Raw genomic sequence first — 135,494 nt, forward strand, 5'->3', positions numbered from 1 at the left:
GATTCCTAGAAAAATTGTTTGTTATCATCATGCCTCAAAACTTTGTGTTTGAGATTCCCTGGTCTGTGTTACCCTAGCCATATGCATTGATCGATGCAGAAGCTGGGATATATTAATATATTCCCTTTTCTAAAAAAAAAGCAGCAACTAAAATTTATATTTGAATAGTTGAAAGTTAGTGTATGAAGTTGAAAACGACCATTTGACAACAGGCACCCTAGGTCCATGCGACCCGGTTTTGGATGAACTGTGAGTGAGTAAAGACATGCAAGGGAAAGTAACTTGCCTGGTAACAGCCAATGATAAGCAAGGATGGATATGTAGGATGGAAAGTACATGAAGTGAACTTTCTCCCGCCGCAGCTAAGCTCATTCACAAAGCTCTCATCGTTCAGAGACCACACCTTCACTGTGTCTTCACTGGCAGACACCACATATTCGCCAGTGGGATCCCAGCACACGGAATCAACACCCTTAGTGTGGCTCTGCAATTTCCAAGAAATCAGATTATCAGGGTTGCTTCAAGTGATCACTTCTCAATAACAGGGGACTTATAGTGATTATATAAATGAATGCTGACTACAGTTAGCAAGATTTTTTTTAGATAAAGGATTATTCCAATAAGGTTCCAGCCTCTGCATCAAGTAGCAGCGCACAGCTAGCAAGGTGTGACTTGCAAACATACTCAAGTTAGCAAACTGTCCTAGGGTGCACCTCAGTCACTTACGAACCTCAAATCTCCTCACACAAGTTTGTGTCTCCACATCCAGGATAGAGACTACATTATCTGAAACTGTTGCAAGATATCCTCCATAACGAGGCTGGAATCTCAGCTGGGTCGAACCTCCCTACAAAAGGTATAGCATACAGAAAAATCCTCTTACTACAATTGTTGTGCAGCTCTCTACATGTTCAAGGAAAAAAATAGAAAAACACAGGAGATAGTATTGTCACATTTGAGACAAGTTGCCGATTATGCCTGGCCATAGCTTACTCTTTTACTGTTTTACAGCATGCTACTCACAATGGTATACATATATTATCAATGCTTGCTGCTCAGGTGGACAACTCTTTTGTGTGTTAGCAACAAGAAGAAAATTACAGGTCAGCAAAAAAACTAAGTCAAGCTGAGAAACCTTGAAAATTCGGACAACATTTCCATGCTTGATGCTCCAGAATCGTATCTCATTGTCCCCATCACAAGAACAAATGAGGTCATCCTTGTTTGGGTGGAAATCAAGTGACATAACAGATGCTGAGTGCCCAGTGAATGTACGAATTGAATAATCATGCTGCAAAAATCAATTCCATGGAATTAACTAGATATAGAAAACTGAAAAGCAGTAAAACGCGAACATACTTTGCTGCAATTACAGCTTTGAAGAAAACAAGGGCAGGCATCCACATCACCTATTAACTCCATTTCATATTAAGCAACAGATGCTATGGGCCTTCACAAAATACAATCATGAACAGGGGTTGCTAACTGCTTTCTTTGTGGCTTCACATCATAATCAAATACACATTTCTTTGTGGCTTCACACCATAATCAAATGCACATAGTTTCAGTGGAAAAGGGCAATGTGAAGCACCCTTAGATTTCAAAATAAAAATGAGCAATGCAACATATCATTGAATGTTACTGGCAGGTGTATTAATATAACGTAACTGCATTTCTCGCCAAAAAAAACATAACTGCATATTACATGACAGAGAATGTGATCATCAAGAGAAAATTATCACATCTGTGAATCATGAACTGCAGAGTAAAAGAACCTAGAGCAAGAAAGAAAATAAATACAATGACATGTATTAGTATGTGTTAATTGACAGTTGTGCAATGCAGCGTGGTGAAACACACATCGCCTGACATAAGCACATGATCGCGTGGGGGGAAAAGGGCAGGAAAACCTGGACTGATAATAACACTTACATTAGCGGCATCCCAAACCCTCACAGTTTTGTCAAATGAAGAGGTGGCAAGGTGTGGAGTGCTTGGGCTGAAGCGCACATCAGTTATGAGCAGAGAATGCTCCTCTAGCATTGATTTTTGTTTCAGATTGTCAGCATTCCACAGGAAAACCTGCATTGGGAGATACAGAAGGTAATTAGCAATTACATATTACTACAATACTAATGATGATTTTGAACAAGTTCCACGGCTATCAAGTCCACTAAATAGCTTAGCAAGCACAACAACACGTCATTTTACCTTCTTATCATGACCTCCAGTAGCAATTAATTTTCCATCTGATGAGAAATGACAACAAAGAACACTGCTTGTGCTTGCTTGGGCTGAAGAAACCTCTCGAAGGATATATCCTGAATGCATGTAAGAGAAAATAAAAGCATATACTACTAGCCATTTGTGACAAAAAAAAAATATCCCGAATCACTAGGATGTCCTCAAAGGGTTTGCGTCAATTTTTAAGAATGGGGTATTTCTGTGTAGGTCTAGTGCCGACAGTTTTTGTTACAAAAACTTACACAACTGATTGTTAGGTTGATGTATAACTAAACAGATAGTCAGATAGGATATGCTACAAACCTTTTCCAGAACTGATGCAATGGCTGCCAGCAGCTCTTGGATTTGTGCCGTTATGTGACAAGAATGGTTCTAAATTATCTTCCATGGAGCCATCCTCCACATAGCGATCCATATCAACCTAGAGTTAAGAAATATCATAAATAAACAAATAAGTAAAATTCAACAAAACAACAGACTTCCCAGGCTTCCATATAAATGTATGTGCAGCTACCTCACCAAAGAGTGTACTAGCATAGAGCAACTTACAAGTTGGTTGGCTGGTGATCCTATTGGCAGCACCAGGCCCTCAGAACCGTGAGCAACTAAAGCCGTACATGAGCTTGCATTTTGGTGCTGCAGTGGTGTTGATATGGTCTCTCCTGGAGAATGTGCGGAAGGAGTTGAGGGTGTTGAACTGGGGGAAGCGCCAGCAGTATTTGTAGTACCAGAGCTATTAGCTGGGCCAGACGAGGAGATAGGATGTTTGCGCTTTCGCCCATTTTGATTCTTAGAAATCTGTGAGACAGACCATAGGAAAATATGGATTCTTATGGTTCTGACAGAAACTATAAAATTAAGAAAGGAACAGATGAATAAGACTGTGATCTGAGGAAGGGAGGGAGGGAGGGAGGCGTGGAGAGACCTGTTCATTTCCAGCAAAAGCCACCGTTACAATTCCAGCACCCATTTTTTCCTGCTCGCCTGCAAGATAATTTGAGCTTTGTTGTTGCTGACTCAGTAATGGATGTTGGAGTAGCTGTTGCGGATTGTTACTCTGTTGTTGTTGCTGCAGAGCTGCTATCTTCTATACAAGACAGAAGATGTAGTAAGGCTTAACTGAAAATATGAAGGATTTATTTCCCCAATTGCGGCTTTGGGATACATCTGTAAACATATACACTAGCAACTAGATCACCAAGTGATCATAAAAATATCAGTACATCTCATTTTGACACTGCATATACAATTAGTTAATAAAAAATTATCATTATCAATAACCCGCTATATTCATGATTAAACATTTAATTTGCAACAAGAAATTGGATACTGCAGAAAGCTCTCAAATGGTCATTATACTTTGGTTTTGACAACAGCCAATGCAATGCATTATACAACTGTTAGGGAAAAAAAATGAGAAATCTGGTTATGTTCTTGGGAATGGGATATTATAGTTTGTATTCGTGGAAGTCCATAACAATGTCACGATCAAGAAAATTTCAATTGAACTCAATTACTGTTTAGTAATGATCACCCAATTAGAATATGTTAGTATTCTATCTGGACATTGATATACATAAAAAAGGAGTCATCAGATGAAACGTGCATCTTTTTGGAGACTTGAAAATCTTAATAGTGAGAACAGAATCAAGAGAAAAAAGATAAAACATTTAATAATGTAAGCCCTAACTTAAAGAGATATTTTAAATGCTTAGATTTGATTTGTGCCATAACATATGACAAAGAAAAATCCTTGGCATTCATAGGTGTTACTCCCTCCGTTTCAAATTGTAACACGCTTTCGCATTTCTAGATACATTACTATTAATGTATTTAGACATAGTGTATAGCAAAAGTTATCTACCTAGGAAAAAAACATCTTACAATTTGGAATGGAGGGAGTAACACGGAAAGGTCCTAAGTTATCATCATCTCAAGGAAAAGGTCAAAACTTACCATCAAAGTGTATCGCTTTTTGTTTTTCCTAGCTGATACTGAATTTATCCTTGAAAAATTTAGAGCTGGTGTAATGTGTCCTAGAGACCTAGACTACTAACTCGATTCTTTTCAAGAAACTTAATGTTGATTCAGCAATCAATCTAAAAAAACTTTCTTGTTCCAAAAGATTTTAACAAATGTAACATACTGACACATGATGCATCCGCATAAATATGAGTGACTATGCATGCATAGTTAGGTACAACTAATAGAAACCTACCTTCATCAGCATATCTGTCTCAGCACGCTGTGTAGGTAAGCACATGTTTTGCAATGACTGGCCAACACTGGGAACAATTTCAGTGAATGCATTTGATTGACCATCTCTCCCAGGAACCAAGTTTCGGCTGCTAAAAAGCATCCGAAGTCGTCTGTTATCCATGTCTCCAGGTGAAGTGACATTTTGTTGTGCTTGAACTTGAAGCAGAATTTGCTGCTGCTGCTGAGGAGTGAGAAACTGGAGCTGGTGTTGTAATGGTTGGGCTTGGTGCATATAAGATTTGTGCTGGAAAAGCCCAGACCGAATATGTTCTAAACCCTGAATAGTTATGATCAAAAGGGCACGTGTCATAAGAGCACAAGAATGTGTAACAGGCAAACTTGCTTCCAATTATAACTTAGAATGCTAGTGACTGGAAGCCTAGAAAATGTGAAGAACTAACTGTGAGAGGCCACCCTTTCAAGGTCAAATTGTTCCCCGCCTGATTAGAGCCTGCCAAGCATGAAAACAAAGATGGAAAAGTATGTTACAAACATAACAGTGCAGCCCTTGTGTTGTTCGAGAAAAGAAAAACAATGCAGCCCTTAGAATCTCCATTAGACATGCAGACTAAAGAATATCCCAAGGTTATATTTTATTTTGAATTCTACATTCAGAAGGGCTGTAGTTGTGAAAAAACAAGTGACTACTAAACAGAAGCATCAAATAACAAGAGAGTTCGATGTCAAACACCTGGTGCTCCAAATAGTGATCCATCTGCACCTGCAGCTCTCAGGTTCAAAGCTACATTTGTTTCTGCCTTCAAATCCTGATACAAACTTCCCCCATCAATTATGGATATTAACAGTAGAAGGATATAATATCTGAATATGAACTATAATTATGGATATTAACAATAGAAGGATATAAATAAACTATCAACCTGTGTTGATCCCAGAAGTGACTGGCTCCTGACCTGAGCTTGCTGTAATGAACCGGACACGCCACCAGCCGATCTATGGAAGATTTGCCTAATAACAGTTGGAAGAAAGTCAAATCAAATTTCACAAAGGTTTGCACTAGATATGTCCTCACATGTAAATGCTACAGAATAAAATTGAGTAGACAGTACCCTGAAGCTAGAGATGATCTTGCAGGTGACTTTAGCATTGAAGTTGGGTTTGATTCCAGTAATGGGCCAATGCTTTCAGTGAGCCTTTGCTGCATTGTAAATAAAACAGACCATTTTATATCAGTGTACAAATTAGCAAGTATTGAAGCAGCCGTGGATAATATAATTGAGAAAAATACCTTCATTAGAGCCTCTTCTGAAACGTCCCTCTGAACAGTAATTTTCATCCTATCCTCATATATCTTTGAAGATAAAGCACTTGCAGTTGTATCATTTTGTCGCACTGGTGGATCAGCAGCAGGAGTACCATTCTGGGCAGTAGTTGTAAAATCAGTGTTTTCCCTGCACTGCTGTTGCTTCTGCTGCCGCCGTTGCTGCTGCTGCTCTTGCGGATGCTGTTGTGCATGCCTCTGTAGCAAGAGTTGTTGCATCTGGATCTGGTGCTGTGATTGTTGCTGCTGCTCCCGTGCTTTAATCGACTGTGTGGGCATAAATTTATATGCCATCATACAAAGGAGCACAAGAGTATAACACAATGCAACCGGGAAAAAAAAGTCATAGTTACTTCTTCCGATCACAGATATCTATAACTTTGACCTAAGTCATAAATTCTCCCAAGTCAAACTTCTGTAATGTTGACCAGCAATATCTTTGAAAACATATTGTTTCAAATGAAAAGAGTTATGAATTACAAAAGTAGTTTCTATAATGAGTCTAGTAAAGTAGTAATATCAAGCTTGTCTTGTTAATCTATATAATTTAGATATTTATAGTCAAAGTTAAAAGCTTGACTTAGGACAAACCTAGATGGATTTATATCTATGATTGGAGGAAGTACTGTGTGATGATCACAGCAGATCTCTAGCAATGACAAGTAGCCACAGATAATCATCCCACTAGATCATAGTCACTAGAAAATAAACTAGTATGAGCTAGTAGCCACATGCAGGGAACTAGACCATCGGGCTCTTGGGACCTTGATTATTGTTTTCCAATCAGCTGCAAAGTAAATAACAGCTGTATAAGACCAATAGCTGGAAGTTGGCACAAGTACCATCTATCCATGCCAACAGTGGGAATTGGAAAAGGTGCATAATATTTGAGTATTATCCACAATTTTCTACTCAAAATTTAGCAAAACCAGTTTTTTTTTCTCAAATGACACAGGAGAGAGAAAAAATGCTACAAGAGCAAGGCAAAAGAGCCCCATCGGATCACACACCCAATTACCTAGAAACACACACCACTGACTATAGGAGAACACAACCAAGGGGACTAGATTGCCAAGCAGAAACTAAGGATCTGTGGCAATCGACCTTAAGAGCAGGTGCTTTAGGTTAGAAGCAACTGCCAAGCACCATAAACTAAACTCATAGGCTACATTTTAGCAAAACCAGCTGAAAAGCCAGGCAGTACAAACTAACTACCAAGTAGAGAAATGATATACATAGGCTCCAAAACTTTTTTAAAAAGCAAATTCGTAGCTTTACTTGACAGTTACACAGTTGTCTTCTATTTTGCAATATGGAAAAATCTTATGAATAATGTGGAAGCAACCAAGCACTATTGCCTAGGTACATTAATTAATTTGTTATCCTTTTTCTCAGCATCAGTGTGGAACTTTCTTGGGTTTTGCTTGTCCAATTGATATGGATGTAATCGGCCCTAGAAATGTGTATTCACCATATAAATGTGCATACAAGAGGGACACGTGTGATGAACACAATTTCAACATTTCGATACTAGCCTGTGAAGTACAAGCAAGCCCAGATGAGGCAAGTAATAATGCATGTTCTATAATAACCACTAGTTACTGTCTCAAGGAAAGAACCTCAAGGTAAGAAGCAGCAGAATCAGAATGCTTCTCATTCGTCCTTGCAATGAAGATGTCCCAGAAAACCGACCACCATTCGAAGAGAAAACCCCCTGGTGCATCGATCGCTGTTGCAATGTAAAAAAAGAGGTAATACTATCAAATACAAGGAATTATACTACATCGCCCCAACACACACAAACCTAACCAAAAAAAGTGTCAGTCAAAATACAAATGCCTGCCCCAATTTTATTTGGGAAAGGGGGGCCTGTTTGGATCCATTAGTACTAAAAATTAGGTAGCTAATAGCTAATAGTTGATAATCTTTAGCTAGCTAATTTTTAGGAGAGGGCTTTTGGATCCCCTGCTAATAGGTGATTGGATAGTGAATTGAAGGTGCATATGAACTATTACACCTATTAGCAACTCAAACCTGCTATGGAACTAGTAGTTAGCAGCCCTCCAGCAGGTCTGTTTGAATCCACTAGTACTAATTTTAGCTGCTACTTTTTAGTGCTAATGGATCCAAACTTCAGTGATTGGACCAATACTTCAGTGCTTGGCTTCAAACTAATGCTTCAAGAAATCAAGTTTGGCCCTTTATGCCGAAAGATAGAAACTACGAAACTAAAATGGAAGCACATCTAGAAATTTTTATAATCTGACCACAGCACTCACAAACAGGAGCGGAAGGCACATTGCTTTCGGCTAGGAACGCCTTCGCCGTGTTCTGCAGGTTCCTCTTCAGCAGGTAATCATAAATGTAGGAATCCAACCTGCTTCTCAAACAACGAGCATAGCAAGCGTTAGTCAAGATAGCAGGAAAACTGCGCTATTAGTATGCACACAAGAGTCAGACAGAACCAGCCAAAAAAAACGTCTTAAGAAATAGGCAGATAGGTAGTCAAGATAGCAGGAAAACTGCGCGACTACTGCCTCTAATGGAGAAGCAGAGAAAACCCGGACGAGAAGACAGACAAATAAACAAGTAGCGTAATAAGTCAGCACCGTCAAGCACAAAACGAAGCTTACCGGATGAAGAAAAGAGCGAAAAAGAATCGAAAAAAAAAAGCATAGCTTCTGCGAAACAGGCAAAAAATGCAGTGTGGAAAAGCGGAAATTCCAAGAAAATAAAGTAATTATTAAGCATCTGAAGCTTATCACAAGTGCTACCAGGCAATAACCATTAAAGAATCAGAAAAAAAGGAATAACGATCAAGAAACCTAACTGTAAAAGAAAACCATCAAGAAAAATGCTGAAAGCGGGGTGAGGGATTTCAAGGGCCGTGAAAAACGACCCAAAGCATACCAAAGAGTGAAGGTGGGAAGAAAAAAACAGCTTGTTCACTGATCAAAGCAGTCCGATCAAGGAGATCAACTAGGGTACAGATTGAGAAGAAAAGGCAAACTCACATCTTGTCTGCCTCCCACACATTCTGCGCCATGGCTGCTGCAAACTCCTCGAAGCCACACTAAAGGCAAGAAATCAAGAAGGGAACACCTCCTCAGGGACTAGGGGAAAGGAAGGGAAAAAGTACAGCTCAAATAAGATAAAAGATGACTTTGACAGCTCACATTCTGCCCCAAATCCAATGTCGATGCCGCTTTGCAAACAAAAACGCCGGAAATGAAATCTTTGGTTGCAGAAGAGCAGGCTGGTGAGTAGTAGAACGAAATAAGGCGGTGATTGGGGTACGGAGAAGAACGGGGAAAAGAAATGGATGAACAGGTGAGGAGGAAGAGGAGGTTTTAAAGCTCAAGACGCCAGAAAACACCAAAAGGCCAATTCTGCTGTTCATTTCTACTGTTTAGTCCTTCAGTTCTCGGTGATTTTCTCGTTCCGCTCCCTGTACTATAATTTCGATTTTGCCACTGCCTATTTTGCTTTCCCATGGCTTTCCCATCGTTGATCGGGATCGGTTCTGGAGTCAATAGCTGTTAGCAGGAAACAGCTACTAAATTAATGCCGCCCTATTTAAAATAAACTAGGACCAGTGATGAGTTAGGACTAGTAATTAGTTAACTAGTAGTTAGCTCACTAGTGATTATTAATCCAAAGGCTAATAAGTAGTATTATCTTAGGCGTTGTTTAGTTCCAAAATTTTTTGGGAAATGGACACTGTAGCACTTTCGTTTGTATTTGACAAATATTGTCCAATCATAGACTAACTAGGCTTAAAAGATTCATCTCGTCAATTCCGACCAAACTGTGTAATTAATTTTTATTTTCATCTATATTTAATACTCCATACATGCGTCTAAAGATTTGATGTGACGGGGAATCTGAAAAATTTTACAAAATTTTTCAGGAACTAAACAAGGCCTTAAGAAAAAAATTATTTCAGTTTAATCTATCATCATGAACGGTCTCATGTTGTCATGCGTTAGAGAGCGCCTCATTGCTGGAGATGACAATTGTGACAGATGATAACAGAAGCGCCACCGTCACTAAGATATAGACGATGGCTCGCGGCGCCAAGGTAGCTATAGAGTGTCACCGCTTTAGAACATGAATTTTCCATGTTTTGTTTTTTTATAAAAATAAATATGAAATTATACAGTCCTATAAAATTATATATTTTTTAAGAAACTTTTGTGTTCCAAAGGGTGGAGAATAAAGAGTGACGGAGTCAATATACCATGAGATTCGAGAATGTTTATGCCTAGATAAGAAGTGGTCCAGTTTGTCAAACTTAGGCTCGTGAAAAAATTCAGATTTCGCTATAGTAGCACTTTCGTTTTTATTTATCAATTATTGTCCAATCATAAACTAACTAGGCTTAAAAAATTCGTCTCGTAAATTATAGATAAACTATTCAATTAGTTATTTTTTATTCATATTTAATGATTCATGCATATGCCATAAAATTTGATGTGACATTGAATCTTGAAAAATTTTGAAAACTAAACAAGGCCTTAACAAAATTTATACCAAGGCCTAGTTTACTTCAACCCTAAACCCAAAATTTTTCAAGATTCTCCGTCACATCGAATTTTTAGACGCATGCATAGAGTATTAAATATAGACGAAAATAAAAACTAATTACACAGTTTGGTCGGAATTTACGAGACGGATCTTTTGAGCCTAGTTAGTCCATGATTTAATAATAATTAACACAAACAAACGAAAGTGTTACAGTGTCGCGAAATTTTTGCCTTTAGGAACTAAACACGTCCCAAAAAGCTTGCCGTTTTACAGCCTATTTGGCTTGCCTGATAAGCAATGGCTAAAAATATTGTTCGCTAATTTATTATGGAAGGAAAAACATTGTTGAATAGCTAGTAGATTCGGTAGATAAACTCAAACGAACAAGCTATTAGCTTAGGGGCGGATGTTACATGGGGTATAATAATAATAATAATAATAATAATAATAATAATAATAATAATAATAATAATAATAATAATAATAATAATAATAATAATAATAATAATAATAATAATAATAATAATAATAATAATAATAATAAACAAAGTATAGTTTTCGTCAGTACTCCGCGAGACAAATTAATTAAGCTTAATTAATCCACTATTAGCACATGTTTACTATAATATTATACTATTAAAATATAGACTAATTAGGCTTAAAAATCATCTCGTAAATTAGTCGCAGTCTATGTAATTAGTTATTTTTTAGTCTATATTTAATACTCTATATATGTATCTAAACATCCTATGTGATCAGGATTACATTTTAGGTCTTATTTAGCTGGCGAAAAAAGGTTTTGGGTCCTGTAGCACATTTTGTAATTATAGTAATTAGTGCATAATTATGAACTAATTAAGTTTAAAAGAATCATCTCGTAAAATATATATAAATTATATAATTAGTTATTTTTAATATATATTTAGTGCTCAAGCATGTGTCTGAATATTCGTAATGGGACAAAAAGTTTTTAGGTGAAAATTAAACAGCGCCTATTCATCAATGGTACAAAGGAGTACTCTGCACAAGCGACACGAAAAGGGAACAACAAATGTAGGAAAGTAAGGACTTGTTTAGTTCTTAAAAAAATTACAAAAACTCTTAGATTCTCGTCACATCGAATCTTGCAGCACATATATGGAGCATTAAATATAAATAAAAATAATAACTAATTACACAGTTTATCTGTAATTTACGAGATAAATCTTTTAAGCTTAGTTAGTCCATAATTGAATAATATTTTTTCAATACAAACAAAATGCTACAGTGCTTATTTTGCAAAAAAGTTTGCAACTAAACAAGGTTTTGGAAAATCGACACTGTAGCACTTTCGTTTGTATTTGACAAATATTGTCTAATCATAAATTAAGTAGACTCAAAAGATTCGTCTCGTCAATTCCGACCAAACTGTGCAATTAGTTTTTATTTTCGTCTATATTTAATACTCCATACATGTGTCCAAAAATTCGATGTGACGGAGAATCTGAAAAAATTTGTAAAATTTTCTGGGAACTAAACATGGCCTAAATCAAAGGAGACAAGTTTTTTTATAAGGAAACACAACTGTATTAGGTATGACATCCAGGCAAATCGCCATTAATAAGTTCTGTTACAAACTGTGGGGCTTGGCAACAATACACATCAGAGCCCAGAGGCCAACAAACATGCTCCATAGGTTGCTAAGCAATCAACAACCTTATTACAAAGTCTATTGCAGTTATCAACATTACAAGACGAAAACTCAATTTGCATGAGATCTTGAATCTTACGTACTAAACACCCCACACCGCTTCTGTCAAATTTTGTTGAGGTAAGAGTTGAAGCCAGTACTGAGGCATCCATCTCTAGAATAATGTGTCTCATCCCAAGATGAACAGCCTGTTGAATTGCCTTAAATGCCGCAATTGCTTCGGCTTGCAAAGCAGATGCTGCCCGGGTGATATTACCAGCCCCTGCCCAGCATACGTCTCCATTTGTATCTCTTATCACAAAGCCTTCCTCCAAACCTGCTATGAAGATTATATGATCCATCAATGTTGATCTTATATAAACCATCAGGAGGAGGTTTCCATGAGTGAGTGATCATGGGGTGGATTTTCTTTCCATCGACATTCAATTTTTCAAATTCCATCAAGAAAAAGGTGACCGAACTTTGAATTTCTGCCTCACTCTGCATTCTTCCTCCATCATTAACTTTGTTCCTAGCTGACCACCATCTCCATAATAAGACAATGACATGTAGATGTATGGTCTTATCCAGTTCCCATAATTTCTGTATAGTTTCCTTCCCTGACTGACATTTCATTAACTCTACTCTAGCACCCTCCAGATTCATCAGGCGCCAACACTTCTTTACATACTTACATTTGAAGAACAGGTGTCCACAATCCTCATCTAGTCTTTTGCACATTGGGCAGATAGTATCAAGTAGTACCCCACGTCTTGCCAAATTAATCTTTACTGCTAGACTGTTATGGGCTAGTCTCTATATGAACATCTTAATTTTATTGGGGACTTTAAGCTGCCATATTTTAATCCAATTAAAATGACCCTCTTCACCTACTTCATTCTTTGATGATGATGCATCGTCACCTCTGTCAGCATCTCTAGTTGATACAACAAGTTTATAGGCTGATTTTATTGAAAATAGTCATGTAGCATCAAAATGCCATGCTAGCCAATCCTCCATATGCTCATCAATTGGAATTCGGAGTATTTCCTCTGTATCTTGTGGCCAAAATAAATCATTGACAAGTTGTTAGTCTCATTCACCTGTCACTGGGTTAATAAGCTCATTCACTCTAGTCAATAAAGAAGCTCCTCGTGGTAGAGGCGAGTCCATGAAAGCATGTGGCTCTCGCTTATGAGCCGGTTAATCAACAAAGCATTCCAACAAAGCCTCGATTTCACTAGATATGTTCTTTCATGACCTTCCACGAGGACGAGCACAAAACACGTTACAATCTTGTCTATTGGAGCTCTCCCATAATTATCAAGTCGTTCTCACTGATGTCGTTGCCTCCAAGCCATCTAAGAGTATCTCCGGGAGTCTTTCTAAATCTCACTCTCTAAATCATTATTTAGAGAGTCATTTGTATAAAAATCACTTTCTAATTTTTTTATTTTCCAACAGTTTTGCTAGATCTCATGCGTACTCTAGAGAGTCATTCTCGTCTTTTATATTTGGATAGCGAAAAACTCAGAATAGACAATGGCTGTATTTTGATGACTATTTAGGCCCCGTTTGGCACGGCTCCACTTCACCAGTGAAGCTGTTTTTTAGGGCTTCAGCTCCACGAACAGCTCTATCAGTGGAGCTGGAGCCATTTTGGTAAACCGTTTGGCAGAACAACTCTTTCCTTAAAATGTGCTCTCACACAACGCCACATAGGATGAGATGAAGCCGAAAGAAGCCACTATTTTTGGCTCCTTCATACCCCAAAGCTCTGTGAGAGCACGTTTTTAGGGGCTTTATTGGTGGAGCCATTCTATTTTACCCTGTTTGACACAAAATGCCTCCAAACGACTCCTGAAGCCGCTGGAGAAGCCGTGTCAAACGAGCCCTTAGAGAAGTTGTTGGAGGGTAGTTTTTCACCAAAATTGCTATTCCTAACATTTAGGAAGAATATACAAAGTCTCTTGAAGATGCATGCTCGGTGGCGGCAACCAAAAAATAGCAAGAAATCAATAACAAACAATAACGATTTTCTAGCACTAAGTATAGATACACACTTTCAAAGCAATACACTATTTTACACACAAGCTCACCAAATGTAATCTCAACTAAGCAAATGTGACTAGAAGCTTAAGCTGAGCTCTAATGTGTGCAGGTATCATGCAAGGGGTCTAAGAGGTGAAATACCCCAGCACGCCACATACTAATAACCCTCCCCACACACAAAACTAGTCGTTACCAACTTGATTAGCTTTTTGAGAGTGAAGTTCTCCAACGATGGAATTTGACCGTGTGAAAAACTAGTTGTTGCCTAGTGACAAACTCTGGTAATTTCCTCGATGATCCACCGGAGAATTTTGGTGAATGTTATAGCACCCAAACTTGCACAAAAATATTGTCTGCCTAATCTCGGTTCATTTGTTGTCCACGGTTCGATTCAAAGACGGTTTCCTAGTCAAGCCAGCCTTGAATTAAAGTCTAAATCAAGTAAACTTTTAAATTAAAATAAAATGTGAATAAAAAACTGTTTTTTAAAACGAGAGCGAGGTGGAGCTCGGTTGATGGCTCCAGAAGGTTTTGTTTAGTTCACCCCAAAATCAATTTTTTTTAAAATTGTCTGTCACGTCAAATTTGTAGCACATGTATAAAGTACTAAATATAGACGTAAACAAAAACTAATTACACAGTTTGCCTGTAAATCACGAGATGAATCTTTTGAGCCTAGTTAATCTATGATTGCACAATAATTACTAAATAAAAACAAAAGTGCTACCGTACCGAAAATCAAAAAAATCACAACTAAACAAGGCCAGAGGGAGACAGATACTAAGAGCACTCACAATGCAAGACTCTATCACAGAGTTCAAGATAAATAATTACATATTATTTATAGTATTTTGCTGATGTGACAGCATATTTATTGAAGAAAGAGATAGAAAAAATAAGACTCCAAGTCTTATTTAGACTCTAAGTCCACATTGTTCGAGATAATAAATAACTTTAGACTCTATGATAGAGTCTGTATTGTGAGTGCCCTAAGGTCTTGTTTACTTTCCAAAAAATTTTACAGATTCTCCATCACATCGAATCTTGTGGCACATGCATGAAGTATTAAATATAGATAAAAATAATAACTAATTATACAGTTTGCCTATAATTTGTGAGACAAACTTTTTGAGCCTGATTAATTTATGATTAGATAATTTTTATCAAATACAAACGAAAATGTTACTGTACTCATTTTGCAAAAATTTTGAAACTAAACAAGGCCTAAGGCTACCAACATGATCCTATTTGTCAAATACAAATGAAAATATTACCGTGCTCTTTTTTATATATATTTTGTGAAGTGGAGCCACCAAAACGGGCCACAGCCAACGCCACCCATCACATCGAGAGGGGGGAGAGAGATAGGGCACTTACAATGCAGACTCTATAACAGAGTTTAAAGTTATTTATTACCTCAAATAATGTGGAAGTTTAAATAAGACTTGTAGTCTTTTTTCTATCTCTTTCTTCAATAAATATGCTGCCACATCAACAAAATATCATAAATAATATGTAATTAATTGTCTTAGACTCTATGATAAAGTATTGCATTGTGAGTGCCCTAAAGCTAACAAATTATTTAGACCATATTTAGTCCTCTTTTGGTTTAGCTCATTAAAGTTTACTGTCTGTCATATTGAATATTTAGACACATGTATAGAGTACTAAATATAGAGTATTTACAAAATTAAAAACACAGTTGAAGAGTAATTTGAGAGACGAATTTTTAAGCCTAATTAGTCTATGATTGGATAATAATTGTCAAATAAGACAAAACTGCTACAATGCCTGTTAAACTTTAACAACCCCAACCAAACACCCTCTTATTTAGCTGAAATTTAATTTATACTGATATATATACATATGCTGATTTATTAGGAGAGAAATAATTATTTATTTACTAAAAATGGTAAAGTAGTGCTGAAGAATAGGATGCTAGTCTCGTCCTATTTTTTTATACTCTTAAGGCACTCCCAATGCTAGAAACTACATATAGTTTCTATATCTATTAATTTCTATAGACACTATGTATAGAAGTTATGCTCTAATGGATAGTTTCTATACAATAATTTGTTATCTAATCATATTCATTCTCTCTCCATTCTCAACCAATCATATCACTTCATATCTTAAATTTCGCGTAGACATGGTTTCTAAGTTAGACCGAGTTTCTATAATTTTTGCTCTCTCTTAATTAATGTCTATAGAAACTATGGTTATTTTTACATTGAGAGTGCCCTTATATAGTAATAGAATACTTTTACGCTGTTCAATCAAATATATAAATGGGACCATCCCATACAAAAATGAAAAATCAGCGACCCTCTCTTATCGAATCTTTAGACGCATGCATAGAGTATTAAATATAGATAAAAATAAAAATTAATTACATAGTTTGGTCGAAATTGACAAGATGAATCTTTTAAGACTAGTAAGTCTATGGTTAGACAATATTTAACACAAACAAACGAAAATACTACTGTGTCGCAAAATTTTTCCCAACTAAACAAGGCCTGAGTACGTGAGCAGTGGCGGATCTAGGATTTGAGATCAGGGTATGCCGTTCAAAAGAATTTGTATCCAGTTCGATAAATCTATCTAGCAATTCGGTAATAATTATCAAATTAAATTGGAACCATCTACAAATACAATATAAATAGTTCAAAAATTATACTGACGGTTCTAATAAGGCATAAAAAGGTACCGGAGACTTAAGTTGCTATTTTACTGTTTTATTTGACGCGTTCGAAGGGACATGAATGTTTCGATTATATCGTCTTCATCAATTTGAAGAAAAAAATTGTGTTGTATTTCCGTTCATGGCAATCATGAAATGGGGAGACCCCTTATTCAAAAAAATCAATTCGAAAAAATATCTCACTCGATAGTCATCCAAAATATCCCACTCAGGCCTTGTTTAGATACAAAAAGTTTTGGGATTTTGACACTGTAGCATTTTCGTTTTTATTTAACAAACATTGTCCAATCATATAGTAACTAGGCTTAAAAGATTCGTTTCGTGATTTACAGGTAAACTGTGCAATTAGTTATAACTAGTAAAAATGCCCGTGCGTTGCAACGGAGGATATACAAATTATTGATCTATGCTCATGCTAATTATTACAACCAAAGACATAAAATTAATCAGGCTTAAATATCTTTTTACTCCACTTTAAGATGCTTCGCAAAATATCCGATGATTCTTGCTTATACAATTATCTTTGGTACGTCAGCCATTAGAGTACATAATAGGTTTTATTCTTGAATCAACAAAAAGTGCTAAAAAACCTAAGTAATTATTATTTCTCAGTGTTGTTGAATGCCTAATCAAAGGCAACCCCAAATCACCTCCCTTATCTAACTTGACCAAAATATATAGCCAAGCACGTGCACACTTTGCAAAACAATATGCATATCAATGCTGAAATTTGCATATACATGACCATCTAGTAAGGAATGTTTCATTCCAGATTAATTTAAGAATGGACCATTATGAATTACTGATTACAACATAAATGGCTAACGGGTGTTCCATAATATCTAGTTTCTGAATCAGTTTGGTCATATCAGGAACTCTATTTTCAGTAATCATAAAAGATACATTTAAGATCTTGTATCGTTCATTAAACTGAATCAACCCATTAGGAACATCACGACCAGACTCATTGGACTCATCATTGCCCACAAGCTCTAGACCGAGGCTTGATATCACCTCCTGCATGAATCCCTCAACAAGGCTATCAGGTTGCCCTGATCCAAGGAAGCATGCAGATATCCCATGATTTGTAAGTTTTAGGCACTGATCATGCATTAACTTATCAAGAGTGATATGACCATGACGATCTTTGTTAGTATAGCTAGGATCTAAAAACAAAGGGACTTCACGGAAGTCGAGGGAGGCCTTGTCCTGGTGCTTGCCTCTGCAGCGTCGGAAGCGGAGAATAGGATCCTGGGCACGACGGAGCAGGCGGAGAGCACGGTGCAGGCAAGTCAGAGCCTCCGGGCCTCGAGTCCGGGCGGCACCCAGACCCAAAGGATGCGGAAGCGGGTGTAGAGGAAGAACAGCCCCGTCCAGCGCGGGCGCCAGGACCAGCCGACGACGAGGCCGATCATGACGACATCCCAAATCAGCACCGTGTAGAGCAACACGTTGACGGCCATCTCTGCCACCGCTGGGAGTTGCAGCAGCGCCACCGCCTCCTCGCACCAGCCCGCCATTGCTGCGCGCTCTGATCCGTCTCGCTCCAATCGCCTTCTCTCTCTCGGAGACGTAAAGTGACGGACAGGATATATAAGGTAGATTGAAATTTTCACGATTATTATTATTATTATTATTATTATTATTATTATTATTATTATTATTATTATTATTATTATTATTATTATTATACAAATTGAAGCACGTGTACCCTTCTCTCCCTGACGATGGCACAGAGGCCACGGGCTTGCAGTGGCTTGGGCACGGCTATAGCGTCCACTTGTGCGGGGTGATGATAGCGCACGGCCTTGGGACAAGGCGAGGCACATGGGCGAGCGCAGCAGCTGTCAGTGGTGATGGAGGACTGGACGGGCGGCCATTGGTGCGGCAGCAGCTTTGTGCCGGTCCGCGGCGAGCACGTGGCGCCTGCGGGCAATGGCGCGCGCTACGGACGCATTTGCATATGGCGAACAGTTTTGTAGCTATGTACAGAAAGAACTATAGAAAAATTTTTATTTATTTTTTCAGCTTGCCACGGGCCGGACAAGAGATAGACGGGACGCAGCCGGACAGATTGGTTGGCAGAAAAAAAAAGGCGGATTGAAATTTTCACAATTTATTAGTAGGTATAGATATAGATTTTTATATATATTTAATACTCCATGCGTGTGCCGCAAAATTCGATGTGATGGAGAATTTTATAAAGTTTTGGGCTTCTGGGTGCATCTAAACGAGGCCTCAATATCTACCAAAGATGAGAAGCAAAGATTCAATTTTACCGGGGGGCTATTTGGATCCCTTCGTTTTGGAGTAATTGAAATCTACATGATAAAGAGCAAAGATTCAATCCAGGCATGTTTTTTTTTTACAAATATACAACATCTATACTATTATATATGCTACTACTTGCCGGTTGCATATCTGGCATACCGCGTGCCTCCGCCACTGTACGTGAGCACTATTACAAGCACAGCAAAGGGTTTATTCGCGAAAGAGTTATCCGTGCCATGCCATGTCCATCGCGATCGGCAGGAGAACAAGAAACTGATTGCGCTGCGCTGCGCTGCGCTGCGTGGCGTGGGTACCTGTGCCAGCAAAAGGAGCACTTGCGGCCCCCTACTCCCTACGAGGCTACGGTACGAGCAGTAGACCTGTGCAACTACAGTACTGCCCCCCCTCTTGCCATGGATCGGGCGGGCTTGTCCTTTGCGGTCACTCTGGTCTGGCGCCAAGCGCAGTAGACCCGCAGCAGGCAGCACCGCACCGCAGCAGTCCCTCCTAGCAACGACGACGGGGTTGCGTTCCCACCTGCGACCGCGAAACAGCCGCGAGGGTACTACTGTTTCAGCTTTACTGATCCCATGGTTCAATCATAAACTAATTCAACTTAAATAATTCATCTCACAAATTAATTGTAATCTATATAATTAATTATTTTTTAGTTTATATTTAACACAAGGCCATGTCATCGTCCAATAACATATGAATATCACCGTTCATTCGTTACTATATTTTTGGAATATATACTCGCATACTGTTATAAAACATATTCTCAGTATAATAAATATACATTTAACTTTATTGTCTATTTATATATCAATCCAATGATGAGAAGTAAATCATATCTATAATGGCATATCACGTGTAATAAGTATATAGTACTAAACCCTATACATATTTACATGTAGATAAATAGTCATAAAATACATTATTACTCATACCAATTGCCTAGTAATTATATAAACTACTAATTATCTAGCTATACAAATTATAAATCAATAATCATATTAATTGCGCATGTTATAAGACACTACGAATTATCCATAGACATAACGTTTAAATACTTTTAACTTTTTCAATATTGAATACCAACTATAAAAATTATAGTATATATCATTGGTTATATTAATCGAATCAGTCATACTAAAACAATTCATCACTTATATAAAGAATTAGTCATTTCACTCAAATTAACATAACTAATAATCATATTGAATGACATTTTCACCTTTTTAAATGATATTTTTTCGAAACGGAGGGAGTAAGTTTTTATCAAATTCGAATAAGGCCTTGTTTAGTTGACAATTTTTTTGGAAAACGCTACTGTAGCACTTTCGTTTGTATTTGACAAACATTGTCCAATTATAGAGTAACTAGACTCATAAAATTCATCTCGCAAATTAAACTATATAATTAGTTTTTGTTTTTATTTATATTTAATGTTCCATGTATGTGCTGTAATATTCGATATGACGTAGAATTTTAACTTTTTTTTATTTTTGAGTCTCCACACATTTTTCACTGTTTGCACCCATAAGGTGGGCCCACGCCCGCCATGCACGGCACAGGGACGGGGGCGAATGGTCAACCAAGGCTTTGAGTTCAAAAAAATTTTACAAAATTTTTCAGATTTCCCGTCACATCAAATATTTAGACGCATGCATGGAGTATTAAATATAGATAAAAATAAAAACTAATTGCACAGTTTGATCAAAATTGACGAGACGAATCTTTTGAGCCTAGTTAGTCCATAATTGGATATTTTTTATCAAATACAACGAAAATGCTATAGTGTCGATTTTGCAAAAAATTTTCGAACTAAACAGGCCCAAAGCAGTAGTACTGGCGTCAGGCGGGCGCTGGCGCTGGCGCTGGCGCAGGGGCCAGGACCAGGACGTCACGGTCAGACTGCAACAGGGCCCAGTCTGTCAGGTTTGAGGCCAGGGCCTTGTTTAGTTCAACCCGAAAACCAAAAAGTTTTCAAGATTTTCCGTCACATCGAATTTTGTAACACTTGCATGAAGCATTAAATATAAACGAAAACAAAAACTAATTATACAGTTTAGATGTAAATCAAGAGACGAAACTTTTGATCCTAGTTAGTCTATAATTAAATAATATTTGTCGCAAACAAACGAAAGTGCTACAGTGCCGAAATCCAAAAAATTTTTAGAACTAAACAAGGCCCAGGTTAACTCGTTTAGTTTGAAAAAATTTTACAAAATAAAAATAGTATTATTTTTATTTGTATTTAACAAATATTATCTAATCATAAACTATCTAGACTCAAAAGATTCGTCTCGTCAATTCCGACCAAACTGTGCAATTAGTTTTTATTTTCGTCTATATTTAATACTTTATGCATGCGTCTAAAGATTTGATGTGATGGGAAATTTGAAAAATTTTGCAAAATTTTTTGAGAACTAAACAAGGCAATAGTGTTAGTAGAGGTTTTATTAGAGTTTCATGTATATTAAATATATTGATGTGACGCTATATTAATAAAGACAGAGATTATAAGAGTTTTTTTAGAAGTAGAGAGAGTTTCATCTCCATAAAACTCTTATGCACTGTTTGCAAAATATGAATGTATTGGAAACTGTGTCATGAAACTCCCACCGAGGATAACTTTAGGTCATTCTTAATGTATAGTTTCATGACACGGTTACCAAGACTCTAAACTAGGTAACCGAGGCCTTGTTTAGTTCCTCAAGTATTTTGCAAAAAAATCCAAAAACCCAAAACTTTGAGCAGCTCATCAAAATTCTAACACCAAAATTTTTTGGTTTTGGTGTTTACTTCTAAAAAAAATTGCAAAATTTTTCAGATTTCTGTCACATCAAATCTTACGGCACATGTATAAAGCATTAAATATAGATAAAAAAATAACTAATTGCATAGTTTATATATGTAATTTGTGAGACGAATCTTTTGAGCCTAATTATTCTATTATTGGACAATATTTGTCAAATACAAACGAAAATGCTACAGTATCCATTTTGTAAAAAAAATCGAAACTAAACAAGGCCAATGTCCCTATTTAATTTTACAAAAAGTCTAGAACCAAAATATTTTGGGCATGTTTACTTCCAAAATGCAAAATAGCAATTTTTGCATTTTACCCAAAATATTTTGAAACTAAACAAGACCCGAGCCACATGAGTTTCATAGGGATGAAACTCGTCTCTTATATGATAAAACTTCTTTATTTAATAACCCTGCCAAGTCAGCAATTTTACTTATATGACACTCTATTTAATGTGCATGACACTTTTATGAAACATACATTGAGACTAGCCTTAGGCCAGTCTTAGTGAGGGTTTCACTAGGATGTCATGCACATTTGTTATAGCGTTATATCAGCAAAACTGTATTTTTTTGCATGAAACGAAGATGAGAGATAAAGAAGTAGTTTGACCATGGTGAAACCCCACGGGCGTTGTTTCCCACGCGGGAAAATGTGATGAAATCCCCTGAGGGCCAAATCATTTCAATATCTTGCATGTGATCCAATCATTTTGCAGCAATTAAATGCTTTGCTTAGCTTTAGAAACAACAAAGTGTAATACTTCATTACTGGGGTTATTTCATAGATGGTTTCATTTCAATCTTGATAATACATTGGTATTTGAAACCGTATAATGACAGTGTTCATTGAGATTGGCCTTATCAACGTAATCACTCCGTCCCTTTTTAATTGTCGCTTGCGTTTTCCGAAAAACAACTACCGGTAATTATATATTAAAAAGTATTAATATTTATAATACATAATTAGTATCATTAGAAAGATCTTTGAATCTAGTTTTTAACAAATTTATTTAGAGATATAAGTGTTGCACGTATTTTCTACAAATCGAGTCAAACTTGTGGCACACACACCAACAGCGACAATTAAAAAGAGACAGAGGAAGTAGGTGTTGTGGCTCCGCTCTCGATGTATCTATATTTTAAAAACAGTGTATAAGAGTTTTTATCTCTATAAAACTTTTCCTGTTCCTATAGAATTTTTATCATCTTTTTTTATGTCATATGAAAAACACACCGGAATGACTGCATCGTGGCAGGCTGCCCAGCCGCTCGGGACAAAGGAAGAAAGGAGCACTAGTACAACAACATTAATCGCAAAGCTGCTTGGTAAGTACGGAGTACTCCGTTCACTGGCCAGGGTCCGCGTTGCCTGCGCTAGAGCACAGCACGGGCCACAGCCCAGTGATGAAGAGGAAGAAGCATGTGCACGTGGCGTGGCCCTGGGATATCATCTGGGGCCTGCTGCCAATCCGATAGATCATTAGAGCACTCCTAATGCAAGACTCTATCATAGAGTTCAAGACAATTAATTACATATTATTTATAGTATTTTACTGATGTGGCAGTATATTTATTGAAAAAAGAGGTAGAAAAAATAAGACTTCAAGTCTTATTTAGACTACAAATCTACATTGTTCGAGATAATAAATAACTTTAGACTCTATGTTAGAGTCTGCATTGCGAGTGTCATTAGTGTACGGATCCGACGTGTCAGCGTTTAGGATGTGGCGTTTGCTTTGGTTCGGTTCGGTGGAACACGACTGCACAAGCATGAGCACGATGGGTCGCTCCACGGACCTTACCTTTTTTGTCATGCAGGATGGATGGGGATGCAGCCATGAACCATGTGCTTGCTCACCAGAGACGACGAGCCCGAAACAATACGACGCCACGAGTTTCTTTCTAGGCCTTGTTTAGTGTCCGAAGTGAAAAATTTTGTGACACTGTAGCACTTTTGTTTGTTTGTGGTAATTATTGTTCAACCATAGACTAACTAGGCTCAAAAGATTCGTCTCGTCAATTTCGACCAAACTGTGCAATTAGTTTTTATTTTCGTTTATATTTAATACTCCATGCATGCGTCTAAAGATTCGATGTGACGGAGAATCTTGAAAATTTTTGGGTTTTTGGGTGGAAGTAAACAAGGCCCTAATCAAACGGACTGTGCAGCCAAAACAAAACAAAACAAACAAACGGACTGTGCAGATGAGAGCGAATGCAACGACAACTCTGTAAGACTATCTCCAACAATAGTCATCCAAAATACAAAACCTATTTGTCCTTTGGATACAGGTAAAAGGTTCTATACCTATTTTTAGTCTTCTTCAACAACATGACCTAAAAGACAAGACTCTCTGCAAATGGGTCTCGAGAAGAAAGGATACCCAAATTTGGGTTATAACTCTCCTGATACCCAAAATGGGTCTTCTGTATAGATACTCTGTTAGAGGCTATAGGTACTGGGCTGGAGACCCATTTTAGGTTTGAGTTCCAAATGAGTGTTGGAGACACCCTAACGTGTCGCGGGTCACGGGCAGCGCGGACCAGCAACAGCCCGTGAAGATAGGCCTGCCGCGAAAGCCAGCACGTAGCCCATTTGTTTCCGCATTCGGCCCAGTGGACCGCACGACCCAGTCTATATCAGGAAAAAGCTGGGCTGGGCCATTGCCATTCTACGTAGCCAAGGTGCCTGCCGCTCGTTCATCCATAACAAAGCAAACCATCAGTTTCATCTTATTTGGAAAAAAAATCCCACTCCTTTCTCTTTTTGGCAATCGGTCAGCAAAGCTCACCGTGCATGCACAACGCTTCCTCCGCACAACATCTCCACATTCATGCGCGCTTTTTAAAGATGGCTGACGTCATTGAAAAAGAGAAATATTTATTTCAAAATACTATAACTTTTGAACGGTGTATCTTTTTTAATTTCGTCTGCACTAATGTGTTCTACGCGACGAGACGAACAAAACTAGACCCCACTTGCACATGTTTCAAAGATTTATTTTTCCTACTACCAATTTATGTATATTAACTTACATCGTATAACTTATGCCATGAAAGTTATAAAATATAACTTATGCAAAAAAAACTTAAAATCTTAAGAGGTATAAAACACCTTTTATGTATAAAAGTTATTAAACACAAAGGAACGAATTAACTAACTTGTGCCAAAATTGCAAACACAAAAGTCATTAACATACAAATGAATAAACTTTAGAAACACAAAAATTATGAAACACAACTCATATAAGTTATATTTAAAACTTATAAGTTATACAACTTGATGAATGACTTAGATGTAAAGTTAGATGTATAAGTTATATTCAAAACTTAAATATACAAATTAGTATCACAATATATTAGTAGAAATATGTTAAGTTATATGTTATAAGTTATTCGTATAAGTTATAGCCTATAAATTATATATTATTCTATGATACTAATAAAATAAAATTCTTCGAAACATATGTAAGTGGGGTCTAGTTTTGTTCGTCTCGTCGCATAGAACACAATGATGCAAACGAAAATAAAAATAGATACACTATTCAGAAGTTATAATATTTTGAAATAAATGTTTTGCTTTTTTCAACCTGACATCATCGCGATGACGTCAACGCAGGGGAGAGAGTTAAGCTCTATCGTTCGTCGTTATCGTTCGCTTGGAATGAATACGCTGAACGACCGTAGAAGTGGATTTGGGCCGCTCCCTCCAGCTGAAGGAGAAAGAATCATGGGGAAGAAACAAAGAAGGCTAGCTGGGTTTCTTGTTCGAAACAGTGCTGGGTGAATTTCTTGAAGGTGAAACAGTGCAGGCCCGGAGATCGATGTGTTCATGCGCCAAGCACCGGATTTTGTATCGGGATGGGGGAACAGAAACATTCAGTTGTCGTTGCATTCAAGGGATGGTGATCCATCGGCATCCACGGGCTCGCTGGATCATCACGGCGGCCTCGGACACATACCACCTCCTCCACGCTCAGTTGCTCGATCAGGCACACACCACAGTCCACAGGCCAGGCCAAAGCCACGGGTGTCGGAACGTGGTCTCGCCGCCGGCAAGCACGAGGCGACTGTTTCGTTCGAGCTGACCGAGAGGAACAGAGAGCTTGACGACACTCTTTAATTTGTTACCTCAACTAACCGGGCTGATCAATGGACGCCCTCTTGCTTGTACAGTTTGATGACAACTGAGCTGCGTCATCGGCAACGAAGCTCCATGTCTTCCGCCACGTGCACGGCAGCGCCGCTGGGGCAATGCAGTGTCTGTCTCCAAGAGCAGAAGCGGCGGAGTCATTTCAAATCCTGCAGCTAGCGCAGCGCAGCCGACGCACGACGCGCCCGCCGCCGGCCTCTTTTCCCGGTGGAAGACGACACCAAGGTTGGTGCCTTTCGCGCCATTCCAAGTGAGAGCAGCAGAGCGCCGGAAAGGCCCTGTGCTTTGGGCGTCAGTTCTTTGCCACTGCCGCACAGCACATATCCTGCGCGCATGCAATCATCACAGCCCGGAAAGATTGGCCGGCGAGTCGGCGACACTGGCACAGTGGCACCACACAACTCCACAGCAGCCAGTAGCCCGCCTTTGCGTCGGACTGCTTGCAGATTATTCTTGTTCACCGATATGACGGATGGAACATCCATGAGGAGGACTCCTGCAGAGAACGGGAGGAGCCGATCCTTGTCTATCGTGTGTGCGCAGAGTCTCTTCGCTTAGCAGTTCGCTGATTTGCTGTGAGCCGATTCCGCAGCGAACATGCTGTTCACAATTCCACTCACGGCAGAGGGTCAGTATTCCCGTGTCTCATCCCAGGAATCAGGGTTGCTTTTCTTTTTTGACAATGATCAGGGTTGCTTGTGTGTGTCTCTGAACTGAATGTTAGAGATGAACATGATAGCGCACCATTATTAGCTCTTCTAGTCTCTTCTGTTCCTTTTTTGCTTCACTTTTCACCATCTTTTCTTCCTTGGGTGCTGGACCTTTTTGTCACCACCTCCTCGTTTAGTTGCTACTCACAGTCGGATAGTTCTGAATTCTGATATGAAATTATGTGATTTTTTGGGTGAACAAACGGTGGTTTCGTTCTAGTACTATTTATATGCAATCTCTTGCATTGCATTAGAGACACTGGTTTGAACATGTAAAGTGCAAACATTAATATTTTCATTAGAAGGCTCTGAGCAAGCTTAATTAGTTGGTAGAGAGAGGCCTAAGATCACATGCATTATTTATGCATTTAAGAGGTTCTCAGCAGTTAAGGGTAAAACAACTTTGGCGTGTTCAGGGGATGTTTTATTGTTTTCTTCAAATGCCAGCTGGATAAAGATGCCCATGGTATTTCAGCATATATATGCTATGATCTAACATGACATGAAGAAAAGTATATTTCCAGTGAACTTTGCATGCATGCACAGCGGTATCACAAAACTTACTGCCTGTCCAAACAGTAAATCGTGTCCTAATACAGGAAGCTCATCAGAAAGTTTTGGTTCCCAGTAAAAATGCAGCCGCATCTCTGAATTCTCAAGCATGCCATGGTAACTTACTTTCAATTCGCTTTTAGATTTGCTCATTTGTTTGTACTTACCTGTACATACGCAGCTGCCAAAAATTCTTTACGGGCTTCTCTTCCTTCAGTAAAAATGCAGCTGCACGCATCTCTGAGCTCTGAAGCTAGCACGGCGTGGTTAACATGTGGTATATTAACAATTGCACATACACAACCGATGAGCATGAACACCATAGTCATTAGTCAAAAAGGACCAGTGGTTGGAGGAGCAGCGTGGCACACCTGAACCTTGACCCCAAACGCATGTACACGAGAATTTTGAGATTCTAAGGAAGATAACTCATGACTCATCACAATGTAATGCTCCTTGACCCTTGCCCCCCTTTTGAGTTTTGACCATCAAATTTTACAAAGTCGAAGGGAGTAAAAACTAACAGGAAAACAGAGTCATTCGGAACATATATATGCACGGACACTGAACAACAAGGAAAATACAGAAATTGCAAAACCATCAGCAACTGCTTCAGGTTTTTTTAATCTCCTCACCAGAGAAACGAAAAAAACAATTTATGGTCTGATCTGCTTGGCTACACCATCGCCGAAAGGTAGAGCCGCTTGCATAGGGGCCACGAATGCATGCATGAACAATTTGATGCGTTGCCATGCATATAACATTGTCCTGTAGGAACTTTCTCCAACTGTTGGGTAGGCTTTTGATCTGTAGGCACTACTCTGAAAAGGCAGGTAGGTTGCAGAAATGGACTTGAAACCATTGGGCATTGGCCGTATGTACTGCGGCGAAAATATTCCTTCTTCTTCCGGCAATAGCCTGCAGCATCTCCGGCATCCTCTTGTAGAGTACAGGAACGAACAGCCCGAGTGCTCAGCACAGATGTTACATGCTCCCCAACTACATTATTCCTTCTCCTGTTCTCTCACTCAGACACTCACCCACACCCACACACACATTGTGAGTGAGAGAGAGATGCCAAGAAACTTACATGCACATAGCAACAAAGAGCATTCCTTCATGAACTAGGAGCACTTGGTTTTTCGCAATGTGAAAGAAGCAGCAGCTTTTCAGTCCACAAGCACACATGCATGATCCTCCTCTGCCTATAAATACTCGTGTGAGTGAGATGGAGACACCGATCAACAGTCGTCAGTTGAGTGAGCGGGCCGGGCGAGAGCAAGCGTGCTGCGACTGGTGCGATAGTGTCAGTGTGTGTGATCGATCGGCCGAGATGGCGGAGACCATGGAGCGGCAGGCCGGAGCTGGGAGAGAGGAGGGCGAGGCGGCGGCGGCAAAGGCAGTGGCGCCAGTAGTGGCCCAGCGGAAGGGCTGCATCCGCTCGACGCAGGGGCCGTGGACGGTGCGGCGCCGCGGCCGGGGCGGCGGGCTGACGACGTCGCTGCGGCACCCGACGCCCCGGGAGCGGGAGAACAACCGGCAGCGCGAGCGGCGGCGGCGTCAGGTGGCCGCCAGGATCTACGCCGGCCTGCGCGCCCACGCCGGGTACGCGCTGCCCAAGCACGCCGACCAGAACGACGTCCTGCGAGCTCTCTGCGCCGAGGCCGGCTACCACGTCGACGACGACGGCAATGTCACGCGTCATCAGGTCAGTGCCTCCCGTCCTCATTTCCTTCGTTCCCCTTCCCCATGCATTGCATTCCCTTGGTTCCCCTTCCCCCATGCATTGCGTCGCGTCGTTCTCGGCACCACTGCGTCCGTCCGCGCAGGATTCGGACATGGCGGCGGCGGCGTTTAGCTTAGAGGTCAGGACCTAGGCGAGCTCCTCCCTGTGCGCAAAGCAGAATGCGGCGGTGGACTCCTCCTGTGCGCAAAGCTCCTCCCTGTGCGCAAAGCAGTATGTGGCCGCCGTGGTGTCCCAGAAGATGTCCATGGCGTCCTTGCACGGGAGTCGGGGACAGCTTGTCATGGATGGCAGAGCTCCCGAACGGGTGTTTCCAGGACAGAGAAGGGAATCAGCTGCTGCTTCTCGTTTTCGTTGTTGGATTCCTACTCCTAGCACTCCACGGCTTCCTGCCCCTTGACGTCGTCGGTCTTGACGGCGTCCAGTTCAGGTTCCAGTTTCATGGAGGCATTCGCGACCACTACTGAATCACTGATCTGATGTTTGCATTTGCATTTGAATTTGCAGGGTGTCGACGATGGCGCGGCGGGCCCAAGCTGCAGCTCTGATCATCAGAAGTCTCCCTCCGTCAGTGGAACGACGGAGGCGGCGACCCAGCAGCAGCAGCAGCAGTTGCTGCAGCAGCAAGAGCAGTTGCTGCAGCAGCAACAGCAGCAGCAGCAGGAGGAGGAAGTGAAAATGTCACTTGAGCTCACCCTTTCATTCGCCTACATGTAGCTAGCTACCACGGTGCCAAATTTGTCATCCCCTGCTCAGGTCTCTAACTAACTAGTGAGCCAGCAGCCAGCGTGCTGTACTGTCAAAGAATATTGGAAGGACGTTGTAAATCACCTCAGCGTCCTTCACAATCTATAAGACATGCCATGCCGATTTGGCATGCTGTTCTTATGAGCATGACTATAGGTTTACTGCATAGCCAGTGGGCCAAAGCTTTCTACATAAACAAATAAAATTTCAAGTATTAAAAGAGAGATTTTATTGAGCTACTAGTATTAGTACACACATTTTCTGTTGTTAAGACAAGGGGAAAACATAAGAAAAACAAAACAAAGAGCATCACACACACACACAAAAAAAAAAGGTAAAGCAAACGAGCTAGCTAGCTGATCAACGGACGATGGTTCAGCTCAAGCTGGTGTCCCGCCGTACTCCGACGCCCTCGTTGACGCCGGAGACGAGCTCGGCCTCGAAGTTCCCCGACGACATGGACGGCAGGCGCTCGTACACCCTGGACCCGAGGTGCTGCAGCTTCTTCTGCTGCGTCTTCACGGTCTTGCTGATGATCTTGTAGTTCCACCGCTGCTGCACGTACACGGCGGCCGCCAGCGCCACGGCCACCAGCGGGATCGCCACGTCGCCGAACCGGGAGTAGAAGTCCAGGCTCGTGTTCACGAACTCGTACTCCTCGGCGAAGTAGGGGTTGATGGCCGGCGCCTTGATGTAGTCGTACAGGTGCGGCAGCAGCCGCACCGCCGTCACGCCGGCGTAGTAGCTCTTCTTCAGCGGCCTGCAGTTGATCCGCCACACCACGTTTCCGATCACCTGCGGGAGGAGGAAGAAGTCCTGCGCCATGCCGATGTACTCCTCCAGCGTCACCGCCCACTCCCGCAGCGCGTGCGTCTTCCCGCGCGCGTCCATGTACGACCCGTCGTCCCGCACCGGCCGGCTGTACACGTTCACGTAGTGCGCCGCCAGGACCACCGCGAAGCCCATCAGGTGCGCGCCGAGGCTGTAGACGAGCACCTTCCGGTCGCTCGGCACGCGGCCGGGCTCCAGCGGCGACCGCGTCAGGAGCCGGATACGCGACCGCCACACCTTCTGCGCCAGCCGGAGCGTCAGCAGGAACGCGGCGAGGATGAGGATCTTGACGATGCAGTCAATGGTCCAGTACAGGCTGCTCTTGTCCACCTCGTACGACGGCGGCACGGCGCCGTCGTCGGAGCCCGCGGCGATGCGGGCGAACAGGGCCTCGGCGCCGGTGATCAGCGGCACGCTGTACCCGATCGCCTGCACGCCCAGCATCACCAGCGACACGTACGGCATCACGTCGGTGTTCGCCTTGATGTACATCAGCTGGCTCAGCTCCACGGCGATGGCCGCCGCCAGCGTCGCGATGCGGAGGATCCCCTCGACGCTGCGCCGGGACAGGATGTCCTGCCGCTGCTCCCGGTACATGATCGGCAGCGTCTGGAGCTTCGTCGTGTTGAAGTGCAGCGGGTCGCCGGAGTCGCGCGTGCTGGCGATTTGCACCTTCACCGTGGGGTTGATCAGCCACCGCGCCGTCGTCGGCGGGTAATCCACCCTCATCTCGATCGAGCAGTCCATTCCATCCTCGACATCTTTCAGCGTCGAAAAGACTTGCCGAGTCGCTTGAATGCTTCGGCAACCGATCAGGTACATCCGGCCGTTCACCGGATTGTACACGCCTTCCAAGAACATGCTCGACACGTTCGCGTAAGCATTCCCGGTTAGCGAGAGCTCCGCGGACACGTTAAGAAGAGATGACACTGCTGGCTGCGACGACGACGTCGTCGACGAGGACTCCGGCTGCGACAACGTCCAAGAAGATGCTTTGCCCCCTCCGAGCTCACCGGGCATTCCGGGGAACTCCGCAGCCGACGCCGACAGAGAGGTACGGCCGACGAGTGATCCGAGCGAGAGCACCTCCAGCTGAAAGAACGGCCGCTCGAACCGTTCACGAGGGAACGGATCGGGCACGGCCGGGACGTGGAGGGTGAGGTCGCCAGCGAGGTTGGACAGGCTCATCGCCTCGTCGGTGAGGCTGGCGTCTTTCTTCGGGTAGCTCAGGAGCGACTTGGCGAGGGCGGCGCCGAATTCGAACGGCTCACTGCGCCTGAGGAACTCGCTGGCCTGCCCCACCTTCGTGTACTTGTACGCCATGCTCATCGGCGCGCCGCCGGAGACGCCGAACCGGCTCCAGAGCTCCGTCGGGTGCACCGTGCGTTTGATCGTGAGCGGGAAGTGGGCGACGCCGCCGCTGCCGTCGACGCGGGTGATCTGCCCCACCGTCAGGCTGCGGCGGGTGGCCGTGAAGGTGGTCTGCACGTACAGGCACACGCGGGAGTGGCACGCCTTGGCGCCGACGCCGAGGCAGCCCACCATGCAGAGCTGCCCCGTGGACGCGCGCCACACTCCCTCGGCCGAGAGCGTCATGCCGCTGAGCCCGCTCCGCTTGCCCGCCGAGTACTTGTGCTCCCACGGGGGCACGGCGCGGAACACGGCCGACACCCTCGCCGAGCTCTCGCCGCTCGGGGCGTTCCTCGGCTCGCACCGGACGTCCTGCATCACGATGCTCACGTCCGTGAAGGCACCGTCCGTCGCGTCGATCGCCTTGTCCGTCTCGAACGGGCCGAGCCTTCGGCAGACCGCGTCCGTGGAGTTGCACCGCCAGTTCGGGACGACGGCGAGCACGTCCTCCGACGTGAACCGGTCGAGGATGCCGCAGAAGGAGTTGCCCCTGTACAGGCCCCGGTCGCCGCCGAGGATGTCGTCGCGGTAAGGGTGTGTGCTGCACGCGTTGTCCACGAGCTTCTCGGACCCGAACTTGTAGTTGGAGTAGGCGCCCAGCTGCGACAGCAGGTGGACGGCGTCGAAGTACGCGACGTCCGACTTGGCGTTCGTGCTGGTCAGCTCGCCGCGCACGGCGCGCGTCGCCAGCGTCAGCGTCGTCGGGTACCGGAGCACGAGCAGTAAGTTTTCGTCCTTGGTGACCGGCGGCTGGAAGCTGTCGCGGCCGGTGTTCTTGGCCCAGTCCCACGGGTTGCCGGCGTCGCTCCCGCGCCTCGGGAGCAGGGCGTTGCCGACCATGCAGAGCACGCTCTCGCCGTCGCCGTTCTCGGTGTACACGCCCTCGAAGAGGATCTTAAGCTCGGTGCTCCCGGGCCACACCTTGAGCTCGGGCGACACGTAGGGCCCCATCACCGGGCCGGTGCCGTTGCGGGAGACGGCGACGCCGAGCACGCCGCTGACGTTGAGGGCCGTCTTCCCTCGGCGCCCCACGTCGACGTGCGTGAGCATGAACGAGGCCAGCCGCAGCGGGTCCGGCGCCGCGATGTCGCCCGACACGTCGGTGCCGTCGAACGGCATCAGCGGCACGCCGCCGTCGTCCTGCTTCCAGTCACCCTTGACGAACGTCAGCTCCGGCATGAGCGCGTTGGCGCGGTTGGCGTCGAACGTGAGCTCGGTGGCGGAGGAGAGCACCGACCGGCATTGCCGCTTGACGTCGGCCGAGCGGACGTACTCGTGGGGGATGAAGGGAGGCTGGCCACCTCCCATCGCCATCTTTGGATCCATTTGCGGCAAGTGTTGGTTGAAGGGATCAAACGCGGCGGCGATGGTGGCAATGAACGGCAGCAAGAACGCGCCTACGAAGTGCGGTTTTGCCGACATCATTGTTGCGGGAGATCAAACTGATACGTATCTCAGATTTTGATGAAGCTGTCTGCTACTCCGCACTTCAGAGATTTGACAACCTGCATTTGGAAAACACAGGAACAACAGACTGCGTTTATTTGCAAAGTGTTTACACGAAATTCTTGCTACGGCAGAGAGACAGAGAGTACCAAAGCGACAGTAAAACGTGCACACTTCTTGGCTACTTCGACATCAACATATGCGAAAAATTGCAAAGCTACAGCAAAAAAAGATCGTGGAGTAAGCTTTGTCGCTGACCTCAACGTGGAAATATCTTCGTTCAATCCCGGAATCCCCTTCCGCGTCCAAGAAGTGGCACCGAAGAGAGCAGGACGGCACAAGATCCTCTGCCCTGCTACAGTGCATTAGGTTTCTGAGCAGAATGTGTCAGATCTAGAACAATTCTGAACCAGATTGGATCACTCGGAGTCCAATCTTATACCCATCCCTTGGATGCCTGCGCCGCATTGTTTATCGACCTGCTAATCCCTTGGGCCTCTCAGAATCGGCGGTTCTTGGAGGCTGCGCATATAGAATTCAGTTTTGACTTCCGAGGGAAGTGACCCAGAAACAGAGTGCAAGCGTGCACACTGCCAAGAACGCCCCGGCCTATAGAACAGATTAACAGAAGAAGCCGTGTGTGAGATTGGAGAAGAGTGGGGAGGGGCAGTTTGGGTATTGGCGCGCAACATCCGGGGCCAGAGACAGCGAGAGAATGAGAGATCGAGAGAGTTGACGAGGCTGCGCAGGTGGCGCCCGCGGCCGCCGCGCCGGGCATCGCGGCCGTTGCGCGGCAGTCCATGGCATGTCACGCCGGCGAGGACGGCGGCATGTGTCCTCCACGTGAACGAGGAGCATACAGGTTTTGCCTCTGTCCTGTCAGGATAACCCAGATTTCGTAAACCCACTTTGCTATTAGTACTGCTGCTCGGCCCATATTGGGCCAGTTTTGGTGGATTTGGTAGCCCATTATAACGACTGAGATAGGCTGGATCTTCATATGGGCCCAAGTTTACAAGGTCCATGCGGACCTGGGCAGGCTCGCTTTCTGCAATTGCAAGGTTTCGTATACCCCGCAACTTTTAAATTTTCTAATAAAAGTATTGTCTTCTTCTTCACTCATCCAAACTTAAATTAAGAATCAGGAAACATTACTCCTCAAATTTAATCAAGAACACTACCCCATCCTAGAAACGATACAATTTTAGTTCTGATCTTAATCAAACTATATAAAATTTTAACCAAATTTATATTTTAAAAAGTATCAATATTTATAATACAGAAAGGTATAAACGAAAATATATTCCATGATGAGTATAATAACACGTATTGGATACCACAAATATCAAAAAAATTTAATATAAAATCGACGAAATTAATTTAAATGGTTTGACTTGAAACTGTTATAGAATTATGTTTTCTTTCCAGGATTAAAGGAGTAATAACCATCAGTGATCATTAAAAGAGGAAAGACAACTAAAACTGAACACTCCTACGGCAATATCTGCATTATTCAGATTTCAGAGGACCTCAAAGTGCTTATACTAGTATATATCATGATAGGATACAAAAGCATAATGACCACAAAATAATCACACATTAAACTTGAGTCCACATTCCCCAATGCAATTATCTCTAGATCCAAGAAGATCCAACCAAGTTTACAATACTGATCCACCGCAAATACAGTATATGTACCACTACTAGTACTAGTTCAAAACAAAAACAAAAGGCATAAAAACACAGAGACCAAATACGCCAAGCCCTAAAAGCAAAGGATAGGCCCTCGCTCCCATGTATCACATCACATCACGAATGAGACAATCTCGGACACTCTCCCCACCGCCCACCATCTCCACTCCACCACATGTCTGAGTGGAGCGAGCTCAGGCCGATCGGCTTCCGTTCTCCGCGCGGGCGCGAACAAAAATTCACTTTCCCGACGATGCTACAGCACATGCGCTGCATTACAACCCCGGAGCCAAATGGCGATTAACAAGCTAGCTAATGGTGATAGAGTAGCAGCGCACGCTAATTAATTTGTTGATTATTAATTAGTACTTGACGCCGGCTCCGGCACCGGCGGCGGCCTCCTCGCCGTCGGCCTTGGCGGCCGCCATGTCGTCGTCGTCGTCGTCGTCATCCTCTTCCCGCTCCTCGCCCTCGCCTTCCTCCTCGATGCTCTCCGACCTCTCCCTGCCGCCTCCGCCGCCGCCGACACTGCCTCCTCCGGCGCTGCCCCGCCCCTCCGATCCCGGCGGCGAGCCCGCCATTGCCGCCGCCGCCGCCTTGTACGCGGCCTGCTGCGGTGCCGCGGCCGCACGGTGCACCATGGCGGCTGCGGCGGCCGCCGGGTGGTGCTGCAGGTGGTGCACCGCGGCGGGGGACGGGTAGTACTCCTGCGCCGCCACCGCCGCCGTGTAGTGCGGCTGCGTCGCCGGGTGCGCGCCGTAGATGGCCTGGCCCGCCGCCTGCGTCGCGTACTCCGGCGGGACCCAGATGCCGCCGAGGACCACTAGCTGTGGCGCCGCGGTCGCCGGCGCGGGCGGCGCCGGCATCGGCCGCCGTGTGTGCAGCCTGTACTTCTGCACGGCCACAGACGACGGGAAAAGAAATTATGAATCAATCATCCGTTTCTCTACTCCAACGCCATCGAATCATAAATTCATAAGGACCAATGATGAATTGCTGGATATTCTACTATTACTGCATCGTTGCATATGGAGATTATAATTACCTGGAGATGGCTTTTCACCTCATCATTGGTCAATCCATCCACCTTCATCAGCTCGCGGATCTGCTTCGGGGTCGCCACTTTTGCAAACAAGAAACAAGTTTTATTTGTCTTGAGCTCACGCACGCATGCGTTTGGCATTTTGTGAAGCAGTTAGTATTACATGTGTTTGTACCTTGAGCGCCGCCGAGGATCTGGAGGGCATTGACGAAGCGGCGGTGCAGCTCCGGCGACCAGCACCGCCGCGCCTTGCGGTGCGTCTGCGGCGGCGGCGTCGCGGCTGCCTGCTGCCCTTCCGGGGCGTTCGTCCCCGGCTTGACGCCGTTCTGTACTACGTCTCTCCGCGCGCCCAGGACGCCGTTGTTGCTGCTGGCGTCGAGGTACGGCTTCCTCTCGGCGTCACCCGCGTCTTTGTCCGCGGGCGCGAGGGCGAGCTCCGGCAGCGCCGCGCCTTCCGCGGCGGACGCGGTCTTGTCCTTGGCGAACGGGAGGAACGCACCGCCGCCGTTGCGCTGCCCGGCCGCAGCGGCGTCGTGCGCGCAGAGCGTGTCGATCGGGAGCGGGTGCTCCGAGCTCTCCTTGGGCGTCTGCGGCCCTTTCGCCGCCATGTCGGCCGCCGTGGCCGCGGCGGGCCCGTTCCAGAGCTGCGCCGACTCCATCCAGCTCGCCTTCTCCGACGGCGGGTTCCCCATCTTGTCGGCGGCGGCGGCGTCGATCCCGATGTTCTTGAGCGGCATGAACTCCTCGAGCACCAGGGGCCTCGCCGGCGCGCCCTGCAGGCTCCCCATCTGGTACGCCTCCAGCTGCTGCCTGTACGACTCCATGGCTGCATGCAAGCATGCGCCCACCAATTAACACACACATTGCCATGCACGACGACACGGCCATGCATCGATCGATCGATCGATGCATGCGCACACGACGACGACGACGACGACGACGTTACGCTTACGCTACGCACCGTGGTTGAGGAGCTGCATGCAGAGGGGGAGCTCGCGCTTAAAGGCGTCGATCTTGAGCCACTCCTCCTCCAGGCGGGCGAGGAACTCCCGGAGCTTCTGCGTCGCCTGCTCCGCCGTCGTCAGATGGTGGTGGTGATGGTGGCCGTCGACGAGCGGCTCCTGCTGCGGCTTCGGGATCGTCACTGCGTAGGCGGCGGCGTTGCCGTTGGGCTTGTAGTCTAGGGTTAGGTCGGACGGCGAAGAAGCCATACTGCGCAGCCAAGCTTCGGAGGTTGTACTAGAATCACTAGCTAGATAGTGCAACTATATTTGTCTGTGTTGGAGCTTACAGTATTGGCTGTAGCTGCTACAAGCAAATCTTCTATAGTATATTACTCTCAGATAGTATGATCAAGTGTACTACTGTGTGTTAGAGAGAGGGGTGTAGGGAAGAATGTGGATGTGAGAGTGTGTGTTTGATGAGGGATCAGAGGGGGAATCGGCTTCTTTTTAAGGGTGAGTTCTGGGATGGGAGGGAGAATAAAGGTGGATTTAGAGGTGGACGAAAGGAAAAGCCATGTGTGTGAGCTAGGAGTAGCCGCAGCAGGAGCAGCATACAGGGGGAGGGAGAGGACTGGAGGAGGGAAAAAGCAAAGGCATGGTAACTTCTTGCAAAGATCAAAGGCATCTGCATGCAAAAGCTTCTGCATATGCAGGAGGTTTCATGCATCCTGTACATACAAGGGAATCAAAAAACTTATCCCCGTCCGTTGTCCTCGCAGCACAACACAACGACCATACAGATGGGGATGCATGGGGCCATGTGGTCTCTCTCTCTCTCTCTCTCTCTCTCTCTCTCTCTCTCTCTCTCTCTCTCTCTCTCTCTCTCTCTCTCTCATCTCTCATCTCTAGCTAGTGTCCCCTGATGGTCACCTGTGTGGCAGTGTGTGTACTTCTTGTAGGCAACTCCATTCAAATCAAACTCAGCACGTCTCTGCCATTCAAAGTTCTACGTGCATTCATCTGAGCATGCATGCATGAAAAATTGGAACTTTTACATGGCCACATCTTCTTGTTGCACATGTATGCATTCTTATCCTAGACCGCCAATGCAAATCTTTACATGGATGCTCATTTTGTGGTAAGTTAACTTTGCAAAGGTTTTTACAACCAGCAGAATCTACCCGTGCTTGCATTGTGTCCACAAATGGGAGAAAGCTTAGCAAGCTGTGTGCGTTTGATTCAAAGGAATTAAAGATGAGCCCAAAGTAGTCCAAAGAGAACCTTGCAGTCTAAGGGAGAACCAACTAGGTGTCTTGGAGAATATTTACCTTTTACCTAATTTTGATCTCAAAACACTGGGATAATCACCAGATATACCTACCAGAGAATCACATCACCTCCTCCTCCATCCCCCAACTTGCATTACAAAAACCAAAAGAAATGTAGAAATGTAACTATGCTATAAAACCGGCAATAGTTAAGTATATATATCATAGATGCTCAAACGTTGTCAACTTTTGTTTTTTGGGGGTTCTAATGGATGATTCCTGCAGGATTAATCAAAGGAGATGGTAAAGCAGTAAAGCAGCATATACCACACATAATTCAAGCCTCCAAAGATATGAAAGGATTCCTCCATCTTTGCTTTGAAAAGGGCGGTGCATCCCTTCACACACAAGCTCTTCTTGGCTAGCTGTGGGAATAACACACATGTATGCATGCCTATGTCTCCTTACTCCATCCTATCCCTGTGTGCAAGAACAAGAAGTACCGGCTCACTTTGCATTCACAAGGAATATATTAGCATGGCTCAAGCAAGGAATATCTTAGGCTTTGGGGGATATCAAGCACGCACAAAGGAGGACACAAAGGAAAACATGGTGTGCGAGAGAGAGAGAGAGAGAGAGAGAGAGAGAGAGAGACTGAGAATCTCCCCTACTGCTGTTAGTATTGGCTTTTTAGTAAGTGGTAAGGAAGCTAAGAAGATTCTCTCTCTAAGTCTCTATACACTACTACACACAGGGTGGATCCAGGCCCCGGGCGGCTAGAAATCCGTTTTATAGTTCCTTTATCTAGCCCAAGATAATCGATGAAAATATAGATTTAACTCTTCCTGATGCGCTCTAAAATACCTTACACTATTTTTAGCCTCTCTTCAGGTGTTTCTAGATCCGCCACTGACTACACACAGACGGAGAGGAAACTACAGAGAAGAGAGAGAATGCATGTACATATGGGTGTTTCTATACCGGGGGTAGAGAGAGAAGACTAGGGAGAAAGGTGTGTATGTGTGTATTGGTGCATCGAATTCTCTGTGCAATAATTTGGGTTCGTCGCTTTCTTTGGGGCAGTCTTCAGGTACAAGACTCCAATCCCTACCTTTCCTCTGGATTCTCTCCTTTCTCTCCCCTCCCTACGCGAACAATCAGTTTGATACTACGTACGTACTTTGATGCTCTACATGTGCATGTACGTACATATATCACTAAAGTATGCATGTATACTTAGCTTGGTCCACATACAATATATGTCTATATTGAATTTTAAAACATATATGATGCATGGTTATTTATTTATTTTCTGTAATATATAGTTTACATTGATAATTTAGATGCAGATTTCAAAAACGTTTTAGTTAATTTTTATAACCATAGAGTTGGTTAATTTAGATGCAAATTAAAGTGGTTATTTTTCATAGTGATAAAGGCGGGTAATTTAAAAGTCCGTTTAGGGGTCACTTTATATTTTATTTTGCAATGACACGATAAATAAATTACATGGAAATTTAAGGGTTTACTTTAAATTATCTTTCATAATTGTAGCATTGGATAATTTAGACGCATCATTAGACTATTACACATTTTATGCGTCTTTTTAAAATGCAAAGCTGAGTAAGTTTTATAGTCCAAAATAGATCCAATATAATGATTATATCGGCAATGATGACTATAGAGTCTACTACATCTGCAATGTCTTATAAGCCGTACTTTTTCTGTCGGTCAACAATATTTTACTCTCATAATAAATTAGCGAACAATATTTTTAGTCATGACTTTTCAGACCAGCGAACAGACTAGTTTCTCGTAAGTCAAAAGGAGAATCCCACTTTTGGCCATCTAACTATTGTTTGAGTTCATTTTTGGCCATATAACTCTAGAACCATTGCTTTCACTACTAAACCAGTAATACTAGACAAATTTTGGCCATCTTGGGAGCTTCAAAGGTTGTTCAATATTTTCTAGTTCATTTTTTAAAATCCATAAGTAATTAATTTGAAATCATAAAAAATTAACATGAAGCCAACACCAAAATATTCATGGAATATAATCTATCTATGGTGCTCTACTTGAAGTTATTGATACTTGCTTATTACTATTTCTAGTGGTTGCTCATGGTCATGTTTGTTCTTTATTTAAATCATCATTCTACACTAGATTATACCCTAGTTAACCAATAGAATCCATAGCCGACTAGAGTAAGGCCTTGTTTAGTTTCGAATTTTTTTGTGAAATCGACACTATAGCACTTTCGTTTTTATTTGACAAATATTGTCCAATCATGGACTAAGTAGGCTCAAAAGATTCGTCTCGTCAATTCCGACCAAACTGTGCAATTAGTTTTTATTTTCGTCTATATTTAATACTCCATGCATGCGTCTAAACATTCGATGTGACAGGAAATGTGAAAAATTTTGCAAAAATTTTCTGGGAACTAAACAAGGCCTAAGCAGATGATGACACCAACCCCACAAAGTGCCATGCTCCACCACATACAGATAATATTCAACCATTGCAACTAGTATGATATATGATGTTGCTAGCCCCACAAAGAAATAATTTGGTTAATTTAACCAACATATTTGGTCCTCTATTTTAAGTATGAGTTGTCTTAGTCAATATTTGGTTTATTATAGCACATAATGATGATTGAAATAAATAACATTCATGACTACGAGGGATAAAATTATAGGAATAATTATAAATGATACAAATAACTTCAAATCTAGAAGCATCTGACAAATTATATAGAATAATTAAATACTAGATTCATATTTCCTTGCTAATTTACAATGATGTAGTTGTGATTTTTTTAGAAAAAAGGAACCAATTTTTTTATAATTTTTAGAAAAATAAAAGTCATCTTTGACCAAATTTGTCCGGTACTGATAGTTTGGCATGCTAAAAGTTTCTATCCTAGAGTTGTTTGGCTAAAAAAACTTAGACAATGGTTAGATGACCAAAAAATAGTTAAATAAGAAATCTGAAAGTTAAAATGATATTTTTAATAGAACGGAGGGGGTAGATTGAAGAGTTGTCCCTTTATGTTATGATTTATCCGTGGTCAAGGAGAAGATGTACATGGCCTCTGACCGTTGGTGGACTGGCAGAGGTGCAGGGGGCTTTACGTACTTTTCTCCTCGTGACACGAGTCAGTGGTGGCCTGCCCAAATCGTCCTGTGAATATCCTTTTTGTCTGATGCCACGTGGCGCACGAATATTCCTTGCCCCCTCCCCCTATCTCTACTTTGGCCTTGTTTAGTTTCAAAATATTTTACAAAATGGACACTGTAGCTCTTTCGTTTGTATTTGACAAATATTGTCCAATCATGGACTAAGTAGGCTCAAAAGATTTGTCTCGTCAATTCCGACCAAACTGTGCAATTAGTTTTTATTTTTGTTTATATTTAATACTTTATACATGTGTCTAAAGATTTAATGTGACGGAGAATCTGAAAAATTTTGCAAAATTTTTTGGAACTAAACAAGGGCTTTGTTGCCTTCACTCCGTTTCGATCATCGAGCCAAAGCCAACACATGCCTTGCTACTACAAACAAGCTAGGACTGCTCTGATCCTGAATGGTGTTTTTTCAGCCCTTTTCAGACAATATATATACAATTTCCTCCTCCTTTTTCATCTTCAGACTTCAGGGGAATGCACACCGTGGCATTGTTGAGTTCCCAAATTTTTTCAAAATTCCCCGTCACATCGAATCTTGTGACATATGCATAAAACATTAAATATAAACGAAAATAAAACTAATTGCATAGTTTGTCTGTAAATCGCGAGACAAATCTTTTGACCCTACTTAGTCTATGATTAGACAATATTTGTCACAAACAAACGAAAGTGCTACAGTAGCGAAATCTAAAAATTTTTGCGAACTAAACCAGACCTGTGTTCACTGCATTCCTCTACTGAAACCCATGAAGAACTGAAGGACAACGCAGAGGCTTGGCTTCTGCAATGAAAAAAACAAGAGGAAATCCACGAGGAAAACAAACAGTGTGGTCTGTGGGCCTGTCCACTTATTCGATGTGATGGCAAGCGAGAGATAGAGAATAATCAGGGTGTCATGGGCTAATAGCTCGCCATGATTTGCACGCAGAGTGGTGGGGTGTGGGGGGATGATTCTCTGAAGCCAATGCGAGAGCAGAAGGGAGAAAAAAGCAGCAGGGATTAGGACGCAGGGAGAGAGGCGTGAAAAAAGAATGGCCAGAGCTCATCAGGAATCTAATGGGATGCTAATTGTCTCCCCTCCCTGCGTTAAGGTTCCTGGAGTGAAGGACCATCCTTGCATCCAACCTTTCGTCTAGTGGACGGATGGATCCCGAGGACGGAACGGGAGGGAATTCACACAGAAAACCATATCTATATCTCCTCCTCGCCGCGATCCGGATTTGCCCGGTATATGTTCCTCCTATCCGCCAGCTCGATTGACATTCTTGTGCCCTCCCACTGCCCACTGGATTGGATGGTGGTTGGCTTAAAGAAATGGAGCTGGATGGCCATGAAATTAGGTGCAGCCAGAGATTCGATCGAGCTCTCCGGTGGTGTTGAGCTGCTGTTACTCTGAGACTGCTATGCTATGGCCTTGTTTAGATGCAAAAACTTTTTGGATTTTGACACTGTAGCACTTTTGTTTTTATTTGACAAACATTATCCAATCATGAAGCAACTAGTCTTAAAAGATTCGTCTCGTGATTTACAGTTAAACTGTGCAATTAGTTATCTTTTTTATCTATATTTAGTGTTCCATGCATGTGCCACAAGATTTGATGTGAAAGAGAATCTTGTAAAGTTTTGGGTTTTTGGGTGTATCTAAACAAGGTCTATGCATGCATCGAGTCATGTTTTCTCTGAGGCTCAGTTCAGAGCATGAGAGATGAAATCCACAACCATCTTCTGTCTATAAAGTTCAGTTTCAGGGAGATCAAAGACCTGCTGTACCTTCTCCAGTACCAGAGTTTATGTCTGTCTGTTGCTGAAAGTTTGTCCTGTTCTTGTGCCATCAAATGTTCCTGGTCTTTTTAGTAATTAACATGTTGCACTTGCAGTACTTGAAGAACATTTTTTAAAAATTAAAAGAAACTGAATACTTTCGTGGCTTTGGCATATCGCTCTGTTTTTCTAACCCAACCGACAGAACGAGGCAGCCTGCAGCCATTTGAAATTTCGCGACTTTCAGGAAGACCATAATGATTCATTAACAGTGTAACATTCCTAAAGTGGTCCCATCCGGCTTTCCTTTTTCTCCCTCTGCGTACACAAACCTTTAAGTTTCTCTAATACTAACATCAGTACATCACGGCTCGTCTTCGTCTCCTTCCAGAAGTAGGCCACCTGTGTCGAACTAAAGCTCCAGCGACTCTCTCCCTCCCTGACAGTTAATTCTTTTTGCGTGTAATCCTTTCATTACCAGCTCATCTTTTTCACCGACACGGCCACACGGAGATTAGTGATTCCATCTCCATTCTCTCAGCCCTGAAATGGCTACCGCAGTGACACGATTCCCTGTTTGTTTCTGAACTGAAAAAGCCACTCGTCGTTCACTCGTTCTGGATAGATATGATGAGCTAGACGCTGCTCCTGGTAGCTGCATTGTTTTCCACTGTGCTGCCTGATGCGTTGCCATTGCAGACTGGACTGGACTGCATGAAATGAAACGGATCGATTCCTCCGTACCGCAAGGAGCCGTGAACAATCTACTGCAAGTCTGCGTGCATGCAGGTAACAGGAGTCAGCAGATGCAATTATGCAAAGCGGGGCACAGAAGAACCGTGAGAAGTTTTTTCTTTTCAGATTTCAGAAAAAAAGGCATAATAATAAGCTAATAATAAGCGACATGTCTAGTCAGAAGAACCATAGCAAAGGCTAAGAGCAGTGCCATGTCTAGTCACCTCATATATTCTCCAGAGAAAGAGAAAACCTTTAATCTCTCTCAAACTTTTTTTCTCGGCCGGTTCTTGTTTGCTGCAAAATTCCCCTGCAGTTTACTTCCACGAGCTGTCTATTTTAGCATGGCGGGTACTGTAGTGGCCTAGCTTGGCAGGTCTTTCGTTAGCTCGCTTTACGCCCTCACAGTCACAGTGATAGGAACAAGAGTAGTCTGCTGGTAGTAGGCGAGTCGTCAGAGCCATTTGCTGAACTCTGACTGAAATCCTTTCCACCTGAACACTCCTGCTGCACCTGCAGTTTTCCTTCACGAGCTGAGTGAGTATACTGCAGTACATTGACTTATGCAGCTCGGCACTTTCTCCCTCCCCAGCTTTGCTGCAAATTCTTGTCTTATGCAGGCAGCCAACATCTGGTTCTGGACTTCTGGCAGCAGAGAAGCTAGCGCACTCTACTCCAATCCAATGGCTAGCTCCTGACCTGACCTGATGAATGCAGTTGCCACGTTCTTGCGAGAGCGAGAGGGAGATCGAGAGCGATGCAAATTGCAACCAAGAACACGAGAGCATGGTGTGTATAGGCGATAAGCATAACACATGGGGGATAAGGTTAGTAGGGCGCGCGCGTGCGTGAGCGATTTTGGAGAGGGGATCTATGCTCTTGGGCTTTAAAGAGGTTTAAGGCGGGGCCAAGGGAAGGTGCTTACGGGTATCAAAGACGACGAGGGGGGAAAAGCGACGGAAAAGAAAAGGGGCATCTTGGAGGAAGGAATCCGTCCGGTCCGTCCTCGCCCCGGCCCGTCCGTCCATGCAGACACAAGCACAAGCACAAGCTGCTGCTTTCAAAGGGGCTTTGGCCATTGGGGTTGGGTGGTCAAGTAAAGTGCCCTGCAAAAGGCTTCGCTCCGGCTACTAGCGTAGCCAGCGGAACCGAGGGTTTGATCCAAATCTTGGAAAGGGATACTGCCAATCTCCACTTGGGGAGCTACGACGACTGCATACCACTGCTTGGATCAGGGTCAGTCAGGCATGCATGGTCTACTAGTATGGTGGCCTGCTGCGGTTGGGTGGGGGTGGAGGTGGCGGCTAGTACTTGGTGCTGCACAGAGGCGGACTGGCGGCCGCCAGAGCCAGACCTCACCGCAGGCGAGAATCCCTTCCCTCCCCACACACAGACTATTTTTTTTTTCCTCACCGGACGCTAGCGCCTGTTGGCTGCCGTGCCGAAATCGGCTCCAGGTTGAAGACGACTGAACAAGATGACGCTTTGACGGTTGGACCTGGCTTCATGGGCTGGTAACGGTTGTGGCAGTGGTGTTCCTGGGCCTAAAATGGGCCACCGGCCACCTATAACTTCTTTATGCGTTAATAAATGATAGCTCAGGTTTTTCCTAAAAGGAAAAAGAAGATAGCTCAGGAATATAGTCACAGAAAAAAAGGAAAATAGTCACAGTTGCTTCTAAAACGTTTCTAAAAAAAAGTCACTTCTAAAACAAAAAAGAAAAATGGTCACATTTTTTATTTCTGGGCAAAAGATTCTTTCTAGCCACGGGGGCTCTTGCGACTCTGCACACACTCCACTGCACGCCGCCTAATATGTGATGGTCCCCACTGTTTTTTATCCCCAACGTTTTCCTCTTTTCATTCCCATCCATTTCTCCTCTTAACCTCCCCCTTCCTAGCTACTGCTCGGGTGCTCCCCAATGATCATGCGTGCTCTCCATCTCCAAATCGTTCTACTGGTGCGTCATCTTCCTCTCTCTCTCTCTCTCTCTCTCTCTCTCTCTCTCTCTCCGTCTCTTTTCCCCCAACTTCGATAGGCTTAGAAGGGGCTCGAGAAGGCTGGCTGGCTAAGTCGTGGGGATGATGGGGAGGACGACGTTAGGTTTTTGACGACATAGGAGGGGGCCGGGCCAGGTCAGGCTAGGGACGCCCATGGCCATGGCCGCGGGAGAGGGAGGGGGAGAAGATTGTCACGGGCATTTGCGTGCAATGGCGGGGGCGAGGACGACGAAGTGGGCGAGGGTAGGAGATGGACGACGCGACTAACTGCGAGGCACCCGCTGGCTAGAGGCAGCGGGGGAGGAAGGCGTGAGCGGGGCTGGGGGTGGGCACGCGAGGAGAAAGATATGCTAATTGCGTGGTCAATCATGCATTAACCTCGTTCTTATTTATGAAACAGGATCTATATTTTTCTTTAATATGCAGAAGTATATAACTGCTTAAAATTAAACAAAAAATGTAGAGGTAAAAAGTGAAGGCCCACGCACCTTTTCTTTTCGTACCTCTCCACGAGGAGGAGCAAGCTGGCGTTGGCAAGGCCCTCATTTTTTTGGCAAGGAACTCGCACAGTTTGAGGCCTGCTTATGTCTCGGCCCGGCCGTGCCAACGAGAGAGGGCCCGTTGAGGAGGTGGCCGGGTCTAGAGTTTCTGTTTGTCACTTTAGCCCTGTTGTAGTGTTGGATGAGTCTGGTTCTACCCACAATCGGACCGGACTCCCCATGCCTGTAAATAAAACATTACCATTTCTTCGGATTCGATCATATCTAACAGATATGGAGTATGTCATAGAATATCACATCGACGCCACGATGTACCGATGGAGAACTGTTGTTGCTCCTGCTCTAGCTTCAGGTTTGCATTGTCCATTTGTCCTCCTCTCGTGTTTGTTTTCGGTGTACCTTACTCTTTTTCTTTTTAAGAAACAATACTCTTTTGTTCTAAATTATAAATGGATTTGTTTTTTTTAATATATACACTTTGCTATGTATTTAGATATAATAATATATCTATATATAGTAAATTGGATGAAACAAAAAAAATAAAATAACTTATAATTTCAAACAGATGGAGTACATATTTATATATACTCCAACAAACAATTTTGAAATACTTATGCCTTGCTGGCGTCGTTACACCAAAAACATAGTAAAAAACAAAACTAAAAAAAGGTCTGTGTAGGATGTATACATGCTCATGCTCACGTGCATTGCATGATAATTTCCTGCGTTGTTTTTTCACTAACTTATCGGTTCCAAACTTTAGCTTAGGGGGCGGATCTACAGTAAAGCGTCGGGGTCCGCCGACCCCGATGATTTTCGTAGAACCAGCGATACCCTCTGTATTCTCACCATATTGGACCCCAGTAAAAATAAATATTGACCCCAACAACTTCGTAGGCCAGTGCCAAGGCCAGCAGGCCGCAAAGGCAAAAGCCCAATATGAATACAATAAGGGATGATGGTTGGGATTCTCTATTAGAGGATGTAATGTTCTTTTGCGAAGAACACAATATCCCAAAGTTAGACATGGAGCAAGAGTACGTTGACCGACACAAACCAAGGCAAAGGACCGGCCGCACCAACTATGAACACTACAAATATGATTGCTTGAACCCAATTATTGATCTGCAGCTTACAGAATTTAATGATCGTTTTAATGAGGTAAATTCTGAATTGCTTACTCATGTTGCTGCTTTCAATCCTAAGAATTCTTTTGATGCTTTCAAATTTGAGAGTTTGATGGAGTTGGCAAAGGCATATCCTAGTGATTTTGATTCAAATGAGCTGGACGATCTTAGTCTTGAGCTTCATATTTACATTGATAATGTGCGAGCCGATGCAAGATTTGCCCAACTGGATACTATTTCTGAACTTGGTAGATTAATGGTGGATACAAAAAAACATCTGGCTTTTCCTTTGGTATATCGACTCCTCAAACTTGTGCTAGTTCTTCCTATCGCCACAGCATCAGTGGAAAGATGTTTTTCAGTAGTGAAAATTGTGAAGACAGATCTACGAAACCGTATTGGGGATGGATTTATGAATGACTGTGTCGTTTGCTTTGTGGAACAAGAATTTCTTAATGCAATTCCAAATGATGATATCATAGTTCGTTTCCAGAATATGGATGATCGTACCCGTCGAGTGAAATTATAAAAGGTAACCACTATTGTATATCTTATTACAATATTATTAATTTTGCTCCTATACATGATGTTTGCAGTATGTCATTGTTATAAACAATAATGCCTATATTTTTGCATGTATCATAGTGTTAGATTACTATAAATTTTTATCATGAGTTGTGCCGACCCCGGTCACAATTTTTTCTAGATTCGCCACTGAGCTTAGCTATAAATCAACCATTTCTTGTTCTAACTAACTTTACATGAGAAAATACACCAATATCTTTGATATTAAATTAGTTTCATCATTTTCCTATGAAATGTTTCTATATTGTGCAATTATTTAAACCTGTAGGTTGTAGATGCTATATATTTTTTAAAAATATTGCTAAAGTTGAAAAAATTGACTTTACAGTGGTTTTGTAAAATTTTGTATGGTGAATCTGGATCACCTTTTACAACAGTTTGGCATCAAGTTGGATTTTTGTCCACACATTTTTTTCTTAAATAAAAAATGCAGAAATATAAATATGCTTCATAAAGATTCAAATCTTTTTATGGTTGACGAATAACTCAATATAATCCATTTTAGTTTATTGCAACAAGAAGTATTACTAAAGAAAGTGATTGCTAGTCTAGAGGGGAGGCGTAAGACTCCACGACCGTTCGACATGCCTAGCCACAAAAATGGAGAATCTATGTTAGAATATAGTCATATTCCCAAGGAAATTATTGAGGAACTTCACCCAATTCCTCCGAAGGAGAAATCGTCATGACAACTTTATTAACCATGAAATGCTTGTTTCATTTGCCATGATCTTCTTTGCTAATAATAAAATCTAGGGTTTCGTCGACCAAAACACAAGTATTAACGTATTATGAAACAAAACCTACATATTTAATGTCTTCATCAACATTTCTGTTGTAGGTCCGCAGGACCTCATCATCTTTAGAAAGACGATGAGAGGACGCAAGATCCAAAAGAAGTTTAGGTTCTATCTTCTATCGCTGCGATGTGTTTGGCACAAGGACTTACCGTGGAGGTAGTGACATGGTGAGGCTCACCCTGTTGGGCCTTGAGTTGTTGATCCGCATGAAACTCCGAATCATCAACAACATATACTCCCAAACCCCAGGAATATATTAATGGGACACATACAAGCAAAACCTACCTGCCATCACCAAGACCCACGAGATGTACAAGGCACGCCGCGTTGAGCGTGGCCTATTCCACTTTTGGCCTAAGCCCAACTCGCTCGGGGATCTGGATCATTTGCCCTTGGCGTGTTCGGGGTGGCTCTCAAGCTCGATAGGAAGGCCTTCGCAAGTGGAGGTGCCGGCGCAAGAAGAGGGCGGCTGTTGCAACGGCCATCACTTTGCGCAATAGGCCACCAATGGACCAAGTGTCTTCCCTCGCGGAGATGAAGATAATGTTCATGAGAGCCAGCACAATGCTATACATGGCCTACCTTGTGTTTGTTTCTATTTAAGTTGCATAATTGTGTTTATGTGATGACCAACTCTATGAAAAACTAATTAGACAAAACTCCCAGTACTATGCCATTGAACTTAAGGTCTGTTTGAGTCACGGTTGGATTATTGTAATCTGGGTTATGGGTTATACTAACAAGAGAGTTTGCATTTCTAGGTTATGGATGAGGTTGATGACCAAAGGGAATATTTCAAATACCACATCTACACACAAATTCTAAAGGAGATCCAATAGTTCTATAGTAGTACGAACCGTTCAATGTATTGATGATATTTTCATTAAGAAATTTTAATTATTAAATTAAACCTCAAGTACTCTGCTCAAGTCGTATTTGAATGGTTGTAAATGTGATAGACGTTAAAAAGAAAAGACAGTAGTGTACCCGTGAATATTTGAGACGTTGCCCCGTTTTGACCGGAGAAGCAAAATGTGGCCGAACAAAGCGCACCCGGCCCTGGCGTGGGGTCTGTTCCCGTGTGCCCGCTGTGCGGTGCGTCGAGGTCACTTCGGCTGGGCTTTAAAGGTCTGTTTAAAATACCAGGCCGACGCAGGCAGGGGTAAAAGTGAAGGCCCATGCGCATTTTGTTTTCGTACCTCAGCCAGAAGAAAAATTCAGTGCACCCTAGGGCGTCCCATGCGCCCCAGCCTCGGATGGCTGCCACGTGGTGCTTAGAAAACCTGTGCCTACGAAGGCATCCAGATGTTGCGGAGCCGTGCCCGTGCGAGGAGGAATCGCCCACTGTGTCCGCACGGTGACACGCGTCGTCCATCGACGTTGGTGGCGCACAGAAGGCAGGGTACGCCCAGGATACACCGATTTTTTTTTTTTTTTTTGGTTCCAGGAGGTGGAGGAAGCCGGCATTGGCATTTGACAAGGCTTTGGGCCCCCAACCTCCCAATCAGTCAGTTTGAGGCCTGCTTGTGTGTCAGCCCGGCCCGCGCTGTTCGCCAGGCTGTCAACGAGAGAGGAGCCGCTGAGGAGTAGCGTTTCTGCGTGTTGCTTTAACCCTGTTACGTTGTTGTATTCGAGTCCGGTTCTACTTCTACCCACGCTCGGGCCGGACTTCGCGTGCCTGCAAATAAAAACACGTACTCCTACAGTATACTGTATGTCATAAAAGGTCACATCAACGCCACGAACTACTGTATTCTAAACCGACGGAGAAGTGCTGCTCTGCTCCTGCTCCAGCATCAGGTTTGCATCGTCTTCCTCTCGAGTTTGTTGCCGGCGTACTTTGCTCTTTTCTTTTTCTTTTTCCGATGAAAAAACAGTAGGTATATATAGACGTTCATACATTATATATATATATATATATACATATATATGAGCACCCGCGTCAACTCAAAACACTTTAATCTGAATAAATAGGTTCCGCTACCGTGTAGGACACGTATATGTACTTGTACATGCTCATGCTCACGCGCATTGCAAACAATTCCCAGCGTTGTTTTTTTCACTAATCCCATCGGTTCCAAACTTTAGTTTAGTTACAAATCAGATTTAAACTTTATAGGAGAAAATACACCAGTATCTATGATATTAAATTAGTTTCATTATTTTCCTATGAAATGTTTCTGTATATTACAACTATTTAAACTTGTAGATGCTATTATGTATCTTTTTTTTTAAAAAAATATTGTTAAAGTTGGAAAATTATTTGACTTTACAGTAGGTTTGTTGGGTTGTAGATTATTACAGAAACATTTTAAATCTAGACTAGATTCTTTTTGTAAAATTTTGTATGGTGAATCTGAATCACTTTTTACAACCGTATGGCATGTTGGATTGTGGTCCACACATTTTTTTCCTAAATAAAAAGTAGAAATATGAATTCGCTTCAGTAAAGGTACAATTTTTTTCCGTGGTTGGTTGACGAACAACTCAAATACAATCCATTTTAGTTTATTGCAACAAGAAGTATTAACAAAAATGAGTGATTGAACGGGCCGCGAAAAAGAAAAGCTTTTGGATATTGTAGCACATTATGGACTAATTAGGTTTAAAAGCTTTGTTTCGTAAAATACATGTAAACTGTGTAACTAGTTATTTTTTAATCTATATTTAATACTTCATGCATATGTTTAAACATTTGATATGATGGGACAAAAAAATTTGGGTCAAAAAATGGAGAATTGACGCAAGTGATTGAAACATTTTGCTCCTTACGCATTTGGATATTTTTGTGTCTATAAGCCCTTTTTTTGTGCAAGGCTATAGAAGCCTAGAATTAGGACCACTTCGAGCTGCTAAACGAGCTTTTAAGATAATACTAAAGTGATTTAAGATTTAGATAGAACGGTGATAATTGTGTGTAGTTGTTGCTCTTTTCTCTATAGAACCATTTATGTTAGAATATAGTCCCAACGAAAATATTGAGGAACTTCATCCAATTATTTTGTAGGAAAAGTTGTCATGACAACTTTATTAATTATGAAATGACAGTTAGATTTTCTGTGACCTTCTTGCTAATAATAAAATCTAGGGTTTCATCGACCCAATCACAAGCATTCTTAACGTATTAGAAAACAAAACCTAGCTATTTCATGTCTTCATCAAGATTTCAACAACATCCAACATCTTATATATGTTGGTAATCTACTAATTAATAGTTGCATTTATGTTGTAGGTCCACAACACCTCATCAGAAAACTAATAAGACGATGAGAGGACGCAAGATCCACAAGAGATTTAGGTTCTGTCGTCACGATGTGTTGGGCATAAGGTCTCACCGTGGAGGTAGTGAGATGGTGAGGGCCACCCCGTTGGGCCGCGAGTTGATCCTTCGCACGCAACTGCAGATCATCAAGAAAATTTACTCTAAAATCCCAGAAATATACAAGTGGGACGCATACAGGGAACACCTGCCCCCCATCAAGGTGCACATGGATGCCATCGCAGAGGCCCTCCAAAGGTACAAGGCACGCCGTGTCGAGCGTGGCCTATTCCACTTTCGGCCTAAGCCCGACTCGGTCGGGTTTGGGTTCTGGATCCTTAGCCCCTTGCATGTTCCGCCTAGCGCTCAGGCTCGACGGGAAGCCCTTCGCAAGTGGAGGCGTCGGTGTGAGAAGAGGGCTGCTATTGCAGCGGCCGCTGCTTTGCGCAATAGACCAACGATGGACCAAGTGTCTACCCTTGTGGAGACAAAGATGAGGTTCATGAGAGCCAGCACAATGTTATACTTGGCCTACCTAGTGCTTGTTTTTGTTTTAAGTTGCATAATTGTGTTTATGTGATGATCAACTACAAAACTATGCAGACAAAATTTCCAATTCTACGCCACTAAACTTAGGGTCTGGTTGGATGACAACTGGATTATTATAATATACAAGAACAAGAGAATTTGGATCTCTAGATTATTGAGGTTGATTGTGGTTGGTTAAAGCGAGAGATTCTTATCTAGTTTGATTTAACTTTTTAACTTGAGAGGCACTTATTATTTAGGCCCTGTTCGGATCACTAGTAGATTATTATAATTAGGATTATGCATGTGATTATTATAATTAGGATTATTCTTATATAACAATCAAGAGTGTTTGAATCTTAGATTATTATGATTGTTCTAGTTGGTTAAAATGGCAAATCCTTATTTTACCTTTATAAGATTGGCGTCACTTTTGAGTTGATGTTGGCCGTGGTATTTGTTGCCGCCATGCATTTGGCTTGTCTTTTCGCTATTGATGCTAGAAAAAATGTGCATATGAGCAATTTTGCTACGTATATATGAACTGAAAATTTCGCATACAGGTTCTTCTTCCATTCGGAATGATTCTGTACAAAAGAAAATTGAAAATAGCTTTATGTACCGTATAAATATAATATGTGCCAATTAGTAAGCACAAAGATCTTTTTTTACCTTTTTTTCCACCACTCATCATGTGCAACAATAGTTCCACGTACTTGGAGCACGATCAAGCCCTGTTTGTTTGGTGTGCCACTGTACAGCTCCTTTGGAGTTCTCAATCTGTTTGTAAACTGCATTTAGCGCCGACCGGAGGTCAAAGGAGAAGCTGAAGTGTAGGGCTCACACGTCAGGGAGTGGAGGAATAGAGAAATAATATGGGTATTTTTAGGAGATATGAGAATACAATGGTCTTTAATCACCTACGCATGGCCCAAAGCAACCCTGTCGAATATGTAAAAAGGGAACTGCTCCATTACTCCTCTTTTCAAAAATAGCACTAATCTCAAAGCAGCCAATGCAACTTAATATTTTCTTTATTATTTTTTCTTTTAGGCTTCGATGGGCCCTACTCGTCCGACCCAGCCCGTCCACAGCCCGACTAGCAGGCTGGCTATCTAGAACCCGTATGTATATGTATTCTAACTGAACGACTCCTCCGAGAAATCTACATTGGCACACGAGCACTCGCGTTAATTGGAAGATAGCATGAAAAGAAATCTGGCTTGGTGCACGAACATCCGAGTTGTTTTTCTCCCGACGATGTGCAACGATGCCATGAGGCGCACCCGTCTTCGTCGATGAGGAAACAAAACGAAATGCCGAGAAGAAAGGGGATATGCAAGATGTGTTCGGCTTTGGATTAGGGTGTAGTCAAGTGATGGACACGGGTTCCCGAATGGGCCAGGCCCATCCAGGTCCTATGAAAAATAATAATTAGGAAAAAATAATTAATTAGAATGGCTGCTTTGAGATACGTGCTATTTTTTTAGAAAGAGAAGTATTGGAGCAGTTTTCAAGAAATCTCGATTGAACACTGCAGTAGAAATGCTAATTGTGTAGCGCATGAGTTAGCAAGGCGAGTTAGGCAATCTAATAAATATTGTATTTGGAACGATGAGCCCCTAGTTTCATGAATGAGTTTATACTACGAGATGTAACTATACATCTTCGATTAATAAAGCTCAGGTATGCTTTGCCAAAAAAAAGAGGAGTATTAGAGCCGTTCCCACATAAAAATGGCACGATTCAAGCTCAAAAGAATTATAATAGCATGTTTCAAAATAGACGATTATTAATAGTATTTCTCTAAACTTGCAAAATTATAGTCATACCAATGAAAAACCCATTAGAATAACTCACGTCTAGTAATGGTACAGAGTGACGCTAAGACACATTAGATAAACATATACTTTTATAAAGCTAAACCACACTAGATAAATTCTCTCTTCATGCAAGGTGTCCACATCATTCCCTACTAAGTGATCCACTAAATGTTCTTTCTCTTCATGCAAGGTGTCCACATATTATCCACTAAGTCCATGTCATCCCATATTAATTACAAAAAATGACCATGTTATCTATATCATATGACATACTTTAAATATTTAATCTATTAACATACAAGTCATGTATATACACTATTTGTTTCATCATTAATTTATCTATAATGTAACCAAATATTAGTTTTTCTTCTATTAGCTTAGCAATTTTTTACTAAATCTAATATAATAAAATACATACAAGTCAAATTCATATATATATATATATATAAAATATAGTGAATATCATATAGTAATGTTACGTATATCATAATTTATTTTTAAGAAAATCCCGTAGCAACGCGCAGGGAATTCACCTAGTGTTATAGAGTTTGAATCCAAAACAAATTAGAACATTTCGCAGGCGTTCAACGATAAATCTTCGAGATCTCCAAATCGTCTATAGATGACAAATTATACGTTCAGTACGAAGCACGGGCAAGCACGAAGTTCGACGGCTTGGTGCGAGTGTGACTGGAAGCCGCCGTGCATGATCTGTGTTAGGAGCCAATGGTGGGGGGGGGGGGGGGGGGGGGGAAGGGGAGACAAAATAGCTCGACTTATTTTCATGAACCGATTCGGCTTGAACAAGACCTTTCATGATGGCTTGCATACATCCGTAAGGCTAAGTACAAGTACTGCTTTAAAAAAGGTTAAAAAGTTTCAGTCAGACTCAGTGCCATGACCCTTCTTCCACAGAAGTCAGCAATATGCAGATTCACAAACAAAATAGATGTGTGCGGTGTGCCAATATTGCCATATATGATCAGATCATACGTATGATGCTAGCACAACATAATCTCTTTTATTACTCTGATCATCATGCATCTCAAAACACCATCACAACACCAGGAAACACATATTTCAAAGTCTAGATAGATTCAGATAACAAACCACATATTTCCAAGTCTAGATTCAGATATGCGATACTTCGCTACTTCGCTGATGAAAGTTAAGAAACACGGTTTCACCATAACAGAAGAAATACTAGTACGTAGACTATACTAAGATAAGCATGATGAACTACTCCTGCAGTACTCCCGCCGCCGCCGTCGCTCCGCCACCTGCCTCCCCAGCACCGGCCTCGGCCCCGACCTGGACCCCGACTGCTTGGACCGCAGCCTCCGCCAACTGGCCGTTGAGGGCGATGTTCTCTGTGGAGAGGTCGCTGGCGTCGAGAAGCCGAGTACCGAGGTTGTTGTGGCTCATCCTCTGGATGCCCTGCAGCAACACCTTGGCACCGTTCGTAGAGGAGACCGTCGCGGTCGTCGGCCTGATGCGGTTGCGCTGGCCACGTCCATGCGAAGGCTTGTTCTTCCCCATCCTAAAAAGATAAGAGACCAGATGAAGAAAATACTATACGAGACAGTAAGAACCGAAGAAACATGATACTAGTAATACATTGAGAATGAAAAGAGGTTAGAAACGAAGAACCTACTAAACTAGAGAGCAGGAGAGAGAGGAGTGAAAAAAAAATCAGTGAAGAACCATAGAGGAGATTGTAAAACAATAATCGAACAAGAAATAATTTGGAGATGGACCATACGCCTGAACAGAACAAATAAGGACGAGATCAAACACAAAACTTCATCTCGACAATCTCAATCAGAGGAAGGACCCACGAGAAAGGCTGCTGTTAAAATCTTTTGAGAGAAAAAGGAAGAACAGCGGATGGAGAGAGAGCCGAGAAACAGAAGAAACAGAAATTAGTATGAGGAAGGCAGATGCTCACCTTGTGGGCAGAGGGACGAGAGGAACTGCGGGTGGAGAGGGACAGAGGGAGGGGGTTTTATAGCCCGTGCGTCACCCCCGTTCAGGAGTGTTGATTGCTTGTGTGAGTGGATCGACACCGCCTTTTTCTCGAGAGCATCTTTTCGTACGGAGGAGGGAGGGGTTGTTACAACTTGAAAACCATGTGCACTCCGAGGAATGCCAAGACTAGAGGAGAGGGGATAAGGCCATGTTTGGATGGTCTGCAAATGTTTTTTGTATAGATCAATTAGCCAAGTGATGTTTGGATACATCGATTAAAAGTAAACTAAAAGAGGGACTCCAGACATAGACTCATGGATATCTTTTAGTCCACTTTAGTTCACATTTGGCAACTATGAACTAATGACTATTTGGAGTAGAAAAGTTTAGTCCACTTTTAGTTCACATGTATAGATACCTATGAACTAAAGTTTACGTGACTAAGGTTTAGTTGAGGATATCCAAACAGTCCAGTGTTTAGCACGACAAATCGTAGCTCCAACTCTACATCTAAAATAAATGTAGCGAGCATTGCAACATGAAGTTATTTTTCTCTCTTTTTCAAATCAGGAGTCTGAGTAAAACCACAATTCATGGTTCCGCTAGCTCAAGCTTCTTTAATTACTATAGCACAGAGCCACAACTAGAAGAGTCCTCCCAAATAGAGCTTAAGGCAGGTGAGAATATAGATAGCCAACGGGCCGGCCCGGCCTGACACGACATGCCATCGGGCCAGCACGGCCCGGTGAGGGTCGGGCCGCCACGGACCGTCGTGCCTCACGGGTCGTGCCCTTTCGTGCTTCGTGCCTCGGGCACGGCCTGCTGGGCCGCCGTGTCAGCCCGAAAACACGGCCTGCCCCGCATGCTGGGCGGCCCGAGCATGAGAGAGCACACCCTGCTGCCACTTAGCTCAGGGAGTCGGCCAGTCAAGGCTGTGTGCGCTCGCTGCCGAGGTGCCGCCGCAAGGAGCCGGCGACGCCACCTTGATGTTGATCGGAGGAGCGAGGTCGAGGGGCCGCGGACCCGCAATCGCGTCAGTGGCATCAGATCCGCAGCAAACAGTGAGCTCGAGGCATGGTGGAGGCCGTGGCGGGCTGTTCGTGGTCTGTAGTGTGGTGGTGTGTAGGTGTCCGACGTGCGCCGCCACGCTCGATGCCTGCGGACGTCGGACAACAGCACAACCACACAGGCCACGGGGGAGGCAGCAAACACCCGAGTTCGTGAGCAGCGTCTCCTCGCGGTGTGCGATTGCCGCGTCGTGGAAGGGAGGTCGGCAGGGAGTCTGGGAGATGGGGAAATAGATAGGGTTTAGGGAGAGTGAGAGCTTGGCCCTTTAGCAGACCAAGGCTAGCAGCGGGCTGACACCATGCCTCCACCTATTTTCGGGTCGTGCCCATGCCGTGCTACTGTCGACGAAAGCTGGTCGGCAGTCTACCTTGGGGTATACCCACGGTAGTAGTTTATCGGTAGACGGTGCGCGAACTACAAACTCGATGGTGACGCAAGACACAGACAAGCTTTTTATCCAGGTTCGGCCGCCGAGTTGGCGTAATACCTACGTCCTGCGTCTGATTGTATTGGATTGTGTTGAGAGAATATGATGTCCTAGGAGGGTCCCTTGCCTCTCCTTATATAGTCCGGAGGGCAGGGTTACAGATCTGGAAACTAATCCTAGTCGGTTACAATTGTCATAGATAGTTCGATATCAATTCCTATTCTAACCGACTAGAATCCTGCTTGATCTTCACGTCTTGTTTCCTTGCACGAAACTCCAAGCTGTCGGATCAAGCCTCGAGCTTGTCTCATAATGGGCCAAGCCTCCTGGCCCAAGTCTAGCCGTAAGGGTATAGGGTTTATACCCCACAGCTACAGGCCAGGAGTGCGGCCAGGCACGGCCTGCTCCCCTAGGCCTTGGCAGCCCGAGCACGTAGAGCACCAAACCGAGTCGTGCTTTGTGCTAGGCCAAAATGCCGAGATTCGTGCCGAGCCAACAGGGTCGGGCCTCATGGCCAACTATAAGTGAGAGAGGATCTGGCCTAGCGTCGCTCTTATTATAGCTAGAGATACATTTAGATCGGACTCACATCAAGGGGGTGTTTAGTTCCCATTTTTTCCTAAAAAAATTGGGTTTTGGTCCATCATTTTGCAAAATGGAATTAAACACTATGCAAAATTTTTTTGGCAAAAAGTAGTTATTCTCCATTTTGGATTTTGGCATCAATAGGCTAAAAAAAACCTATAATGAGCCTCAAGAGGTTTCGTGAGGACAATAAATTCTGCATTTTAAATAGAACTAAACATGACCCTAAAATTTTTGGCATTTTGCATTTTGGATTCTACGGAGAACTAAACACCCCCTAAATCAAATTCAAATGGCACCATTTACCACAAATTTATTGGATCCCCAATATGAATATTACCGGATATGAATGCAAAATGTGTATCTAGATTTTGGATTCACATTAGGATATCTAACTGATTTTGAAGATAACCATGTATATTTTCTTACCAATAGCTTTATGGTACAACAAAATAGGGACTTGAGATACGACTATATAACCTTGTAGATAAAGACACATCCAAAAAAATAACGGTCTCAAAAAAAAATCCAAAAACTAACATATATATTAATAATTATTCAATAGTCAAATATATAAAAATCAATGAAAATGTAGATGCATATTTTAATACATATAAATATGTACTCCCTCCATCCCAATTTATAAGTGATTTTAAGAACCTTGGAGAGTCAAAGCGTCTCAAGTATTTTTTCGTGCAACAATTAGGCCATGTATAGTTTTCCATCTTAAAACTTTTCAATTATACATGGAGTATTAAATATAGACGAAAAATAATAATTATACAGTTGGATTATAAACTGTGAGACAAATTTTTTAAAGCTAATATTGGTTCATAATTAGCATAATTGCTATAGTAATTAATGACAAATTAATTAAATTTAACAAATTCGTCTCGTAGTTTCTAACTAACTATGTAATTTTTTATTAATATTCAAAAATATCTTCCGACACCTTTCCTACATATTTAATATGACATTTAAAAGTTTTCATTTCGCGAACTTAGAGCATCTTCAAAGGCTTTGCAAACAAACTTTGCATTGTCATATTTGCAAAAAAGAGTAGAAAATACCCCTCCAATGGTTTTGCAAATAAGGTTTGCAATTTGGTTAACTTTACAAATGGAGGTTGAGGCTTTGCATATATGCAAACCTTTCCACCACTTTGCATCTACAATTTCGGCCTTCCACGTCGGACTCTGTCCCCCCGCCCTGCGCGATTTCCCGTCCGCCCTCCCTGCCGCGCGCGCCCGCCCTCCCTACCGCGCGTGCCCGCCGTCCCTCCAGCTGCCGTGCGTGCCTAGGATCGGAGGTGGACCTTCCCTCGCGGGGACTTTCCCTCAGAGGAGGACGGAGGTGGACGGAGCCAAACTGACGCGAACGACAACGGCGACGAACGATGAACGCGGCCTGGGCTGGGCGGCGACTGGCGCGAAGACCTGGGCTGGCCTGGGCGGCGACTGAGACGCACGACGTACGTCAAAATGGCGCGAAGGGAAAAAAACGCGCGGACGCGATCAGTGAAAAAAATTCGGGGGTGGGGTCCACACTTTGGGTTTGCCAAGTCTAAATACAAAGTTCCTTAGAGTTGGATTATTTTTAGACTTTGCAAATAAGTTTGGGACTTTGCAAACAACACCAAATACAAAATTCATTTGCAAAGTCCCTTAGAGATGCTCTTAACGAGGGCTTACCTCTTGGCCTGTCCGTTCTTCCTAGAAAATTCACTTCCCTCATTCCACCAGTGGGACATGAAAAGGGATACTGCCCATCGCCCGCGGCTAGTACTTGGTGCTGCACAGAGGCGGACTGGCGGTCGCCGGAGCCAGACCTCGCCGCTAGCGAGGATCCCTTCCCTCCCCAGTCCCCACACAGACTTTTTTCCCCATCACCGGACGCTAGAGTCTGCCGGCTGCCGGAACAGGCTCCAGGTTGAAGACGACTGAACAAGATAATGCTTCGACGGTTGGACCTGGCTTCATCGTCTGGTAACTGCTGTGGCGGTGGTGTTCGTGAGCCTAAGGCCTTGTTTAGTTTACAATAAAAACAAAAAATTTCAAGTTTTTCTGTCATATTGAATCTTTCGGCACATATATGAAGTATTAAATATAGACGAAAATAAAAACTAATTGCACAGTTTAACTATAAATTGCGAGACGAATCTTTTGATCTTAGTTAGTCTATGATTGGACAACATTTGCCACAAACAAACGAAAGTACTACAGTAGCGAAATCCAAAATCTTTTCGCATCTAAACAAGACCTAAAATGTACCAGTTACCACCCGCCACAATAGATAGCCAAACGGGCTGATCTAAACGGGCCGGCCCGAGCACGGTCCGATAAAGCACGGCCCGAAAACGGCCCGACACGGCCTGCCTCGTGCCCGTGCTGGCACGGCACGCTCCCGTGCCCGTGCCCGTGCTGGAAGCCGCACACGACAGCACGGCACGGGCACGGCCCGGTCCAACGGCCGGCACGGCGTCGGCCCGCTCCATCAGCCCGCTCCAGGCACGGGAGCCGTTGGATCCCTTCCCTCAAGCGATCTCCACCGTCCATTCCATCCTGTTACGCGGCCGACTATATAAGGAGGGGGGGGGGCGAAACCCTAGCGTCCACTGTGCTCATTTCATTCCTCTCCCCGCCGCTCGCTCAGTCGCTCTCTCTCGTCTCTCCTCTCTGCGCTGCTGAGCCGTGAAGGGCGAAACCCTAGCCCTCGTCTTCCCGGTGGCCGGCGCCCGGCATTCGTCACAGCCACACGGAGTTTGACGGAGTGGTGTCCGTCTTCACGCTTCTTCCTTCTTCTTGACCCTCGATGTAGCCTCGTCCTCCCTGCTCCTCCTCATCTCCATCCTCGTCGCCGAGATCTGTCTGGGGAGCTCCGTGGTCGTCGCCATGCGGTCACGTTGAAGCATCCCAGATTCGGATCTATACGTCGACGACGTCGCCGCTGTCGCTGGCATCTCTGGTGCTCCGGTCGTAAAGGTGAGCTTCATGCCTTCGTCTCTTATTCTTCGTAACCCTAGATCCATAGATCTAGTGCTCTAACCCTCTCCTCTGTTCTTGATTTGAAGCCGTCGAGGAACCGGAGGCCTGGGACGGCGACATGTCGTCCGACGAGGAGATTGGTCGCACCATGACCGGGAATGAGGAGTTGCGCCTCTGCGGGATGGCAGGAGATGACGAGGACGACATCCTTGGGGACGCCGAGGAGCTCTTTGGTAGTGCTGTTGCCGAGAGCCACGCCAACCTTACCTCTGCCTCTGCTGGTGACGGCAACTCCGGCTTTTTCGGTGCCGGCGAGCCCCAGCAAGATGCTGCCGGTGACGGTCTCCCCCAGCCAGATGCAAACGGTGACGGCGACGGTAGGCGGGCACCTGTTCGCAACTCTACCTCTGCATGCTGGGATGACTTCACGAAACTCACAAAAAAGGTCAATGGTAAGGATTTCAGGTATGGTGCTATGTGTAATCACTGCAAGAAGGAGTTTAGTGCTATTTCTAGGTTTGGTACTGGGCATCTCCTCCGTCATCAGGAAAATTGTCCTAAAAAGCGTGAGAAAGATCGCTTGGCTCAGTCCCACATTACTTTTACTAGAGATGGTACTGTTCGTAATTGGAATTATTGTGATGATGTTGCTCGTGTGGAGCTTGTTCGCTTGCTTGCTAGACTAGACCTTCCCCTCAGTATTGGGCAATCTGAGGCCTGGGAAGAGTACATCACAAAGGCTCATAACCCTAGATATAAAACTGTTTCTAGGCAAACAACAACTAGAGATCTTTTTAAGTACTTCAATAGTAAGCGTGATAACCTGATTGATGCTTTCAAGAACAATGCAATTACTTCTGTTGCTATTACTTCTGATATCTGGTCTGGAAATGCTAAACAAGATTATCTCAGTATTGTTGCTCATTACATTAATGCTGATTGGCAACTTGAAAAGAGGGTGCTTGGGTTAAGGCTTATTGATGTGTCACATAATGCTGATAACATTGCTGAACGTGTGACTAATGTGCTTAATGATTATGGTATATTGAATAAGGTTTTTTCTGTCACTTTAGACAATGCATCTGCCAATAACAAAGCCATGGATACACTGAAACCTGTACTTAAGCAGTATTTGGGTGCAGATCTGTTTTTGCATCAACGCTGTGCTTGTCATATCAAAAACTTGATAGTGAAGGAGGCTCTTGCTCTTGCTAATCCTATGCTTGATGCATTCAGAACTGCAATATCATTTATTAACTCTTCTAACCTAAGAATTGCTTCTTATAAGAGTTATTACATGGCATCTGGTGTGAGACCTAGGTTGTTTGGACTGGACATGGATGTTAGGTGGAACAGCACATATCTGATGCTTCAACATGTGCTACCCCACCAGGAAATCTTTCATACTTTCATTGAGTCTAACTATCCTAGAGCTAGAGGTGCTCCCTTTCTTTTAACTCATGATCATTGGGCTATGGCAAGTAAAATTCTGGTATTCCTTGAACTGTTTTATGATTCAACTGTTGCTTTGTCTGGTGTGTACTATCCTACTGCCCCACTTATGGTTCATCATATTGTCAGGATTGCTATACACCTGCATAAGTACCAAAATGATGAACATATTAGAGCTGTTGTGCAACCTATGATTGATAAGTACAATAAATATTGGAAACAAATACCTGCACTTTACTGTATTGCATTTATTTTGGATCCAAGAGCTAAAATTAAAGGTTTTAACAAAGTGCTTAGAAAGTTGCAATTGATTACTGATGCTGATTATTCTAATAAGTTGTTGGAAACTAGAACTCTTCTTTTCAAACTATATCATAAGTATGATGATCTGTATGGCAGTGTTAGGGAGAAAAGGATTGTCCCTCCAACCCTATCTGGTAAGAAAAGAACAACTTGGGATGAAATATATGATGATGATGTTCTACCTCCTAATCTTGATATGTCCAGGGGTATACCTGCTACTACATTGCTACATGCAACATCTGCTCCCACTAACAGTGGCTCTGAACTTACTGCCTACCTGGACTGTGACACAGTCAGCCAGTTAGATGATGATTTTAATATCTTGCACTGGTGGCATCAGCATAAACTAACTTATCCAGTTCTTTCTACTCTTGCTAAAGATATTTTTAGTGTGCCTGTTTCAACTATTTCTTCAAAAGCTACTTTCAGCACCACTGGCAGGATCATTGAAGAACGACGGCGGAGACTGAAACTAGAGGCTGTGGAGGCACTCACATGCATCAAGGATTGGAAAGCTGCGGAGTCAAGGCTACAACATATGGTGGAGGACAAGGAGTTGGTGGAGGCTTTTGAAGAACTTTATCTTGATTAGGCCTTGTTCAGTTCGCAAAAACTTGTGAAAAACGGCACTGTAGCACTTTCGTTTTTATTTGATAAACATTGTCCAATTATAGAGTAAGTAGGCTCAAAAGATTCATCTCGCGGTTTACAGATGAACTGTGCAAATAGTTTTTGTTTTCATGTATATTTAATGCTCCATGCATGTGCCGCAAGATTCGATGTGACGGGGAATCTTGAAAAATTTTGCGAACTAGTTATTCATGTAATGGTCTGTAATAGTAATTAGGACTTGAACAATGCAACTGGAACCTGTGATGTAAACATTGAACAATGCAACTGGAGCTTGGCTGCACTCTTTTTCCCTGTCTAGAGTTTCTCACAAGGGTGAGTTTTACCTAGACAGGTTTTTAATGAGGCAGCCATTGCACAAGCTCCCTTGGTTATCTCTTCTGTTCTCTGTGTTCTTTTTCTTTTCTGAATTATGCTTGGAATTTGGTTATGTTATCTCATTTGTTTGTGATTTTGAACTGCAACGTGCTCGGACCAGCACGGTACTGGCGTGCTGCCGTGCCGAGCGGCACGGCACGACACGCTCCAAGTTCAGCCATGTCGTGCTCGTGCTGGGAGGCTGCCACGGTAGCACGTCAAGCACGGCACGGCAGGCACGCGTGCCAAATCGTGCCCGTGCCGCGACGTGCCGTTCCGTGCTCGTGCCGTGTGGCCCGTTAGGCCATCTATACCCGCCACCTGTAACTTCTTTATGCGGTAAAAGATGATAGCTCGGGCGAGTAGAGAAATAGTCACAGTTGCTTCTAAAACGTTCCTAAAAAAGCTTCTAAAACGTTTCTAAACAAACAAATGCTTCTAAAACAAAAAAAAATCACATTTTTTATTAATGGGCAAAAGCTTCTTTCTGGCCGCGCAGGTTCATGCGACTCGGTACACACCCTACTGCACACAGCCTAGCAAGTGATGGGTCCCACCGTTTTTATCCTCATCGCCTTCCTCATTTCGTTCCCCATCCATTTCTCCTCTCTTCCTCTCTTGCGCAAGCCCCTTCCTCGCTGTCGCACAAGCACTTTCTACATTCAACAATATTTTTCTCTCACAATAAACTAGCTTTCTATAACTTATTAGCCAAATAAAATACTTCGAGCAATTGAAACTAGCTACTGCCATGTCATAGTTTGGTAATCGCCTAATTGCCAAAGGCTGCATAGCTTGCGTTCACCATCACCTCAGGTTAATGATTGATAGTGCGATGCTATGATGAGCCGGCAATGAACGATGCCCTATGTAGCTTATGTGTGCTCTCTGCATCAGTCATTCAGCAGTGTTTTTCTCTCACAACAAATTAGCCTGTCAGAGCTTATTAGCCAAACGGAGTACTTCGTGCAATTGAAACTAGCTACTGCCATGTCACAGTTGGTAATCGCCTAATTGCCAAAGGTTGCATAGCTTGCATTTACCATCACCACAGGTTAATGATTGATAGTGAGATGCTGTGACGAGCCGGCAACGAACGATGCCCTTTGTAGCTTATGTGTGTTCTGTGTTGACAGACGCGACGGCCAACTGCAATCCCCATGCTAGTATCTCCAACAATTTAGCAAATAATTTTCTATCCATAATATTTTTAGTAAAATCAAGAAAAATTTTCTCCAACAGTTTGACATTCCAATTTTCCATCTTTTCCAACTTGGCATATCTGTAAATATGCGTGCAGGCTCTATGCTTGGCATTGGTCTTTCTTCTCGTGCTTAGCGGAGTTCTTCGTTCGTTTAGCATGACTTTTCGTTTTGTTAACAGGTTTTTTGATTTTTAAAAATAAAATTTGCCAAATTGTTGGAGATTATTTTTTTTCTTTCTATATATTTTTGGGAGAGCAAACAACAAGATTAAATAAATTTTACCAAATGGTTAGAGATGCTCGAGTTGTTATTGATGCACATCTGCAGAGGGAATACTCCGAATTTCAAATACCACATTTACACACAAATTCTAAACAAGATCAAATAGTTAGTACAACATTTTAACCGTTCAATGTATTGATGACATTTTCATTAAACGGGGTGTTTAGTTCCCTATTTTCTAAAAAAAAGATTTTGATCCATCATTTTGCATAATAGAACTAAACACCATGTAAATTTTTTTGGTAAAAGATGGTTATTCTCTATTTTATATTTTCGCCCCAAGAGGCCAACGAAATCCAAAAAGAGCCTCAAGAGGCTCTCAGGGGGACAATGGTCATGAAATTTTAGCATGATCATGAAATTTTAGCATTTTGCATTCCATCGTTTCAAAATAGTTGACATTTAGCATTCTTTGGAACTAAACACCCCTAAGTAATTTTAACAATTAAATTAAATTCTAAGTACTCTGCAAATAGTATTTGAATGGTTGTATTAGTAATGGTGATCGGTGTGGAAAAAAAAAAGACGGTGTACCCGTGAATATTGAGACGTTGACCCGTTGACTGGAGAAACAAAATGTGGCCAAACAAACAGTGTTCTCTGGCCCTGGGCTTTTCGGTCTGTTCTCTGGCATGCCCGCTGCGCCTGCGCCTGTTCGTGTTCGGTGCGCTGTTGCGTCGAGCAAAGGCAAAACGAAGACTATTCCGTCGCTTCGGCAGGGCTTCACCCCCACATACACCTCTGCCCGTGGGCAGGTGTCATCTGCCCCGCCGCCGGCCCGCCGCCGCACGCCTCCTTCCTCCGTGCTCGTGCCACCGACGCCCTTATAACCATCCCGCACTCCGTGGTCGGGCCACCGCACTCCCGAAGCAACAAACACCAGAAGTCGAGAAGCGCACCAGCTCAACTCACCAACCACCGAACCGCACCCCAACAGGAGCATCAGAGCAAAGGATGGCCTCTGATTCCGCGGCCGCCGCGACGGTGGACGGCAGCGCGCTCGCGGGGCGCGCGCTGGCCGCGGCGGGCACGCGGCACATGTTCGGGGTGGTGGGCATACCCGTCACCTCCCTCGCGTCCCGCGCCGCCGCGGCCGGGGTCCGCTTCCTCGCCTTCCGCAACGAGCAGTCCGCGGGGTACGCCGCCGCCGCCTACGGCTTCCTCACGGGGTCCCCGGGCGTCCTCCTCACCGTCTCTGGCCCAGGATGCGTCCACGGCCTCGCGGGCCTCTCCCACGCCACCGCCAACGCCTGGCCGCTTCTCATGGTCTCCGGATCCTGCGACCAGGCCGACGCCGGCAGGGGCGACTTCCAGGAGCTCGACCAGATCGCCGCCACCAAGCCCTTCGCCAAGCTCGCCGTCAAGGCCAGAACCATCGCCGACATCCCGCGCCTCGTCTTCCAGGCCCTCGCTGCCGCCGTCTCCGGCCGTCCCGGCGGGTGCTACCTCGATATCCCGTCCGACGTCCTCCACCAAACCCTCCCTGAATCCGAGGCCGCGGCTCTCATAGCAGCAGCAGCAGCAGCCGATTCGGCCGCGTCCGATCCTTCCCCGTCGAAGCACAAGTCCCTAAACGAGGGAATCGAGAAAGCTGCGGACCTGCTCCGGCGTGCGGAGCGGCCTCTGGTTGTGTTTGGGAAGGGTGCGGCGTACGCGCGCGCGGAGGAGGCGATCCGGAAGCTGGTGGACACCACGGGCATCCCCTTCCTCCCGACGCCGATGGGGAAGGGGGTCGTGCCTGACTCGCATCCACTCTCCGCCACGGCGGCACGCTCACTGGCCATCGGGCAGTGCGATGTGGCTCTGGTTGTCGGTGCAAGGCTTAATTGGTTGCTTCACTTTGGCGAGCCACCCAAGTGGTCCAAGGATGTCAAGTTCATCCTTGTGGACGTCTCCGAGGAGGAGATTGAGCTCCGGAAGCCACATGTGGGGATTGTTGGGGATGCGAAGAGAGTAATTGAGCTGATCAACCGGGAGATCAAGGACAATCCCTTCTGCTTGGCAAGGTCGCACCCATGGGTTGAAGCGATCACCAAGAAGGCCAAGGACAATGTTCTTAAGATGGAGGCGCAGCTAGCGAAGGATGTTGTGCCGTTCAATTTCATGACACCATTGCGGATCATCCGGGATGCGATCCTTGCTGAGGGGAGTCCTGCTCCGGTAGTGGTGTCAGAAGGGGCAAACACCATGGATGTTGGCAGGGCTGTGCTTGTGCAAAATGAACCAAGGACAAGACTGGATGCAGGGACATGGGGCACGATGGGCGTCGGGTTGGGGTACTGTATTGCAGCTGCAGTAGCTGAACCCGAAAGACTTGTGGTTGCTGTTGAGGGCGACTCTGGATTTGGATTCAGTGCAATGGAGGTTGAGGTACGAATGCAAACATGCCAGCTTCACTTTGACTAATTACTTAAATCTCAGTACTTATTATTTGGTTTAGTTTTGTAAACATGTTATTTTCTTCTGCTTTTTTTGTTGTTGTTGCTATTGTCATGTTGCTGTGAGCTGAAATTAACTTCAGGTTGGAAAAAAAAGGCCAGGGTTGTGTTATGTTGATGTCAATAATACTAACATACTTATGCTGCTGCTGCCATGTTCTAGATGTTAATATGACACATAGTAACATGTCAAATAGAAAATTAATCTAACGGATGTGCATAGATTGCATGATCCCTGGATAATTACCCAAGGACTGTGTATGAGTCATCTGTTGCAATTGTGCTGGTTCACACTATTACTACAAGTATTCAAGGTAGCAAATGCTTTTATCAACATAAACGAATTACTGTTCGATTGATGTCCTCATACTATTACTACATTAGTATTCAAGTCATTTGTTTTGGCTGATCCAGGAGCAATCGAATTTTCCTAGTGGTTCAGCCTCGTCAGGATATATTCTTATAGTGTACATTCTGCAATATAAATACGCCAATATGGATACTTCATTGCTTTCTCATACATCTCCCAGCTCCATACAGTTCACCGTATATGAATATTTAATTTTGTAGTATTTGTACACCTGTAATCTCATTGGTGGTTCACAACATGAGCATTTCAATATGGAATCACAGAGGAGACCATTACTCATAGATTATACATTTTCCAGCGAGACTAAAATTTCATTGTTTTATGTGACGGTTATCCATCTGCATTGTTGTTGTTTTTTTAGATTACTGCACATTATTTTTCCATATGATCTGATGAATGCTAGCCAAAACCATTCCTTGCCCTGGGGCATCTTTTAACTTTATCTGCTATCTGTTCAATGAACTGGAATGTGTCTATACCCTTACTTATTATTTTATCCTTTTACTCATTATAAGGGTTATTGGTGATGCAACTCTGAATTGTTGGTGTTACTTGTTAGTCTCAATTCTTATACTAGGAGGCAGGTGTTCCTTGTTAGTCTCAATTCTTATATTAGGACGAACTGCAGATGTTTGGATCAAACAACTTGATGGAAGTGTGTAAAGTACTGTATTGAAATCTGATCATTTGCTTGCTTATTAACCCTTGATGGACTTAGCTGCACACAGTTATGCCATAACTAGCCATCTAATTAGCCCAGATTTAGGATTTCACTGTGGTTGATATGTGGGATAAGGATAAGTAGTAAAACTCCATAGATTGTTTGAAAGTCTATGCCTGATTGACTAGGAAGTACTGATCCTCTGTTTAATTAGGCCAACTTTACTAGTTAATTTTTGCTATGTCATTTTCATTTCTTGTAACTTCTAGTTATTTCCCTATCAACATGGATTACATGTTTTTATTTTCCTTGATTTTCTTGCTTTTCTAGTATCTGGGTCCCTTAAACTATCTTTCTCTAAACTTGCATTGTTGTACCATATGTTTATCATTTCATTTAGCCACATCGTGCCAGATCGAGGTACCTAACTATTTGCTTTTGTGCCTTTCGCTTTACAGACGTTGGTGAGGTACCAGCTGCCTGTCGTTGTAATTGTTTTCAACAACAACGGTGTCTACGGCGGTGACCGAAGAAGCCCTGATGAGATAACCGGACCCTACAAAGATGACCCTGCCCCAACTTCTTTCGTTCCAGCAGCAGGCTACCATAAAATGATGGAAGCTTTCGGAGGGAAAGGCTATCTTGTGGAGACACCAGACGAGCTCAAATCTGCCCTTTCAGAATCGTTCCGCGCCAGGAAACCAGCAGTGATTAATGTTATCATTGATCCTTATGCCGGTGCAGAGAGCGGTCGAATGCAGCACAAGAACTGAGCGTGTTTGGTTTATACCATAATATCATAGCAGGATGCAGATGCGACTTTACAAATAAGCAACAACCTTGAGTTTGAGTGTCAATATATCAATCCTTGGTCTTACGACCTCTCTTCGTTGTCCTTGGTATAGATGTGGATGTGGGATGCCTTTAATTGAAAGTCTCCTTTTGATGGCATGTAAATATGTTATGATTGTCTGCATGCCATGATGTAAAGCAAACGTTGAAGGCTGAAGGGATGTTGACGAGGATGTGTGCGGAAGTAACCCAATAGCCAGGCCGGCGCCCATATCCTCTGAGCTTGTTCGCTTGTGTGAAAAGACATAGTTAAAAGTAGTATTTATTGATTGGAAAAAGTCTACATAACCCTCTAAACTATCAAGAGTAGACTACTTCACCTCCCGAACTATAAAATAAGATATTCTACTCTCTGAACTTTCAAAACCAGTTAACCCCATAGAGTGGTTTTGGATGGTGGTTTTGTCATTTTCTTTTTTATTTATTTCCGCTAAATTTTTAAAAAATCATAATAAATCATAGAAAAATCATAAAATAAAAATTTCAATTTTGTTGGACTTCTAATGAGTAGATCTATACAGTGAATATATAATATGGTATACTTTAGTATAAAGTTTTTGTTGTAGCCTTAAATCTATATTTTTCTGTAATTAAATCGAATAATTTATATATGCAGTTCCTATGATCCAATTGTGGTAAAATTTTTATGGTGGGCTCATTATTGTACGCTTGAACTATGGTAAAATTTTTATACCCAGTGGATCACGTATAACTTAGTTATCAATTTATTTAGCTTTATTCTTGTTAAATCTATGCTTTATTTATAACTAAGTTATACATGATCCAATGAGTATGAAATTTTTATCATAGTTCAAGCATACAATAATGAGCCCACCATAAAACTTTTACCACAATTGGACCACAACAACTGCATATATGAATTATTCAAATTAATTACAGAAAAACATAGATTTAAAGCTACAGCAAAAATTTTATACTAAAGTATACCATATTATATATTCACTGTGTAGATCAACTCATCAGGAGTCCAAAAAAATTAAAATTTCCATTTTATGATTTTTTTATGATTTTTTAAAGATTCAGCAAAAATAAATAAAAAAGAAAAAGACAAAACCACTCGAGTGGGTTATTTGACCGGTTTTGAAAGTTCAGGGGGTAGAATATCTGGTTTCATAGTTCAGGGGATGAAGTAGGTCACCCTAGATAGTTTGGGGGTTATGTAGACTTTTTCCTTTATTGATTTGTTGTGAAAGAAAAACATTATTAAATGACTGGTAGATTGCATCAAAAACATTATTAAAAGGGCTTGTTTAGATGCAAAAACTTTTTGGATTTTGACATTGTAGCATTTTCGTTTTTATTTGACAAACATTGTCCAATCATGGAGTAACTAGGCTTAAAAGATTCGTTTCGCGATTTACAGACAAACTGTGTAATTAGTTTTTATTTTTATCTATATTTAATACTTCGTGCATGTGTCACAAGATTTGATGTAAGGGGAAATCTTGTAAAGTTTTAGGTTTATTTCACTCGACAGCCGGATATCTCCTATCATCCTATGGCCTTCCTAGACCGGTGCCACAAAAAGTCATTAAACCCGACAAAAGTCAGACCGGCGCCATAAAATCAAAAAAAGATCTCCGCCTCCTACATCCTAGTCCTCCGATCTGTCCGTGCTCCGTTCCAACAACTCCCGCGCGGTACAGCAGCTCACTGTGCACCTGCACTGATCGCTCCAACGGTCTTCCAAATCATTCCGGGCCAGATCGCGTGACCCCACAGGCCAGCCTCCCAAGCGCCCCGAGGCCACGGTGCCACGCCGTCCCACGTGCTCTCGCCTGACGAATTTGAACACCCCCAACGGCTCTCTCCCATCTCCCCGTCCCAGCGTCCCCGTCCCTATCCCTCCGACCGTTGCGCGAGACGATACGCTCCTCGTCCTCGTCCCACCCCGCCCGCCGGCTTGCTTGCAAATCCAGCTGCTAAATTGCTCCGCACTCCCACGCCCTCTCTGCTCTCTCTCTCTCTCTCTCCTAATCCCGATACTCACCTGCCCCTGCTCCGTACGCGCGTCCATCACGCACGGGCAGCGGTGCAGCCGCCGGCGGCGACGCAAAGATGGCGGCGGCATTCACTGAAGAGGAGAAGGCGGTGGACGACGCGCTGGGCTACCCCAAGGCCTACGCCAAGCTCTGCCGAGGCGGCGGAGGGGCGGTCGGCCTGCCCTACAGCCACGGCCCGCCGCACGCCTTCCTCCCCTACATCCTCCAGCCGCACGAGGTACGTGTGTGTCGTGTGTGTTCAGCGGTCGCCTGATCCGATCCCTCGCCTCACCGCCGCCCTGCGTGACCCGAGAGCGCAGAGGACACGAGCTGAGCTGATCTAAACGAGTGGTTTCGATGGGTACAGGCGCTGCGGGCCAAGGACCTGAACGAGATGTTCCCGGTGACCGACGCGGAGGCGCCGCCCACCGCCAACCCCCGCGGCTTCGCCAACCTCCTCTGGAAGCAGCTCGACCACCTCGGGTGCGTGCGTCACGGTTTGATTTCCGCTTCGCGATCTCACGCCCTTCGTGAGCTCGGCTGATTGATTTCTTCGGCGATTGAATGCAGGAACGCCGGGTTCGATCCGGCGCTCTTCCGGGTGGACGCGTACGGGAACGTGCTCTACCTGCACGCCGACTCCGCCTCGCCCCTCGCCTGGGACATCGACCACTGGTTCCCCTGCGCCAGTAAGGAATCGCTGCGGTCTGATGAGTTTTTGTTTTTTTTTTCCAGCCTCGAACACTCTTACTGATCGCTTGATCGGTGACTGTGGATGTTTGTAGGGGGAGGGAAGACAGTGCCGAGCAACCTGCGGATAGTGCAGTGGCAGGTGTGCAGGAAGAAGCAGAACAAGTTAGAGTTCCTCATGCCGTGGTGGGATCTGCAGCTCGGCGTCTCTGTCAACCAGTTCCTGTCCATCTTCGCCTCCAAGAACTCCGACTTCAGGTACGCTTGCTGCCGCCGCGTGCCCAGCGTTCGGCCGCTTGCTGCTGTAGGAACCTTGCCTTACTGTAACTGCTGGATCTTCTTCATCATGCAGAAACAGAGCATTCGCGTTCTTGTTCACCCATGGTGCCAGCGAGGAGCTGAACTCGCTGCAGGTGGTGGAGGCGCACGCGTTCCCGCAGCACTTCTCTGAGATGAAAACGAAAGTAGGACTCGCCCCTGCTGCAATTGTTTCCTCTAGGGGTTCTGACAACTCGGTGCTCAAATCTCTTGATGCGAACCGACCACTCAGGCCTAGTTACCCTTTGATTGGTATAAATTTCTTTCATGCCTTTGATTTTGGTATGCCTGTGTTCATATGATCTGTGGAGTCCTAATTGATGGTTATCTGTGTAGCTGCTAAGAAATTTACAGGCGACAGGGATGAGAATGTCAACCTCGCAGGACAGGGGCCTAATTCCACTAAGGAGAACAATAACCCAGATGCTGACGGCTACATTAGCAATCCTTACTTGTCCATAGCAATGGCCAGGGACTCACTGAGGCAACGAGAAGAGGCCAAGAAGAAGCAGGCCGAACTTACAGAATTGGAGAACGAGGCCAATGAGCTGAAGCAGATGAACGAAGAGGAACGGGTGGCCATCCAGGGCTTGGAGGCCCTACTAATCAAGAGGAGGCGGCGAGTTGAGAAGTGTCGTCGCTTGGCAGAGGCTCAGTCCAACTACAAGGCAGTGCTGGAGAAGATGATCAGAGATGCCATGCACCAGTAAGCATGATTGCTTAATTAAAAGAGCATTAACATGTGGTATTCAGAAGTTTAGTGATGTTAATTATCTGTCAATATATGAAATGCAGGTCCGTTGTGTACAAGGAACAACTTAGGCTGAACCAAGCTGCAACCAGCACTCTCATGGCCAGATTGGAGGCCCAAAGAGCAATGTGTGACTCATCTGAAACCGAGCTCCGTAAGAAGTACCAACATAGAGATGATTTGGAGAGGCAGATAAAGCCAGAAAGGAAGAGGTATCGTGTTGATGATGGGTTGCTCGAGGAAAGGCTCAGTGAGAGTGTAAAGTATCTTTCAGCAAGAAGATTGAGGAGTAGCCCTCTCAAGCAGGAACTGAGGGTTTTCCTTGAGGAAGATCAGAGGTATTCAGATGCATACATTTCCCTAGGTGAAGAAGAAATTGGAGAAGGAACTTCAACTCGTACTCAAGCATTCAGCAATGCCAGAAATGAACCATCGAAGGTGATAAACTTCCCGAGGAGGTCTCTTTCCATTGAACAGAACACTGTTGATACTGAAAGAGGAAGAACCCTGGTGCGGGAGAAGCTAGAAGAGTTGGCGATCAAAGAACGTCAACATAGCAGGAGACGGGAGACAAAAGAGACCATGAGATCGAGGGGAACTGGTACACCTTTAAGATCAAGAAATGACAAGGCTAAAGCGACCCTGCAGAAGTGCTACGAGTCTGAAACTGAAAAATATCATGTCAGTGAGACAGTTTCAATACCGAGGACCTCATCACTTCCAAGTCCACCCTATAGAGCAATCGGCATGTATGGAACTTCCAGATACGGTACAGATCAGTCAATGCTACTGCAAAAGAGTGAAGCACTTCATCACCTAGGTTTTAGCAGACCGGAAGATGATGAAAACATGAACCATGTTGGCAAAGGAAATGTGGATAAGTGGCTCCATATGCTCATGGATAACCAACAAGAAGATCATGCTGTATACCATTCTTCAGATGAACATGATAATGACGAGGAGAATGCTTCAGATGAGCAGCAAATGCAGAGCAGAATTGACGAAGAGAGCTGCAGGAATGGGGTAACTGAATGTTCTGATGAGATCGTTGAGGTCGAGGACGAGATTGTTTCTGACCAAGGAGCGGAAAGAGGCAGGAACAGCTTTGGAATTAAAGAGAGAGAGGAAAAGAAGATTTGGTTCCCTAGGTCTGACAGCACCAGGGGTTTCCGGTCACTGCCATCATCACCCTCTAAGATCCTGGGAATGAGAAGAGGCGTGGAATGCATGGGCAGGAAGCCTAAGGTGGCTGGCGACGATGACTGCAGATATGGCTATGAGGATTCAGTGTCCACAAGCAGCAGCAAGTTCCTCAGCAGATGCAAGCAGGCAATCAAGAAAGCAGTACACAAATAGGTCATTGCACCATACATCTGAACCTATTTATTCTTCTTTTCAGTGTGTTCAAAATCGATGCCATTTGTTATAGTCTCGGTAACTGAATAAGTGAGAATGGGCAAAGCTCGCAGACTTCCGTCTGATGCTTTGCCTGTTACTTGTGTGATATTTTTTTATGGTCACCCTGACGTGATCAGATTAGTGTGTGTACAACAATTTTTTATTCGTTACTTTGTTAGAAAAGATAAATCTATTCCTGTTCCTGAGCTGTAGAAGTCTGAGATTTTAGAACACCGATTTTACATTTTCCATGTTATCTGTTTTGTAGCTTCTGCCTGTCCAGCAGTTGGTGCTTTCAGGCTGCGTTATAGAGTTCAGTCAGATAATTTCACCGTGAACAGAAACTCAAGATGACAGTAATATAATAGGCCATCCAAACTCAAAGGAATTACAACTATAACCCCAAGCAAAAGCAGAAAACACAATTAACAGCCGTTGATCACCATCCTTTCAAGTTCAACATCCCCATCTCAGGACGTTGACTTGCGCCACTTTGCGTTTGGCGTCGCCGTGGCGGTGCTGCTCTTCTTCCCCTTGGGCGGCGTCCGGCGTTCCATGTCGCTCTCCGAGTTGTCCACCCTCGCAACATCGGCGCCCATGCCACCGCCGAACCAGAACGCGCTCCACTTGAAGAAGCCGCCACCGCCGCCGCCCCCGCGTCGCCGCCTCTCGGAGCTCAGCCTGTCCACCTGGGCCTGCAGCGCGTTGCACTGCACCTGCAACGTACGTTTCAGTGTCAGTGCAGCCGATCGGAGCACTGAATCGAACCTCGTGCGGACTCGACGAAGAAACCTGGAGCCTGACGACGTCCTCGCGGAGGCGGCGCACCTCCTGGTGCTGCGCGAGGACCTCGCGCTTGGAGGGGCAGCGGCCGGGGAGCTCCAGCGCCGGGTTGGGGCTCCGCTGGCTGCTGAAGGAGTTGCTCAGCTCGGCTAGGCGGTTGAGCTTGCCGTGCTCCGAGAAGAGCACCTGCATCACGGAGCGCACCGGCATGCGCTCGTTCTGGACGGCGTGCGCCGCGGCCTCCGCCGTTAGCTTGCGCGCGTCGATCAGCCGGCACAGTGACTTCCGCTCCTCCTTGGCGGTGTTCGGATGCGCCTGACAGAAATGGAGCCATGCGAAGGAAAGGTTTCAGTGGCCATTTCTTTGAAGCATGTCACGGCACTTTTGGGTTATCTTAATGCAATCTTGATCCTAGCAAATGCAAATCAACAATGTGCACCGCATAAAGTAGCGATCCTGATTCCTGAATCTTTACGTGACTTTTCATGGCTAGTGTATCATCGATTTGACATGCGAATATGTCAGCGTTGTCAGCATTATATTCCCGATGACAGTAGTGTCTGAGCGGCAGAATGCATAGGAACGGATCCTGCTAGTGTTCTGATACTGCCCATGAAATCGAAAGAAAAAATCCTGCTACTGTTCTAGGCTGCACCCAGGTCCCAGGCACATCCAGCAGCTCGCAATGGGACTCTGAGCATCTAGAGAATTTCTGTTCACGCCTGCAAGATCCCTGAACAGGTTGCAGGCGCCGCTGCTTGCTTGGGAACTCCGTCCACACATTTTCACATGGATCTATCTGAACATGATATTATTAGTACTATCAACTATCAAGCACATCTAGTTTCCTGTGAAAAACGCAGGTGTACAGTAACCCTGCTGGTGGTTGGTCATAGCAGCTAGCAGGACAAAAGGAAATGTGGCCGAGTAGTTTAGCGCACAGGGCACCAAAGCCCGAAGGGACAAGAAGGTTTTTGGGCCTTGTTTAGTTCCGAAAAGATTTCGGATTTCGGTACTGTAGTACTTTCGTTTGTTTGTGACAAATATTATCCAATTATGGACTAACTAGTATCAAAAGATTCGTCTCGCGATTTCCAGCTAAACTGTGTAATTAGCTTTTGCTTTCGTCTATATTTAATACTTCATGCATGTTCCGCAAGATTCGATGTGACGGGGAATCTTGAAAACTTTTTGCTTTTTTTAACTAAACAAGGCCTTGATATCCACAAGCAGTCAAGCGCCTATTCCCATGTGTAATGACAGTTGACAGGTCTCTCTGTCTCTCTGCTGCTTAACCGGTGGAGCTCACGTGACATCTGACATCTCTCTCCAAACGTTTGTCCTTCGCTAAACAGATACTACTAACAGCGTCAATACAGCAAAGCGTGAAGCTTCGGCGATTAGTGGTGATTTTGGACGCTACAGTGAGTGACACCAGTAGATAAGACGTTTCAGCCTTTTTTTGACACACTCACCCTATGCAATGCAACAGACAGATGCTAGCAGCAAGGGTTTTAGCGACAAAAGGGAGGGAGGGATCTTTAATCTTGTGCATTGGCAAACCGTGCAAGCAAGCAACACCAAATGGCAAATGCTATCATTCAGTTCACAGGCCAGGCACAAACAAACGCATGGATAAATAAAATAACTAGTGTGTGGTTTGTTGCCTTCCCTGTCTCCCTGTAGAATCATAGATTAATACGCATAGTTGTGTGTTGCAGGCTTTGTTATAATTTTTTTAGCATGACTTTGTTATGATTTTGCTCTGATGGTACACTACGCCCAGGACCTAACTTATGATTGCAGAATAATTGGATTTACGGCCGGACAGAAGATGCCTCGAGCAATAATAAAAATGGACACTGATAGTACTACAATACTACTAGCATTGCATGGTCCAACGTCCAATGCAATTATGCAAATCACAGTACAGTCAAACACACAAACACATGGGCATGTACATGCCTCGCAGGTTTTCAGGCGCCCAAAGACCAGAGTCGCCCCCCAGTATATGCATGCCTGATTCGGTGATTCCTATCGCTTTTTACAGTACTCCTGCTTTTTACAATCTCCAGCACAGATTCGAACCCGTCCTGGGATTGTCTGCAACCAAGGCAACCCCACTGCCCATCAACTCCAAGAACACAAGACATCACCACCCCAGCCTTTTTGCCGTGCGCGAAAAGGCGTTGCCGAGCGAAACTGAAACCAACGGTCTCTGCAAGATACTGTATGGGATTGCTATGCAAGAATACACGTAAGGTTAAGTGTGCACTAATACTTTCACGGTGGCTGCATGTGCATCGAGTGATGCAGAGGCCTGAACGGAGGATTTTTTTTTTCCTCGTCTAAAGAAATGTTACCACTGACACGCAGACGCGGCTATGTTGTTTGTGGCCGTGGCCTTTTCGGCGAGCAGGAATGGGCACGCACGCGTGTTACGCCGCACGCGCGCATGGTGTGCCACCGAGAGTCATGGAGTGCAGTCAAGGACAAGGAGGAACCAGGAACACGGGAAGTGAAGGAGCCAGAGTGTGGAGGGAGCGCATGCGCACCTTGAGGTAGGTGTCGACGGCGCGGTAGAGCGCGTCGTCGGCGGGGCGCGCGTGGGCGGGCACGGCGCGCGCGAGCTCCTCGAACTCGGCGGGGCGGAGGCCGGCCTCCAGCGCGGCCTCGGCCAGGTACGCGTCCACGAGCCTGGCCACCCTGGCGGCCGCCGCGCCGCCGCCGCCGATGATGGCGGCGCCGCTGATGCTGGCCTTGCTGGTGGCGCCTGCTGCTGCGCCCTCCTTGAGGAACCCGCGCACGAGGCGGAGCACGAGGGGCACGTCGAGGAGCAGCGCCGAGTTAGCGTGCTCGCGGCCGGCGTGCCCGAACGCCGGTATCATCACGGCGCCCAGCGTGGCCTGGTCCAGCCGCCGCGCCGCGCGGGCCTCCAGGTCCCGCAGCAGCGCCGCGTCCGCGCCCACCATGCTCCCCGCGCGGAGCAGCTTCAGCAGGAAGTCGCACGTGATGCCGTCGTCGGTTGCGACGGCCGCGGCGGTGCAACAGCTGCCGCCGCCGGCCCCCGCCACCAGCGGGTCCGGCGGGAGCGCGGCGACGAGGGACTCCAGCAGGAGCCGCTTCTTGAGCCACGTGGCCGTGGGGCTCTCCGGGGGCAGGAAGCGCCCGGACACGGACGACGCCGGGGACGACGACGTGAGGGGCGGCGCCACGTCCGGGAGCCACTTGGCGGCGTAGTGCGACAGCACGGACGCCAGCATGTCCGGGCGCGCGCACGACGCGGCCTTGGACTTGACGGCCGCCACGGTGCGCGCGAAGTTGTCCACGTCGTTGACGCACGAGTCGTCGCTGGCGCTCGCCGCCGCCGCGGCCAGCAGCCATGGCTCCGACGCCGAGCGCGCGTGCTCGGCGCTGCCCATGCCGCCGCGGGGCGATGGGGTCTTCGGGCTCTGACTCTGAGACGACGACTTCATGGCTGCTGCTGGTGGAGGTGGCGGGGCGCGCGCGCGCGCACAAAGCTCTTCGAGAGTTCGAGGCTCTCTGCTGCTGCTGCTGTATGTGCGTGCGCGAGTGTGTAGTATTAGTAGTTGGCGATGGCGAGCAACGGAGCTAGCTAAGCTAGCAACGTGTGAGCAGCTGCATGCTTGGTCACTTGAGTGTCGAGAGAGTGTGTGTGTGCATATGGACCAAGGACAAAGCACAAAAGCTGTGCTGCAGTGCGCGAGACGGTGACATACTTGGACCGGAGTGGGTACACAGGCATATGGCTGCGGATGGTATAGTCATCATACCATTCTAACGCATACAAAAACGTATGCATAAATCGCCAAACACGCCTGTGTTTGTATGTATCATTGACATGTGTAATTCCAGTATTTGGTGGATGAAAGTGAAACGTACGTACAATGTAGCTGTAGACTGTAGTGTATATATATGAACACCACATCTACTGTTCTCCGGACAAACCTACACAAACGGATCGACTGATTTTGAAGAAACGAGAGCAGCACGAGCATGTGCATCAGTTCGTCTGTGTAGCGCAGCTAGCGTGTGCCTGGAGTGTGCACCTCGTACATAGAGAGACATGCAGTTGAATCTACTGTGCACATATACGGGGCACCTTTACTGTTTCATCCGCAGACCGCACCTGGGGGCCAAGGTCCAAGTGGACCACGTAGTCGTACATACATGTTCTTGATCCATACACATCTGTACTCATCAGAATACAACGGTGCAGGCTTAGCTGGTTTAAACTCACTATAAGCCACGGGGTTTAAATGCCCGCAACCCTGCAAGGTCTTATTGAGCAGAATGTGTACTTTCTCAGTTATTTTTGAGGGCCATAGAGTGTGAATTTCACAAATTAAATAGCTACATGCTTTGCCAAAATTACCACAAACATTTATATTTCGTTTTTAATAAATTACAGTAGGGGGAACCCCCTTCTGACTTCCTCAAAAAAATACCACAAACCTATATATTTTACAATTTACATATAAAAAAACTCAATCCGCAGTGGCTAGACAACCCTAGAATATTTAGGCCTTGTTTAGATGCGAAAAGATTTTGAATTTCGCTACTGTAGCACTTTCGTTTGTTTGTGGCAAATATTATCTAATCATGGACTAAATAGGATCAAAAGATTCGTCTCGCGATTTACAGTTAAACTGTGCAATTAGTTTTTGTTTTCGTCTATATTTAATGCTTCATGCATGTATCGAAAGATTCGATGTGACAGAGAATCTTGAAAACTTTTTGGTTTTTGGTGTGAACTAAACAAGGCCTTAGGATTAAGAAGAAGACTTTTATGTAGATTGAGAAAACCCCTGAATCTTTGACCAACCCATACACAACGGCACCATAAGCTCTGTGAGATGAGCTGGCTATGAACATATGCTTTGGATGTAGGGTAGATGAAAGAGTTTTTTTCCCCTTTGATTACTATGACTGAAGCCACGAATAAAAAGTGAGTTTGTTGGGACTCAAACTCTGGCCACCGTTGGGGCAAGATGCTGAATCTGCAATGTCCACTCGGTCAGCGAGGCCGTTCCCACGAAACCATGGATTTAACAAAGTCAAAGGTTTCGCAAAACTATATAGATCCCGTTTTCAGAGCTGTAGCTAGATTTAATAAAAATGGTTTAAGTGTTTTTATTCAATCATTGTAAATACATATTTTAGAATAAATTTCGTCTATATTTCCAATCATATGACCACGTACATTATGTTCCAACGTACATCGCGTTGGCTGTACATATTTACTGTTCGTAGCAAGCCAGCAAGGTGATTAACTGATTACCCATCGAGTATGTAGATTCATAGTGGGGGTGGTGACTCACGTGAAGGTGTTACAAAAACGGCTATCACCTCATGTCCCCGGCCCGACGGAGCCAGAGCCCAGAGATGTGTCACTGTCCTCGTGCTCGCGCTCTACGTCGCCATACTAGTACCGTAGCTATCTACAGTCACAATCGTAGACGACATGGAATCCCGAAGAGAAGAAACATCTAATCATGCATGCGCAGCATGGGCTTGCAACTTGCATTCGTGGATCGCCTGAGCCTTGAATGCCTGATCCACTGATGCGCGCGGGGCGCGTCAGTGGTGCACTGGCATGCGGTCGGCATGCCGTGGCACCACACCATAGCGAGAGCCAAGGGGGACAAACCAGATGCAAGGCGCAACTGTCAGCCGTGCCGTGCCGTGCCGTGACATGCCATGCCATATTGCCATTGCCATGCGCCGATGCGCGCGACGCGAACGAGAACGCCGAACGCGACGGCGACGAGAGAAGCTAGCTAGGAGTATGCGCACGCGACAAAACGCGTCTTTAATGCGCATGTTCCCTCGCGTACAACGGTCGTAGCTGTCTACTAGACTACTATACGCTACGCGAGCGCATCTCCTGTACAGAGCCAAAGGCCGTATATATGCCCGTATATGGTATGGCGCGTCCGTACGGGTATGAGTGCCTGCGTCGCCACTCGGGCAGCGTTGGTATGCGCCGCCGCCAACCGGGTCCTTTTCGTGTATACCTGCATATTGGCACCACGCAATCGTGCTTGCCACCAAAAAGTTTGTTGCATTGCATGCCCCTCCCGCTTGCGTTTGTGTGCTACTCCTGTCACTGTGTGCGTCTGAACCACTGGTCTTTTTGACCTGACCAGTGATGGTGAGATCGGTGCATCTCTTTCAGTTTCACCTACGAACGAAGTACGAAAACGAAGCTTTTCTCAACTACCGTCTAGCCGAGTAGCCGAGAGCAGAGAAGCATCTGAAAAAGGAGGGTCCTCCGTTGCCCCGCCCGCGTAGGCCGCGACCAACCCGCGGCCCGCGATCCGTAGACACCTCCTGCTGCCGGTGGCGGCCCGTCTCCCCTCGTCGTGGTCCTTGCGGGCCTTGGCCGTCTCCTCTCCCAGTCCCACAGGCCCACGCCCACCCACCCGTTCGCCCGCTTCCTCCTTGTCCCGTCGTCGCGTTCTCCCCCGGTCCCGTTTACTCGCGCAGGCCCGCGCCACCGCGGCGCCGTCCCCAACCACCAGGCCACCACCACCGCTCTCCCCGGAGGTCCCCCGCCGCGCGGTGAACCCATCATCATCATCATCATCAATCACCCTGCGGTCATTCACTCGTGTATGCCGCTGGGGCCGCCCCGCGCCCTCGCCCACCGCTTGCTCGACGGAATTCCGCGCCGGAGCCCGGCCGCGGCGCCCGAGGATGCGGTCGCCGGGTACGCGCGCATGCTGGCGCGCGGGGGTAGGCCAGACGCCTACACGTTCCCGGCCCTGCTCAAGGCGGTGGCGCGCGCGGCGGGCGGCTCCGGCTCCGCTGCGCCGGCGCGCGCCGTCCACGCGCACGTGGTCAGGCTCGGGATGGGCCGCAACGCGCACGTGGCGAGCTCGCTGGTCGCCGCGTACACGGCCGGGGGCGACGGCGCGGCTGCGCGCGCGCTGGTGGGCGAGTGCGACACGCCCGTCGCGTGGAACGCGCTGATCTCGGGCCACAACAGGGGCGGGCGGTTCGGGGAGTCGTGCGGCTCGTTCGTGGACATGGCCAGAGCCGGCGCCGCGCCCACGCCGGTCACCTACGTCTCGGTGCTGTCTGCTTGCGGCAAGGGGACGAGAGACGTGCTGCTCGGGATGCAGGTGCACGGGCGTGTCGTGGGGAGCGGGGTGCTGCCGGACCTCAGGGTGGAGAACGCGCTGGTCGATATGTACGCGGAGTGTGCTGACATGGGCTCGGCTTGGAAGGTGTTCGACGGCATGCAGGTGAGGAGTGTGGTGTCCTGGACGTCTTTGCTTTCTGGGCTCGCGAGGTTAGGCCAGGTTGATGAAGCGAGAGACCTGTTTGATCGTATGCCTGAGAGAGATACGGTCTCGTGGACCGCGATGATTGATGGGTATGTGTGGGCTGCCCGGTTCAGGGAGGCATTGGAGATGTTCCGTGAGATGCAGTATAGCAATGTGAGTGCGGATGAGTTCACCATGGTGAGCGTGATCACAGCCTGCGCGCAGCTAGGTGCTCTGGAGATGGGAGAATGGGTGAGGGTTTACATGAGCAGGCAAGGGATTAAGATGGATGCTTTCGTCGGTAATGCGCTCATAGACATGTATTCCAAGTGCGGAAGCATTGAGCGTGCGTTGGATGTTTTTAAAGGCATGCACCACAGAGATAAGTTTACTTGGACAGCTATCATACTTGGTCTCGCGGTGAATGGTTATGAGGAAGAGGCTATTGAAATGTTCCACAGAATGATCAGGGTTTCAGAAACTCCAGATGAGGTGACATTCATTGGTGTTCTCACAGCCTGCACCCATGCTGGCTTGGTTGACAAAGGACGGGAGTTCTTTCTCAGCATGATAGAGGCCTATAATATTGCCCCAAATGTGGTGCATTATGGATGCATAATTGATCTCCTTGGCAGAGCTGGGAAAATTACAGAAGCTTTGGATACAATAGATCAAATGCCAATGACACCCAACTCCACTATTTGGGGGACCCTGCTGGCAGCTTGTAGAGTTCATGGCAATTCAGAGATAGGTGAATTGGTAGCAGAGCGCCTCCTTGAGCTGGATCCAGAGAACAGCATGGTGTACATCCTTCTGTCAAACATTTATGCAAAGTGTAACAGATGGGAAGATGTTCGGCGGCTTAGGCATGCAATAATGGAGAAAGGAATAAAGAAAGAACCTGGTTGCAGTCTGATCGAAATGGACGGTATTATTCATGAATTTGTAGCCGGTGATCAGTCTCATCCTATGAGCAAAGAAATCTACTCTAAGTTGGAGAGCATAATCAGTGATTTAAATAACGTTGGGTATTTTCCTGATGTAACTGAGGTCTTTGTTGAAGTTGCAGAAAAAGAAAAGAAGAAGGTTCTTTACTGGCACAGCGAGAAGCTGGCAATTGCTTTTGCATTACTCAGTTCAAAACCTAATACTGTGATAAGAATAGTGAAGAACTTGAGGATGTGTTTGGACTGCCATAACGCAATTAAATTGATTTCAAGGTTGTATGGAAGGGAGGTTGTTGTGAGGGACAGAACACGCTTCCATCATTTTAGACATGGATTCTGTTCTTGTAAAGACTATTGGTAACTTCTTATGCATCAGCCACACAAGACAGCTGAATATCTGTAGCCTCAGCTTTGAGCTTTGAGTGATCACCTGATGGCAAGCATGAGTTCTCGCTACAAATGTAGTTTTGAGCACTGACTGCAGTTCACGAAGTGAATAGAAGCATGATAGTATTGTTGATCCAGTGAACCCTATGTTCTGTTTGAGCTAATCTTCTCGCACATTGATGTAAACCTTGACATTGCTGATGGTTCAGCATGCACAGCATTTATTCAGAGAAAGGTATTTTATTACATATCCTGCTACATGTCATAAGAAATATGTTCTATCTTTGTTTGTTAGAGTATTCTTTTGAGGAGATTCTGATTCAAATTCTTGGATATTGAAATGTCCTATAGTGGTGGAGTTAATTAAATGCCATTAATATCTAACTTTTGGATTTGGCTTCGCAGAGTTTTCTGTTGGAGAAATACTTGCTGTACAATTGTTTCTCTGGTGTGAAACATTTTTTTTTTTGGCAAAGCTTTATTTGGTTGATTGATCATGTCTTGAGGAGTTCTACAGTCTGGGCCTTCATAAAACAAGGTATATTAAACGTTGATCTTCATTGCACAGAGTATTTTTGAGTTCATGCTTCATTCACACTTTTTCTATAAATCTTGATAAACTATAAGAGTTAAGAGATAGTCAGTCTTTATTTATGTATTTTAGTGACATGAGGAATTGCCTAACTAAATGTGCCCACCAGCCCCTGCCCCTGCCCCTGCCCCCTCTCGCCCCAGCCCATAGACGATGTTTTCTGCTCCTCCCATGGAAGGTGGAGGAGGCGGCCAGCCATTGTGCCCATGCCTGCAGGGGTGGGTCATCAACATGGGTTAGCATCTGTAAAAGAGGAAGCTAAGCAACACGTTGGAACTGATTGTGCGGTAACTTAGAGTCTGCCTGATTCAGGTTACAGGTTAATTTCAAGATAACTCTTATGGAGTAGTGATTAAGCTTTAGTACTGTCATGCATTATAGTTTTCGTCCAGGAGAGGGGGGAGCTTAATCCCTTCTCTGTATTAGCTAGATGCCTTTGCCCAGGTTTCCCATTTCATGTATCAATAGATTTATACTATTATACGAAGAACCTCCCTCTTCCAAAGCCTTCCTTGCCTTAGCACCAAATTCTTTTGCTCTCATCCTCATCTCCTCTGCAGCCTCCCCCTCATCCATCAACTTGGACACAGCTGTCTCCACAGCATCCATTGACACTGTAGCCTCCTTTTGTTCATGCCCCCATTGTGTCACTGCTTTCACTCCAACCTCCACCCCAGTTTTCAGCACATCCACCACCAACCTTTCGTTCACAAACTGCTCTGCAAAGTGTGGCCATGTGATCAAGGGCACGCCTGCACAGATGCCCTCTAATGTTGAGTTCCACCCACAGTGTGTCATGAAACCTCCAATAGATTTGTGCCACAGGATCATTACCTGTGGCGCCCAGCCCCTTATGATCAAGCCTCTGTCCTTTACTCGTTCTTCGAACCCATCCGCGAGCCATTCCTCAACTTCTGGAAACTTATCTCCTGCTTTGATCACCCAGATGAACGGCTTGTTGGAAGATTCCAGACCTAGTCCCAGCTCAACAAGCTGCTGAGGTGCAGTACAGGCCATACTGCCGAAGCTTACAAAGATCACCGAGCCTGAATTCTTGGAATCAAGCCATTGCAAGCAATGTGCCTCATCCATTGAGGCCTTGTTTCCTCTTGCAGCCAAAGTGTTGCTGTCCTGATTGCACAGACACATTGGTCCCACTGTCCAAACCTTTTTCCCTGTAGTCTGCTCAAAGGACTCAATGTACAAAGCCTCCAGCTCTTGGAAGCTGTTTATGACAACACCAGTGGATCTCATCTCCTCCTCATACATGTTCTTACGGATTTGATCTATACCAGGAACAGATAGACTTCCAGGGCATTTTGCCTTTGTCAACTCAAGCAGCGTAGGGAATCCTGGGAAACTAATGAGCTCATTCTCATCTTCAACATGTTCCAGTAAGTTGTCGCGGACAATGATGTACCTGCAAAACATAATTATATTGTATTTAATCACATTATGCTGCAAACTTGTTTCCTGTTACTGCCAGTTCTTAGTCAGCATGTTATTGTTGAATTTCTGTCATTATTGGTTGGAGTGTAAACTAAAAACTAAAATATTGTTGCTGATTAATTAGTAGTACTCTGATTATTTTTTCTTTTCATTACACTCATAAAAAACATTTCTTAGTAGTGCTCAGATGAATGCTTTCCTTTATTTTTCACGTACGTAATTGCCTTTGGCCATGTTTATTTCCACTTATAATCAGATTTTCAGTGCAAAAAAGCGAGAGTCCCACCAAACGCTTTGGTTATTTCTGCTTATATTCTACTTCTGCTTCAGAACTTTGAAGTAGCTAAATCGAGAATAAAAAAAAAATATCCCCATTGTATGACGGTTATAAGCAGAAATAAATATGGCCTTTCTTTTCTGAAGGAACATATGCTACTTTTTCCTCCAGTTTTTGGACCAATTACATTTTTAGTGATAAAATATGCTTTATATTGACACGAAATACCTGGCAAGGTACGCGAAGCCGCAGAAGCCATTAAACGTCAGTCTTGGGATACCAAACTCCCTTGCGATGTCACCTGTCCACCAGTGCATCATGTCTGATATGATGCAGCTTGGAGATTGGCGTTGCTGGCTGAGGTATGCAACGAGTGGCTCCCGAAGCGCTGCGCAGGCATCCAAGAAGTTCTTGAACAGATCTCTGGATTTGAGCATGTCGGCGTTCTCGCATCCTTCAGGCAGGCCAAACTCAACGGCGGGGAAGTGGAGCTTGACGAACTGGATCGCGAGGCCTGCTGCCGCCACGTGATCGATGAACCCTGTGATCCTGGAGGCGTTCAGTGGTGTGGTGATGAAGCTGACCTGCGCGCCATGCTTGGCTAGCAGGTATGCCATGTCAGTCATGGGGATGGTGTGGCCCTGTGCCATCATTGGAACAAGCACAAAGTGTGTCCTCTCAGAGGCGTTCAGGTTATGGGCGAGTGCTTGGGTGGCAGAGGCCATGGCTGTGGCTGGTGAAGTGGAGAAGCATACACTGGTTATTCTAGGAGAGGTGAGGTCGTATGCTGTTTGAAGCGATGTGGAGATAGCAGCTGAGGTATATATGTAGTGTCTGTTCCTTGTGCTATGAAAGCGATGTGGGCTGGTTTGGTGACGCATGTACATACGTCATGTTATGTTGTCAAGGAGATAAGAGGCCGGCAGCTTAGGCCGTTTAGTTCGAAAAAATTTGCAAAATTTTTCAGATTCTCCACCACATTGAATCTTTAGACGTATGCATGGAGTATTAAATATAGATAAAAATAAAAACTAATTACACAGTTTGGTCGAAATTGTGGAGATAAATCTTTTGAGTCTAGTTAATCTATGATTGGACAATATTTGTTAAATACAAACGAAAATACTACAGTGTCGATTTTCTAAAAATTTTTGGAACTAAACAAGGCCTTAACAAATTGCAAATTGCCTCATCTTTCTGGTGATGCTGGCGTTGCCTGTATTATTGTCTGCATAAAGGAAGACTGAGTGCCAATTCTTCCCAGGCGGGCCTTTGGAAAACTGGATCCCTGGGCCCCTTCATTTTGGAAAGATGCACTTGGCAATCTTGCATGCGCACGCAGTACTTCCAGTCAAGAAATACCTGCTCTGACTCGTCAGCAGCCATATCACTGCCGTCTCAGGGTGATATACTTGCTGTTTCTCAAGAAGAAAAAAAGAACAATTAGTTTCAAATATATCTCGGTTTATTTATGCTGAATCTTACTTTTCCAATTTCCTGTCTCACAAGCTGAGGCTGCGATGTATGCTGTTTCAAAATTCCTCTTTGCTGTCTGGTCTGTTACTCTGTATCTTTTTTTTTTGTTACTCTCTTATATGTTCACCTTCTCTTCTTTGATCACCATTTTTCATGTAGGTATATCACACGTATTATTTTAATGGACGGGGTAAAACCCTGCTTTTTAAGAAAGCAACAGCGTTTACAAAAGATCCACACACAGAACGCTTGGATTGCCAGCTTACAAGTACACGGCACAAAGCAAATCAGTAACAAAACAAAGGATAAAAACAGAGTACAACAAGAAGTTTGCTTCCAGAAATCTTCCAGCCAGCTTTTCATCAGCCAAGACTTCTGTCCAAAATTTTCCTTTCGCCATCCTTCAACAACACCATCTCTGCAATAGATTGAGAATTTTATATATGATTAATCACACGTATTATTTTATATCATACAATCTTAAAAGGTATCATATATTAGCTATGCTGGGATCATTTTAATGTTCTATTACGTCTTTGACGTCGATGGGTGGAAAGTGATTATGTTAGGCGTAGATCCAGTTTGGCAAGACTCTGGCTTCTTCTAAAAGGGCTTCTGCTTCTTTTGTGGAGTTAAAACTGTTTTAGAAAAACGGTTGGAAAAACGGCTCTAATGATAAATTTGTAATAATTTGATTCAGAATTATAAGGAGGAAAACCGGGATGAACAGTGTTTTACTCCACAATTTAAAAACAGTCCTATCTCTTTGAGACTCCTTATAAAAAAACATTTTTTAAAGTATGTTTGGTACAGCTCCATGGCAAGAGCCGCTGTGCCAAAAGGCCCTTATTCGACACAAAGATGAACAATTTGGAAACAGCCAAGCAGTAGAGGTTCGTAAGATAGTCGGACCAGATGCAAACAAGGTACCCCCGTAACCTATTATTTTGCCCTTTTTTTTCCTTTTAAGAAAAGAGCTGTGTCGAATTCCTTGTCAATTTTGGTGGTCTTAGTGTAACAATGTTGACCAATTTGGCTAGCAAACGAAGACAGTTGGCAAACCACTAAGTTTTGGGGTGTTTTCGAGTAGTGTTTTATACTGTATAGCACTCCTTTCAACCCAAAGTTTCATCCCAAAGTATAAGTCATTTCAAGAATCTTGGAGAGTCAAACTATCTTAAATTTAACCAAATTTATATGATAAAATAATAATATTTATATCAACTAAAGTATCATTAGATTCTTTATTAATTATATTTTTATAGTATATTTATCTGATATCTTATATCGTCATATATTTTTATGATTTTGGTCAAACTTAAAATTCTTTGACTTTGCAAGATTTTTAGAATATCTTGTAATTTAGAACGGAGGAAGTATATGAGTTATTAAAGCGTACCAGTGGCCGCCAACGAGTCCGTGATTAGCTGTGAGCCTATTCGCGCGACAGAAAAGTCATGACTAAGAGCATCTCCAACCGTTTGGCAAAATTTGTTTCTCAAATTTTATTGTTTGCCAAATTCGAAAATAATATGGGGAGAAAAAAAGATTTAATCTTCAACATATTGGCAAATTTTGTTTCCAAAAATCCAAAAACCCACTAACAAAATGAAGAGTTCCGCTAAGCGAACGAAGAGCCCCACTAAGCATGAGGAGAAAGACCGATGCCAAGCATAGAGCCCGCGCGCTAGACAGAGAGATATGTCAAGTTAGAAAAGATGGAAAATTAAAATGCCAAACTGTTGGAGATTGTTTTTCCTCGTTTTGCTAAAAAAATTATGAATGTGAAGTCATTTGCCAAACTCTTAGAGATGCTCTAAGGCCTTGTTCAGTTGGTAAAATTTTTTGGTTTCGGGTATTGTAACATTTTTGTTTGTATTTGATAAATATTGTTCAATCATGAACTAACCAGACTTAAAAGATTCGTCTCGCAAATTATAGGCAAACTGTGTAATTAGATTTTGTTTTCGTCTATATTTAATGCTTCGTATATATGCCATAAGATTTGATGTGACGGAAAATTTTAAAAAAATTTAGTAATTTTGAGAACTAAACAAAGTCTAAAAGTATTATTTATTGATTTATTATAAGACAAATACTGCTGAATGTGGCCGCTGAATGTGGGCTGGTAGATTCGGGCAGAGGCTGCGCCGACCGATTCGTCGGTCTGATGCATGTGGATGTTGATAGTTTTGACGGCACAGCCAGCACAGCCAGGCCGAAATGACACCATCGTGCTGGCAGTGGCAGGGTAGAGTGCCGTGGCCATCGCAAACATGCAGCTGCCCAACTGCCCAAGAAAAACTGCAGGCGTTTTTCAAAAGAAAAAAAAGGAAAGGAAAGAAAAGAAAAAAACGCAGGGAGATTCATTTGTTTCTTGGTGCTGACACTCTGTTGCACAGTGTGGAGATCTGGAGCCTCCTTTTTCCAATGATTAGCCCGTCCTTCAAAAAACAGGAAACTTTGAGGAATCAATTCATGTTTAAAACGAAATTTTCAGAGGACTTAAATCATGAAATAGGGTAGGATAAAAACTTGTTCGTTTGAGCTTATCTGCCGAATCTATTAGTCAATCTATCAGTTACTTATCTGCCGAATCTATTAGTCAATCTATCAATCATTCAGTAGTGTTTCTCTCCTCCAATAAAAGTACTTTCAGTCATGGCCGGGCTCAACACGTGGTTACGAGGAGAATCTGTTCACGACTACTCACTTTATCCTAAAATAAGTATCGTTTTCGTTTCTCAAGAAATAACTTTAACTAAATATATTATAAAAAATATCAATATTTTATAGTACATAATTAGTATCATTGGAAAGATCTTTAAGTTTAGTTTTTTAACAAATTTATTTAAAGATACAAATATTGCATGTATTTTTTATAAATCGAGTCAAACTTATGGCACGAAAACCTAAAACGACACTTTTTTTTTGAGACACAGTGAGTACACGAGATGCGCAGTTTGCCTTCTTACAGCTGAATATCTGTAGCCTAAGCTTTGAGCTCTGAGTGATCACCTGATGGCAAGCATGAGTTCTCACTACAAATGTAGTTTTGAGCACTGACTGCAGTTCACGAAGTGAACAGAGGCATGATAGTATTGTTGATCCAGTGAACCCTATGTTCTGTTTGAGCTAATCTTCTCGCACATTGATGTAAACCTTGACATTGCTGATGGTTCAGCATGCACAGCATTTATTCAGAGAAAGGTATTTTATTACATATTGTGCTACATGTCATAAGAAATATGTTCTATCTTTGTTTGTTAGAGTATTCTTTTGAGAAGATTCTGATTCTGATTCTTGGATGTTGAAATGTCCTATAGTGGTGGAGTTAATTAAATGCCATTAATATCAAACTTTTGGATTTGGCTTTGCAGAGTTTTCTGTTGGAGAAATACTTGCTGTACAATTGTTTCTCTGGTGTGAAACATTTTTTTTTGGCAAAGCTTTATTTGGTTGATTGATCATGTCTTGAAGAGTTCTACAGTCTGGGCCTTCATAAAACAAGGTATATTTTACTTCTCAGATTTGTGGCTCTCATATGTTTGATCCTGTCTACCTGGTTTCTATTTGAGACTGTAATGAACCTGAAACGTTGATCTTCTTTGCACAGAGTATATTTGAGTTCATGCTTCATTCACACTTTTTCTATAAATCTTGAAAAACTATAAGAGCTAGGAGATAGTCAATCTTTATTTATGTATTTTAGTGACATGAGGAATTGCCTAACTGAATGTGCCCACCTGCCCCTGCCCCTGCCCATAGACGACGTTTGCTGCTCCTCCCATGGAAGGTGGAGGAGGCGGCCAGCCATTGTGCCCATGCCTGCAGGGGTGGGTCATCAACATGGGGTTAGCATCTGTAAAAGAGGAAGCTAAGCAACACGTTGGAACTGATTGTGAGGTAACTTAGAGTAGATCTTCTTATAAAACATGTTGTTAGCGGTTGAGACCTTTCCCTCTCCGTCTCAAATGATCAACATAGTGGATTGAAAGTAGAGAACAATAGACACAAGATAGGAAAATTATTCTTTATTCCTCTGAATATTGATGATTACAACATAGAGTTCCCACGCATATATAGTCCTACCTAGGTCTAAGAATTTTGGTAAGAGCGCACATACAAACAAACTAGGATTATGATTCCTCCTTCTCCTTTTCTTCTAGGATTAAGTCCGTATGTTTTACAACAGATCTTATCTCTTGATAGTCTGCCTGATTCAGGTTACAGGTTAATTTCAAGATAACTCTTATGGAGTAGTGATTAAGCTTTAGTACTGTCATGCATTATAGTTTTCGTCCAGGAGAGGGGGGAGCCTAATCCCTTCTCTAATAGCTAGATGCCTTTGCCCAGGTTTCCCATTTCATGTATCAATAGATTTATACTATTATACGAAGAACCTCCCACTTGCAAAGCCTTCCTTGCCTTAGCACCAAATTCTTTTGCTCTCATCCTTATCTCCTCTGCAGCCTCCCCCTCATCCATCAACTTGGACACAGCTGTCTCCACAGCATCCCTTGTCACTCTAGCCTCCTTTTGTTCATGCCCCCATGGTGTCACTGCTTTCACTCCAACCTCCACCCCAGTTTTCAGCACATCCACCACCAACCTTTCGTTCACAAACTGCTCTGCAAAGTGTGGCCATGTGATCAAGGGCACGCCTGCACAGATGCCCTCTAATATTGAGTTCCACCCACAGTGTGTCATGAAACCTCCAATAGATTTGTGCCACAGGATCATTACCTGTGGCGCCCAGCCCCTTATGATCAAGCCTCTGTCCTTTACTCGTTCTTCGAAGCCATCCGCGAGCCATTCCTCAACTTCTGGAGACTTATCTCCTGCTTTGATCACCCAGATGAACGGCTTGTTGGAAGATTCCAGACCTAGCCCCAGCTCAACAAGCTGCTGAGGTGCAGTACAGGCCATACTGCCGAAGCTTACAAAGATCACCGAGCCTGAATTCATGGAATCAAGCCACTGCAAGCAATGTGCCTCATCCATTGAGGCCTTGTGTCCTCTTGCAGCCAAAGTGTTGCTGCCCTGATTGCACAGACACATTGGTCCTACTGTCCAAACCTTTTTCCCAGTAGTCTGCTCAAGGGACTCGATGTACAAAGCCTCCAGCTCTTGGAAGCTGTTTATGACAACACCAGTGGATCTCATCTCCTCCTCATACATGTTCTTACGGATTTGATCTAGACCAGGAGCAGGTAGTCTTCCAGGGCATTTTGCCTTTGTCAACTCAAGCAGCGTAGGGAATCCTGGGAAACTAATGAGCTCATTCTCATCTTCAACATGTTCCAGTAAGTTGTCGTGGACAACGATGTACCTGCAAAACATAATTATATTCTATTTAATCACATTATGCTCCAAACTTGTTTCCTGTTACTGCCAGTTCTTAGTCAGCATGTTATTGTTGAATTTCTGCCATTATTGGTTGGAGTGTAAACTAAAATATTGTTGCTGATTAATTAGTAGTACTCTGATTATTTTTTTTCTTTTCATTACACTCATAAAAAACATTTCTTAGTAGTGCTTAGATGAATGCTTTCCTTTATTTTTCACGTACGTAATTGCTTTTGGCCATGTTTATTTCCACTTATAATCAGATTTTCAGTGCAAAAAAACGAGAGTCCCACCAAACGCTTTGGTTATTTCTGCTTATATTCTACTTCTGCTTCAGAACTTTGAAGTAGCTAAATCGATAATTAAAAAAAAATATCCTCATTGTATGACGGTTATAAGCAGAAAAAAAATATGAACTTTGAACTACGCAAGGTACGCGAAGCCGCAGAAGCCATTAAACGTCAGTCTTGGGATACCAAACTCCCTTGCGATGTCACCTGTCCACCAGTGCATCATGTCTGATATGAAGCAGCTTGGAGATTGGCGTTGCTGGCTGAGGTATGCAACGAGTGGCTCCCGAAGCGCTGCGCAGGCATCCAAGAAGTTCTTGAACAGATCTCTGGATTTGAGCATGTCGGCGTTCTCGCATCCTTCAGGCAGGCCAAACTCAACGGCGGGGAAGTGGAGCTTGACGAACTGGATCGCGAGGCCTGCTGCCGCCACGTGATCGATGAACCCTGTGATCCTGGAGGCGTTCAGTGGTGTGGTGATGAAGCTGACCTGCGCGCCATGCTTGGCTAGCAGGTATGCCATGTCAGTCATGGGGATGGTGTGGCCCTGTGCCATCATTGGAACAAGCACAAAGTGTGTCCTCTCAGAGGCGTTCAGGTTATGGGCGAGTGCTTGGGTGGCAGAGGCCATGGCTGTGGCTGGTGAAGTGGAGAAGCATACACTGGTTATTCTAGGAGAGGTGAGGTTACGTTGTATGCTGTTTGAAGCCATGTGGAGATAGCAGCTGAGGTAAATATATGTAGTGTCTGTTCCTTGTGGGCTGGTTTGGTGACGCATGTACATACGTCATGTTATGTCGTCGATTGCTACTACTAAACCATCAACGTTGCAAGGCTCTACATGCTACTTCGATGCTTCATTGCTGTCTGATAACATCAATACTAATCCACGGCAGGCAGGGTTAGACATTTTCATCCTAAACTTGCAGGCTACTCTAATCCAATACATCAACATCCAAGCTCGACTACAGATGTGCACTTATATGCTCATGGCAGAATCAGCAGCCCTAGCTCTAGCTGCTTTGATCGTCAGCAAGCTCAACATCACAGAGTGCTCATTCCTATCTGAGTGTGAGTAGTTGGTGCGCTTCATCAACTCTCTGGTCTCTCCAATCCTCCTAACTGGAGAATAAAGTCTTTCACTCAGATCTTCAGTAATCTATATAGGGCTAATTCTTCAAAACTCCTAAAGATTAGCAGGAACTTCAACTCCAGAGCAGATTCCTTAGCACGTCAAGCTCTCAGTTCTCAATTTATAGGTCTTCAGTTTGGGTGTTCTCATCAGCATGGCTTAGACCATTGTTTTATTTCTGAAGCTCTACATTCTGTAAACTTGTACAATGTACTTATACTTACTGCGCGTTGCTGCTAATGAATAGAAATTTATGATTGCTGTAAAAAAAAAAGCAATTTGCCACAGCTTTGTTGCCAGAGTCGTGGTTACAATATTGGATAGAGCTTCTAAGTCTGAGTGCCAATTCTTCCCAGGCGGGCCTCATCTATTTGGAAAAGTAAACTGGATCCCTGGGCCCCTTCATTTTGGAAAGATGCACTTGTCAATCTTGCATGCGCACGCGTACTTCCAGTCCAGAAATACCTGCTCTGATTAGTCATCGTCAGCTGCCATATCACTGAGTATACGTATAAGATTCCAGGATATCCTCTCAGGGTGATATACTCGCTGTTTCTAAAGAAGAAAAAAAGATCAATTAGGCCTTGTTTAGTTCGCAAAAAATTTTAAGATTCTCCGTCACATCGAATCTTTGGTCGCATGCATGGAGCATTAAATATAGACGAAAATAAAAACTAATTGCACAGTTTACTTGTAATTTGTGAGATGAATCTTTTGAGTCTAGTTACTCTATGATTAGATAATGTTTGTCAAATAAAGCCGAAATGCTACAGTAGCCAAAAACAAAAGTTTTTGCGAACTAAACAAGGCCTTAGTTTCAAAAATATCTCGGGTTATTTATGCTGAATCTACTTTTCTAGTTTCCTGTCTCACAAGCTGAGGCTGCGATGCATGCTGTTTCAAAATTCCTCTTTGCTGTCTGGTCTGTTACTTTGGATCCTCTTTTTGTTATCTCTTATATGTTCACTTTCTCTTCTTTGATCACCATTTTTCATGTAGATATATCACATGTATTATTTTAATTGACAGGGTAAAATCCTGTTTTTTATGAAAGCAACAGCGTTTACAAAAAGATCCACACACACAACGCTTGGATTGCCAGCTTACAAGTACACGGCACAAAGCTGTAACAAAGTACCCAGACACCTAGGTCTTGTTTAGTTTACCCCGAAAACCAAAAAGTTTTCAAGATTCTCCGTCACATCAAATCTTTCGACACATGCATGAAGCATTAAATATAGACGAAAATAAAAACTAATTGCACAGTTTACCTGTAAATCGCGAGACGAATCTTTTGATCCTAGTTTTTTTTCTTGAATACGCAGGAGATCTGCGCATCGGCTGGCTGGCTAGTTAGTCCATAATTGGACAATATTTGCCACAAACAAACAAAAGTGCTACAGTAGCGAAATCCAAAATCTTTTCGCATCTAAACAAGACCCTACAAAGGATTAAAAACAGAGTACAACAAGATAAGCATCCACGCAGCTTCAGCTATAGAACGCCCCCACATCCATATTTTTAGTTTGCTTCCAGAAATCCTCTAGCCAGCTTTTCATCAGCCAAGACTTGTTGTCCAAAATTTTCCTGTCCCCATCCTTCAACAACACACGCCATCTCTGCAATAGCTAATTTTATATATGAATCACGCGTGTTATTTTATACCATACAATCTTAAAATGTCTCATATATTACCTATGCTGGGATCATTTTAATGTTCTATTACGTCTTTGATGTCGACGGGTGGAAAGTGATTATGTTAGGCGTAGATCCAGTTTGGCAAGACTCTGCCATCTTCTAAAAGGGCTTCTGCTTCTGCTTCTTTTGTGGAGTTAACGGTTGGCAAAAACGGCTCTGATGATAGATTTATAATAATTTGATTCATATCTATAAGGAGGAACCGGGATGAAGAACAGTATTTTACTCCACAATTTAAAAACAGCCATGTCTCTTTGAGACTCCTTATAAAGAAACATTTTTTTTTAAAATCTGTTTGGTACAGCTCCATGGCAAGAGCCGCTGTGCTAAAAGGCCCTTATTCGACACAAGGATAAACAATTTGGAAACAGCCAGGTCCGTAAGGTAGGCCTTGTTTTTCCTAAAGAAATTTGCAAAATCTTTCACATTCTCCGTCACATCGAATCTTGCGACACATGCATAAAGCATTAAATATAGATAAAAAATAACTAATTACACAGTTTAGCTGTAATTTGTGAGATGAATCTTTTGAGCCTAGTCAATCCATGATTAGACAATATTTATCAAATACAAACGAAAGTGCTACACTGACTATTTTGTAAAAAAAATTGGAACTAAATAAGGCCATATTCGGACCAGATGCAAACAAGGTACTCCTGTAACCTATTATTTTTGCCTTTTTCCTTTTAAGAAAAGAGCTGTGTTGAGCAATTTGGCTAGAAAACGCAGACAATTGGCAATTTTGGTGGTCTTATTGTAACTATGTTGACCAATTTGGCTAGAAAACGCAGACAATTCGCAAATCACCAAGTTCTTGGGTGTTTTCGAGTAAATTATATTTTATTCTAAGAATCTTTGAGAGTCAAAGTATCTCAAACTTGACAAAATTTATATAATAAAATAATAATATTTATAATATCAACTAAGTATCATTAGATTTCTCATTAATTATATTATTATAATATATTTATTTGACGTCATAAATTTTCGTAAGTTTTTTTATAATTTTAGTCGAATTTGAAATTCTTTGACTTAATTTTTGAAATATCTTATAATTTGGAATATAGGAAATATACGAGTTACTAAAGCATACCAGTGGGCGCCAACTAGTCCATTCGCTCGGCCCATGACTTTTAGACGAGCGAAGGCTTACGTGGAGAATCTGTACACGACTACACGTACACGAGATGCGCAGTTTGCCATTCTTCCTTTGAACCTTCCAAAGGAGATGTGCACTGTATTCATCCAGCGACCAGTGGCCAGTGGTCACCAGACCAGACATCCCATGCGGATCCGTGGACTGCATTGGACAGCCGCCAGACCAGACAATAGAGAAGAGTCGTCCCCAATCAGTGAGATCCGAAAGACGGCGACAACGGAGCTTCGCTCCGCGCAGACGTCAGCGCGTCACCCTTCTAGAACCTCTCCCTTTCTAGAACAGCTTTTGACCGCCACAGGCACCCGCTGTAGTACACCACATCCACATGCGTCCTTTCACACCATCTCCTCTTTATTTTGAGTAAATCCATCTCCTCTTTATTGATACCAGGCAAGGTGGAAGGATCCTAGCATTAACCATGGTTCTAATCATATTACGATTTGCTCTCCTTAACAGCATGATTATTTTCTAGCCTGTAGCAGTAACCATAGGATCGCTGTAATCTTTACTTAACGGTACAGTAGTGGCTAGCGTGTAACACCTGCCACGGTGTATAAACGGTTAGAAATTTAGACATTTTACTGTTTGATTTAATCCAGAAAATTACGCATAATATTGTGGTGGCATATATGTACACGTGTGCAATTTTATCACTACTCAGATTAGAGACATACATTGCAAATACTACTGCAACAACAGCAGACATACTTCGTTTAAGATTGTACCTAGAGGAGGGACCAGTGCCGAAGGCACCGGCGGCTCCATTCGCACTAGTCGACATAGTGCGTTGCTCGAAGTAGCGGACCACAGTCGGTGCAGAAAGATGTTCGCAGTGCAGTCCCGCGAACGTCCACCAGGAAGAAGACGAAGTAGTCGATCTCGATCCGCGCGAACGTCCACCAGGAAGAAGACCCGCCGGAGTGGAAGAAGACGATCTCGCCGGTGAGCAGTCGCGGAAGACGCTCCCCAAAAACCTGATTGCCCGCAACACCCGAGCAGGTGTCTCGATGCAAGGCGTCGGGTTCCGGAGGCCTGCTCTCCCGATCTCTGTGCGCGCAGAGGTTCGGGACGGGAATGGACAGAGAGCAACTCGACAGGAAGAGAAAAGACTGAGAGACTGAGTGTGTTCTCGCAGGTATGGAAGGAGTGGGTGCGTATGGTATATATAGGCCTCAGGAGGAAACATCTGATTGATGACCATTAATCTCATTTAATTGCCATAAACCGACTCAATCAATTAGCAATTAATTGCCATTAATTACACAACGGTCAGATCCCGTTTTTCCTCCCTTTCCTTATTCACCACGCATGCGCCACGTCACGTCTGGTCTGGTCCTCGTGTGCCATGTCACACTCGCTCGTCTAGACAAGACAAGACAAGACACGCCTCGGCTCGGCTCGGCGGCGGCGGCGCGCGTGTGTGGCACCCCTTCACCCTCCCTCAACTTCTCTATAGGGGCTAACAAAGGCCACCTATTTAAGTTGAGTTAACACAAGGTCAATCATCAATATGGTACTAAACCATTTTCATAATAGCATTAATTATGGGCCCTTGAATTAATCATCAAATATAAATATGGGCTAATGGCCCATTATATTCAACAATCCCCACCTATTTCTAGGGCACATAAGAAAAGCTCTCGAGTTTCCATGTCGTTTCATATACCAGTCGTTTCGGTGGAGACTGTTAAGTTGAACTTCCACCTAGAGTACAGACTACACTTAGCCACAACTTGAACAATGGACTATGCCTTGAATTGCAAGTTTTGTGTGATATAAGTTTCGTCTACACTCATAACTGATACCGGGTTGCATGAACATCCCCTCTGGTTGAAGCATATAAGTCATACTTCTGGCCCATTCATGAGTATCTAGAGATCACCCAAAAATCTCATAGACTGTGACTAGCAGTCAAACTCATATAGGTGTATTCCTTAAAGATGTTCTGTAGGACAACATCTATCGCTTCACAAGCCGCTTTGGAATACATTAAGGTATATAGCCACCCTTCCTTACAGACTTAGGAAAGAAGTGCAATTGAGATGAGTTAAGTAAAGGGTCTTTCCTCACAATCTACTTCTGGCTTGTTTCACCATTCTACTTCACGGGATCTCCGATCACATAGAACAGGTTGCCACCATGGTAGACCTCACGTGGGTCTCAAACCCATCTCACTCGATGCACTATCTATCACATTACGTGATAGTCCCTTTGTGTATTGATCTGCCAGATTCTTGGACGTATGAACATAGTCCAATGCTATAACTCCGGAGTTTCTCAACTTTCTGACAGTCTTCAAACGCCGTTTGACATGCCTAGTAGACTTCATGTTGTCCTTAGAACTGTTGACTTTAGTGATCACTGTTTGATTGTCACAGTTCATGGAAATAGCCGGCACAGGTTTTTCAACCACCGGTAGATCCATCAGGAGTTCACGAAGCCACTCAGCCTCAGCACCGGCAGTGTCTAATGCTGTGAGTTCTGCTTCCATGGTTGACTTCGTTAAGATAGTCTGCTTGCAAGACTTCCATGAAACAGCGCCACCTCCAAGCAGAAACACATATCCACTTGTGGCCTTTAACACATCAGCATCAGATATCCAGTTTGCATCACAATAACCCTCTAATACCTTCGGGTATCCGGTATAGTGAATGCCATAGCTCACAGTACCTTTCAAATAGCGCATCACTCTCTCAAGAGCTTGCCAATGAATATCTCCCGGATTTGACACAAACCGGCTAAGTTTGCTCACTGCAAACGAGATATCAGGCCTCGTGGCACTAGCAAGGTACATCAATGAGCCTATAATTTGGGAGAATCTTAGTTGATCCCTTGCTATTCTTCGATTTTTCCTCAATAGCACACTAGGATCATAAGGCGTAGGAGCAGATTGACAGTCACTGTACCCAAAGCGACTTAAAATCTTTTCCACATAGTGGGACTGCACAAGTGTTATCCCACCATTGCCTTCTCTTGAAAGCTTAATGTTTAGAATAACATCAGCTTCTTCCAAATCTTTCATCTCAAAGTTATTAGACAAAAAGTCTTTAACTTCCTTGATCACAACAAGGCTTGTCCCAAAGATCAGTATGTCATCCACGTACAGACAAAGGATCACACCTTCACCCCCACCAAACCGATAGTACACACATCTGTCAGCTTCATTAACAGCAAAGCCGGCAGAAGTTAAGGTTCTGTCAAACTTCTCATGCCATTGTTTTGGAGCTTGTTTTAGGCCATAAAGGGATTTTAATAACTTACACACCTTGCCCTTTTCACCACTTGTTACAAATCCATCAGGCTGATCCATATAGATCTCTTTCTCTAACTCTCCATTTAGGAAAGCTGTCTTCACATCCATCTGATGAATGAGAAGACCATGAGAGGCAGCCAAAGACAATAACACTCGAATTGTGGTCAAACGGGCAACAGGTGAATAAGTATCAAAGAAATCTTCCCCTTCTCTTTGGGTATAACCCTTAGCCACAAGCCTAGCCTTGTACCTCTCAATTGTACCATCAGGCCTAAGCTTTTTCTTAAACACCCATTTGCACCCTATAGGTTTGCACCCATAAGGTCGTTCAACCACTTCCCAAGTTCCATTAGACATTATAGAATCCATCTCATTCCTTATTGCTTCCTTCCACAAGTCAGCATCAGGAGAGGAAAATGCCTCTTTAATGGTTGTTGGGGTATCATCCACGAGGTACACAATATAGTCATCTCCAAAAGACTTCACTTTTCTTTGTCTTTTGCTCATTCGAGTGACTACATTATCATCCTCCTCAGGATAGTGAACATGGGGTTCCTCAGATTGTTCTATCGGAATAAATTGCTCATGGGAGTTTATAGACTCATGACTAGAAATATTAGGTGTACTTTTCATAGGAAACTCACTTTCAAAGAATGTTGCATCTCTAGATTCCATTATAGTACCAACATGCATATCTGGTACTCCAGAGTTTATGATTAAGAACCTATACCCTATGCTGTGAGTAGCATAACCAAGGAAAATACAGTCAACTGTCTTAGGTTCGAGTTTGCGTTTCTTGTTTATTGGCACATTCACTTTAGCCAAACAACCCCAAGTACGCAAATAAGAGACATTTACTCTTTTCTTTTCCCATTCCTCAAATGGTGTGATTTCTTTATTCTTTGTAGGAACTCTATTCAGGACATGACTCGCTGTCAATATCGCCTCACCCCACCATTCCATAGATAGACCCAAAGTCTCTAACATGGCGTTAACCATCTCAGTTAGAGTACGGTTCTTTCTTTCGGCAATCCCATTGGACTGTGGTGAGTATGGCGGTGTCCTCTCATGAATAATTCCATGTTCTACGCAGAAGTCAGAAAAATCACTTGAAAAATATTCTCCACCACGATCGGACCTTAAGCGTTTAATTTTCCTCTCAAGTTGATTTTCGACTTCAGCTTTATAGGCTTTAAAATATTGTAATGCTTCATCCTTTGTTTTAAGCAAGTACACATGACAAAATCTAGTACAATCGTCTATAAAAGTGATGAAGTATCGTTTACCACCTTTAGTCAACTCACCATTCATCTCGCATAGATCGGAATGGATTAATTCAAATGGTGCCAAGTTCCTCGCCTCCGCAGCCTTGTGAGGCTTGCGAGGTTGCTTGGATTGCACGCATACATGGCACTTAGAACCTTTGACTAAATTAAATTTCGGGATTAAATTCATATTTGCTAGCCGCGTTAAACAACCATAATTAACATGACAAAATCGCGAATGCCAAATATTCGACTCATTCGAAATCACAGTATGGTTCACGATTTTATTACACACATCATGCATGGATAAGCGGAACAAGCCTCCGCAATCATAACCTTTACCAATAAAAGTTCCAAACTTTGAAAGTATAACTTTATTGGCCTCAAAGACTATTTTGTAGCCATCTCTACAAAGCTGTGAGCCGCTAACTAGATTCTTTTTGATGGAGGGGACATGCTGCACGTTCTTCATCAGCACCGTCTTTTCCGAAGTGAACTTCAGAATGACCGTACCAACACCAACAACACGCGCATGAGATCCGTTCCCCATCAGTAAGGCTCTAGTGTTGCCGGTCTGATAAGAAGAAAACAAAGAGATGTCAGCACACACATGAACATTAGCCCCAGTATCCATCCACCACTCAGGTGAATGACAGACTGAAAGAACAGTAGGTAAATAATTACCATACCCAGATGTTCCTCCTTCAGCCTCGCCAATGACCATGTTTACTGACTTTTTCTCTTCTCGTTTAAATTTGCGGTCTGGACAACCACTCGCCCAGTGTTCATCGCTACCGCAAACAAAGCAGCCTCCTTCTGCCTTTTTCTTCTTAAAAGTTGCAGTTTGTTTTGGCTTCGGGTTTGCTCCTTGCTTGTTCTCTTGCTTGTTCTTTTTCTTATTACGGAATGCGAATTGCTTTTTCTTCTGCACCACATTGGCACTAGAAGACTCAACGCCTTTCCCATGTGTATCTTTTGCTCTCGCCTTCTCCTCAACATCAAGAGTTCCCATGAGTTCAGCGAGACCAAACTCTTTCCTCTGATGTTTTAGAGAAGTAGCAAAATCCTTTCAAGAAGGTGGCAGCTTAGCGATTATACCGCCGGCCACAAACTTTTCAGGCAACACACAAGGAAATTGTTCTAGTTCCTTAGCTAGTGCTTGTATCTCATGTGCTTGTTCAATCACAGAACGGCTATCCACCATCTTGTAATCAAACAATTGTTTCATGAGGTACAACTCGCTACCAGCATCAGAAACCCCGAACTTGGCCTCAAGCGCATCCCATAATTCTTTAGCAGTGGTGCAAATAATATAGTTGTCGACATACTTTTTATCGAGCGCACTTATGACGGCGCCTCTGAAGAGGTTATCAGCAGCCATGAACGTTTTCTCCTCCTCAGGAGTAAACTGTTCAGGCTTTCCCTTCGCGACGTCATAGCAACTCATAGCAGTCAACCACAATATCATTCTCGCGCGCCACCGCTTATAGTTTGAACCATCGAACGCATCCGGTTTTAACGCAGCAGCAAAACCACTAACAGAAAAATGCCTAATATCAGGTTTTTGGATTGTTAGAAATTTAGACATTGTACTGTTTAATTTAATCCAGAAAATTACGCATAATATTGTGGTGGCATATATGTGCACGTGTGCAATTTTATCACTACTCAGACTAGAGACAAACATTGCAAATACTACTGCAACAACAGCAGACATACTGAAACGAAAAACAATCGTTTAAGATTGTACCCAGAGGAGGGACCAGTGCCGAAGGCACCGGCGGCTCCATTCGCACTAGTCGACATAGTGCGTTGCTCGAAGTAGCGGACCACAGTCGGTGCAGGAAGATGTTCGCAGTGCAGTCCCGCGAACTTCTACCAGGAAGAAGACGAAGTAGTCGATCTCGATCCGCGCGAACGTCCACCAGGAAGAAGACCCGTCGGAGTGGAAGAAGACGATCTCGCCGGTGAGCAGTCGTGGAAGACGCTCCCCAAAAACCTGATTGCCCGCAACACCCGAGCAGGTGTCTCGATGCAAGGCGTCGGGTTCCGGAGGCCTGCTCTCCCGATCTCTGTGCGCGCAGAGGTTCGGGACGGGAATGGACAGAGAGCAACTCGACAGGAAGAGAGAAGACTGAGAGACTGAGTGTGTTCTCGCAGGTATGGAAGGAGTGGGTGCGTATGGTATATATAGGCCTCAGGAGGAAACATCTGATTGATGACCATTAATCTCATTTAATTGCCCTAAACCGAGTCAATCAATTAGCAATTAATTGCCATTAATTACACAACGGTCAGATCCCGTTTTTCCTTCCTTTCCTTATTCACTACGCATGCGCCACGTCATGTCTGGTCTGGTCCTCGTGTGCCACGTCACGCTCGCTCGTCTCGACCTAGACAAGACATGGCTCGGCGGCGGCGGCGTGCGCGTGTGGCACCCCTTCACCCTCCCTCAACTTCTCTATATGGGGTAACAAAGGCCACCTATTTAAGTTGAGTTAACACAAGGTCAATCATCAATATGATACTAAACTATTTTCATAATAGCATTAATTATGGACCCTTGAATTAATCATCAAATATAAATATGGGCTAATGGCCCCATTATATTCAACGTAAACGTGGCTTGAATTCTCCGATTCTCCTCCACACAAAATTCGAACACGGATGGTACACTGGTCTGTCCTGTACTACTGTTCGTCTCCCGGCCTCACGGTCCTTATCGCGTCGTCCCGTCTCGGCCACCTCTGTCTAGATCTCCCTCGTCGACGTCTGGCGTGCGTCGGTGCGTGTACGCGTCACGTCGTCAACCTCGAGCTTGGGCATGCAAACCTCCGGCATCGGTTGTGTCGCGGTGAACCGGTGATTAACCCTCCTTGTTTTATAAGGTGCAGGCGCGCAGCCATCTAAGCTAAGCTACCGAGAAAACAGAGGCTAGGACTAGGAGTTGGACAGTCACAGAGGCAGCCAATGGCGGAGCTTCACTTCGTGCTCGTCCCGCTGGTGGCGCAGGGCCACATCATCCCGATGGTGGACCTGGCGCGCCTCCTCGCCGGCCGCGGCGCGCGCGTCAGCGTGGTCACCACGCCCGTCAACGCCGCGCGCAACCGGGCCGTCGTCGACAGCGCGCGGCGGGCGGGGCTCGACGTCGAGCTCGCGGAGGTCGCGTTCCCCGGCCCGGGCCTCGGGCTGCCGGACGGGATGGAGAACGTCGACATGGTTGTGGAGAAAGACCACTTCATGCCCTTCTTCCAGGCCTTGTGGAAGATGGACGAGCCGCTGGACGAGTACGTGCGGTCGCTGCCCCGGCGTCCCGACTGCCTCATCGCCGACTGGTGCAACCCGTGGACGGCAGCGGTGTGCGCCCGCCACGGCATCCCTCGCCTGGTGATGCACTGCCCGTCCGCCTACTACCTCCTCGCCACGCACAGCCTGTCCAAGCACGGCGTGTACGACCGCGTCGCCGACGAGCTGGAGACGTTCGAGGTGCCGGACTTCCCCGTGCGCGCCGTCGGGAACAGGGCCACGTTCCGCGGCTTCTTCCAGTGGCCAGGAATGGAGAACTACGAGCGCGACATCGTCGAGGCCGAGGCCACCGCCGACGGCCTGCTGATCAACACGTTCCGCGACCTCGAGGGCGTCTTCGTCGACCACTACGAGGCGGCGCTCGGCAGGAAGACGTGGGCCGTCGGGCCGACGTGCGCCTCCGGCGGTTTGGACGCGGACGCAATGGCCGGCCGGGGCAAACGCGCGGACGTCGACGTCGGCGTCGTCCTGTCCTGGCTTGACGCCCGGCCGCCGTCGTCCGTGCTCTACATCAGCTTCGGCAGCCTCGCGCAGCTGTCGCCGAAGCAGATCATCGAGCTTGGCCGGGGCCTCGAGGCGTCGGAGCGGCCGTTCGTGTGGGCTATCAAGGAGGCCAAGTCCAACGCCGACGTGCAGGCGTGGCTCGCCGAGGGTTTCGAGGAGCGCGTCGCGGACAGGGGCCTCCTCGTCCGCGGGTGGGCGCCGCAGGTGACCATCCTCTCGCACCAGGCGGTGGGCGGCTTCTTGTCCCACTGCGGGTGGAACGCCACGCTGGAAGCCATCGCCCACGGCGTGCCGGTGCTGACATGGCCCTACTTCGCCGACCAGTTCTGCAGCGAGCGGCTGCTCGTCGAGGTCCTCGACGTCGGCGTCAGGTCCGGCGTCAAGCTGCCGCCCATGAACCTACCGGAGGAGGCCGAGGGGGTGCAGGTGACGAGCGCCGACGTGGAGAAGGCGGTGGCCGAGCTCATGGACGTGGGTCCCGACGGGACGGCGAGGAGGGCAAGGGCGAAGGAGCTCGCCGCAAAGGCGAAGGCAGCCATGGAGGAAGGTGGGTCGTCGTACGCCGACTTGGACGACATGTTGCGCCACGTCGCGGAGCTAAGCATGAAGAAGAGCCACGACGAGGACACGAGCGTGAGCACTCTGCCTTCTGCGCCAGAGCTTGGGAGTAAGAACAAGGAGAACTTAGGAGCCGGCGCCACATTGTCAGTAGAGTCCTAAGCTGCATAGCACCATATGATTAGCATCTTGGACCATAATAAACACAAGTAGGCGAGTAAACTGTATATAAATCTACCTCCATTTGATTCAATGCCTCGGTGGTGACCAAGGGGCTGATAGGATTCAATGGACGTTAAATTTGAACTTCCCGAACACATTTTGTTGTTAACAGTGTGGCAACACTGTAAGCTAAGAGCAACTCTAACAACGTGGTTCTTATTGTTGTGAATGCTATTTTAAAAATTGTATAGTAAAAAATAGGTTTCAACAGATATGTTATCTAACTTTATAAAATATAAAAAGCTGGCTACGCTCACTATCTGACTGGTGTATGCCATTTGTTTTTTTAAGGAGTTTTCTATTTACAAATGGCTAAACAATGAACATTATCTATTAATTTTAGTCAAACTGTTAGAGTTGACAGAGGTAACAATGGATGTTGTAGTGGGAAACCTATTGTGCTTTTTTAGGAAACGGTGCGTCCATTTGTAACAACAGCTTTGAACCTCTTTGCGTTCTTCAAATTTAGATTTCTAACAAGTTTAGAATAGATTAGTATAACAGAGAAATGACCGTACCACCTTTTATTAACCAGAGTTGATTTAGATTCCTAACAAGTTTATATAGAATTGACTAGTATGATAGAGAAAAGACCATACCACCCTTCATTAACTGGAGTAGTGTTGTATACTTGTATTGCACCCATCCAACTATAGAAACTCAAGCCTAGATTGATGGAAAAGAGGGGGAAGGGAAGGGTGCAGTAAATTAATATGAGGGACCTTTAAGAAAAATAAATAAAATCTCCTCGAAGATGATTTATCTGCAAACGTAATAGAGGTTGGTCTAATTCCTCTTTAATGAAGATGGAAAGCCGAATACTTTTTCCATTTATGAAAAGAAACGTAGATCTTAGCACCAAGAAGAAACAAAAGGGGGAAGGCGTTGAAATTGATCGTTTGAAAACTAAACACCTAGTGTCCACTAAATCTACAGGAGAAAATTCATCAACCAACCAGAAGATGCGCAGCATTCTGCTTTCTCTCTTTTCTTCTTTTGATTTGGCAGAAAGATGTGCACCATATTCGTCCATCGCTTCCTGTAATGCGACCCACACGGCCTTGCACTAGACTCGGCAGCCGCGAGGCCACATTTTCCGATCACTGGACACGGATGACGTCGAAAACGGAAGCCGCGCTCGATCTTAGCAGACTTGGACTGCAGTTTCCTTGTATACGTACAACACATCTTGGCTCGCCCGCCATATTTGTCATATCTTCGTCCACAGCCGCCGCGCAAACGGCCCTTGTCGCCACTCGTCAGTTCAGAGACCAATCACGAGACTCCAAACACAATGCTATGCCCACCTGTCACGTTCGGTTCTTCCCGGCCTCACCCTCCTTATCGCTTCGACCCCTCTGGGCCAGTCGACGTCGTCCGGTTCCTTGTATCTACTACTCTCTAGATCTACCACGGTGTGCGCGTCAGGCGTACGTGTTTGGCACCCTTCACGTCGTCAACCTCGAGCTTGGACTCGATCGTAGCCTCCGCATCGGTTGATCGTGTCGAGATGACGATCGAGTCTATAAGCTGCAACCATTGCAGCTAGCGAGAAAGCACAGAGGCGAGCAGTGGATAGGTGGGCAGCAGCAATGGCGGGGCTTCACTTCTTGCTCGTGCCGCTGGTGGCACAGGGCCACATCATCCCGATGGTGGACCTGGCCCGCCTCCTCGCCGGCCGGGGCGCGCGAGTCACCGTGGTGACCACGCCCGTCAACGCCGCGCGCAACCGGGCCGTCGTCGACAGCGCGCGGCGGGCGGGCCTCGACGTCGAGCTCGCGGAGATCGCGTTCCCCGGCCCGGGCCACGGGCTGCCGGAGGGTCTGGAGAACATGGACCAGCTCACGGAGAGGGAGCACTTCCTGCCCTTCTTCCAGGCCGCGTGGAGCATGGACGCGCCGCTGGAGGAGTACGTGCGGTCGCTGCCCCGGCGCCCGGACTGCCTCATCGCCGACTCGTGCAACCCGTGGACGGCCGAGGTGTGCGCACGCCACGGCATCCCGCGCCTGGTGCTGCACTGCCCGTCCACCTACTTCCTCCTCGCCATGCACAGCCTGTCCAAGCACGGCGTCCACGACCGCGTCGCCGACGAGCTGGAGACCTTCGAGATTCCCGACTTCCCGGTGCCCGCCGTCGCGAACAAGGCCACGTTCCGCGGCTTCTTCCAGTGGCCCGGCGTGGAGGGCTTCCAGCGCAACATCGCCGAGGCCGAGGCCACCGCCGACGGCCTGCTCCTCAACACCTTCCGCGACATCGAGGGTGTCTTCATCGACCGCTACGCGGCGGCGCTGGGACGGAAGACGTGGACCATCGGGCCGATGTGCGCCTCCGTCGGCGGCTTGGACGCGCACGCCAGGGCCAGCAGGGGCAACCGCCCGGACGTCGACGCAGGGATTTTCGTGTCGTGGCTAGACGCCCGGCCGCCGTCGTCCGTGCTCTACATCAGCTTCGGCAGCCTCGCGCACCTGCCGGCGAAGCAGGTCGTCGAGCTCGGCCGTGGCCTCGAGGCGTCGGAGCGGCCGTTCGTCTGGGCCATCAAGGAGGCCAGTTCGAACGCCGACGTGCAGGCGTGGCTCGCCGAGGGGTTCGAGGACCGCGTCAAGGACAGGGGGCTCCTGGTCCGCGGCTGGGCGCCGCAGGTGACCATCCTCTCGCACCCGGCGGTGGGCGGCTTCTTGACACATTGCGGGTGGAACGCCGCGCTGGAAGCCATCGCCCACGGCGTGCCGGTGCTGACGTGGCCCAACTTTTCCGACCAGTTCAGCAGCGAGCGGCTGCTCGTCGACGTCCTCGACGTCGGCGTCAGGTCCAGTGTCAAGGTGCCCGCCATGTTCTTACCCAAGGAGGCCGAGGGGGTGCAGGTCACGAGCGCCGGCGTGGAGAAGGCGGTGGCCGAGCTCATGGACGAGGGGCCCAAGGGGACGGAGAGGAGAGCGAGGGCCAAGGAGCTCGCCGCCAAGGCGAAGGCAGCCATGGAGGAAGGCGGGTCGTCGTACGCCGACTTGACCGACATGATGGACCACGTCGTGGTGCTCGGCAGACGGCAGTAATTAAGAAGAGCCATAACGAGGGTGAGGGCTTGCCTTCGATTCTACACTAGAGCTTGCGAACAAGAAGGATGAGAAGAACAAGTTGCCACGATGTCGGTGTGGTCAGCATTTTAGACGATGAATTGTTTGCAGCAAATGCACCATGTTACTTAAGTCTTCAGTAATCTAATAGTGTACCAATGCTAGTGGACAAACTAGAACCTTATGACATAGTATAGGTTACAAATTCGGGGGTAAATTTAATGTAGAAGCTATTCAAAATTAGTTATCGTTGCTTTCTCTTTCTATGTTTTCTAACATGATATCCATACACTATTTGATCTCCACTTGGTTGTTGAGAGTTTTAATAACAAATTAGTAATATACACGAGCGCGAGGGCTAGATCTAGATTAACACGAATAGGTTGAAAGATGGCCAGATTCTCTATCCGCCTGACAATAACAAACATACCAGTTGAACGTTACGTACATTTTTCTGAAAAGGTTTTTTTTTTTTTTGAAACTTCAGCAAATTGTTGGGCTCCTCTATCTCCGAAATAACTTGGCTCCTCTATCTCTGAAATAACTTTTGTTGGGCGCCTGGCCTCTCAAAGCAACTTGTTGGGCTCCTCAACGAAATCTCTAAAGCAACCTGTTGGGCTACTCAGCCCAATCTGTATCAACTCAATCTCTAAAGCAACTTGATGGGCTAAATCAACTCAAATCTCTAAAGCAATTTATTGGGGCCAAATAAGACAACACCATATAATTAATTTGCGTTATAAACAAAACTTCTGATTGATTTGTTGGGCTCCTCCTCGCACGAAGAGGACAGATATTTAGAAATTCTGCAAAAATAAACGTATGACTAGATGGGCTAAATCAACTCAATCTCTGAAGCAATTTGTTGGGCACAAAGAAATAAACTTATGATTGGTATTCTTTAGTAAAAGGCGAAAGAATAGTTCGCTTTGTGCTTACTGCGCAGCTGCGTGCTTTCCACGAGTGGCCCCGAGCCCTCCTAAATAGCTTCGCCCCTGTTGCCATTAGCTTCAGCAATCGGTTTGGTACTAAAAAGGCAAAGTCAAGCGCCCCGGCCGTACCGTGCGCGCTGCCAGAGGCTAGACGCACTGATGCTGCCCACCGGCCCAGCGGACCGAGCGGCTAGGCAGCCACTTGCTGTCCGGCCCAAATGCTGTGAAGATCAAGGCCGCCGGGGCTGTCGGGTTCGCCCGCTGGCCGCTGCTCCACGTTCTCGCTCGCCTGCATTAATCTTTGTTTAGAACACGAAGGGTTTTTTTTAGAATCTGTTTAGAACACAAGGTGAGCAAATGGGAAAGGACGTACTGAGCAGGGCCCCAACTGATTTACTACATCAAGCCCAAAGTGGATGTACTATTTACAGCCCAATAAGATAAGTAACCACGGCACCAAATCAAGCCCACCAGGCGACCCCCATTACTCCACGTCGACCATTCGCAAAGGCCACAGAGTCACAGACAGTCAGTTTGACTGTTTGAGAGACTCCGCGTCAGCCGTCGGGGGCATGCTGCATGCATGTGAGATTGTGAGTCGACGTGACGAAGGTTGGCTACACGAGAAAAAGGAACTTCAAGCTGGCATTGCCCAACGTGGTTCACATCACACGATGCTGAGATGAACCAGAATATCTCTATCAGTGTCAGCAAGCTCTGGAAAAACGGATCCGCTCATGCATGTTTTGTTCTTCTGAAAGTCTGGGCAGATCACATGGCAATGGCATGCGTGAGTACGAAACTATAGCCGTTTATACGTGGACCCAAGATCACCGTCACCTTCCATGGGCTTCCTACGCCGCAATGGTTCTTGGACACAATGCAAGGCAACACACGCGCCCAACACGGCATGCGGAAGACGGAGGTGGTCTTGCTGTCTTCAAGTCTTGAAGCAAAACGCGTCAGGTGGACCTACCCTTCCAAGAACGGCAAAGTGCAGAGTATGGCACTATTTACGGCGACGTGTCGAGAACACACTTTGCCTTCCTTGGTGATGGACCGCGGCACGCTATTATTGAAAATCTGGTATCTGCTTGTGTTATTTAGGTTCTCTAAGAATATGTGATTTCAAAATCCACGTCTTAAGTTGGGATAGAGTTTTTTTTTTTACCAGATCCTTATAGCCCGCCCGCTTAGTTCCAAACGTGACCTTAGTCAGATATACACACACACCTACGCACCCTTACGTCTTTCATTATCCATAGCCTCTGTAAAGGCCTATGTAAACTTGTTTGAAAAAAAAAACCTATGTAAGCTAAAAAAGAGTAGTAATGGTATCAACTAAAAGTTACATTACACGTAGGTATACAAGATCTTATATAAGATAAACTTTAGGGGGATTCTTCCTGTACATGTACCTGCAGTTTGGCATTAAGGTTCCACCCGGCCAGAGTTCAATTTTTCCGTTGCTTACTATCCAAAAACAAAACTCTGACCAGAGATAATTTGAGCATTAGGGGAAAAAAACTAGAAGATATGTTCTGTCCTTTTTGTACAAAGACTGAATCTGTAGTATTTCATCTTTTCTTCGAGTGTGCTGTTGACAAACAGATGTGGTTATGCATGTCTGAGGTGTGTGATAGATCTATATATGGGAGTCGATTTTCTGTCTATTGGTCAGATGTGTCTTAGTAACAATAAGTTTATACTCTCTTCATCCCAAACTGTAAGTCATTTTAAGAATCTTGGAGAGTCAAACTTTTCTAAGTTTGACCAAATTTATATGATAAAATTATTATTATCAACTAAGTATCATTAGATTCTTCCTTAATTATTACAAATCTTAGTATTTTTCTCTATAAGTTTGGTCAAACATGAAAATGCTTTGACTCTCCAATATTCTTGGAATGACTTACAATTTGGGATGGAGGGAGTAGTTTGCAACTCCTTTTCTATTGTAGCCCTGTGGGGGTGAGAAATGATATTTGTTTTCAGGGATCCCCGTGGATGGACACATGAGGATTTTGCTCTTGAAAATTGCTGCTATGCTTCACACTTGGGTCATTCTGGTACCCCGAGAAAAGAGACAGGAGTTTGCAATGACACTAACAAAGCTGAAGGGAGATTTGCTTTATGACCAAAAATAATCAGTGGACGAATCTGGTGGATAACAAGAGGTAAGCTTCTGTTTCAACAAGCGCTTAATTGGGAGAACCCTGGAGTTCCAGAAAAAGCATAGAAGAACCTAACTAACTCAGTGGAGAATTCTGGGAATGAAGGGGATCAGAGGACCTGGTTTAGTCTCTTGGGTGGCGACGTTGAGAATGAGTTCTTGAGAGTTAATAAGTAGGTGGACTGAGTATGGTGATAGGTTTTGAGATGATTCTTAATGATATTTTTGTAAGCTTTTTTGGACGGGTATGTCCCACCTGAATGCTGTGTAACAAATGCTTATTGAATTTGCAATGTTAAGACAGGGACAATGCCCTAAAACTCTAAAAAAATACAAGATCTTTCCTACATGTCCCATCACTTTGTGATGTCTATAGAAAAAAAAAACACTTACTTTTTGGTACATAAATCGTAATCACGTGTCCAATCGATGCTTGAAACAGAAGAGATAAGATGGAAGGGAGACTCAAGCATCAAAGCATATATGTCAATGCAATATGTCATTGCAGAGACCAATTCTACTCCAGAGAAGAAAAACATGACATGCAAGTATCTTCGTGTATCGATATTGAATTAACCAAATAAAAAAAACGGTTTTGCTAGGTGGATTAATTTTCGGAAGACTGGCGCGTGAGAGCGAGCGCCTCCCTGTTGCAGACAAGCCTACACTGCCTGCAGGCTTCTTTCATCGCGTGGAGTACCTGTGTTTTGTTTATCAAAAATATGCCGAGGTGACACGGTAGTACGTCAGGAACGGCGATAAAAATATCTCACTGATCTCTCAGCGATGCGTTACTAGTATTCGTGCGGACATGCTCTAAGCAGATTGATCGAAATATAATATATTTTTGTTTACGGGTGATCAAAATATCTCTCAGCCGTCAGTGATGCATTACCTAGCTACTAGTACGGTAGTACTGGTATACGTGGGATAACTTTTCACATTATTGCACACGCCGCACGCTCTAAACAGATTGATCAACATACGTATCTCTCTTTTATAGATGACAAAAATACCGTATCTCCTTGACCTCTATGAGATGCATGTACGGAGTAGTTGTAGTACGTGGGATCACTTTTCACGTCAGCCCGTTCCTCCTATCCTATGCGGATGTTATGTTCGCGCGGCCATGACTAGCTGAGTACTGCACTAGCTCATCTATAGTACATACGACGATTCTCTTGAACGAAACGCTCTCCTCTGATTGGTTATGCAGCTGAGCATTATATCGCGTTCGTACAACTAGCGCCCATCGGTTTTCTTGAACATGCCACGTGGGATCACTTTTCACATTGCACGCGCCGCATGTCCTGAGGTCACTCACAATGCAAGACTCTATCACAGAGTTCAAGATACTTAATTACATATTATTTATGGTATTTTGCTGATGTGGCAGCATATTTATTGAAGAAAGAGGTACTCCCTCCGTCCCTGAAAGAATCAATTCCTAGGATCCGTGCCAGTCAAACTTTTTAAAGTTTGACTAACTTTATAGAAAAGAGTAACAACATCTATAATATAAAATACACATTATATGAAAATATATTCTATGATGAATCTAATAATACTAATTTGATACTATAAATCCTAGCATTTTTTTCTAGAAATTTGGTCAAAGTTTAAAAAGTTTGACTTAGGACAACTCTAGAAATTGACTCTTTCGTGGACGGAGGGACTAGAAAAAAATAAGACTCCAAGTTTTATTTAGACTCCAAGTCCACAATGTTCGAGGTAATAAATAACTTTAGACTCTATGATAGAGTCTGCATTGTGAGTGCCCTAAGCAGATGGATCAACATATCTCCCTTTTATGCGGATGACAAAAATATCTCGTTGACATGTGAGATGTATGTAGGGCTTGTTTGGTTTGGTGCCTAAGAGCAAGTATTATAGTAGCTAGGTTGTAAGCCGGCTGAATAATAAGATGGAGGAGAGAGAAGAGGAGATCAGTTTTTTTTTAAATAGGAAATAAAAGATTTTAATACAGCCAAGTCGCGCATTTTTTTCGTGTAAACTCGCGTGCTCGTGGTCGGTGGGATTCGAACCTGAGACCTCACCCTCGCGCGTACTCTCCTCTACCACTCCACCTATCACTCAGTTATGTTTATATTAGAGTTTAGTTCCTCACATACTATCATAAACCAAGCATAAATTGATTATTTGAAGCCCTAAACGGATTCAAATGGAAAAGTCGTCAACTACAAAGTTTTACAGCTTTTTAAGATGTACAACTTTTATATTGGTAGTTCCTTCATCCGAGGTCATTTACAGAATTTGAATTTCAAATTTGAGAAATTCAAACGTAATTTTCAATGACAAGATGATTTCAAATGAAAAAATTATCAACTACAAAGTTTTATAACTTTTCAAGATCTACATCTTTCATTTTAACAGTTTTTTCAAACGAGGTCATTTAAAAAGCTCAAAAAATTCAAGTTCAAATGTATTTCTACAGGCGGATTTCTTAAGAAACGGCATGTAGAAATATGATTTCTACAGGCGGTTTCTTAGGCCCTGTTTAGATCGCTGATAAAAATTTTCTGGGTGTCACATCGAATGTGTCGGAATGATGTCGGGAGGTACTTTTTAGAAGCTAATAAAAAAATAAATTACATAGCTCGTCAGGAAACTGCAAGACAAATCTATTAAGCATAATTAATCTATCATTAGCACATGTGGGTTACTGTAGCACTTAAGGCTAATCATAGAGTAACTAGGCTTAAAAGATTCGTCTCGCGATTTCCAACCAAACTGTGTAATTAGTTTATTTTTTATGTATATTTAATGTTTCATGCATGTGTCTAAAGATTCGATGGGATGGATGAAAAAATTTTGGGTGGGAAACTAAACAGGGCCTTAAGAAATCCGCCGGTAGAAATACATGATTTCTACAGACGGTTTTGTTAGGAAAACCGCCTGTAAAAATAGATTTTCACAGGCAGTTTTGTAGTCAGATAAGCCAATTTCTTTCCACATGCGTTCTTTAATTAAATCCGCCTGTAAAAATTATAATTCACCGCTGGCTTTGAGCACTTCTGTACTAGTGCAGCTAACTTTGTTAGAGTAGGAACCAAACTAGCCCATAGTATGTAGGATCACTTTCACGCCAAGGCCATGGCTACATAAATGACAAATGATCTGTTTGGTACAACTCACAATAGTTTCATGAGTTGTTCTGACTTGTTTTTTTGCCAAACACTTATTTTTAAACAGCTTCACGGGTAAAGCTATTTTTCTTCTCCTCTCAGACACGAGTTAAGATGAAGCTGAAAAAATAGCTTATTATAGCTCTCTTCCTCATTTCTCTCTCTCTCTCATCTATGGATGAAGTAGTTGGTGAAGCTATTTTACCAAACACTTTTTCTGAAAGAGCTCAGCTTCACCTATAAAGTTGCTCATAAAATTATTTTAAAAAACAGTTTTACTAGTGAAGTTGAGCTATGCCAAGCAAGCCCAAACACTACTCTCTCTGCCATATAAAAAGAGCCATTCTCACTTTCAATAATTTAACTATCTTTATATTTGATCAAATATATATAACAAAGTATTAATATTTTATGCTACATAATTAGTATCATTGATTGATATACGAATATATATATATATAAAATAAACTTATTTAGAAATACATTTATATAACCTTGTTAATATTTTCCATAAATCTAGTCAAGTTTAAAAAATTTGACCAGTACAAGTCACATAGCTACTATTTTTATGTGACGAAATGAGTAGGTCGTAGGAACATCGATTCTCAGTGTGTTCCCCTGCAACTTTCGCTTTTTCTCATGAAATTTACTACTCTCATGCTCCCCCCCCCCCCCCGCTCCCAAAAAAACCAATCACTTTTTTCATTAGAATTCTAAATATTGTCATTCTATTTTCTACATTTTTTGCTACGAGATCTCTAGTAGTTACAAGAAAAATAATTGGTAATGAATGAATTTTAGATGTTGCTAAAAAAGTTGGAGTATATTTTGGTGGTTTCTACCTCACTCCTAAAATATAGAATTTTGCATCAGGATTTTTGAACTGTTTCTAAATCACCTCAACCATTTTTATATTTTTGTTCTCTCTTGCACATTTGCATCAGGATGCTTTCTTACTTTTTATTCTTTCCATATCTTTCCATCTCCAAATTGCCACTCTTGGAGATGCTTTTAAAGATCAAGAACAGGATTATCTCTCTGGAGTAAATACTTCATGCAAGATATATAGAAAAACTATGGAAGATATAGAAAAAAATGTTACAGTATGAAAAGATAGATAATGATTTTGATTTAAATAGCTTTCTAAATAATGATTTAGATAGTGTCTAAAGTTATTTATTACCTCGAACAATATAGACTTAGAGTCTAAATAAGACTTGAAGTCTTATTTTTTTTCTACCTCTTTCTTTAATAAATATGCTGCCACATCAGTAAAATACCATAAATAATATATAATTAATTTTTTAGACTGTATGAGTGCCTTAGGGCAATCACAATGCAGACTCTATCGTAGAGTCTAAAGTTATTTATTACCTCGAACAATGTGGACTTAGAGTCTAAATAAGACTTGGAGTCTTATTTTTTTTACCTCTTTCTTCAATAAATATGCTGTCACATCAATAAAATACCATAAATAGTATGTAATTAATTGTGTTGGACTCTGTGATAGAGTCTTACGAGTGCCGTTAGGCAGCCCTCCGAAAAAAACGGCAATTGCTGGCAGGTATCGTTTTCGTCGCCGTTCCGAACTTCGATGATGTAGAAATTCAGGTACGACAATCCCACTAGCTGGTTTGGCTATCAGCCACGTGTACGGAGAAGACTACTACCACGTCGCGCTACGCATGCAGTTGCGTTGGACGTTGCAGTCTTCTTGTGTGCCCCCTGTACTGGACCGGCCGGACCTGTCATGCACTGGTACGGTACTATTGCTCTAGCTAGCTATTCAAATTGGTACGGGCTTTCTCTTTGTAGCAACCATATCATGCCCCGGCCCGTTCTGTACATGCACGGCGCCGCTCGACGGCGAGAGCCGAGGGCCGAGAGGAGGTGAGCCCAGCACACATTTTCCGTTCTCACTCAGTCACCAGCAAGCTACAGTTCCGGCGATGTGGCCGGTCGGCTCTCGTCCCTCTCCCCCTCCATGGCTGCTTGCGGCTGGACGAACCGTGAGCTGAGCCAGACAGCCAGTGCACGGCTGCGGCTGCACCTGCACCTGCACGCCGCCTCGACGACTGCCACTCGAGTCGAATTCGTGACTTGCTGGATCGCGATAACGAACGCCCGGACCTGGGTCCCTAGCGCCGAGCGGCCAAACGCTGAGGCCTCTCGGGCGCTCTCTATCAAGTATCACCTGCAGCGTCGTACTTGTGTGTCCACGGAAACAAAGAAATCAGGTCCCCGGCTATTGTCGTTCTCCATCGTTCCCCCTCTGACAATGACAATACACCATGCCCTCCTGCATCCTGCCAAGGACTTGAAAGGCGTTGCCAATTTTTCCAATATAGGCAAGAACAGACCAAACTTGTTTGGAGAAATTTACAAGCAAAACATGTGTGTGGAGGGGTAAAAAAGGAAGAGCTAATTAAACACCCCCTCCGGTCATAAAAATACGCCGTTTAGGATAGTCAAGCTAGCTTTGGAAAATGAAAACGTCAAGAACTATTAATAAATTAATTTATTTTTGAAATACATAAGCGATATGTGTAGAGTTATATTGAAAAATACAAACAAACCTCATAGATTAAAGCATTAGGACTTTAAAAATATATTTTAAAGGTCTTGTTTTGATGCTATTGAATTAACCTTAATCCACATGTGTTGGTCACGTGGATGAGGATGAAATTTAGTTAAACTTTCACTCCAGTCTACCCAGCGCACGTGGATCTCTAATCTAATCCACCTCAACATATGTGATTGATGTGAATCCAGCCACATCCAAACAAGACCTAAAGTGGATTCATGATATGTATCTAGACACATGCATCGAAAAACAGGATCCAACCTAGAAAAAACTAGTTGATTTCATTAAAAAGATAAAAATATGCATCCGAGTTTAAGCCAAGACGGGACTTCAACTTGAGTGGTTAGATGCATGACCACACCTCCCACCCAACTAGTTGAGTTAGGTCCGCTTCTTTCCATATGTGTATATCCTACATGTTTGGATCCCCACCTCTAAAGTTTAGAGCTCTCAAAACATTAGACCACTTTGGATCCCCACCTCTAAAGTTTCAAGTTAATTTTAGATCACATGTTTGGAGCTTTAGCTCTAAAGTTTAGAGGAGAGAATCGAAACAGACCCTAAGTTTAAGAGGAATAATTAGAAAAATAATATATCTTTTCTCATGTGTCTGATACAGGCGCATAAACAAGTGTGACAGATATAGATGAGCGTCTATAATTGATCACAAGGACCGTTCATCCCACTCATTTTTTATCCACAAGAGGAAGCACTGAGGGCAACTCCGCACTGCATGAACGCAGCGTGCCATCGAAAATCGCTTGCCCACCTCTCTCGCTCCTTGCTTGCGCGACTTCGCAACGAGAACTCAATTTTTACACCAATCCCGGCACGTATTCTTCTCCAACCAGACTCCAATACGCAACAAATAAAATGACGAAGAAACATGTTCCAGTTCAAAACTTCAACCACGACGTTTGGAGTATCTGGTTCTTTTGAATTATGTGGTCTTTCAAAATATTTTTTAATGTAAGTTTTGTTTTATCAATAAAGCACTGTAGGGGTGCTCACCCCTCCAGTTTTACATCAAAAAAAATTTGTTTTACAATCTAGTCCATTTTGTATGGAATAAAATTTTTTTATCAGACTCTTATAATCCGTTTTTGGATGTAAACATGGCATTAATTAGTCATATGCACATGCACGTACCAGCGCACTGCTGCCCTTGCGTCTTTCACTAACAATAACACACTCCTCAGTCCTCACAGGTAGCAAGTAGCAAGTTCCAGATAAAAAATCATCTGATTCAATTGAAAGATTTATTTGGACTAAGCCAAAATAAACTAGAGAAGAAGGGGAGAGGCCGGCACGAGGAACCTGAACGGGCGGTAGAGGCTGCGACTGTATTTCTATCTCATGCACGGAGAGTAACTATAATACCCCCGATTTTAAGGACAAAATCAGATATGAACCATATATAAGTTTTAGAAGTCAAATCTCACATATAGCTACAAATAAGGGGTAATATCAAAAGACAATGCATAAATTATATAACGTACTTAGTATAAAAGATATAACCTTTAATAGCAAACAGCGGATAGACAACTCCAAATTTCAGGTATTACAAAGTGGTATCAGAGCAATGTTGGCTGTAGGACGCAAGCCTAGTTAGAAATTGGTCGTCTTAAGGTTTTGGAATTATCATAAAATCCTTGCTCTATAAACCTTGGTATTTTCATTCATACTATATCTCTAACCCTGCTATTCCTCTCCACCTTGTTGTTTATTTTAAAAGTATACTTGTTCTCATCTTCGCTCCTTGATTTAATAAGCTTTTAGAATCTTCTCTTACCACCTGCTTACGTAGTTGAAAGAGAATTTTAGGATCTTTGCCCTTCTATGAAGAGAACGATAGTATCGCAAGTTGAGTGAAGTGTGCTTAGTTGGTTTGTTATTATGCTTATGCTTGATTTGGATCTTTGTAATGATTGCAATGATCTTGTGGGATTTCTCCACAATTTCATTAGTTTATAGACCTAAGGCATAAGGATTAATGAAATAAGTAGTTGGGTTTGGTTATATCCTGTTTTTGTCCCTTGCTGACTTCTGGAGCACTTAGCAATAATATAGGTATACCTCAAGTTCTGATCGTGAAACATTTATAAACTTTTTCTGGGAACAACTAGACTCCAAGATCTTTCTTTGACCTCAAGAATGACCCCCATATCTATTTTGGAATTGGAGTTATGAAAATCACAAGTTGATGCAGCTGCGCTGTCAAGAATCTGTATCAGTTTCAGTTGCTTACTGTTTTAGACATATATAACTATAGAATTTGGAAAAGTATTCTATAGAAAAGTTATAGATAATTTTCTATTCTTTCCAACGGTATAAGTTGGAACTTATTTGGATAAGTAGAACCTGAGATATGATATTTACAATTGGATGTTTATGTTCTGTTTCAAAATTTAGACAGATCTGGCATTTTTCTAATTTCAGCCAAATTAACTTCAGAATCTGGGAAAAATGTTGTATACGAAAGATGTAGTGGATTTCATAAGCTTTCCAACAATATAAAGATCATCTCCAGATGAATTAAGTAGCTCGAGATATAATTTCTGGAAGTTACTGCACCTTTGCTGAGATATTATCAGGAAGGATATTATGGTTGTTTTGCCTAAGCTTAAAGACAGAATCTAAGGAGGTCTTCTACATGAAAGTGGTAGAGAATTTCATAAGTTTTCTAACGGTATAAGCTATAACTCTGTTGGATTAACAGAATAAGAGTTATATATGTTTTACTACGTGGGTGTTTTCATATCATGAGAAAAATTCAAGATACTTGTTTGTTCTCCCCTTACATCTAAGTTCTTTGGGACGTCAGAGGTTCTCAATGTTAGTTAACCTGCCTGGAAAACATGCAAGCTATCTTTCCTGTGCCCCCTAGATGATCTTTATTAAGGGGGGTAGCCTAAATAAAGGGGTTACATGGACAAGAATTGGATAATGTTGGAACAAGAGACTCAGTATAGCGAATTTAAAAGACTATATGATGTGTAGCGTCCAAAAAGGATAGGAGAACTAGTCCCTAGTGTCCCCCAATCAATCTAATTTTAAGGGGAGTAGAACCTTGATATCACGAGTGATGCATTTTAAGACTAGCTTGGAGTGATAATTGTCTTCTAAGATATTCTATGGTTATGATCATCTATCCTTGCCGTGTTACTGACGTTGGTCACTTGATGACAGGGAGTGTAGTGTCCCATGAATCCGGAGCACAATATGATACCTCTCATGGATAGGTGGGAAGAATATGATCATCTTGCCTTTGAAGAAAGATGCTATGAGTATGACAAAGCTGAGTGTTATCAAAGTAATAATGCGAAAGAGCAAGATGACATTGAATCAAATCAAAATCTACAACGACAGAAGCGAAAAAGGAAAGCCCGTAAGAAGCCTGCTCACGGAAATAAAGTACAACAAAATTATATCAATGGAAGACTGAACAATGTGGATATGAATAACATTCAAGAAGTCACCAAAGTGGTGGGTGGTTATGTTCAAGTGGACTCAGTGTTGGTTTTTGCTCTGTTTGACCGAAGTGCTTCCCATTCTTTCATTTCTGCCAACTTGGTAAAAAGAATTGAGCGGGTGAAGTGTCCAACAAGGAAGCCTTTGTTAGTTCAAACTCCAAAGGGAGAAATACAGGCAGACCAGGTTTGCTCGAATATTAATCTGGTCATAAGCAAGGAGAACTTCACAGTGAACCCTATTGTGCTAGAGTCACTCAATATTCCTTTGGTTCTTGGCAATGGATGGTTATGTGCACACAAGGCAGTGATCTATGCTACCCAGTGGAAACTTTTCTTAACCGCACCATCAGGGAAAAGAATTGAGTATCAAGATGGTCCACTCCTACATGAGGAGGCATACCCATGCTAAGTTATCATGTCTTTATGTTGTATAAGTCAAAAAGTTGGTAGTCAAGATGGATTTTAATCAGCTATGAATAATAGACATTTTATGGAAGTTTTGTTCACAAGTTGTGATCCCGAGACATGAGTGTTGCTTTTGGAATACAAGTTGTGAAGTTGAAATAGATATCAAGTTGTGAAGTTGAAATAGATATCAAGATCTTGTTCTTGTCTCCCTTTTGGAATTCGTGTCTTTTTCGAATCTTGAGGACGAGATTCATTTTAAGGAGGGTAGATTTGTAACACCCTAAAAATTGTTACCTTGTAGAATAGAGTTAAAATGATTTATTTATGACTTTTATGCTCATGAAATATAGGAAAAAAATAATATTTTTCATTAAAATAAAATTCATTATAGGATTTAGCAACTTGTTTGTGCATTCATGTTGGAGCATTTATTTTCATTTTATTGTGTGATTTTGAGCAAAGTCAAAATATTTTTGAATTGTTTTGAAACTGCTTTGAAAAGACTTTGAAATAAAAAAAAGAAACAAAAAGGAAACAAACAAAAGAAACAGGAGAAAAAACCTCCCCCCTCTCCATGTTTGGCCCGAAGGCCTGGCCCCTCCCTTCCCTCGGCCTCGGCCCAACCCAGCGCGCGCAGCAAGCCAGCAGCGCCGCGGCCCAATTTCCCCAGCCCAGACGCGCGCCCCCTCCCACCTTCCCTCTCTGACCAGTGGACCCCGCCCGTCAGCCGGTTTCATCTCCTTCCTCTCGCCGTGAGTTAGTCGGACACGGTCGGGAGCGAATCCAATCCCGTTTTCTCCGGGATTTCTTGCCCTAGAGCCAAATCGATCATCTTATAAGAACCGTGACCTTCCCCGATGTCACTTTTCCCATCCAGGAGGGTCTGGGATGCCCTAGCCGCCACCTATGTCGAAGCTTGGATCTCGCAGCACCGGAGTTCGACCCGCCATCGTCATAGTCCTCGTCCCATCGCTCCGGTTGCCTCTTTGAGCAGCTTCCGAGCACCGCAGTGTGGTAACAAAGCTCACAAGCTTTCCCCTGGACGCTCTACCGGTCCCTGTACCTCTCTAATGGCCGCCGAATTCGTGCAGGGAGCCACCAGCCGGCATTCTCCATCGTCGGATCCTTCCCGAGCTCCTCCGCGCCCCAAAAGCAACTGGGTGAGTACGCGAAGTCCCCCTCTTTCTCCCGGTGTTTTCCTTTTGCTTTCTAGTGCCCGGATTTGCGAAATCAACGAACTCCGGCGACCTCTGAGCTCCTGGCCATGGCGCGCCGCCGTGAGGAGCACCGCCGGCGGCTGACTTCCTCCTCCCTCTCTCTTTCATCTAATCTGGGCCATCAATTTCTAATCCAATGGATCACAGCGGCTGATACCTCTTCGGCTGGCTATTTTATTAAAGAGCCCCTGGGATTTTTCCTTTTTGAACCCGCGGTCCAAAGCGTATACGTGGAATGCATTTTCTTGTTTTGAAAGCGTAAACCATCACAGCTTAGCTCAGAATACGTTTTCAGTAATTACTAAATTGCCACTGAGTTTCTATAGGCCATAAAACGTTCATTTTAAATCCGAATTGGTCCATTCAAATTGCGTTAGGTTCGTATTTACGAGCTCTACATGTTAAAAATATTATCTCACTGTTTTGAAACTTTTTAAATTCGTGGTACTATTTAATTAATTGTTTTTCTATATAAAATCTTAGAAAAATCATATCTTCTACGTTTTAACTCCGATTTTCGTGATCTTTACGTCTGTGAGATCGTAGCGATGCGTAGAATCGTTTTACAAACTTTCATACTGTTTTCATATGATTGATGTACTGTTCTAATTGTAGTCTTGTTTGCTTCGTGTATGTTTTCTTCGATTGTTTGTGTGATCGATGATCGTTAGACGGTGAGCAATTCGTGGTGATCAACAGTGCTCCAGTGATCAAGATCAGAGCCTTGGACAACTAGTAAGACCAGTGAGATCAGCAAGAGCATTTGGATTAAGGCAAGTATAGTAATTTGGATTTTATTTCTGTGACCATGATCCTGTGACTAGATTAATGTTAAGTAATAAATGATAAAAATGACTTTTTAGCCACTTGATGATTTATCTGTAAGTGATAACCGGAACAACAGTGCAACTATGAGGGCTATAATGGCTCTGGCTTTAGTTAAGTATGAGTAACTCTTCTAGCTCGTTAGCGGTTACCCGTTGTGGCGCAATTGGGGAATAGCAGACCGTGGATTCCTGCGGGTGAATCACATGGACTGACTAATGAAACCAAGCGGCCCTAACTTGTTAGACGAACCTTTGAAAGACTTCATAGTGATCCCTGCCGACCTCCCTTGGAAGGGGGTTAAGAGATTAGCTACCTCGGGCGAAAGGGTAAATCATGACTCATGGGTAAAGATGTGCAACCTCTGCAGAGGGTTAAAAACTAGTATACTAGCCGAGCTCACGGTCAGGAGCGGCCTTGGGGATTCTTGCTGCGACGATGATGATTCCTGTGTGTTAAATATGCTCATTATTTGTTATTTAATGCTTTACATTATTTATGTCACATTGATCATGAGATTGTGGGAGCTATACAATCTAGTTGCTATACTTGTGGAGTTCGACATGGACTCACTCTTGCTATTTCCCCCATACATCAGGAGGAGTGTTAGGCTTGTGATCGACCAGTCAGTTGGATCCTGTAGAGAGAAGTTAATACCCGAAGTTTGGAGTTGTCTATCCGTTGTTTGTTATTAAAGGTTATATCTTTTATACTAAGTACGTTTTATAATTTATGCATTGTCTTTTGATATTACCCCTTATTTGTAGCTATATGTGAGATTTGACTTCTAAAACTTATATATGGTGCATATCTGATTTTGTCTTTAAAATCGGGTATTACAGTAACTAATATCAATGATGTATGGGATCACTTTTCACATTGAGCACATCATAAGCAGATCGATCAAAATATTTCTCTTTTATAGAACTAGCAAAACTTACCCGTACGTTGAAGAAAAAACTTATCATGCAGTCATCTGAACTCGTGTCACATGTTCTAGTTCGTCTTTGAGTTTGATTCCGTTGCATACCTTGACCAAAAGGGAGGCCAGTTTTATCTTGACAGCTGAACTTTTGTATACGATCTTTTATTTTCTCTATATAATTCTTGCATTTACTTTAATTGAGGGATAGAGCCGGAGGTGAAGGGAAATGTGAACAACACTAACAATTAGCTAAAAAGAAGTTCAGAAACATAGTTTTGACTTTTGAGGTTATGGAAAAGTATTTGGAAGCAGGAGTTCCAAAGTCACAGGAGAGAGTAAAAGATGGAAGAAAGAAATTTTCGTTTTTTAATATTAAAATATGTATTGTAGAGGATTACACTATTTCTTTGATATCTTTTTATCCATGATCTAAGTACTTATACGTGGGATCACTTTTTTAACATCGGTCCGTCCATCTCCTTGACTAATGTCCGAGTCGGACTCTGATTGGTTATGCGGCCATGGGTAGCTCATTAGCTAGTTGGTACGTACAACCGTCTGAATGTCTGACCCTGCAATATTAGTGTTTCTCTCTGAAATCTACTAATATATCTACACTGTAGAAAAAAGTGTTGGTCTTGCAGTTTTTCTTTTCTTTTTCTTCGTTACGCAAAAGGTTTACGCACCTTTACATTAAAATAGAGGAAGTGTTTGGTAAAACTTGTCTTAACGGCACCGTAGGAAATCATAAAGTTTTACATGGTCTTTTCCACTACCCATCTGTCGAAGAAAGCGAAATTCTGTTAAAGCTTGTTTGGCTAGTTTTTCATCCTAATATCCTAACACTGATTTTACTTTCCCATTTGGCTCCATAATGTGCAGCCACAGGCCCTAGGGAACTGAACACCGAGCAAAATAGAGAGAGCTGGCGCAGCTTGTGCCTGTAATCATCTCTCCCTTATCGATGAAAACGGATCTTTGGAAAAATGAACTTTCCCATTTTGCTAACAGCAACAGAGAATACCGTACTTTCGTGGACGATTCAGTCTTGCTCTGTGTGTACCCGTATACGGGACCGGCCTATACGTTCTGCAGACCTGTCATGCACTGGTACAATTGCTCTAGCTATTTTCAAATTTGATACGGTCGTTCTTTTCTGTAATAACGAGATTTTTATGTCCCGTCCTGCCCTGCCTGTACTGTACATGCACGAACAGCCAGGGTCAGGTGCAACAGGACAGAGGAGTACATGACCGCACGTGTCACATGCAGGCACGCTAGCTCGTGGCGCGCGCGCGCGCGACGTACGCGATCGAGAGCCGAGGGTGAGAACAACATTTCCCGTTCCCTGTCACCAGAAAGGTATAGACGATCCACCACATGACGCCGACCCGGCCGCCGGCGGACGCCCGGCCCACTGTCGCGGCTCCGGTGGCCGCCAGCGGGCTCCCGTCGGCTAGCTCTCGTGTCTCGTCTCTGTCGTCTCTCCTTCCACTGTTACACCCGTTATCATTATATTGCTCTGCACTAGTGTTGGTGACTTGGACTGCGATAACGAACGCCTGGACGTCGTCTCGGTCCCGAGCGGCCAGACCGGGGGCATGGGGCCTCATCTAGACACGTTCGCTCCGGCGATCGACCTGTCACCGGCGGCAGCCTTGTGCGTGCCTGGCCTGGCCTGTCTGTCTGTTCACCGAGCCATCGAATCGATCGGCCTCGATCGCCTTCCCCGGCTCTCGTCGTTCTCCATCGTTTTCCTCTCCGACAACGATACTATATATACTACACCGTGTCGTTCTCCATCATGCTGCGGGCTTGAAAGGGCAATATGCCGATCTTGTCCTCCCTTCGACAATGATCGATACTACACCGTGTCATACATTCTCCGTCTTCCTGAGGGCTTGAAAAGGCGTTGCCAACTTTTCCAATAAAAGGAAAAACAAACTCTCTTTCAAAACAAGTGAATGAAAGGGGGAAAAAAAGGAGAAGAAACAGACCTGCCATTCACCGTAAAATGTGTAAATAAATAAACAAGCCAACGAATATTTTGATGAACGAGCCAACAAGTATTTATGAATTTGATTGATGAACAACAGGAAACGGCCGCGCCTTAACGACACGCAAGGAAACGTATACAGACGCGACACGTACGACTGTTTGAACATGGTGCCTAACTTCTGAAGGTATGGAGTATATATCATTCTAGCATGCTGCTTATACTAGTTTGCAGGACATGTCTTTTTTTTGGATCCACCTTCAGTTCTTGACCAAATGCATGCAACTATTTTATATGTTGCTGCTGCACACTGCTGCTGAACTATTGGTGATCGATGGCGACAGAAAATACAAGAGAACTCCAGTGGGCCTCCTAAACAGGTCTCCATTCTAAATTTTGAGAGTTTGAGTGAAAAAAACAACTTCAGTAGGCCTTCTATCTGGGCTCTTATTTTAGGAGGACTCTCAAATTATAGTTTCAGGCCAATAGGACCCCGACGCGGCCACCCTCTCCCCCGACGCCCCGACGCCACTGCGCCCTCTCCCCCGACGCCCCGACGCCACCGCGCCCCGACGCAGCCGCGGCCACCGCGCCACCCTCCCACCGCCTCCTCCTCGCCCTCCATGCCAGCGGCCCTCCCACCTTTGTCGCCGGCAGCCGGCGTGCAGAAGCAGAAGACGGCGCTGGCGAAGCAGCTCAACCTCCGGCAACGACAGATGGAAGTCTGGTTCCAGAACCGCCGACCGCCGCCGGAGGGGGACACGCCGGCCGCGGCAGCGGGGGAGGCAGCGGAGAGGAGCGCCGCGCAGGGTGCTGTGGACCGAGGACGAGCACAGGTACGCGCGTCGCAATCTCTCTGTACGCGCGGGCGGGGCGCGGGCGACGTGCGGGTGGGGCCGTAATGGATTTGGGCTGGAGTTGGAGTAAATTTCAGGCCCTTATTGTATGCAGTTCAGCATACAAATAAAAAAAAATAGAAACCCAATTTGCATGCTGGGCTGGAGTTGCTCTAAGTATACACGTTGAACGACGCTGTAGAGGCCACACAATAGTTTGATAAGTTGCCCTACTATGCTAGTGCAATGATCCGAAACGACGTCCTGATTAGATGCCGACCACCTGATACTAATTAATTTGATTGGTTCCTCTGAGTGATTTGTCGTCTTTTGTCAGAAGTCAATGTGCTTGCATATTAACAACTTCGATCAGTTTGCAGATTAGACGGCCATTGGGCAGACAGCCACACAAAAAAAAATGATCAGGTGGATCCGGATGCTCACGTCATACGGATACGGGCAGGCACGTACTGCATGCGTGCAGTTGACCCATTTCGGCATTTCTCACTAGCCGTGTCTAGCCCGGCGCATTTGTTAATTTTAAGAAGGATCTAGTGGCTAAACCCGGAGCCATGCATCCAGGATTCGTATTTTATCCGTTGTTTCATCTGCTGTCCTCACTCCCTGACGACCCTGCGTTGTTGATTTCTTGCTACCGTCGGCTAGCTAGAGGAGTAGCTTTGCACACCATTCGCATTGTACACTCACCACCAAATGTCTTTTTTTTTTTGAAAGATCCGGAAAAACCCGGCTTTGATTTATCATAAGAAGAGAACTGCAGCAACGTTTACATGCGCGAGAAGCGCGACCACCTACAGTCTAGGCTGTGGGGGGAACAGAAAGGAGAAAAAGAAAAACAGAAAAAAAACAAGACAAGAGTTTATTACATAAAAGTGTTATTAGCAACAAACAGGGGCTTTAAAATATGACCGCCGGAGATGGACCAGAGGTAGCATTCGTCCTTGATTTCAAAAAAGGTCTGTCGCTCATCCTTCCTGGTGCCTCTGAAGACGAAGTCATTCCTTTGTTTCCATAACATCCAGAGTGTAAGAACAGCTAGAGAGTGACCCAGTTTGCTTCCTGCATCCACTATTTCCAGGAAGCAAAGCTCCAGATCACACACATTATACCAAGACTGCGGATTTAGGTTGTGACATCCGCTCCAATTGGCAATCAAGGCCCAAACACTACGTGCAAAAGGGCATTCGAAGAAGAGATGGTGTGCTGTTTCTAAATTCCGCTCACATAGGGCACAGAAGTAATTATTTGGCCAGGCTCTTAACTGGAGGCGTTGCGAAGTCCAGAGCCTATCTTGCAGTAGAAGCCAGACGAAAAATTTGCATTTAGGGGGTGCCCACACCTTCCAGATTAGTTTGGGATAGTTTGAAAGGATTTGACCTTCGAATTGAATCATGTATGCAGACTGCGTTGTATATACACCTGAGCTTTCCAGTGCCCAAACTATCTGATCCTCTCTTGCTTCGTCGAGGGTAATCGCCTCCGCTTGTATTGCTCGCCAGAGTTTGAAGAAGTCATCTAGGAGTTCATGATTCAGGTTATAGGCAATATCCCTAATCCAAGCTCCTCCATTTAAGGCTTCTCTAACTGATCTGTTTTTCCTCTTGCTGTGCTGTGGTTGAACAGAAGGGGGTAAGTGGCTGCAGGCGCCTGACCATTTAACCAGCTTGAGTTCCAGAATGAAGCTAGTCTCCCATTTCCTATTGTCACTTTTGTAGCAGCTGCAAACAGAGCAATGTCTCCATTGTCAACAGGAAGCTTGGTTCCTCTCCAAGGCCGATCTGGCGCTGTCCAAGAGAACCAAAGCCACCTCAGCCTGAGTGCCCTGCTGAACTTCCTCAAATCCAGAATGCCCAGTCCGCCAAAAACAGTTGGTCTTGCCACTAGTGCCCAGGCTACTTTGCATTTCCCTCCCGTAAGTTCTTCGTCCCCTGCCCAAAGGAAGCGTCGCCTCATTTTGTCCAGGTCTTTTAGCAGCTGTTTTGGTGGCTTCATAGCTGTTAGTAAGTATATTGGTATAGAGCTCAGTACCGATCTAACTAGTTCCCTCCAGCCAGCTGGGTTTAGGAGCTTGCCCTGCCACCCCAACAGTTTGGATCTTGATTTGTCAACAATTCCTTGCAAGTGCACCATCTTTAGTCTTCCCAAGGTCAGAGGCAGGCTCAAGTAGGTCATAGGAAAATCAACTTTCTTCCCAGCAAAAGAGCTCAACACTTGTTCCAGATTTATATTCGAACATCGAATTGGTGCTACTGTGCATTTTTCCAGATTTAGTTTTAGGCCCGTTGCCTCCCCAAAATTACCCAATATTGTAAAAAGCGCCTGGACCTCCGATTGTATGGGGTTAGTGAAGATCACAGCATCATCGGCATAGAGGGAGAGGCGAAGTCTTGCATTCCTGCCCCTTAATGGGGATAAGGTGCCATTGGAGGTAGCCAAGTCTAGTATCATTTGCAAGGCATCGATCGCTAAAATGAAGAGGTATGGAGATAGGGGGTCACCTTGTCGAAGTCCTCTAGCATGCACAATCTTTGCCCCCACCTCAAGTCCTCTAGCATTGCGAGTCTTTTCCAGTTTATTGTGGAGAATCATAATCGGGGAGGAGCCTCTAGTTGGTTTTGACCAGGCTTCCTGTACCACTTCAGTGAACCCCGGCACTCGTGTCCAAAAGGATTCAAATTTGAAAGTTGCCATTTGGTGTGGCTGTACTTGCTTGCAGAGGAAAATGGGGGAGTGATCTGAGAGTGAACTGGACAGGGCATGCAAACAGTATCCTGAGAAGATGTCATCCCATTCCTTATTGCAGAAAACTCTATCAAGGTGTACTAGGGTTGGGTCGCGCTGTCCGTTACTCCAGGTGTATCGTCTATTTTGCAAGTTTATTTCCATCAGTTCACTGGCATCAAGGGCTTGCCTAAATTTCCTCATCTAAGATCGGTTCAGGTTATTGTTGTTTTTATCACGTGCTTCCAGGATCAGGTTGAAATCCCCTAGGCACAGCCAAGGGGCGTTAGAAGCCGGTTGGGAGTCAATCAGTTCAGCCAGGAAAACATCTTTGTCAGCACTGTTGTTGGAGGCTGGTCCATACACCGAGGTAATTATGAAGGAATTGTTTTGCAACTTAAGAGTCATCTTCACTGATAGACAGTAAAGTTTTGTGTCCATGGGTTGTCCAACAATGAAATCTTGATCCCAGGCTATCAGCACACCACCCCTTGTTTCATCCGCAGGGATGAAAGCCAAATGATTATTGAATCTAGGCCCCAAGAATTCCATTGCAAGGCGGCAATCAACACTGCTTAATTTTGTTTCTTGCAAGCATATAATTGTTGGATTGGCCTGCTGTATCATCAGTTTAACAGCCTCCCTTCTCACCACACTGTTTAGACCCTGTACATTCCAGTTAAAAATTTTCAGACTGTTGTTATCCATTGGAAGAAAACAGTTAACAGCAGAGACAAGTCAGTGGCCAGCAACCTTGATTTCATTGATCTACTGCAACAGACATCACAAGGTACATGACGGTCTCCCTCGCTTACATCATGGGACCTGAACCGATCTAAGTTACCACCATCTTCTGGCTTACAGCTCACAAACACACAGCTCACAAGCTCACAGCTCACAAACACAGAACAGGGAAAAAACTGACATGACGACCCTAACTTCACCGGTTTAGGACCGGTTGTTGCTGGCACTATCTTCGCTACCATTGCAAACTAGACCTGCATCGAAGGAACAAAGCAACCATCCAGACTCTCACAAAACCTCCATTGCTGCCCCTGCAACCTGCTCAACCATAGCAGCCAAGACCTTGACCAACTTCTTGTTTGCCATCCTCGTCGTGGCCCTGATGGCCGTGATTGCCTGGTCAGGCAGGTCGTCAGCATACGCCGTCACCGCAGCGTCTGGTGCTACAGCCTGCCTGCTGACGAAGTCCAGCTCCTTCATCAGCTTAAACTGGGCGCGCTGTGCTACAGGTACCGGTGATGGCTTGGCCGCAAGACGGAGGCTGCAGCGAGTTGATGTCATCGTCTTCCTGGATCGACCCCCGTGGGGTGGCTCCTGGAGGGCAGTAGGTGTCGGTGTAGGCAGCAGAGGGCTGGGGAGCTCTTTAAACAGGCCCCGGCCGTCAGCAGCAGCAGCAGCTCCATCCACACCTTCCTCATCCATCTCATGTCCCCCTTCAGTGTCGATCTCCATCCTGTGTACAAGATCAGCAATCTCAATGTCACGCATCTCCTTCACTTCTTGCACGCTTCCCGCCCCCAGCAGCGAGGTCGGGACATACTCCGGGGACAGGGGGGCCTCGCCGGAGTTGTCGGGGTAGAAACAGAGATGAGGGCTCTGTGTCGGTGGCGGGACGGTGGCCTCCAGCGTCATTGGGTCAAAGCGCCCCGAAGTAGGCGGCTCCTGGGAGGAGGTCACCAGCAGCTCGTCCATCTCCTGCCCGCCGAGGCGAAAAGGCGAGCGGGAGCGGCGACACTCCCAGCGCTCTGTCGCATGTGGGATGAAATCCCTGCCCCGCCCTGTCCTCACCACCAAATGTCGTCCGGCTAGCTAGCTAGGTCAGAACAAACTGCTCAAGTTTTTTAATCCCTGCTTCCAGCCAATCCCGCTGAGCATCTTAGTTGTCTTGTACAGGCTATGCAAATAAATTAGGGTATAAATTAACACCTTCGTGTGATCTCGAATCATACAATTAATTCTAAATCTGATCAAAGTTAAATTATTTTAAGTCTGACTGAGAAATTATAGAAAATATTAATTAACACATACGACTCTAAATATATACTGTAAAATATACTCCATTATTCCAATTTATAAGTTGTTTTTGTTTTTCTAGATACACAATTCTTATTTATTTATTGTGTATGTGTGTGTCACTGGCGGAGCCACCGCCCGGCTACCCTAGGCGGCCGGCCGGACTCCTCGCTAAGATGTAAAATGAATTTTCTTTATATTTATATAGAATTCTGTAATTTATAATTAAATATTTTTGCTTAATGAGAATTGCCCGGGCTCATCTGTGTGTGTACCTAGCGTGTGCCTACAAAAACTAAAACAACCTACGATCTGAAGATAGTTACAAACATGGTCCTCTCTCGTGGTTGAAAACTTAAATTTATTCAATAGCAAAATATTATATATGTCCTTCTCAACTATCCGTACGTCCCCAGCCTGCATGCTCCATAGAAAAAATGTAATCCGTGGCTCCCAGAGAGCACAAGGAACGTACATACATGCACTCAACTTGAGTGGATGCGCGCGTGCGTGGGCTGTTATGGTTACTGGTCTGGTGTCATGTGCTAAACTTGCCCTAATTGGCAACATATATAGCCTGACAGTGCCAACTTGCAATGCAACGTGCTACTGGCTTCAGTAGTTCTGAACACCAGTACACCACCCACACCGCATATTCCCCATCGCTATCCTTTTTCTTATTATACGCGTGCATATATGGATGCACGAAAATGTGCATTGTTATTTTCAGCACCAACACGATCGATTGTTGCTTGCCGATCGAGCAGTTCAGAGTGAGATTTGTGAGTGGGCAACACTTATATAATGCGTCTCCAAGAGTAGAAATAATGTCGGCTAGTGCTAGCTCACACTGATGGCATTATTTTTATGGCCGGAGCCTGAAAAGTACTGTAATTGACAGTAATAGCTAATTTTCTGCGAGAGATAATGTTAAACTATATAGGTGGATCCATCAATTTTACAAATTCATATAATTTCACAACAGGAGAATTATTTAATATTGTGAAAGTATCATGGTAAATCTAAAAATATAATAAATCTTATGATGTTAAACGTAACTATCCGGATTTTTAGAAAATTGATAGTCAAGATCAGTAGAACAGTTTAATTAGCTTTGGGCAAAACGGAAATACACTACTGAAATATTACTGTACTAAACATGTTGATCCACTCACTCTTAAGATCGAGTGTGTGTTGTGCTAGTGCTTGCATGTTGGTTCTTTCAGACCAAGTTGAGGTGATAGTTGGATTGTTTTTTTGATCAAAAGTTGAGTTATTAGTTAGATCTTTTCAACCAAGTTGGAGCAAGCAGTGGCGTGATTTTAACGGTTGTCTGGTCATTGTACCATACTTGTGCTAGATGAGTGGAGCAGGCTTCCTAGTTGTATGATTTTCAGATCGAGTTTTCATTAAAAATTTTGGTGTTAGCCTTTTTTTTCTTTATTTCTTCGTCTAATAAAAATGACGACAAAGCTTTTGTCTTTTTTTTTTAAAAAAAAAGTGTTGGAGTAGTGGCATTTTTTTGAGTCATATAAAAAGAAGGTTTCAGAACGTATATATTGTTCCCATATATCTTGGAATCTGCAAGCTGCATCATCATGTATACCTTTTTTTTTCTTCTTCTAAAAATTATCACTGATATTTATTTCTCCAACTCTAATTAACCTGGGATCACAAGAAACGAGTGATGATGGGCCATGCATGTGACCCTTCAAGTACTGCCCTAAAGGCAAATTCACACTTGGCCGCGAAGGGACGATCACCTTGTGGACATGTGT

General features: G+C 44.4%; 10 protein-coding genes, 1 long non-coding RNA gene and 1 pseudogene across 16 annotated transcripts in view; 6 read left to right on the forward strand and 6 right to left on the reverse strand.

Annotated features, from left to right (window-relative positions):
* LOC8056531 (transcriptional corepressor LEUNIG) overlaps positions 1 to 9,148 on the reverse strand; it is a 9,930-nt gene extending 782 nt beyond the window's left edge. Inside the window, exons 1-18 of one of the 5 annotated variants that reach the window (XM_021455888.1) lie at positions 8,962 to 9,148; positions 8,800 to 8,858; positions 8,065 to 8,162; positions 7,405 to 7,514; positions 5,753 to 6,052; positions 5,574 to 5,662; positions 5,385 to 5,472; positions 5,195 to 5,270; positions 4,905 to 4,954; positions 4,463 to 4,780; positions 3,170 to 3,331; positions 2,794 to 3,042; positions 2,548 to 2,665; positions 2,212 to 2,321; positions 1,933 to 2,082; positions 1,136 to 1,291; positions 731 to 847; positions 287 to 484 (exon numbers count right to left, since the gene is read on the reverse strand). In XM_021455888.1, the coding sequence (XP_021311563.1) occupies positions 287 to 484; positions 731 to 847; positions 1,136 to 1,291; positions 1,933 to 2,082; positions 2,212 to 2,321; positions 2,548 to 2,665; positions 2,794 to 3,042; positions 3,170 to 3,331; positions 4,463 to 4,780; positions 4,905 to 4,954; positions 5,195 to 5,270; positions 5,385 to 5,472; positions 5,574 to 5,662; positions 5,753 to 6,052; positions 7,405 to 7,514; positions 8,065 to 8,162; positions 8,800 to 8,831 (2,421 nt within the window). In that variant the 5' untranslated portion in view covers positions 8,832 to 8,858; positions 8,962 to 9,148. Of the gene's footprint in view, positions 1 to 286; positions 485 to 730; positions 848 to 1,135; positions 1,292 to 1,932; positions 2,083 to 2,211; positions 2,322 to 2,547; positions 2,666 to 2,793; positions 3,043 to 3,169; positions 3,332 to 4,462; positions 4,781 to 4,904; positions 4,955 to 5,194; positions 5,271 to 5,384; positions 5,473 to 5,573; positions 5,663 to 5,752; positions 6,053 to 7,404; positions 7,515 to 8,052; positions 8,166 to 8,799; positions 8,859 to 8,961 lie in introns of all 5 variants that reach the window. The other 4 variants (XM_021455885.1, XM_021455887.1, XM_021455886.1 and 1 more) reach the window with 4 other exon arrangements.
* Positions 29,929 to 34,016, reverse strand: LOC8078791. Of its 2 annotated transcripts, none has more exons than XM_021455642.1 (2): positions 33,674 to 34,016; positions 29,929 to 33,503 (listed from the first exon to the last, which is right to left on the reverse strand). In XM_021455642.1, the coding sequence occupies exon 2, from the start codon at positions 33,392 to 33,394 to the stop codon at positions 30,104 to 30,106; it is 3,291 nt and encodes a 1,096-aa protein (XP_021311317.1). In that variant the 5' UTR covers positions 33,395 to 33,503; positions 33,674 to 34,016; the 3' UTR covers positions 29,929 to 30,103. The 2 variants fall into 2 exon arrangements, with proteins under 2 accessions (XP_021311317.1, XP_002457251.1); XM_002457206.2 differs by having other exon boundaries at positions 29,929 to 33,474; positions 33,674 to 34,015.
* On the reverse strand, positions 35,007 to 37,912 carry LOC8056535 (transcription factor NIGTH1). The gene is made up of 4 exons (XM_002457207.2): positions 37,111 to 37,912; positions 36,325 to 36,975; positions 36,153 to 36,229; positions 35,007 to 36,000 (listed from the first exon to the last, which is right to left on the reverse strand). Exons 1-4 carry the CDS (start codon positions 37,358 to 37,360, stop codon positions 35,470 to 35,472), a joined length of 1,509 nt encoding a protein of 502 aa, XP_002457252.1. The 5' UTR covers positions 37,361 to 37,912; the 3' UTR covers positions 35,007 to 35,469.
* Positions 66,562 to 70,510, forward strand: LOC8056536 (2-hydroxyacyl-CoA lyase). Its single transcript, XM_002455039.2, has 2 exons — positions 66,562 to 68,301; positions 69,859 to 70,510. Exons 1-2 carry the CDS (start codon positions 66,886 to 66,888, stop codon positions 70,171 to 70,173), a joined length of 1,731 nt encoding a protein of 576 aa, XP_002455084.1. The 5' UTR covers positions 66,562 to 66,885; the 3' UTR covers positions 70,174 to 70,510.
* LOC8078792 lies at positions 72,134 to 75,582 on the forward strand. The gene is made up of 7 exons (XM_002455040.2): positions 72,134 to 72,493; positions 72,623 to 72,738; positions 72,826 to 72,944; positions 73,041 to 73,203; positions 73,298 to 73,515; positions 73,600 to 73,969; positions 74,059 to 75,582. Exons 1-7 carry the CDS (start codon positions 72,332 to 72,334, stop codon positions 75,368 to 75,370), a joined length of 2,460 nt encoding a protein of 819 aa, XP_002455085.1. The 5' UTR covers positions 72,134 to 72,331; the 3' UTR covers positions 75,371 to 75,582.
* Positions 75,747 to 79,849, reverse strand: LOC8078793 (coleoptile phototropism protein 1). Its single transcript, XM_021455248.1, has 3 exons — positions 78,751 to 79,849; positions 76,205 to 76,510; positions 75,747 to 76,128 (listed from the first exon to the last, which is right to left on the reverse strand). Exons 1-3 carry the CDS (start codon positions 79,669 to 79,671, stop codon positions 75,883 to 75,885), a joined length of 1,473 nt encoding a protein of 490 aa, XP_021310923.1. The 5' UTR covers positions 79,672 to 79,849; the 3' UTR covers positions 75,747 to 75,882.
* On the forward strand, positions 82,637 to 87,007 carry LOC8056537 (pentatricopeptide repeat-containing protein At3g62890). The gene is made up of 3 exons (XM_002455041.2): positions 82,637 to 85,056; positions 85,227 to 85,359; positions 86,709 to 87,007. The coding sequence occupies exon 1, from the start codon at positions 82,834 to 82,836 to the stop codon at positions 84,793 to 84,795; it is 1,962 nt and encodes a 653-aa protein (XP_002455086.2). The 5' UTR covers positions 82,637 to 82,833; the 3' UTR covers positions 84,796 to 85,056; positions 85,227 to 85,359; positions 86,709 to 87,007.
* Positions 85,673 to 87,919, reverse strand: LOC8078794 (UDP-glycosyltransferase 73C3). The gene is made up of 2 exons (XM_021456899.1): positions 87,368 to 87,919; positions 85,673 to 86,833 (listed from the first exon to the last, which is right to left on the reverse strand). Exons 1-2 carry the CDS (start codon positions 87,862 to 87,864, stop codon positions 85,840 to 85,842), a joined length of 1,491 nt encoding a protein of 496 aa, XP_021312574.1. The 5' UTR covers positions 87,865 to 87,919; the 3' UTR covers positions 85,673 to 85,839.
* On the forward strand, positions 91,706 to 94,534 carry LOC110433891. The gene is made up of 3 exons (XR_002451310.1): positions 91,706 to 91,825; positions 91,996 to 92,126; positions 94,397 to 94,534. It is a non-coding gene; the product is annotated as an uncharacterized LOC110433891 (long non-coding RNA).
* LOC8056538 lies at positions 92,842 to 95,646 on the reverse strand (annotated as a pseudogene).
* Positions 105,362 to 107,561, forward strand: LOC8056539 (UDP-glycosyltransferase 73C5). Its single transcript, XM_002455042.2, has one exon. The coding sequence runs from the start codon at positions 105,732 to 105,734 to the stop codon at positions 107,289 to 107,291; it is 1,560 nt and encodes a 519-aa protein (XP_002455087.2). The 5' UTR covers positions 105,362 to 105,731; the 3' UTR covers positions 107,292 to 107,561.
* Positions 108,550 to 110,727, forward strand: LOC8078795 (UDP-glycosyltransferase 73C5). Its single transcript, XM_002455043.2, has one exon. It carries the CDS (start codon positions 108,944 to 108,946, stop codon positions 110,399 to 110,401), a length of 1,458 nt encoding a protein of 485 aa, XP_002455088.1. The 5' UTR covers positions 108,550 to 108,943; the 3' UTR covers positions 110,402 to 110,727.

This window comes from Sorghum bicolor, chromosome 3, assembly GCF_000003195.3.
Source record: "Sorghum bicolor cultivar BTx623 chromosome 3, Sorghum_bicolor_NCBIv3, whole genome shotgun sequence".
Lineage (NCBI taxonomy): Eukaryota > Viridiplantae > Streptophyta > Magnoliopsida > Poales > Poaceae > Sorghum > Sorghum bicolor.

Bases quoted from the DNA above. Each gene is read 5' to 3' on its own strand.
- LOC8078793 (XM_021455248.1), bottom strand. From the start codon at position 79,671: ATGAAGTCGTCGTCTCAGAGTCAGAGCCCGAAGACCCCATCGCCCCGC. The intron at 76,511-78,750 runs GTGCGCATGCGC...CATTTCTGTCAG, and splicing joins CCGTCGACACCTACCTCAAG to GCGCATCCGAACACCGCCAA. The intron at 76,129-76,204 runs GTTTCTTCGTCG...CGTACGTTGCAG, and splicing joins AGGACGTCGTCAGGCTCCAG to GTGCAGTGCAACGCGCTGCA.
- LOC8078795 (XM_002455043.2), top strand. From the start codon at position 108,944: ATGGCGGGGCTTCACTTCTTGCTCGTGCCGCTGGTGGCACAGGGCCAC.
- LOC8078792 (XM_002455040.2), top strand. From the start codon at position 72,332: ATGGCGGCGGCATTCACTGAAGAGGAGAAGGCGGTGGACGACGCGCTG. The intron at 73,204-73,297 runs GTACGCTTGCTG...TTCATCATGCAG, and splicing joins TCCAAGAACTCCGACTTCAG to AAACAGAGCATTCGCGTTCT. The intron at 73,970-74,058 runs GTAAGCATGATT...TATGAAATGCAG, and splicing joins ATCAGAGATGCCATGCACCA to GTCCGTTGTGTACAAGGAAC.
- LOC8056539 (XM_002455042.2), top strand. From the start codon at position 105,732: ATGGCGGAGCTTCACTTCGTGCTCGTCCCGCTGGTGGCGCAGGGCCAC.
- LOC8078791 (XM_021455642.1), bottom strand. From the start codon at position 33,394: ATGATGTCGGCAAAACCGCACTTCGTAGGCGCGTTCTTGCTGCCGTTC.
- LOC8078794 (XM_021456899.1), bottom strand. From the start codon at position 87,864: ATGGCCTCTGCCACCCAAGCACTCGCCCATAACCTGAACGCCTCTGAG. The intron at 86,834-87,367 runs GTATTTCGTGTC...TATGTTTTGCAG, and splicing joins GGCTTCGCGTACCTTGCCAG to GTACATCATTGTCCGCGACA.
- LOC8056535 (XM_002457207.2), bottom strand. From the start codon at position 37,360: ATGGCTTCTTCGCCGTCCGACCTAACCCTAGACTACAAGCCCAACGGC. The intron at 36,976-37,110 runs GTGCGTAGCGTA...GCTTGCATGCAG, and splicing joins CATGCAGCTCCTCAACCACG to CCATGGAGTCGTACAGGCAG. The intron at 36,230-36,324 runs GTACAAACACAT...TGTTTGCAAAAG, and splicing joins GATCCTCGGCGGCGCTCAAG to TGGCGACCCCGAAGCAGATC.
- LOC8056537 (XM_002455041.2), top strand. From the start codon at position 82,834: ATGCCGCTGGGGCCGCCCCGCGCCCTCGCCCACCGCTTGCTCGACGGA.
- LOC8056536 (XM_002455039.2), top strand. From the start codon at position 66,886: ATGGCCTCTGATTCCGCGGCCGCCGCGACGGTGGACGGCAGCGCGCTC. The intron at 68,302-69,858 runs GTACGAATGCAA...TTCGCTTTACAG, and splicing joins TCAGTGCAATGGAGGTTGAG to ACGTTGGTGAGGTACCAGCT.